The sequence below is a fragment of the Carcharodon carcharias genome, chromosome 26, assembly GCF_017639515.1.
Source record: "Carcharodon carcharias isolate sCarCar2 chromosome 26, sCarCar2.pri, whole genome shotgun sequence".
In the NCBI taxonomy this organism is placed as follows: domain Eukaryota; kingdom Metazoa; phylum Chordata; class Chondrichthyes; order Lamniformes; family Lamnidae; genus Carcharodon; species Carcharodon carcharias.
In genome coordinates, this window is record NC_054492.1 from 12675849 (window position 1) to 12820027 (window position 144179).

A 144179-nucleotide genomic window follows, 5' to 3' on the forward strand; every position below is an offset into this window, starting at 1 on the left:
ATATTGTCCTGAACACACACACTAGAAACTCTTGCCCCGCTCTCTACTTTGTATTACTACTATGCCAGTTTATATTAGAATAGTTGAAGTCCCCCATTTTAACTACTCTCTAATCTTGCACCTGTCTTTAATTTCCTTGTAAATTAGCTCCTCTATCTTTCCCACAAGTTGGTGACCAATGGAATACACCAAGTAGTGTAATAGTGTCTCTATTGTTTCTTAGCTCGAACCAAATAGATTCTGTTCTGGACCATTCTAGAACATCCTCTTTTTCCAGCATTGTAATGTTCTCCTTAATCAATACTGCCACCCCTTCTCCTTTCTTTACTTCCCTATCATTCCCTAAACACTTTGTCTACTGGAAAATTTAGTACTCAGCCTTGGCCTTTTTTGAGCCATATCTCTGTGACCACCACATCATATTTCCACATGGCAATCTGTGTCTGCAGCTCAGCAACCTTAATTACCACACTCTGCACATTCACATACATGCACAGTAACCCTAATTTAGATCTTATTACATTCCCTCTTTCTCTGACCAGACCTAACATCTTACCATTTCCTACTTCAATGCTGACTGTCTTTCCCAATTCTCTTTGCACCTTGGTTTTTCTCTATATTATTACCTTCTGGTTCTCACACTCCTACCAAATTTGTATAAACCTTTCCCAATAGCATGAGCAAATCAACCTGCAAAATCATTAGTCCCAGTTCTGTTCAGGTGCATTACACCTGACCTGTAAAGGTCCCAGAACTGGGCCCAAAGCCCTATGAATTTAAAGCCCTCCCCTCAGCCATCATCTCTCCAGCCATGCATTTAGTTACCCTATCCTTCTATTTCTATACTCGCTAGCACGTGGTACTGGGAGTGACCTGGAGAATACTATTATTGAAGCCCTGCCTGCTAGTTTCTTCCCTTGCTCTCTAAACTCTGCCTGCGGGACAACATTTCTCTATCTATGTCGTGGAACTAATATGGACCATGACCACTGGCTGTTTTTTTTTTATTCATTCATGGGATGTGGGTGCCACTGGCTAGGCCAGTATTTATTGCCCATCCCTAATTGCCCTTGTTCAGAGGGCATTTAAGAGTCAACCACATTGCCGTGGGTCTGGAGTCACATGTAGGCCAGACCAGGTAAGGACAGCAGAAATACCTGGCAAAACTCAGCAGGTCTGGTTTACAGAAATACCTGGAAAAACTCAGCAGATCTGGCAGCATTGGCGGAGGGTCTGTTTCCAGACCTGCTGAGTTTTTCCAGGTATTTCTGTTAACCAGACCTGCTGAGTTTTGCCAGGTATTTCTGTTAACCAGACCTGCTGAGTTTTGCCAGGTATTTCTGTTAACCAGACCTGCTGAGTTTTTCCAGGTATTTCTGTTAACCTCTGTCGATGCTGCCAGACCTGCTGAGATTTTCCAGGTATTTCTGTTTCTGTTTTGGATTTCCAGCATCCGCAGTTTTTTGCTTTTAAGGACAGCAGATTTCCTTCCCTAAAGGACTTTAATGAATCAGATGGGTTTTTACATCGACAATGGTTTATGGTCATCATTAGACTTTTTAATTCTGGATTCTTATTGAATTCAAATTCCACCATCTGCCATGGCGAGATTCGAACCCAGGTCCCCAGAGCTTTACCCTGGGTCTCTGGATTACTAGTCACTCTCCCCACTCAGAGTGCTTTGAAGCTGTTCAGCAGCATCCTTAACCCTGGCACCAGGAAGGCAACATGCCAGCCTGGATTCATATCGGCTGTCACAGAAATGCCTGTCTGTTCCGATAATTATTGATTCCCCTATTGCTATTGGCACCTTTACTTCCAGAGACCCAGACCGCATCTTGGAAATTTCCTCCCTAAGACCCTGTCTCTTCACCCACCTCTTTGTTCTCCTTAACATTCACCTTTGTCCTCCTCTGGTTCAGTTTTTGATTTTGGTCTGATTACATCTCTGAAGTACCCCAAGACTTTTTTTCTATATTCAATGCACCATGGAAATTCAAGTTGCATTTTTAGTATGGGCCACATGAAGGTCTGTTAGTTTGGTCGAGGATATTTTTGCTGCCGTTGTTCCAGGGTGGATTCTAGTGTTTATGAGTTGACAATATCAAAGCAAATTGCTGACTCAATCCTGCCAAACAAATGAACAGATTTCATCCCAACACATTGCAGTAGCAACAAGGGGAGGAGGTGGTGTAGTGATTTTGTCACTGGACGAGTGAAATTTGGACTGGTTGAAATTTGAATTCAATAAAAAATCTGCAGCTGCAGAGCACTCTGAACAGGGAGGGTGACTAGTAATCCAAAGAGCCAAGGTAAAGCTTTGGGGACCTGGGTTTAAATCCCGCCATGGTAGATGGTGGCATTTGAATTCAATAAAAATCTGGAATTAAAAGTCTGATGATGACCATGAAACCATTGTTGATTGTTATAAAAACCCATGTGGTTCACTAATGTCCTTTAGGGAAGGAAATCTGCCATCCTCACCTGGTCTGGCCTACATGTGACTCCAGAACCACAGCAATGTTGTTGACTCTTAAGCGCCCTCTGAAATGGCCTAACAAGCCACTCAGTTCTCAGGGGCAATTAGGGATGGGCAATAAATGCTGGCCCAGCCAGCAATGCCCACATCCCATGAAGGAATATGAAAAAATACAAAATCTTCCGAAGGCAAGGCAAACTTAAAGACTAAACGCTGAGCCCTGTCAGAGGAGCTGGGTACCACCCCAATGTCCAAAAATACAGTGGGGAAGCTGAATGAAATGGCGTAGACATGGGCCAGATTATGTTGGCCCTTTGCAAATCTCCTTGGCACCCAGTCTCTGTCTTTGCCCCTTTGTCAGGGGGTGGTAGCCCACTCCTGACACACATCCAACTGCTGAGATGAGACCCTGGAATTTCTGGGCCTATGTGATTTTAGCTTTTTTTTAACGTATGAATTGTACTGTGCCCATATTTTGTATTAGAAGTTGCTGGTGAATCATTGACATGAACTGGAAAGAGAAAGGGAAAACTGCAAAGATTCAGGCCTTTCAGATGACAGCAGAGTGACATTTCCAAGCTCAGTATGGCCTGTCCGTGGTTCTAAAAATAGGAATGTGCACACAGGCAGGGAATGTGACTGTGATTACTTTTTTTTCAGACCTGGAACTTTGCCCTTAGTACAACGTCAAACCGAAGCACATAATGAACACTGTAAATTAAGCCTCTGACTCTTCATTTGCCACATGGCTCATTTCTCCAAATGATTTTGCAGGTGCCCTCTGCACAATTTCATAAAATTTTTGTATTAAACTCCTCCTTTTAGTTCTTTGCTGCTCTTCCTGAATGTGTAAACTTATGAAATCAGCAAGAGCCACAAGCCCAATAATATCTTGCTCATTGCCCTTACTCATGCATCACCCTCGAGAGTAAACCTCTGAAGGTTATTGGATGATAGTGGGGGAAGGGGGGAGCCCACCCCACCCCCACCCCCACCCCCGCCGTGTGTATCATCACCGGCCCCGGTGTCCACATGAAACCACTTCCACCAGCATTTACCAAACAGCATTCAAAAGTAATATCCCTTGCTGGCTCTATTCTATGCCCCAAATCTATTGTGGCTCAGTAGGTGCACCATGTAGTGAAGCTACGCCCAAAGTTCTGTTCGGGAGAGCATTCCAAGTTTCAGTGACGATGAAGGAACAGTGATATTGTTCCAAGTCAAGTTGATGCATGACTTGGGTCGTGATGTTAATATGTTAGTACTATATTTATACTATAACTTTTTGTAGCTGAACACTTACCACATACGACACTCTTTTGTTCACTATTTTAATATATTCAAGTGACTTGGCTTTTTCAAACCAGACTCTGCCAATTAATTCATGGGAAATGGATTTGATCACTTTATAAATGCTTCAAACTGCTGAGCATGGAGGGATCATTTCATAACTTTCCTAAAGTCATGGACAATCCTTATTTGAATTGATATTCACAGCTGCCATGCTGTTCTCCCTGCTGACAGGCAGCACCTCCTGCTGAAAGACAATGCACCCCCACCCCACCCCCCCACCTCCTGACTGGAGAATAGTGACCCCCTTCTGCTGGAGAATAGTAAACCCCCTCCCCATTGCTGGCACAGAACACCCCCTGCTGACACCACAAAGCTTGAAAATGATCTCTTTAATATCAAAATATTGGTTGTTATTAAGAAATGCAGTATGAAGCATTTCAGCTAAGGATTACAGTCTTGTAGAGGTTAAATAATCCAAGCCTGATGGCATGTTTATATGCACAAAGTTTTGAGTGCACTTAACTGTTCTGCCAATTGGACGGTCAATGATTTATCTTGTAATCTTAAAACTGCAGTCAGTTTTTTTTTAATGTAACATTGACTGCTATCTGTTTCCTGAATAGGAAATGTTCCAATTAGCTTCATGTGAGTTTTCAGCCTTGGTAGAGGGTGGTAATTGTGGAAAATAGTCTTCTCTCAATACCAACAACACCCACTCTGAACCCTTTGCACTTGGGTCATTTTGCCCAAAATGCTATTCACCAATTTAAAACAAAGTGGTAATAATGTGCACAAGTGTAAGTATACAAAACATTTCGCAATGTATGAAGTCTGGGCATTGAAGGTAACCTATCTATTTACGATTATTTGAGCCTGTCAAAGCTTAAGTAAGATTATAGACCTCTAGTAGCAACCAGCTTGTTGCAGGTGGTTGCATTCATTATAGCTTCATTTATTAAAAGAAAGGCTTGCATTTATGTAGCATCTTTCACAACCTCAGAACATCCCAAGGGCACTTCATAGCCAATAAAGTATCTTTGAAGTGTGGTGTTGTATCAAGGAAAGATTCGCTATTGGATCTGGTAATGGAGAATGAACCAGGTTAGATAAGATAACTGGAGTTTAGAAGAGTGAGAGGTGAATTGATTGAAGTATATAAGACCCTGAATGGTATTGAGAAGGTGGATGTGGAAAGGATGTTTCCTCTTGTGGGTGAGTCCAGAACGAGGGGGCACTGTTTTAAAATTAGGGATCGTCCTTTTAGGGCAGAGATGAGGAGAAATTTTTTCTCTCAGAGGGTTGTGCGACTTTGGAACTCTCTGCCTCAGAAGGCATAACTTGGGTTGTGATGTTAATATGTTAGTACGACATTCATACTTTAATTTTTGTAACTGAGCACTTACCACATACGACACTCTTTTGTTCACTATTTTGAGATATTCAAGTGACTTAGCTTTTCAAACCAGTCTCTGCCAATTAAGTTGGGGTCATTGAATATTTTTAAGGCAGAGGTAAATAATTTCTTGTTCATCAAGGAAATCAAAGTTTATTGGGGGTAGATTGGAATGTGGAAATCGAAACACAAACAGATCAGCCATGATCTTATTGAATGGCGGAACAAGCTTGAGGTGCCAAATGGCTTACTCCTGCTCCTATTTCATGTGTTTTTGTGTACATAAAAGTAGGGGAACATCTGGGCAGGAGTGACAATAATACGCTATGTTTTTAGATGATGATAGATGAGGGTATCAGTATGTGGGGGATGGTAGCATAGTGGTAATATCACTGACTAGATGAGCCTAATGCTCAAATCCCACCATAGCAACTGCTAGAATTCAAAGTCAATTAATGTCTGGAGTTAAAAGCCAATCTTAATAATGATGAGCACTCTGGGAGGCTTCTTAGTCAAACAAAATTTGTTTACACAAGAGCTTCTGTGGCTGCTTGCCAGCCCTACATACAGCCAGCTTTTCCAAGGAAACCCCACCCTAGAATTCATTCAACCACAGATTGGGTGAACAAATCACATGACCTCCTACTCAGTTGAACTGATCTCAAAGTGCCAGTCATCACTACCTAGGGACCACCTAAGCCCCTCCCTCAGCTAATGAATCAGTGCTACCTTGGTGTTGAGCACCATTTGAAAGAAACACTGAGATAGTAAAAGAACAGAATATACTCTGGATGGGGGACTTTAGTGTCAATCACCAAGTGGCTCAGTAATTCCACTTCCAATCACATCAGCCAAGTCCTGAAGGACAAATCTGCCAGATTGGGCATGTAGCAAGTGGTGAGGGAACCAATAAAGAGGAAAAACATACTTGACCTTGTCTCACCAATCAACCTGTTGCAGATGCATCTGCCCATGACAATATAAGTAGGAGTGACCACCATACAGTCCTCATGAAGACAAAGTCCCATCTTCATAGTTTTGTGTGACTCTATCACCATGCTAAATGGGATAAGATTCAGGACAGATCTAGCGACACAAAACTGGATATCCAAGAGATTCTGTAGGCCATCAGCAGCAGCAGAATTGTATACAACCACAATTTGTAACCTCACGGCCCAGCACATCCCTCATTCTAACATTACCATCAAGGAATCAACCCTGGTTTAATGAAGCATGCAGGAGCGCCAGGCATACCTAAAATTGAGGTGTCAATCTGGTGAAGCTATAATACAGGACTACTTGTGTGCCAAACAACAACAGCCTGACAGCAGCAAGCAATAGACAGACCTAAGCAATTCTACAACCAACGGATCAGATCTAAGCTCTGCAGTCCTGCCACGTCCAGTCATGAATGGTGGTGGACAATTAAACAATTGATGGGAGGAGGAGGCTCTCAAGGGCATTTAGGGATGGCAATAAATGTTGGCCTAGCCAGCGATGCTCGCATCCCATGAACAAATATGATAAAATCCCCATCCTCAATGATGGGGGAGCCCAGAACATCAGTGCAAATGACAAGGCTGAAGCCTTTGCAACCATCTACAGCCAGAAGTGCTGAGTGGATGATCCAATTTGGCTTCCTCCTGAGGTTCCCAGTCTCACAGATGCCAGTATTCAGCCAATTTACTTCAGTCCACACAATATCAAGAAATGGATGAAGGCATTGGATACTGCAAAGTCTATGGTCTCTGACAACATTCAGGTAATAGTACTGAAGCCTTGTTTTCCAGTATTAGTCGTGCCTCTAACTAAAATGTTCCTGTACAGCTTCAACACTGGCATCTGCCTGGCAATGTGGAAAATGGCATAGGTATGTCCTGTCCACAAAAAAAAGGACAAATCCAATGTGGCCAATTACCACCCCATCGGCCTTATTTCAATCACTAGCAAAGTGATGGTAGGTATCATCAACAGTGCTATCAAGTGGCACTTACGCATCAATTACCTGCCCAATGATGCTGAGTTTGGGTTCTGCCAAGGCCACTTACATCCTGATCTCATTACATCCTTGATCCAAACATGCACTTAAGAGCTGAACTCCAAAGGTGAGGTAAGATTGAGTGCTCTTGACATCAAAGCAGTATTTGACCAAGTGTGGCATCAAGGAGTCTTAGCAAAACTGAAGCCAATGGGAGTCAGGGGGAAAACTCTCCACTGGATGGAGTCATACCTAACACAAAGGGAGATGGTTGTGGTTGCTGGGAGTCAATCATCTCAGTCCTAGGACATCACTGTAGGAGTTCCTCAGGGTAGTGTCCTGGGCCCAACCATCTTCAGCTGCTTCATCAATGACCTTCCCTCCATCATAAGGTTCACTGCTGATTGCACAATGTTTAATACCATTTGCAATTCCTCAAATACTGAAACAATTTGTGTCCATGTGCAGCAAAACCTGGACAATATTCAGATTTGGGCTGATAAGTGGCAAGTAATATTCACACCACGCAAGTGTCAGAAATGATCATCTCCAGCAAGTGAGAATCTAACCATCTCCCCTTGACATTCAATGACATTATTTTCACTGAATCTCCCGCTATCAATATCCTGGGGCTTACCATTGATCAGAAACTGAACTGGACTAGCCATATAAATACTGTGATTACAAGAGCAGGTCAGAGACTGGGAGTTCTGAGGCAAGTAACTCACCTCCTGATTCCCCAAAGCATTTCCATCATCTGAAAGGCACATGATGGAACACTCCCCACTTGCCTGGATGCGTGTGGCTGCAACAACACTCAAGAAACTCGACACCATCCAGGACAAAGCAACCCGCTTGATTGGCACCTCATCCACCAACCTAAACATTGACTCCCTCCACTCCTGATGCACAGTGGCAGCAGTGTGTACTGCATACAAGATGCATAGCTGCAACTCACCACAGCTCCTTCAACAGCACCTTCCAAACCTGCAACCTCAACCACCTGGAAAGACAAGGGCAGCAGACACATGGGAATACCACCAACTGTAAGTTCCGCTCCACACACCATCCTGACTTGGAATTATATCACTGTTCCTTCACTGTCGTTGGGTCAAAATCCTGGAACTTCCTCCCTAACTGCACTGTGGGCGTAACTACACCACATGGACTGCAGCGGTTCAAGAAGTTGGCTCACCACCACCTTCTCAAGGGCAACTAGGAATGGGCAACGAATGCTGACCTAGCTAGTGACGTCCATATTCCAAAAAAGAATAAAAATGTTTGAGGAAAACCAGGTTAATAGATTGGAGAAAAGCTGATTTTGAGGGGCTGGGAATAAAACTTGGGAAAATAAAATGGGCAGCAATATTGGTAAACAACATCATAGGACAGCAATAGGAAACATTTAAAATGGTGTTCAGCGGAGCACAGGAAAAATATATTCCACTAAAATGAAAGAACTAACTGAATACAGGTGAGGCTCCATGGATGAATAAAGAAATAAAGGGATAATTGAGGGTGAGGAAAGAGCCATACATTAAATTCCTAGACAGTAGAGGAGTGCAGGATAAGTGAGAATATAAAGAGTTTAGAATAGAAGTTAAAAAAATTAGGAAGGCAAAAGTGAACTATGAAATTGAATTATTGCAAAAAGGGTATGGATGTCCTAGAGAGGGTGCAGAGAAGATTTACAAGTACGATACCAGAAATGTGTGGGTATACATATTGTGATGAAGGTAAAATAATTTTCATAATGCTTTTCTGATTTAGTGTTAAGTAGGTTTATGGGGGCTTCTGTTTTTCTGTCTGTGAGTGTGATTTAATTACATCTTGTAGCCAACCAGACTGCAGACTGAAGTTATCAAAAGAGATAAGGTGAAGTCGTGTCTTTAATAAGTTAATGAGTAAACATGTTTGGGGTCTTAGCATGTAAGATGTAAAGGGAATTTGCATTTGTAGAGAGATGAAGAGGGATTTAGTTTCCAAGGGGATCTCCTCCTGTTTACAAACAGCTGGACAAGCAAGCTGAGGAATGTGTTTATTTTTCTCAAATGTCATTGACAATATATAGTGGTAACATGAAAAGATTTATATTATGAGAAAGGCAAAGTTCCAAAGACAAATGGACAATAGAATTTACATATTAAAAGGGTGAAACATGTATAAAGGAGAATGAGGCTATGGGTCAGGGAAGACATTATAAGATCTAATAGAAGTGTGATGCCTTCAGTATTTGTGCTTTAAGCCTGCTGTCTACAGAAACCAAAGCTGGGAAAAGCCACTTTGAATTCTACTGTGCAGGGTATTGTGTTAACTTGCTGATCTGCTTAAAATCTATTTTTTTATTGTTGCCTCAACGGGGGTTTAACTGGAAGCCAGATCAATTAGAGGTTTTAGGAGTTATTATAGTAGTAATTTGTAGACCTATGTATGTGCTTGAAATCTTTTCTTTTGTTAATAAATGTTTGATTTAGTATTTTAAAAAATCTCTGAAATCTTGGTGGACTTATTACTTCTGAAATTGCAAAACCGTTGTGATAGCGTGATCAAGTTTCCCTTGTGGGATTTGATCCACCTGGTACACATCACCTGCTGCACCTTGACAATATTAGGAAAGAGCGAACAGGCTAGGTCTCTTTTCTCTTGAAAAAGGAAGGCTGAAGAGAGAGGTCTTTAAAATGATTAAATATTTTGATAGAGTCAAAACAGAGAGAATGTTTCCTCTTCTGAGGAAGAGCATAACCAAAGGCTGTCAATGTAAGATAGTCAACAAAAAATCCAACAGGGAATTTAGAAGAAACCTCTTCATCCAAAGAGTGGTGAGAATGTGGAACTCGTGACCAGAGGAAGTGGTTGAAGTGAACAGCATTTAAGGGGAAGCTAGACAAGTATATGAGGGAGAAGGGAATAGAAGGTTACAAGGTAGATTTGGATGAGGAAAGTGAAAGGAGGCTTGAGTGGAGCATATATGTCAGCATGAACTGGTTGGGCTGAATGGCCTGTTTCTGTGCCATATATCCTATTTAATATTATTTAATATAGGAAGCACCATAGTCAATTTATGCACAATAAGCTCCCACAAACAGCAATGTGATAATGACCAGTTAATCTGTTGTTTGTTGCTGGTTAAGGGATAAATATTGACCAGGTCACTGCAGGTAACTTCTGCGTCCATCTTCGCAATTGGACCATGAGGCTTCTTGCATCCACCTGAGAGGGCAGACAGGGCCTCAGTTTAATATCTCATCCAAAAGCACACCCTCAGCACTGGGCTGGAGTGGGACTTGAACCCACAACCTTTTGACTCAGAGGTGAGAATGCTACCACTAATCTGTCATTTTTACATATTTTTCTTTCTTCTGTATATTTTTGTATTTTTCTAACTTGTATTTATGTGCACTATTTCCTTTTTCTCCTCTGTCTGTATAATTCTTCCTAACATGCTATTTGATTCTTGCACTTTGCCCATTTCTTATATCTTTCTATTTGTGCATCCATATCTAAATTTCTGTACTGCCCCCATCCCCATTAAGTGCTGAATTGAGGGAGTCCTGCATTGCAGAAGAACTGTAAAGATGTTATATCAAGTCCCAATCTTATCCCTCAGGCAGACATAAAGAAGGGAATTTTAACCTGCAAAGGGAGGGAGTTCAGGTATAAGACCATCTGGGGATTGAAGGAACAACTCCAGCGTGTCAGGAACTCAACATGGACCCACCAACCCCAACATTTAACAGTTGCACAGGTGTACAGGTGCATACGACACCCCCATGGGACAGTTGGGTCTGCTATTTAAATGTATGCAGAAAGACAATTGTCCAAAACCCAGATGATATTGGCCAGGAGCATCTCCTCAGTCAGAGCAGGGGAATAGGCAGCTAAAGCTGTAGGAGTAGCATGTGAAGGCCCCACCAAAGATTGCCCTTGCTACAGGTACAGACTTAGCCAGTGGGACAGGAGTCAGCATGTGGATCTCTGATTAAGAGACCAAGAGAGGTTGGGGGGAGGGGTTGGTGGGGAGCACAGAGACCCCACTTCCATGTGTCCCTTCACCATCTTCCCCGTCATGGCTCATCCTACTACCCTACTCTTCAAGAGGTGAAGAGCATATTGCTGCACTTCATTGAGGTATTGAAAAACTAAGGCAAAGTTTTCCTCCAGCCAATTTAAATAGCAGGGTGGCAGATCATTGGTCAGGTCCACCATGCCCTGCCACTTCAGAGGCAGTTTGCCACTCTTTCCATGGACGTCATGTCAGTCATGCTCGAGTGAAGTGCTTGGCACCTGAATGTGGCATCCCACTCACCTTTACTACCCTGGCGATGTCATTTATCCTCTTGTAGCACTACATCCATGAGCTGGGGCCCAGGCTCCTGCTGTTGACCTCCTCAGCCACTTCCAGCCAAGCCTGCTTCATTTCAGAGGCTGTTCTCTTCCACCCACCTGCTTTTTAGGCTCTTACTGCCTGCAGTGTGACGTCGCAGTGGTGCCTCAGGGAACCGGGGGGTGGAGGTTGGGGGGGTGGGGGAGCAGGTGGTTGGGATGGGGTGCTGTTGCGGGCAGTCTTTCCAAGTTGAGACTTTATTACAGTTTCTGCCTGCACCCTGACAGTTGCTGCATGGATCCAATCTGCCCCAAGCCGCGTCCCATTAAATAATTGAGGCTTCAACTGTCAGGTGCAGGTATCACTCCCGCCCGCCTGATTGAGAGGGAAATTCAGAAGTTGGTTGGGGTTGCTAATGCCACAGCCAAGCCGCTCCATTCACTTTCAGATAAAATTTTACCCAAAATGTCACATGCCGCTATTTAAAGAAATGCAGACGCATCGTTTCAACCTGGCCAACACGGTAATTGGTCATTTATCTGACTTCTGTTTGTCGGACCTTCCTGTGTGCACGTTGGCTGCTGGGTTTTCTTGCTTTACAACAATAAGGGTTGCCAGCCCTCCAGGGTTAGCCTAGAGTCTCCAGGAATTGAAGATCAACCTCCAGGACGCTGCTGTGTGCAACCCTGGAGAAAAATCACCAGGACATTAAAGAAGATTTGTTTTGTCATTCTCTTTGAACATTTCTCTTTACCAGATATAAAAATATTGGAAATGGGAAACACAGGCCTTTTGCCTATAAGTCAAGCATCATCCAGTTGGGTAATGAGTCTTTTTGATTTCCAGTTGGCGTAGGAAGGCAGTGTGTCACAAGGATGGATGTGTTGGCCGACTAATGGCTGGAACCGGGGGCGAGTCAAGTGTTAAAGCCTCCAGGAATACATTTAATCACAGAGATAAAAGCAAAGAACTGCGGATGCTGGAAATCCAAAACAAAAACAGAAACAGAAATACCTGGAAAAACTCAGCAGGTCTGGCAGCATCGGCGGAGAAGAGCACAGTTGACGTTTCGAGTCCTGATGACCCTTCAACAGAACTAGTTGAACAGAACAACTCGAAACGTCAACTGTGCACTTCTCCGCCGATGCTGCCAGACCTGCTGAGTTTTTCCAGGTATTTCTGTTTCTGTTTTTGTTATAATCACAGTTGGCAACCCTAAACAATGATTACATTTCAAAAGTAGCTCATTGTCTGGAAAGCACTTTGAGGAATTGAAAGGCAATACATGAATGCAATTTCTTTCTTTATCTCCATGTTTGAGTCCCTGTTTCTCTCTCCCCACCCCCTCCACCCTGTCTAGTTGGATTGTGTCACTTGGCTTGATTTGCATGTTTTCCGATGCAGCCTGGAGCAGGAATTAACACTGCTTCTTGCCGTCATTCTCTATCAACATAAGCTGTGGCAGTGCAAGTAGGAATTGTTCATGGCAATTTGCATTTTCACAACTCCCCTGCGCCATACAACTCCACAGAGAGAGAGAGAGAGAGGGCCTAAAGTAGACCCAGATTCTCTTACAAATGTTGTGTTATAGAAGCCTCAGTTTTGTGGCATTGTTTAGAACTGGGGGCAATACTAATGTTTATGCAATTGTCAGAATCTGGTTCTCGATATCCACGTTTGATGTATTGCTAATAGGTTTAAAAATAAACCACTTTTAAACGATATCTTATCACACCTCTGAAGGCTGCAGAAATACTCAAGTGCAACACAGTATTCTTCAAGATGCTGTCAATATTGTAGGCAAATACAGCAGCTATTATTGGTGAAATTGCTTGGGGCGAGAACGTTAGTCAAAATAGCCAGAGTTCCTTGTTCTTCTTGCTGCACAGGGAGCCTTGGGGTTGTCTACTTTAAATATTTTCCTCAGACCACAGCCCTGAAGACTTCAGTGAATGAAAAGAAGCCAAATAGCCCATGTACTGTCACACTAGTGTGAGATATTGGAGAGATTTTCTGGACTGGGGCAAGCCCTTTTTACAGACAACTGCCTTTGTTTTTTTTATTATTCGGTTAATTTAAATGGATGTAAAGTTCAAGCAGGTCTCTTTCTCTAAAATTTGCGCAGGCAGTCTTTTAGTGCCAATCACTGACCCAGGACAATTTCCCCTTACCGTTCCCCTTAGCGAACCAAGTTTACATCATTTGTGCAGAATCGAGCGCATAGCCCATTGCATAGCTCACAGTGAATTAAAGATAATAGAAATGCTGGCTGTAAGTTTTCGGGGAGAGTGGGCTTGGGGGAATGGGAAGGAGAGGTCCAGATATGAAATTAGATTTCTTCCTTTGCTTCTTGGGAAACGTGGGCCAATTTGACACTTTTTCTGTGACAGACTCATTTCCTGTGATCGCCCAGAATGGGTTTGATGAACTGAGGACATCGGGGGATGATTTTTTTTCAGAGTACTTTTACCTTTATTGGCCCTGGGTTTTTTTTTCTTAGTTTTTGCCTCTTCAAGGAGATTACATTGGTAAGTGTGTGGGGATGGGAGGGAGGGAGGGGGGCAGTCAGGGGCTGGGGGAGGGATCAAGGTCGTACTTAGCCCTGACATACCGATGGTCGGGCGACCATGGTGTGTGGGGCAGGCTTGAAGGGCCACTTGGTCTTTTCCTGCTCAACAAGTGTGAGCTCTCACTTCTCCCTATGTCTGTAATCTCCTCCAGCCCCACAACCCTCTGATATACCTGCACCCCTCTAATTTTGAGCCCTTCTGCGTCACTGATTTTAATTGCTCTACCACTGGTGGCTGCACCTTCAATTGCCTAGGGCTTGGCCTAAATAGCCAAGTGGTTATGGTACTGGGCTTGTAACCCCAAGATCAAGAGTTCAGTTGCCTAGGCCCTAAGCTCTGGAATACCCTCCCTATACCTCTCCCCATCTCTACCTCACTTTCCACATTTAAGATAAACCTTAAATCTTGCTTCTTTGAGTAGGTTTTTGGTCATCTGACCAAATATCCCCTATGTGATTCGGTGTCATACTTTGTCTTATAATGCTACTGTGAAGCCCCTTGGGATGTTTTATTACGTTAAAGGTGCTTTGTAAATGTAAATTGCTATTTGTTGTTGTACCACTACTAATTTAGTAATGAGTTGTATGATTTGCCTAATTGTAATTTTTAAAGATTTACTACTTCTGAAACTATAGTTTAGAATGGGGAAAATGGTCACTGCTATCAAACATCTAGTAAATAGAAAGTGTGACAGTGGAAGTACTGGGGAACTCAGCTCCTGACCTAATTACATCCTTGGTCCAAACATAGGCAAAAGGGCTGAGCTCAAGTGGTGAGGTGAGAGTGACTGCTCTTGACATCAAGGCAGCATTTGACCAAAAGTGACATCAAGGAGCCCTAGCAAAACTGGAGTCAATGGGAATAAGGGGGAAAACTCTCCATTGATTGGAGTCATACTTTGTACAAAGGAAAATGGTTGTGGATATTGCAGGTCAATCATCTCGGTCCCAGGACTTCATTGCAGGAGTTCCTCAGGGTAGTGTCCTAGGCCCAACCATCTTTAGCTGCTTCAGCAATGACCTTCCTTCCAGCATAAGGTCAGAAGTGGGGATATTTGCTGATGATTGTACCATGTTCAGCACCATTTGCAACTCTTCAGATAGTGAAGCAGTCCGTGGACATATGAAGCAAGGCCTGGGCAATATTCAGGCTTGGGCTGATACATGACAAGTAACATTCATGACACATGCTAGTCAATGACCATCTTTAACAAGAGAGAATCTAGCCATCACCCCATGACATTCAATGGCATTACCATTGCTAAATCACCAGCTATCGACAGCTTGGGAGCTACCGTTAACCAGAAACTGAACTGGACCAGCCATAAAAATGCTGTAGCTACAAAAGCAGGTCAGAAACTGGGAATTCTGTGGCGAGTAACTCACCCCCGATTCTCCAAAGCCTGACCGCCATCTTCAAGACACAAGTCAGGAGTATGATGGAATACTCTCCACTTGCCTGGATGAATGTAGCTCCAAGCTCAAGAAGCTTGATGCCACTCAGGACAAAGCAGCCTGCTTGACTGGCACCCCATCCACCAACCTCAACACTCATTCCTTCCACCATTGAGGCACAGTGGCAACAGTGTATACTATCTGCAAGATTCACTGCAGTAACTCACCAAGGCTCCTTTGACAGCACCTTCCAAATCCGTGACCTCTACCGCCTAGAAAGACAAGAATGGCAGACACGAGGGAACACCAGCACCTGCAAGTTCCCCTCCAAATCATACACCATCCTGACTTGGAGCTATATCTCCGTTCCTTCACTGTCACTGGGTCAAAATCCCACAACTCTCTCCCTAACAGCACTGTGGGTGTACCGATACCACATGGACTGCAGCGGTTCAAGAAGGCAGCTCCCCACCACCTTTTCAAGGGCAATTAGGGATGGGCAATAAATGCTGGCCTAGCCAGAGATGCCAACATACCATGAAAGAATTTAAAGAAAGTGAGTGATTATGATTTTGTTGCCACTCATCAGTTTAATACCATAATCATGGAAATGTAATAGGCTTAGGGAGTCGGATCTAAGTATTTTAGAGAAGTATAAACTTGGAAGACTAATTTCGGTCCATAGATAATGAAAAAATCAGCTTGTATGTGTTTTGGCAAATTATTTCAATTAGATTGGGGACTATATGAATTGCATAAGAGAAGAGGCAGGTTATATGCTAGGTCTTTCTCCTTTTCCCAGGGGTTAGTAAGTTTATGGTTTGCTGGCTTGTGTGCACAATGTTGGTTCATCATTAAAAGAGAGGGGGACTGATTTTTGCCTGGGGTGGAGGTTGCATCATACAAGGTCTCCTGGACTAGGCTCAATCACCTAGAAATGTTAGAGAGGGACTTTCAATATTTTCTTCTTTAGTTGAATTTGCTGGGATGATGCCAGAGCAGGAAGTTTGTGGCTATGGGGTGTTGCTCATTGAGGGGGTCTGAATAGACTGGGGCTCTTTACCCTGGGGCAGAGAGGGCTGAGGGGTCACTTAATGTCTTCACCCAAGAGAATGAGGATGAAGGTATCGAACTTGGGCAGAGAGACTGCGAGGTTCTTAAGCAAATTGATATAGGAGTGATAAGGTATTGGAGGTGTTGGCAGGCTTAAGAGTGGATAAATCTCCAGATCCGGATGATTTGTGTCCCAGACTGTTGAGGTAGGCAAGGGAGGAAATCATAGGGGCTCTGACCCAAATTTTTAATTCCTCTCTGGCCACGGGGGAGATGCCAGAGGACTAGAGAACAGCTAATGTGGTTCCGCTATTTAAGAAGGGTTGTAGATAAGCCAGGGAACTACAGGCCAGTGAGTCTCACGTCAATGGTAGGGAAACTATTGGAGAAATTTCTGAAGGAGAGAATCTATCTCCACTTGGAGAGGCAAGGTTTGATCAGGGATAGTCAGCATGGCTTTGTCAGAGGGAGATTATGCCTAACAAATTTGATTGAATTTTTTGAGGAGGTGACCAGACGTGTAGATGAGGGTAGTGCAGTTGATGTAGTTTATATGGATTTCTGCAAAGCCTTTGACAAGGTCCCACATGGGAGACTTATAAAGAAGGCAAAGGCACATGGGATACAGGGTAATTTGATAAGTGGAATCAAAATTGGCTTAGTTGTAGGAGGCAGAGGGTGATGACAGAAGGATCCTTTAGTGACTGGAAGCCAGTGTCCAGTGGTATACCACAGGGATCCGTGCTCGGTCCCCTATTATTTGTCATTTATATAAATGACATAGATGACTATGTGGGGGGTAGGATTAATAAGTTTGCGGATGGCACAAAGATTGGTTGAGTGGTTAACAGTGAGGTTGAGTGTCTTGGGCTACAAGAAGATATAGATGGGATGGTCAAATGGGCAGATAAGTAGCAGATGGAATTTAACCCTGAAAAGTGAGAGGTGATACACTTTGGAAGGAGTAATTTGATAAGGAAGTATTCAATGAATGGCACTAGGCAGTTCTGAGGAACAAAGGAACATTGGCGTGTGTGTCCATAGATCTCTGAATGTAGAGGGGCATGTTAGTGGGGTGGTGAAAAAGGTATATGGGACACTTGCCTTTTATCAATTGAGGTATAGATTACAAAAGTAAGGAGGTCATGTTGAAGTTGTATTGAACCTTGGTGAGGCCACAGCTGGAGTACTGTGTGCAGTTCTGGTCGCCACATTATAGGAAGGATGTGATTGCACTGGAGAGGGTGCAGAGGCGATTCACCAGGATGTTGCCTGGGATGAAACATTTAAGTTATGAAGAGAGGCTGGATAGACTTGGGTTGTTTTCGTTGGAGCAGAGAAGACTGAGAGGCGACCTGATCGAGGTGTACAAGATTACGAGGGGCATGGGCAGGGTGGTTAGGGAGCAGCTGTTCCCCTTAGTTGAAGGGTTAGTCACAAGGGGGCATAAGTTCAAGGTGAGGGGCAGGAAGTTTAGGGGGGATGTGAGGAAAAACATTTTTACCCAGAGGGTGGTGACAGTCTGGAATGCACTGCCTGAGAGGGTGGTGGAGATGGGTTGCCTCACATCCTTTAAAAAGAACCTGGATGAACACTTGGCACGTCATAACATTCAAGGCTATGGGCCAAGTGCTGGTAAATGGGTTTAGGTCGGTAGATCAGGTGTATCTCACGTGTCGGTGCAGACTCGAAGGGCCGAAGGACCTCTTCTGCACTGTGATTCTGTGATTCTGTGATGCAATTCAGTGGAGCGGACATGGATGAGTTGTTTCTGCCTGCGAGGAATTCAGGACTGGGAGTTGAGAATGGTGAATGGTTGCTGGTGGGCCTAGTATGGAGTTGAAGAGAGATTTCCTTGCTTGGCGAATGGTCGGGTTGTGAAATCTGCTGCCACATAGGGTGGTGTGGGTGAATAGCATTGATGCATTTGGGGAGAGCGGGATTGAGTGGGCATATGGGGCATTGTTGGGGTTTGATGAAAGAGGCTTTTGGGGCATAAACATAGCATGGACCAGTTAGGCCAAATGGCCTGTTTCTGTGCTGTAAATTCAGTGTTGTTCTATGTAAATGAGACTTGAGGTCCTGATTTGGTTTGTTATCTGTCACAAGATACCTAAGGGGTAAGGCATCTCTTTAGCAAGAGGCTAAATGGACCAATTAGTCTTTTCTGTCTCCTTTTCAGTGTTTGTAACATCATTTCATTCCATACAGAAAGTGACAAAATCAGGTTGGAAATGGGGCCCCTGAATGCTTGGGTTTGAAATCAGTACCAGAGCACAAGATAGCATTCATTCCAGTGCTGATCAAACAGCTACCAATATAAACCAGCAGCTAGATTTGCAATCTGGTGTTACACATTTGTTGGTTCCTTCCTGCCTCTTGCATCAGTCATTCAGTGCTTTCATTCCACCATTGCTGTGTCTCTTAATGTCAAGCATGAATCACCTTGGGTTGGTACATTATAGCAGGTTTAAAAAATACATGATGCAAAGGATCATAAATATTGTATATTTTAATCATTGCCCTGGTGTTAAAATTCTGAAATAAAAGTCTTCATTTTTCAATCTAACAACACATCTTAGTTCAACAAAAGGAGCAGGAAATCCACTTTTGTTCATTACTATTCTTTTCATGACTAATTTTCTGGAGCATCTTATTCTGAATGTTAACTCCTTGCTGTAGTACCTTAGGCACTGGTGATCCATTATTAATGTACAGTCCTTGGCGGTGAGTGACAGCAAGCTGTCGAGCTACAGGCTCCATTCTGATCCTGCCCTCGCTCCCTGATTTCATGCACACAGGCAATAGAGATGCTGGAGAGCAACCAAAAGCAGCAAACGCAGCAAATCCTACTTTCTGTCTGGAGCAGTTTGTAGACATAGATGAACACATTATCATGGTATTTTCAAATATAATATAAGCATTTACAAATGCCAATGTGTGACTGAGGGAATTGGGCAAAGCCCCATCTTAAGATGATTATGGTGTTAGATATCATGGCCTGAATTGCAAAAAAAGCAAAATCAGCTAATACTTTAATAGTAGAGAAGGATTATTGTGTCTCAGTATGTCTGTCTGGTTCAGTTTCAACAAGCCCTAGTAAATATAAAGAATTGGATTCAACTTGATTCAACAACAGCAGAGCAGCTCAAAATTTTCACAGCGTATTACAATAGGGGTTTGATAACACTCTGAATTGCACCTTTAATTACATGCCTGGAATTTACCCATTTGAAAATGCAGCACAGTATTGCACTGAACTACAGCTTTAACTTCTACAGGCCATTGGGACTTGTGTAATTCTGCTCTTTGTACTGTAGAAGTAATAGGCAGAAACTGACAGCATTGTGCACAACAGTTTGCATCTCAGTTTTATTCTTGAAAATCTATTGTCACAGAGCTAGAATGACCATATTCTTCCATTCTCAGGTGTAATAAAGTGGTCTCTGGTGAGTTCACTAGCAATTCCTACTTATCAGATACCAGCGGAGAGTTGGGCTCCAGCTGATCCTAGCAAACTGACCAGGGAAGTCACTTTTCAGACCAGGGGGGCCACTTTCAAGCTTTCTGTTGTCTTCTTGATGACATTGGTTGGCAAGTTCTTGATGATCTAGCACACTCAGGGAGACCACACGTAGGCTGCTATCAGTGACCCAAGACACAGCTGCCTTCACAGACTTGTCATTGGCACACAACACTGTCTGATGGGAAGGCTACTGAAGATTTCAACAGTCATCCAATGCCAAAAAAACTCTTAGGCTTAGCGACACCATATTGAGCAACTGCAAGTTCCCCATTTATCTTGGTGATAATACCAGCTGCACGTGGAAGCCCAGCAATGTTCTGCCATGTACGTTGGCCCTCACATTGGCCTTTCTCAAAATCTATATGGGAGACACATCCTGCATCAAAATCTAGACGTTCATCTCTGCCGATGACATAGTGGTGCTAATACAGGCATCAACGCTAGGGGAAGCAAGTAGGACACTCAGCATACTTGGACCTACTAAAACTGCTACTTTGGAACCCAGCACCTTCACCCCAATCTAGAGAAGGTGTCAGTATTCCATCTGAGCAACAACATCATTGGGAAAGAACTCCTGGAGAGAGTGGGTCAGACCTAGTGGGAGGTGGGGAGTCGCTTGCTTGGGTCAGGTCGGGCTGGGTAGGGATGAGGGGGGTTAGGTAAGGTTGGGTCAGGTCGGGTCGGCCCTGGGGGTGGGTGGTCTAGTCAGGTTGGGCTGGGTCGTTGGGAGGGGTGGGGAGGGAGATTCAGGTCAGGTTGGGCCTGTGGGGAGAAGGTGTTGGCACGACGGGGAGGATAGTTTGGGGGTAGTGGAGGGGGGGTTGGGGGAGTCCCGCGGAAGGTCGGGGGTAGTGGTGGGGGAGTCTCTTGGGGGGGGTCATGGGGTGGGGGAGGGATGTCCCATGGTGGGGTCTGTGTGGGTCAGTTCTATTGTTGCCCCTGAAGCTAGGAGTGATTTTAACTCTTCTAACATTTTCAGGGTAACTATTTCTGTATGACAGTCTAAGCCATCCAAAGTTTGTGATTTAAATCGCAATTTCGGATGGTTCCCAATGCAGAGCATTGCCCAAAGGAAGTTTGAACTTCCCAGGCAATTGCCATGCAAACCCTACCTGGGGACTTCCGGGGGTGGTTCCCCAGTGTATCTTAGGGGTACCCCTGGAGCTTGGATGTCACGCCCCCATGAGTTACCCATTATTACCACCCAAAATACCTGGGTGTCACCCTGGACAGGACTCTCACCTATCAACCTCATCTCCTCAACATCGGCCAGAGTGAAAACCAAAGTGAACCTGGTCTAGAAACTTGCTGGAATGTCATGGGGATACATGGCCAGAACACTTCATACTGCCATAATGATCAGTCTGCTCTGCTGCAAAATACTGCTCTGCCTCATGATCCTGCAGCCCTCATATGAAGATCATGGATGTGCAGCTATGTGCTGCCATATAGACAGTGTCACGTTCCTCAAGCGCATTTTGGATGCCTTGGAAGCCCGCTGTGATGTCCTCAACCCATGCTCTGGCCACAGGAGGGGCAGCAACATCACCAATCCAGCTTGGGAGGCAGTGGCATCAGTGTCAGTGCCAACACCCTGCAAAAGAGGACAGCCACCCAGTGCCGGAAGAGGATGAATGATCTCTTCCCTTCCACCAGATTAAGTCACTCTTCTCATCACTGTCAACTCACACACTCTCAAACCCATCACACACCCACAGGAATCTCACTCACTGCCAGTTCAAGGGACATCGCCTTTCACTCTCTCACACTCACCGTGACCGTCCTCATCCCGTACATCGAACCACTCACCACCCACATAGGTCAGGCATACTTATCATCTGGCATAGCAGGCATCCTGTTTACATTCTGTCCATCTCTATTCATATAAGACAAGCTGGCACACAACAACAGGGAGAAGTTGCAGACCGGTGGAGGAATACCTGAAATCAAGGTCCTCATGGACTTTGAAAACAGAGCCATCCAGCTGGCCAGTGAAGGTCTGGACTGTTCCTGTGCTGACGGTGACGTCGGCGCTGCTCTACCAAGTGAGGGTCCAGCAGTGCAACATCCATCAGGCAACCATGTTGTGAGTGATGTGTCCTGTTTCACAGGCCACTGCCATGCACTAATTATCTCCCCTTGCTTCCGTAGACACATCTGTGCAACAGCCGAGGGAGTCCATGACCCAGGGCCTCCAATTAAGCCCTGAAGAGACATAGGAAGAAGAACCTGGAGGCACCTTCATTGAAGACCTGTCACAGCGCTCACCCACAGCTTCCACCAGCGCAGTGAATGCACCTCGGTGGGATCTAGTTCTAGGGTAGCCTCAGGATCACAAGCTGGTGAGCACATCGCACTGCCTGATCCACAGCAGGCGGCGACAGGGACTTCCCAAGTTTCCGGCACTGCTGGAGACCAGAAATTGGCTGAGTCAGAGCCAGATGACAAGCCTCTGGACTCGGTCACTCCTCATTTGCTGGAGCTGCAAAGGCAAGCTCAGGAACATCAGGAAGGGATGTCTGCTGCACTCCTCAGATTGCAAAGCAGGATGGAAGAGTCCATCAGCCTTCAGCCTGAGGTGATAGCGCTAGCATGCTAATGCAGTGAGGTAGAAAGGTGGTGACCATGGAGACCCTGGTCCAGGCCATCGGTCCTGCACTGCTATGAGGGCTGAACCCCATTGCTGATGCCATAGTTGGCTTCCAGCAGTGTCAACACAAGAGGGGTGCAGGGCAGCTCGACCTCACTCTAGCTTCCCCTTCTCCTCAAGGAGTCAGCCTTTAGGGAGGAGGGTCAGCAGATGCATCCTCGGGTCATCCACCCAGGTGACATTGGGAGTGTCTGGCCCATCCGAATCCACTGTTCCTGTGAACCCAGCAGCTTCAGCTCCACAGGCTGAGGAGGGTGCCACTGCCGCACAGCAGGACCCCAAAATCAGGTCATAGTGCTCCAGGTCTCGGCCCTTGAGAGGACGCCCATCAAGGTCATTACAGACAAGGCGTAGCAGTCAGCAGGCTGCCCCCACCACCTCTGCTGTTGATCTTGGGGGCGCACCAAGACGTAGCAGCAAGGTTGGGAAGGTTAAATAGATGTAGTTGCACAGCCGAGGCATGGGTGTTAATCATTTGTACTTAATGTTCACTATTGTAAGCAAACTCCCAAGAATGCCTCTTTGCCTACGGCTCCTTGTTCTGATGAGTAGTGTTTGTGTCACTCAGATGTGAAATCTTGGTTCCTGCGCAAGATAAAGGAAGGTGTCTCAGTCCAGGTCCTCCTTCCCTGTGCAGTGTGTAACCTTCAGACCAAAGTGATGGTCCGGCCTCACACTCACTGGACACGTTAGTGATGCCTGCACCTCGATGGTGCTGGTCATTGCTACCAGAATGTCGTGGGCAGGCGTCACAGAGTTCCATCATTCTCTCTGTGTGCTCTCAGCACCTTTGAAGTGGGGCTGGCCCAACATCTCTTCAGCATCTGTGACCGGTGACGTTGTGCTCCTGAAGGGGTCAGGCTGACAAAGGATCAGGTGCACTTAAATTTTCACAGCTGCGTCTTTATGATATGACCCTGAAATGCAGAGCACATGCGAGCTGCCCTCGGCCAGACAGGAGTCAGACATTCGCAGAGTCTATGTGGAGTATCCTCACTGCACGTCGTAATCATCCTCCATGAATCTAGCGACTATGAGGGCCTCTCGAGAGTGCCTGCCTCGTCTGGCCAGCACAATGTCCTCTTCACTGTCAAGAACCCATTCACCCTCATCCCCATCAACATCCTCCTCAATTGGAGGAGATATGCAGCTCCTCCGTTTTCTCCTCAGCCAGCCCCTCTCCCCGTTGTGCAGCAGGCAATGATGATGCGTGACACTCTGTGGACTGATTTGCAGGGCACCACCAGACTGGTCTAGGCACTGGAACCTCATTTTCAGTGTCCCAATGGTTTGCTCCACCAAGGTGCGAGTTGCAGCATGAGCCTTGTTATGCCTTCGCTCTGCTGCTCTCTGAGGCCACCTCACAGGTATTTTTTTAAATTCGTTCATGGGATGTGGGCGTCACTGGCTAGGCCAGCATTTATTGCCCATCCCTAATTGCCCTTGTCCGAGGAGCATTCTTTTTTAAGAGTCAACCACTTTGCTGTGTACCTAGAGTCACATGTAGGCCAGACCTGGTGTGGACAGCAGATTTCCTTCCCTAGAGGACATTAGTGAACCAGATGGGTTTTTACGACAATCAACAATGGTTTCATGGTCATTCTTAGACTTTAAATTCCAGAATTTTATTGAATTCACATTCCACCATCTGCCATGGTGGGATTAAAACCCCAGTCCCCAGAGTATTACCCTGTGTCTCTGGATTACCAGTCCAGTTAAAAAACCAAGACGCCGCCACAATCATCCACCATGTCCTCTGTGGGTAGCCCTTGTCCCCTAGGAGCCATCCCTGCAGCCTTTGTGTACCCTGGAAGACGTCAGGGATCTGGGACCGACTGAGAACGTAAGAGTTGTAGACACTCCCCGGGAACCAAGCGCAGACCTGCAGGATGCCTTTGCGGTGGTCACACACCAAGTGGAAGCCCTTGTAGTTTATGCCCTCCATGTCCCCATGGCACCAAATCATGCAGCAGGTGGTAGATGTGATGGATCAGTTCCCTAGACATGCGCAGTCTTCAGCGACACTGGTTCTCGGTCATCTGTAGTAATGAAAGGCGGAGTCTATAGACCCTGGGTCTAACTAGGCACTGACCAGCGACCGCTCGCTGTGGCTCTTCAGTGACCTGTGTGAGAGCCCCAGCTGCCCCTTCTTCCTGAGGGTGCTGCTCCTCCCTCTGCCCAGGCAGGCACCTCATTCGCTCTTTTCTCCTTCATCTCTACTTTCTGTAAGCCATGAGGCATACAGCTAGGTCACTAGGCTCCATGCTCCTGACGTACTCCTGCTGCAGGATGAAAGAGAGAGTGGGTTAGCCTGGGTGTTCTAAGAACCTCTCTTGATTATGTATGAAGGCCCCTTAACACATCCCAGAGAGTCCTGGCCACCATTTGGATGGCCTGGGTTTCGTGTGCTGCATGGTGGCTTGAGACCCCACCCAACTCTGCCCCACTCCACCTGACCCGATTGATGGCAGCTTCACCCACTGGATTGCATGCTGTGCTCTCAACTCAGGTGCAGGCATTCTCCTAACCTGCACTGCAAGGCTGCACTGTTAGCTTGAACCATGGGAGAGACTGGTCTAAGTCAGGATGATGACATTGCAAGGGGCTGTGAGTGCTTCCAACAGTGACTGCTCCATGGCCAACTTTAGCAAGGAGATTGTAAAATGTGTGCAGTTGACCAACTGTTCTGCAGCCAACTAAAACACTCATTAGTTTGCAGTCTGTGCCTGAGGGGTGAAAAGCTCTGGGGTACTTGATGGCACTCTCATACCTCTGCATTGCTTGAGTGGGCAGATAAGCTAGAGGCCCAACTCCAAGAATGTAAATGTGGCTGCATCTGAGCTGTCTCAGCTGCGGAGGAGTGGTCACTTTATACAAGGTTTCCCTAATGTGTGGCTGCTTCCCTCCCCACTATCCCACACGTGCTTGTGCACCACCATCAACTGCAATGCAGCCCTTGCCCCCCACCCCCCTGCCAAACTTGCCTCAAACACAAGTATCGCACTGTCAGCCAGCTGGGAAAAAGGGACTTGCCTGTGCTATCGCCTGAGTGTGCGGTGCCTCAATCTTGAAGTCCAACAGGCAATCCTCGCAAATGCTGTGCAACATTACTGTGCACTCACCTCCGAGTTCCTCTCAAAGTGCAGCTCACCAGGTGCATGCCTTGTATATGCTGTTGTGGAATACGTCGGCATGCACTCATGCCAAAGTGCTTGGATGACCCAGCGCTGGTTGTGGGGCGGGGTGGTGATTCCGGTGACCTGGGCTTATAACGATATGCAGATGTATTAGAATGAAGTTCCCGACATCTGATGACAGGAAACGCAACCTGCCATTGATGGGAAGAGCAGACAATTGCAAATTGGTTTCACAACATCGTGAAACCAATTTTTGGCCTTCTTGCCATATTGTCCGCTCATGCCACCAAACAGGCCTGCAGCCAACGGGCATGGAATGTTTTGCCTTAAGTATCAACTGTGGCTCAACGATATCACACCTACCTCTGAGTCAGCATGCTGGGGGGTTAAGTCCCACTACATGGAGACCCCCAATGGCAAAGGTGCTCTCTTTTGGATGAGATGCTACACTGATCCCATGACACTATTTTGGAGAAGAGCAGGACAGTTCTACCTGATGACTTGGTCCCCTCAACCAACATTACTTCAAGAGATCATTTTCTCATTATCACATTGCTGTTGTCACTACAGTGGATTATAGCCCTGAATTACCCGCAGGCATACTGAATTTTTTAAGGAAGATGTGTTTTTTTTAAAAGACATACAAGCAAAGACGCTGAGCAAAAGACGGCTGAGAATGTAAAGTAACCGCTTTCTGGAAAATTCCTTTGTGGATTATACTTGACCAACCAGTCCTGAGAGAATATGGACTGCTGTGCCCAAAAAGGTGTGAAGGCCTACAACAGACAGAGACACTTGAATTAAAGAGATGAAATTCAAAAGGCTGAACTTTAATCTCCTGTGGTTGTGGAGACAATGGAGACTAATTGCCCCATCGCAGTAGATATCCTACTCCATCTCCTAATGAATTATATCTCAGAATGTGGAAATGGTCTGAGTTGAAAGAAAACAGATTCTGGGTGAAAGTCATGTTTGTTTTTTCACTTTCATAAGGAAATGGGTTAAAAAGCTAGCTGCAGACCTGAACAATGTGTGCTAGTGTGCTAGTGATCCGGTATCCCACTGTGCTGTGAGAGTCACAGCAGAAGAAGATCAACTAGATAATCCATGCAGCTTGCAGGCAAAAGCTCTCTTTCTCTCTCTGTTGTCGGAGGCAAGTCAGCAAAGCCACAATCAGGACAGAAATAAGACAGCTTCTTCAGCCGACCTCCAGAACCAAGTGTCTCCAAACCAACTGCTAAACTGCCAAAGTCAGCTCTACCGGAATCACCCAACTTAATGGCCACAACATTTTGCAAGCTATGCCTGATGGACAAGCCAATGACTGATTCATATATATTTTTAAACTTTTATTTGGACTCAACTTCTCATTTCTGATCTGTGTGTATGTGTGTTGCATATTTATTATTTTTTCTTGGGTATTTAGTAACTAATAAACTTACTCTTTCTTTGACTCAAGAAAGCCTCGTTAAATTGGCTCCTTCTAAAACATAAATATATTCGGACAGGGAAAAGGTATCCACAAGGGGAAGGGATCGCTTTTAAATTAACCTTGTTGCGACCAACCAAAAGGGTTGAATAAGGAAGAGGAGCCAGCTTATTCCTCGTCACCCGGGAGGATAACAAAATTGGGGTCCTGTTCAGGAAGTTAACAAATTGGGGGACCTTACCTGGGACCAGTCGTAACACTGTTTGTAGAATTTTGCTGTATGCAAATTGGCTGTCGTGTTTCCTGCACTGCAACAGTCACTTAATTGGCTGTAAAGCACTTTGGGATGAGTTTGTAAAAGGTATTTTTATTTTCTTTCTATAGTTTATTATTTTAGCATAGATCCATAGTTTTGAAAGGTCTTGAATCAAATGTGGCATTCCAGTATACGTCGTTGTATTTTGTATTTACCATGGAAAACATTCTAGATATAATGGAGGTCTTGTGATGCAGCAGTAGTGTCTCTGGCTCAGAGCCAGAAGTTCTGGGTTCAAGTCCCACTCCAGGACTTGATGGCTAAGGATAGGTGCATGCATAACATGGCCAAACAGGTTGATAATCAACTTGTAAATCCTTCCAACATACAGCAATGGCAGATGGTAAGAGTGGGAGAGGTTCCTGGTCAACCATGTGTTGGAAAGAAAATTGGAGCCTCTACCATCGCTGTTCATTACTCCAGACTATAATATGCATGCACAAATGTATGTTGCCACAGCAACTCAGACTCATTGGTGGGGGCTGGATGGCCAGTGTAGATCAGGTTGATGTCAACAGCGTAGGTTTGATCCCTGTTCTGGCTGGGACAGGATTCGGGACTTGCCTCCTTGCCCTACCCATGGCAGAGGTCATGGCACTGTGGATCGGACCTACATTTGGACAGAGAAATGAAGAACATTCTAGATACACAATGACTGCACTTAAAGATTTTTTTATTTCTTTCATGGGATGTGGGTGCCACTGGCAAGACCAGTTTTTATTATCCTTTCCTTTAAGGTTAATGTTGAATACCAATAACAGATAATGTTTTTACAATGTCATAAGAATATTGCTGTGCCATTAAAACACGGTTATTGGTCTTTGGCAGCCTAGGAAAAGGAAATAAAGAGCCCAAATACTTTGTATTTCTCTGAGACTAAATTGCACCCAATGTTTAGATCAACAATAATTTGCATTTGTATAGCACCTTTAATAAAGGAAACATCCAAAGGCACTTGTAAGGCTGGAAAACATCTAAGAGAGCTGCAAACAGATTTTAGGAGATGATAACCTGGTCAAGGACTTTGGATAGGAGAAAGAGATTGCAGGTGAGGCAGCAGCTTGTGACAAGAGAGAAGCTCACGTTTTTATTTCAGGATGGCAGTTCAATGGTTTCAATAATTTCAAAGACGGCCGTTTTAAAAAGGAGGGGGAAAGTACTTGAGGAGGTGGAGCAATTTACAATATCAGCGAACTTGGAGGCCAGAGAAGCAAGTTGGCTGGTCAGCAGTTTACTGGGAACGGGGTCAGGGATGGGGGAGGTGGGTGTCATGAATAAGATGGGCTGTGATAGGGGATGGGAAAGATGATAAATAAACTAGAGACAGAGAGAGAGAGGGAGCTGAGGCTTTAAGGCTAAGGAGTGCTTGATGGGAAAGGAAAGAGGGAGAGCAGCAGCAGCAATGGAACAGAGGGTTTCAATCTTAGTGATAAAGAATTCCATGACCTCCTCATACTTGTTGAAGTTGAGGGAATAGAGGTCCAGGGAGAAGGACTAAAGGAAATATTTGATTGTGGAAAAAATAAAAGAAGCTTTCTCAGATGATCCTGGAGCTGTGGCTGTTTTTTTTTTGCAGAGGATAATACTGGGGTGATCCAACCAGATTTGGTAATGAGTGGATAAACTTGTTATATGCCAGGTACACTGAAGTCCATGTCCCTAGGACATGATGAAGCAAAGATAGGTGCCTAACCAGGGGGAGTGGTCAGGATGGGGAAAGCAAAAATGCATACGATCATCTGCCTCCTCCTCTGTCTACGCTCATCTGCTACTGAAACTCTCATCCATGCCTTCATTATCTCCAAACTCAATTATCCTAATAGCTGGCCTCCCACCTTCAACTCTCCATGAACTTCAGCTTATCCAAAATTCTGCTGCTCATATTCTCTCTTGAAACGTATCCAAACATTGAGAATATGTTACAAAGTAAAGCAAAGTAGCAGAAATAACATAAGATTACAGAAATAATGGTCAATATTCCATCAGGTGCTACCTGCTATAAAGTCTGATCTAGCCACAAATACCTCCATTGGTAATTATTCTTCTGCCCATTGCAGACACCAAAGACATGGATAGTATCTCCAAATTTTAGGCAGTGATTTCTGACAAAGAATCATTATCAATTATTGTTTTGTATTTTTCTATAGTAGCACTTTCAATATATTACATTGTACCAAAGCATAGATTTCAGCTACTTTTATCATGAGGTTTTGGAACTCTAGTGTGATACTGCGACAAAGTACTTTGGCATTGAATCATAAAAAGGAGAAACTTCACTGATTTCTTGGTTCTTCTCTTAATGGCTTCCTTTTGGTTGCTTTAATGCATTTTGTTCTCCTTTGCTATAGTGTTTTCACAGCATTTACAACACAGAGGAAGGCCATTCAGCCCATCATGCCTGTGCCAACTCTTTGAGATAGCTATCCAATTAAACTCACTCCCCTGCACTTTCACCGTGGACCTGCAAATTTCTCCTTTTCAAATATACAATTCATATCCAATTCCATTTATAAAGTTACAATTACATCTACTTCCACCATTCTCTCAGGTAGTGTGTTCCAAATCACAACTCGCTGTGTAAAATAAAACATTCGCTCCCTTCCTGGATCTTTTGCCAATTATATTAAATCTGCATCCTCTGGTTATTGATCCTCTTGCCTCCTGAAAACAACTTCTTTTTATCTATCAAAACTCCCCATACTTTTGAACACCTCTTTAAATCTTGTGTGAACCTTCTCTGCTCTAAGGAGAATAATCCCAGCTCCTCTAGCCTCTCCATTTAACTGAAGTCTGACATCTCTAGTACTATTCTGGTAAATCTCCTCTACACACTCTTCAAGGTTTTCACAAACATTCTAAAATGTGGTGACTAGAATTGAGGCCTAACGAATTATTTATAAACACTTACTATAACTTCCTTTCTTTTGTGCCTCTATTTGTAAAACCAAGGATCCCTTGCACTTTTTAAACATCCTTATCAACAAACTCTGCCACCTTAAAATAGTTTTGTGCTTGATTTATTTTTTGTACTTCAGAGTAACCCCTCTGATGGCCTATCAAATTTAATTTAGAATATTCACATTTAATATCTGAGATGAGTGGACTAACAAAGTTCCCTCTTTAATCCCTGGGCCAAACTGCTGGGGCAGTCATTCAGACTGCTCCAATAGCCTTAGCCACCTTGAATTAAAGAGGAAAAAATTGGTTCCTGCTTGTGATCACTACTAGATACAGTAAGGGGTAATTTCATAGAACCATAGAATGATTGCAGCATAGATGGAGGCCATTCAGCCCATCGTGTCTGTGCTGACTCTCTGTAAGGGCAATTCACCTAGTGCTGCTCCCTTGTAGCCCTCCAAATTTTTCCTCTTCAGATAATGATCCAGTTTTACCCACAAAAACGGGCAGGTTGGAATTGGGGGGAATATTAAAATTTTTAGATGTTGTGTTTTTTCCAGCACTGCTTGTGGGTCAAGAGGGGCAGAAATACATCAAGTTGACCTGCCCTGCCAACACCTTAGACTACACCAGCCCCATCCAGAGACATCCAATCAGGTCCCCGCTCTCTGGTCAATTGGGCCTCCCAGAACAAGAGATGAAACCACACACCACCACCCTGAGATTGGTGAACCTTCCCCAATCCCAGGGTTGCCCCAGAATCCCATTGGAATCAGTGACCAACAGCATCCTCCTTGCAACCCTCTGGTAACAGACTCCCCCAGGGATTGGACACAACCTTACCCTTGCCCCATCCAGGTATTGGTGACCACTCTCCCAAGATCCAGACCCTTACCCAACATTCCCACTAACCCAGCTGCATGCTGCTTTCAGCCTTCTGCTGCTTCCCAAACATTCCATCCTCCACCCTCTGCCAAACAGGGACCAAGCCTGTCAATCAGGCTGGTTTCTGGGTGTGGAACCTGCTGGAGAGAAAAGACACATGCTGTGGAGTCAAAACATCACAGAACAAAACATCTCCCACCACTCCTGCTCACAAAATCTGCTCCAGTCAAGATCAGGGCCTATGTGAATGGTGGATAACGCCCCCAAAGTTGAATAGTCTGCTGGCATTTGCATAGAATTTTACAGCTGAGAAAAAAAGCCATTTGGGCCAACTGGTCAATGCTAGCGTTTATGCTCCACAGCATTTTCTACCACTTTATTTCCTCTCCTTCTCTTCCTTTCTCACTCATGTACTTATCCATCTTCCCCTGCAATGCATCCTGAATAACTCCATATGATAGTGAGTTCCACATTCTAACACTAGGTAAATAAGATTTTCCTGAATCCCTTATTGGATTTATTAGTGGCTATCTTATACTTATGGCCTTGAATATTGGACTCTTTGTAAGTGAAAACACCCACTCTATGCACACTCTATCAAATCCCTTTATACTTTTATAGACCTCTATCTGGTTACCTCTTAGTCTTCGCTTTTCTAGAGAGAAAAACACCCACCTATTCAGTTTGTTACACTTGAATAATGGACTATGTGGTGTCAATTGTCCCTATAATGTTACATTAGGGATTCAATTTAAAAGTTATTGGAATCAATTTTTGTTTTTGCTGTGTTGGAACAGTTTACATTGCAGATCAAGTATGGTTCGGCTAGCTGATGTTGAGTGGCTTTTATTATATTTAACTATTCAGTAAATCTGAGCAAATGATTGTGGTAGTCATTGATCTGCCTTTAGAGTGAGTATAAAAAATGTGACAAGTGTCTCACACAATTCTCGAGTGCCTTATTGTAATTAAGGTTTACTTGTGGAATTCTGGGCCAATGAACCCGGCACAAGTGAACATCCAGGCGTCATTTGATTCTTTATGTAAAGTGCCCTCGGCAGTGAATATGACACCAACAACAACTTGAATTTATTAAGCACCTTTAGCGTAGTGAAACATCCAAAAGGGACTTGATCTAAGCATTATCGAACAAAGTTTATTGCTGAGCCTAATAAGGAGATATTACGGCAGATGTGAGGTGTGGTAATTATTTTAGGAGTGTCTTAAAGAGGGAGAGAGAGAGACAGCCAGATAGAGAGGCAAAGAAATTTAGGGAGGGAATTCCAGAGCTCAGAGACTTGGTAGCTGAAGACAAGGTCACCAATGGAGGAGCATTTAAAATTGGGGAGGATGAGTGCTGAGGGAAAGCCTGACCCATAACTGAGGCAGCAGTACATTGCTAAAAAAAAAGAAACCTGCTGTTGAAGCTTTTCAACTTCCAGTCATCAGGCTAGATGCGACACCAAATTTCAAAGGGAACAACGATTTATATTGCATGAGAAACGAGTGCTTATTGGTTGTTAAATGGACTCTGATTGGTCAAGGCATTGCCATGGAGCGTACAGCAGGAACAGTTATCCCCCAAGCTTTTGTTTACATTCAAAAGAGACAAACTGGCTCTGGTTGGTTGAGCCGTTGCCGTGGGGATTGCACCAGGGAAGAGTTGTCCCCCATGCTTTTGTTTAATTGAAAATAGTGTAATGCCTGGCCATGTTCTTCCTGTTTACAGAGGACTGAGCCTTGCATATGAATACATGTAGCTTCTAGCAAGCGTAAGTGAGCCACATTGCGAGCCCGACTGATAATCTTAAATTGGTTGTCAGTGTAATTCTTAACACACTCATGATTGTTTAGTAAGTGCTGTCCAATCACATCTAAGGTTGGACAATATATTCTGAGTATTGCAGGCACGAGCATGTTGAGTACGGTTAGTACCCTGCCTGTTGCTAACAGGCGAAGGGACATGCTGTTTGATAAGACCCTAGTGCATTCAGCATTGCCATGGTCTGCTGGTCACTGCAGGTCAGTGCAGTATTGTAAAGAAAGGTGGAATCTTGTTGAGGAGTCAGAGGTCTCACCTGCTGACTGGAGAGCCAGTGAGAGACCCGTGCTGCCTCTTTTCTGGAAGGCTTGCTCAACCAAATGCCACTCAGGTAGTGGTGAGGTCAGCAGCGGGCCTTTCCCTGGAATCAAGACCCAGATGGCGGAAGTCTCGCCTACTGAGAGCTGTCAGCCAATCAGAGGCTGGCAGCTCTTGTGCTCAGTAGCTCCACAAAGGAGGCCATGGCTGCTGCAGGAAGAACACCCCCTGAAGTCCCACGATTGCAGAGCAACCCAGGACAAAATTAAGTAATGTGGGGGGAGGTGGGGGGGTTTGTATGGCGGGGGTTGCAGGAAGAGGGGGGCAGAGGGGGTCAATGGCAAGGGCAGGGGGGTGGCTCCCAGTGGGTCCCCCTCCCTCTTCCTGATGTGTAGTCCCTCAATCAGGCATTGAATGCCTTTAATTGAGGGACTCCCACCTCCACAGAGATGAGCAGCTGCTCGCAGTGTAGCAGCCGTCACGCACGACTCATGACCTGTTGGCAGCTGGGTTAATCCCAGCAGCAGTGGGATGAGACCCTTAAATGGTCCTTAATTGGCCACTTAAGGGCCTCAATTGGCAGCAAGGCAAGAGGGTCAACAATTGGACTTCCCATCCAGAACTTAATTTGGGCAGAGTCAGGAAGGTAGCGGGGGGGTCATGTGCGTCACCATCCCATGTAAGTACCTGCCCTTCCCGCCTCCAAGCTTACCACCAGTGAGAACACAAGATCCTGCCCATAGAGCGGGTTCTGTCCTTCAATCAATATTCATTCATCTTTGCTTTATGTAAGTTATGCTGTTGGATTCCCAGAACCCTTCCTTCCACTATTGAAACCCACAGATAGCCATGCAAATTCCTTGGGCAGATAAGGTGTGGGAGGCATTAACCTGTCCTTCTGGCTGAGAAAATTAATCTGTGGCTCCAGGCAGATGGACGTTTTCCGAGCTTGGGTGGAAGTTGCTTTTGTACAGTCTGAGGAATATCCTTGGGATAACCCTGGTTCAATGGTTAAGGTAAAAACAGAAAATGCTGGGAATCCTCAGCATGTCAGCCAGCAACTAGGGAGAAAGAAGCAGAGTTTACATTTCAAGTCAATGATCCTTCATCAGAACTGGGAAGAGTTTGAAATATATTAGGTTTTAAGCAAGTAAAAGAGGGAGGGTGGGAAAAAGAACAATAGGGAAGATTAAACACGAGAAGCAATAGATAGCAATGAATGTGAACAAAGTAAAAGATATAAACAAAAATCCCATTGGAGGCAAGAGCGGAACTTTCTCAAAGTGGGAATTTCTGGAAGAGAAACTGCAGTGAATTAAACACTTAATCGAACAGCAAAATGCTGCAGATGCTGGAAATCTGAGACAAAAACAAAAAAATTGCTGGAAATATTCAGCGGGTCTGGCAGCTTCTGTGGAGAGAGAAAGAGAATTAATGTTTCAGGCAGTTGATCAGGCAGTTCATCAGAAAAGGTCTTTGGTCTCAGGAGGCCTTTGTTAGCGTCAGTGCAATTAAATAAAACAGGTCAGGGGAAAGATGTAGAGCTGGCCTGTGAGCATCTGCCATTATGCGAACAAATGGTCAAATGGAACTGCCCAGTACAGGAGGTCCCTAACTGAACTGTTGCTCAGAAGACCCTCAACGATCTGATCTATAAAACCTCTGGAGGCCAAGTCATTTAGATTTAGCCTTATTGATGGGATTCCCTGGAGGTAAATGTAACTGAAGACCAGAACGCTTAGTTTGTCAATATTAAGATGTGAGTTTTCAATTCCCTAACAACATTTCTCTAGGGAGAATATGTAAAAGATCTGGCCAAGGTATTTTATCATCCATAATAAAGTCATGTATACATTTCTTTCCAGCCTTTTAATTTTGGAGTACTATGAGACTACAGACTCACAGAAACATGGCAGGCTCTTAACTGTCCTCTGAAATGATCTAGCAAGCCACTCAATTATATTCAAGAAGGTGGCTCACTACCACCTTCTCGAGGGCAATTAAGGATGAGCAACAAACGCTGGCCTTACCAGCAACACCCACATCCTGTGAATGAATAAAAAGAGTTATCAACTGCTCCTCCGTATTTTTCTTCCCAATAAGACAGGCCTTCTCTCTGAGTAAAATAATTGTTCCTCGCTCAATAATTCAGTCCATACACTAAGCCAATTTTGAGCCCTGGTGCTGGAGATTATGTGATGCTCATTGGTTGCTCGAATCTGTCTGTGATCGGTGGTCAGTTTCATAAACAATGAGAATGAAACTGCCTTTTAATTTAATGCATGCATGCGTTTTTAGTTGCTAGGCCACTTGTCCTATTTTAGTACCGCCCTCCCATTTTGTTGTAGTAATGCACAATGTCACTCCAGTGACCCAGGCACAGTACAGCCTGTGCTTCAGATGAATCTGGGGTGGTGGGGGGGTGGTGGGGGAATCACTTTTCTTTTTCTTCATCTGATTGCCCAGATCATCTGATTCAATTCTTCTTTAGAATACCGTTTTAAATTACTGAATGAGAAATTACTGCAATTATTGAATGAAAAGCGTCCACAACACCTGCAGATTATTCCACTTTATAAGGAATGTGACCTAGTTTTTCTTTTAGTAATTATGTCACCCTGACTATGAACAATGAACTTCCTCCTGGTTCCACTTCATTTTCCAGTCTGAGAATGACGGTGCTGAGTCAAGGTTAAAAAAAACAATGAATGGGGGTCATTCAAGGGTGTAGGTTTTTATAGGCATTTTTCCAGCTAAAGAATGGTAAAGATAGAGAGAGAGAGACAGACATACATACACCTGTACTTTTCCTTCTCTTCCCCTTCTATCGATTTCCCCTCCCCTCCATCCCTTCTTTTCCTCTCCCCCTTCTTCTCTCCTTTCCCATTTCTCCATCCAGGAACAGTGGAAGTCCAAGGAGATTTAGGGGTCACTGTGCACACACCGCTAAAATGGAGCAGTCAGGTACGATAAATAACCAAGGAGCCTAATGAAATGTTAACTGTTATAACCAGAGGGCTAGAATATAAGGAGAGATTTTACTGCAGCTATGCACAGCCCTGGTTAGACCACATCTGGAGTATTGTACACAGTTCTGGGCCCTGCACCTTAAAAAGGATATATTGATCTTGAAAGGAGTGCAGCACAGAGCGTTACCAGGGTCTAAGAGTTAGATTATAAGGATAGATTACATAAACAAGGATTGTATTCCCCAAAATACAGAGGTTCCTGGGCGATTTATTTGAGGTTTGCAGCATTTTGAAAGGAATTGCCAAGGTAATAGAAGAAAAACATTTTCCGTTGGTGGGGGAGTCTAGGACAAGGGGACATAGGGCAGGATCTTCCCCCCTGTCGGGAGGGTTTTGCAGGAGCGGGCATGAGCAGGCAGGTTCCCGATTGGCACCCCCAGTTAGGGGAGCGCCGCCATTTTATGTGAGTGGGCCAATTAAGGCCCGCCCAGCGTGACATCCGCCAGGAAGTGCTATGTGCTCCCTGTGTGGGTGGTGGGGGAACGGGCGCGGGGAATTCCCTGAGCCGGGAGTGAGCTGTTTCGCGCATGCACACAAAAGAGTGCACAGGTCTCCCTGAGACAAAGTGCTGCCTCAGGGAGATTGGCCCAGGTTTGAAACATTAAATAAAGATGAGAAAAAAAATGACTGACATGTCCCACCTCATATGACACTGTCCCATGAGGTGGGACATGTCAATTTCTTTTATTTAGAGATTTCATACAAATTTTAATAACCTGATGAAACCTCATCCCGCCCGTAGATGAGGTTTCATGGTTTTTCAGAAGCCTGCCTGGGCTCTTGGCCTGCCCGCCAACATTAAGGTTGGACGGGCAGGTCAATTAATCACTTTAATTACTTTTTTAATGGCTTTAATAGGCCTTTGACAATAGGCCAAATCGGCTGCGCGCCTGCCGAACTGAAAATCTAAATGACGCGGGGTGATGTTGGGACGCCCGCCCAATGTCACCCCGCGTCATTTAACGGGGCCCCCCTGCTCGCCGACTGGAAAATGCAGGCCATGCAGGAAAGTGTCGAGTTCTTATAATGATATAAGTCCTTGAGCTCGATTGCTGTATAAGACACAAGGCACCAACCACTCATAAGGTATTGGGTAAGCACATTGTAGGTTCATTTATTAAGAGATGGCACATGAGAACAGTGTTACACTGAGCACTAGGAACCATCTGCTTAAAGCAAAAAGTGAAACTAAAAGTGGAACACACATTGCACACATAATTTCCTTTCTAGTAATTATATACAGATACATGTTCATCCTTTTAAAGGCATACGACAACAGAGAGCATTTAGGTAACACACATTCACATAAAGAATAGCAGAAGTGTAGAAACCACTCCCACAAAGTTCAATTCATAATTTTAAAAAAACAAAAACAATAATAATTTTAATTCTGAGATGGGCAGATTTTTGCTGCTGGCCAAGGCAGGTAGGTGGAGTCAGGCTGCAGATGAGCCATGATCTGAGTGAAATGGATGGGCTGAATGGCCACCTACTGTTCCTCAGCAGTGGATGGGTTGTGTGCGCGCACGCGAGGGAGAGGGTACGGGGTGTGCGCGCACGCAGCACGTCACGTCGCTCTACGTCAGACGCAGCTCGGCCGGCCGGTTCTATATAAAGGGAACGCGGGCGGGCGGCGGGCTTTAGTCCGAGTGACAGAGACACCGAATGATGGCGGCAGCGGGTTACCTGAGAGTGTGGAGCCGGAGCTGGCTGGGAGCCGCCAGAAACCCCGCCGCCCTGGCACCGGCCCTTGGACACACAGCAACACAGCGGCGCCACTGTGAGTGTCTCCTCACCGAGCGACCGGGCAGCGCCTTCCAGGCACCCCCCCCACACCCCCGACATAGCCCAACCCCCACTTCTCCCCCCCCACCCCCGACATAGCCCAACCCCCACTTCTCCCCCCCCCCCCCCCCGACATAGCCCAACCCCCACTTCTCCCCCCCCACCCCCCGACATAGCCCAACCCCCACTTCTCCCTCCCCCCCACACCCCCGACATAGCCCAACCCCCACTTCTCCCTCCCCCCCCACCCCCGACATAGCCCAACCCCCACTTCTCCCCCCCCCCCCCCGACATAGCCCAACCCCCACTTCTCCCCCCCCCCCCCCCGACATAGCCCAACCCCCACTTCTCCCCCCCCCCCCCCCGACATAGCCCAACCCCCACTTCTCCCCCCCCACCCCCGACATAGCCCAACCCCCACTTCTCCCTCCCCCCCCACCCCCGACATAGCCCAACCCCCACTTCTCCCCCCCCACCCCCGACATAGCCCAACCCCCACTTCTCCCTCCCCCCTACACCCCCGACATAGCCCAACCCCCACTTCTCCCTCCCCCCCCACCCCCGACATAGCCCAACCCCCACTTCTCCCCCCCCACCCCCGACATAGCCCAACCCCCACTTCTCCCTCCCCCCCACACCCCCGACATATCCCAACCCCCACTTCTCCCCCCCCCCCCCCCGACATAGCCCAACCCCCACTTCTCCCCCCCCACCCCCGACATAGCCCAACCCCCACTTCTCCCTCCCCCCCCACCCCCGACATAGCCCAACCCCCACTTCTCCCTCCCCCCTACACCCCCGACATAGCCCAACCCCCACTTCTCCCTCCCCCCCCACCCCCGACATAGCCCAACCCCCCACTTCTCCCTCCCCCCCCACCCGACATATCCCAACCCCCACTTCTCCCTCCCCACCCCCGACATATCCCAACCCCCCACTTCTCCCTCCCCACCCCCGACATATCCCAACCCCCACTCCTCCCTCCCCCCCCACCCGACATAGCCCAACCCCCACTCCTCCCTCCCCCCCACACCCCCGACATAGCCCAACCCCCACTTCTCCCTCCCCCCCACACCCCCGACATAGCCCAACCCCCACTTCTCCCTCCCCACCCCCGACATAGCCCAACCCCCCACTTCTCCCCCCCCACCCCCGACATATCCCAACCCCCACTTCTCCCTCCCCCCCCACCCCCGACATAGCCCAACCCCCACTTCTCCCTCCCCCCCCACCCGACATAGCCCAACCCCCACTTCTCCCTCCCCCCCCACCCCCGACATAGCCCAACCCCCACTTCTCCCTCCCCCCCACACCCCCGACATATCCCAACCCCCACTTCTCCCTCCCCCCCACACCCCCGACATATCCCAACCCCCACTTCTCCCTCCCCACCCCCCCCCTGACATAGCCCAACCCCCCACTTCTCCCTCCCCCCCACCCCCGACATAGCCCAACCCCCCACTCCTCCCCCCCCCCACCCCCGACATAGCCCAACCCCACACACACACACACACAGGCCCCCTCCCCCCACACAGCACCCCCCCCCCCCCCCCGACCATAGCCCGATCCCCACTCCTAACCCCCCCCCCATACACAGGCCCCCTCCCCCCATAGCCCAACCCCCACTCATTCCCCCCCCACCCCGGGTGCGGTGACTCTAACCCCCGCAGCTCAAACTGCGGTGCCGCTCTGCCGGCGGCTCTAATCCTAGCGGCACCGGGAAGGGTTTCGGGCCCGGCCGGCCGGCACTGAGTGGAGGGCCTGGGGAAGGGGCTTCGGCCTCCAGCGCCGGGGACGGAGGTCAACTCAAGGTCGGCCGGCTCCTCCCGGCTTGTGCAGCGAGAAGCGCCCGGATCTTCTGGGCAGAAAGCGGATCCCCTTCTCTTAGTCCCCCCCCAACCCCCCCTGCTCTGCAACCCCACCCCCCCCCTCAGGTTTTTCCTCCCTCATTCTTCCTTCTCCCTCTATTCTTCCCCCCACTCTCCTGTTCCCCCTCCTCCCTCCACCATACAAATTGGCATAAAGCAGATTCGCCCCCCCCTCACTTAGTCACCCTCCTCTTCATCATCTCCTCCCCCTCTCCCCTATTCTCTGTTGGTGCAAATTGTCATAAAGCTGGTTTCTCCCTCCCCCCCTTTGCTCTGTCTCCCCCCCTTTGCTCTGTCTCCCCCCCTTTGCTCTGTCTCCCCCCCTTTGCTCTGTCTCCCCCCCTTTGCTCTGTCTCCCCCCCTTTGCTCTGTCTCCCCCCCTTTGCTCTGTCTCCCCCCCCTTTGCTCTGTCTCCCCCCCCCCTTTGCTCTGTCTCCCCCCCCCCTTTGCTCTGTCTCCCCCCCCCTTTGCTCTGTCTCCCCCCCCCTTTGCTCTGTCTCCCCCCCCCTTTGCTCTGTCTCCCCCCCCCTTTGCTCTGTCTCCCCCCCCCCTTTGCTCTGTCTCCCCCCCCCCCTTTGCTCTGTCTCCCCCCCCCCTTTGCTCTGTCTCCCCCCCCTTTGCTCTGTCTCCCCCCCCCTTTGCTCTGTCTCCCCCCCCCTTGCTCTGTCTCCCCCCCCTTTGCTCTGTCTCCCCCCCCTTTGCTCTGTCTCCCCCCCCTTTGCTCTGTCTCCCCCCCCTTTGCTCTGTCTCCCCCCCCGCTCTGTCTCCCCCCCCTCCCCCCCCGCTCTGTCTCCCCCCCGGCTCTGTTTCCCCCCCCCCCCCCTCTGTCTCCCCCCCCCCCCCCCCCGCTCTGTCTCTCCCCCCGCCTTGCTCTGTCTCTCCCTTATTCCCCCTCTTTACACTCTCATATTCAACCTCCTTTTCCATTGCCATTCTCCCTCACCCCTTCACAGTCCCTTTTTCTCTTTCCTCTCCATACTGATCATTGACGTGGCCTTTTCACCAAGTGGTTTCCCACATCTTTCACTAATCTGCTTTGTGAAACATCCAGTCTTGCCTGTGTTTCACATCAGCTATGGGGGTGGGGAAACTGATAATCACCTTGTTGTATTTTAATACCTTACGAGGGTGTTGGGAGCAGGATATTTTCTGTTTGGTTCTAACTTAATCTGGTTTGCACCACTTGTTTAATAAGTAGTTAAAAATGGCTCCTCACTGGGAACTTTTACATGACGTGCATCTCAAGTGTTAAATAAGTGTGACCTCAGCAAAACACATGTGAATGCATGTATGGTTCATGTTCAATGACAAACTGCTTGGATTTGGAGTGGGATCGGTGAGAAAATCCATTTAAAATTTCACGAGCATTAGAACAATGTGTGCTCTGAATGGACGCTGCAGATTACATTTCAGAAAAATCCTTATGAGAGCATGTAACCTGATGCCTTGTGTGGGATCAAAAGCTTCTAAATGCTGCCCTTTCTCTGCAACCTAATTTAAATCGGCCCTTTGTTTAAAATCACTTGCTGTGTTGTGGATGGTGCTTTGCTCTGTTATGCCTTTGGTGTTTATTTTATTAAAATGGTTAATTCCAATTAATCCTGAATCAACTGCTGGCTGATGCAGTGCTTTTAAATCTTCTAGTTGATTGCAGGCCTGGCTTCTATTTTAAAGTTGGACAGTCTGATAATTCTATATCCAAGTGTGGATTACATAGTGGTCGTTTACATAATGGTGGCGTCCATGTGTTGCTTTACAACCCTGAGGAAGGGTTTTACTTTTAACAAAGCTTTTATACATATCCTATTGTTGTTTTCAACGTCTGAGATTAATTTTCAGTGTTAAAAGTTTGAGAACCGTGCAGTTCCGCTGAAGGACAATTGCAGTTCCAATTCTCACTCTTAAGTTGGCACTGGTGTATATCAGGAAAAATGAACCAGAACCAATGTGATTCTTGAGTTAACTCTCTTGTTTTATCCAGGGGCTGATGAATGTTTATTTGAAAATGTCTCCACTTGGGGTGAGCAGTGTAGAAAAATGTATGGGGAAATTGGATGGATATTTTTGCAAATTATTTCCAAACGTCGGTGACTCTGTACTTAATATTTCTGGTAATACGAGTGACCATTGTTTTGTCCTTGTAGGAACAGAGTTGGCCCATTCAGCTGTCGACCTTGCTCTGCCTGGATTTTGGCTGATCTGTCAACTGTGCTACCCTTTTTTTTGTTCCATATCGCTCAATGCTCTTGCCGAACAAAATCTATTGTTCTTAATCTTCAAATTCAAATGACAACATCCGCAGCCCTTTGTGACAAGAGAATTCCCGATGTTCACCCTCTGTGGAAAAAGTGCTTCCTGATGTCACTCTTTTTATTGACCTGGCTTTAACTTTAGGTTGTACCCTTTCTGAATTCCCCCACGAGAGGAAATAGTTCTTTTGTGTCTATCCTATCTAATCATTTTAATTGGAGGGTGTTTAAAATAAAATTGCCCTTCAACTGCATAATCCAAGTTTAGAAGGTCAAAATGACGCTTCCCAGGTACAAGGACAAATGGGCCTCTAAGGGGATAAAAGCTTTTCACGTGTCCATTAATGAACTTGATTGAAATTTGAAAGACAGTGATGCACTTGAAAATTTTATAATAACTTCTATTTCACAGTAATATGCTGGCCTTCATTGCCCAAGTGGACTGTCTAACTTGTTAGGTATACAGCATTGCTTGAACCTTTGCTTTAATCTAGAAGTTACAGATCACTTAAAACAGCAAATTTAAGTAGTCAACGGAAACTCTTACCTCTACAACTTGATCTGGTGCTGTGAATTTTGGCTGCACTGACTTGAAACACAGGAAGCCATGCTTGAAATATTATCTGTCGCACCTTGTTGCAGTTGACTTTTCAGTGCTATACTAAATGTGTCTGAAAGATCATTTCAAATGGAAATTGTAGCTAATGTGCCCTTTTATCACTATCTTCACAACAAGTAGGGTTTTGCAACAAGTTACTGAATAGAGAAAAGTATGTTTGCAATAGATAATGTAAGAAATTGACAATGATTGGTAATGGCCAGTGATTGTAACTCATTCGAGTACAAACCTGTTTCCAGATGAAGTTACATTGTTTCATAGTTTGCCATTGTGAGATTTGAACTCTTGATTTTGGGGTTACAAACCCAGTACCATAACCACTTGGCTATTTAGGCCAAGCCTGGTCAGTGATTGTAACTCTTTCGAGTACAAACCCGTTTCCATCTGTTTCAGATGAAGTTACATTGTTTCATAGATTGCCATTGTGAGATTTGAACTCTTGATCTTGGGGTTACAAACCCAGTACCATAACCACTTGGCTATTTAGGCCAAGCAAAGCCTACTGCACCTGGTATTCCCAGGCGGTCTCCCATCCAAGTACTAACCAGGCCTGAGTCTGCTTAGCTTCCGAGATCGGGCGTTTTCAGACTAGTATGGCCGTAGGCTAAGATGTAACTCTTTCGAGTACAAACACGTTTCCATCTGTTCCTATTCAGATGAAGTTACATTGTTTCATAGTTTGCCATTGTGAGATTTTGAACTCTTGATAATCTTTTAAATGAAAACAATTAAACCAAATCAACAAAATTGGGATAAATCAGGCACAGCCCCTAATTCAGGTCAGCTGTAAAACTAAACACGTTTCCATCTGTTTTTTCAGATGAATTTACATTGTTTCATAGTTTGTCATTGTGAGATTTGAACTCTTGATCTTGGGGTTACAAACCCAGTACCATAACCACTTGGCTATTTAGACCAAGCCTGGTCAGTGATTGTAGGTGCCTTCCAATGAGTCTGCTTGGAACTGCATGTAATTGCACATTCCTAATGTTGCCTCTGCAGGATGTCCACAATTCTGTAGGAACTGATATAGATTATTCAGCCTCTTAGTCTGTTCTGTCCTTCAATTAGACAATGGCTAATTTGTATATTCACCCCCATCTACTTGCTTTGATTTTGTTGCTTAACAAAGCTTAACCTCCAAATTGAATTTTTTAATTAGCCCAACCTATCAACCTTTTGAGGGATAGTTCAAGATTTCCTAAAGCTGAGACAGTGCTGCATGACATAGCCGAGTTCAAATCTAGACATTGTGCTCCCTTGTTCTGGGGTGGTCATTAATGATGAATTTCACAATACTGTTGTGTTGTCTGAGAAGGTATCTCTCTTCATACTGAGGGAAAAGTTTCACTTCTTGGATGAGGAAATCTTATTCCATTTGGATTTGCAGTCAAGCAAATCACTATAAAACCCTCAGTGGTGTGAAGCAAATTTATGTTTGACATTATTCTGGTTTCACAAAAATGCAAGTCAAATAACTCAACTAAATTTTACCTTTTGAATATTTTGAATTTCTGTTGAATAGGGAGAGAATTCTGGGAACCCAGAATTGGCTCAGTTCCAAATAGTCATGTGTTTACTGAAGCTAATTGCTCAAGGTTCATGATAACCTTGAAGCCAGTGTGAGGTTTTTTAATTCCTGTCTAAATATTGAAGCTCCACTATTCTACTTGCTTTTGATTTTGATGGCATTTTAAACATTGGGCAAGTATCTTGTTTATTTTGAAGTCAAAATGTACATAGTTACAAGGTTATTGATATTCATATTAATAGGGAAAGGGAGGAGAAAAATGACCCGAAATGGGAAATGAATCTATTTGCAGTGCTCTTGTCATTATAGGGTGCACCTGGTATTGCTCAGTGACCTCATAGTAGAAATACACTGATGTGAAAATCATAAAGACAATGTCAAATGAATGTGTGCATTTTCTGTGTATTGGGCTGCTGACAAGACACTGCCATCTCCTCAAAGCTTGTGTGCAATGGAGGTATTCCTGTCTATTAATGTGATTCTAGGGACTGATGGTGCATTCCAGTTTGACTCAGTAACATTTATATTAAGCATAGTTTATGACTAAGCTTCATACTTTTATAATACTTCATACTCCAGCTTTATAAACTTTTGGACCAGTGAAATTGCACCAAGTTGTCCTGTATGACAGATACATTTTTAAAAGTGTATAAGTTTAAAAAGCTAATGAATGCCAGTACTACTGTAGGATACCTAAGGAACTGTAAGAGCTTATTCTAGATTTCTTCTTGTTTTAATAACCTATTGTTACTGATGATTTTAGAAAATATCACTAAATGCTTGCATTGTATATTTTTTTTCCCATTCATTGCGGAATCAAAGGACCTTGGTGCTTCTGTCACCCAAAATAATACTGAGAGGTATTTATTGAATAAGCTGGGTTTTTCTAAGCTTATTTAGCATGTTAGTGCTGAGACAATAGGGAAAAATTGTACTTGAGCTAATGCTGTGTCCTATGCATTTTTGTAGGCTGTTTTATTTAAATTGCTCCTATTCAATGCTAAACCAAGAGTCACCAAAGCTGCTTCAAGCATGTAATGACTTGCTTTCTGTAATCAAAGCCAAGTTTAGAAAATTGTGACCCTGCTTTTAAGATTTTTTTCACTGTTCAAATCCCATTAGTACGAACATTTCACTTGTCGCCCTTCCACTAACAGTGCTGGACTTGATTTATTGCAGTTAAAAATGAACTTTAGATGCTTAATTGTAAAGTTCCTTGACTAGTTAAGCACAAACTAGAATATTGAGGAGCCCTTTGAACCATAATGATGTCTAAACCAATCAGAAATAAGCTCTCTTTAACGGATGGCCTTGGATTTAATGGATGTTATTAGATTGACCATGCTGCTTTCATCTAAATAGATGCAGACAAACGCATTAAAGTGGCTAACCCTGTGGTTGAGATGGATGGTGATGAGATGACCCGCATCATCTGGGCATTTATCAAGGAGAAGGTAGGACCTTTCCTCTTTTGATAAAGTTTGAGTGCTTAAGCTTCATCTTAAATTACTTGATGAATAATCACCATAACTAATTAGATGTGATCATCTTTAGAATGTGCTGAAGACTTGATGAGCTACTAGCAAACGCTAGCAAATCTCCTATGGTATTGCTCATGGTAGGAAGGAAAACCATTTCTCGAACAATTGGGGTGTTAGCAACCAAATAGGAAAGCGCTGCAGTGTGTGCATAATAGATAACCCTTTGCCCACGTCTTGAGTTTGCCACAGTCAGGCATTGTAGCTTGGCAAAACATGCTTCTGGATTCTGGTGGTTAGTGTTGGAGCAGGATAAGGTTGAGTTGGGAAGGGGTAAAGCAGTGAAGGGAATTAAACATATGGATGAGAATTTTAATGAGGATTTGAACAGGGCTGATGGGTGAGCAGTATTTGGTGAAGATGAGAATTGGACAGTGGTGTTTTGGAAGAGGGGAGGTTGGCCATGGTTAGATTAGTTGATTCTGAAGATAACAAATGAGGGTTTTAGCAGCAAATCTGAGGCGGGGGAGAAATGGACATGGGACCTGGGAAGCCTTTCAGATGGAGAAGATATGAGAGCTCAACTCTGGGTCAACTAATATGCTCAGAGTACAAACTGTCTGGTTCAACTGGAGAGTGTGACCTGGAGAGGAGTATAATTGGTGACAAGGATGTGGATTTGCCATGGGCCAAAAACTATGGCTTTGACCCTCCCTAGTGTTGAACTGGAGGGAATTCTGACATCGAAGCATCTGTCTGTAAAGGAAGCTATTCATAGTTTTTTGTTCAAGAATGAGGTGATCTTATTGAAATGTAAGATCCTGAGGGGACTTGATGAGGTGGATTTCTGGGGGATGTTTCTCTTGTAGGGGAGACTTAGAACTAGGGGACAGTGTAAGAATGAGGTCACCCTTTTAAGATGGAGATGAGAATTTTTTTTTGGGTTGCTAGCCTGCAGAATTCTCTTCCCCAGAAAGCAGTGGAGGCTGGGTCATTGAATTTATCCAAGGCAAAGTTAGATTTGATAGATATGGGAGTCAAGGTTATGGAGGTCAGGCAGGAAAGTGGAGTTTAGACAACAACCAGATCATCCATGATCTCAGCAAGTCTGACAGCATCTGTGAAGAGGAATATAGTTAACGTTTCGAGTCCGTATGACTCTTCACCAGAACTAAGTTATATGGACTCGAAACGTTAACTGTATTTCTCTCTGCAGATGCTGTCAGACCTGTTGAGTTTTTCCAGATGTTTTTGTTTTAGATTTCCAGCATCCACAGTGTTTTGCTTTCATCCATGATCTTATTGACTGGCAGAGCAGGCTCAAAGGACTGAATGGCCTACCCCTGCACCTATGTCCTAAAGGGAACTAGACAAATACATGAAATGGAAAAAAGTTGCTGTGCTATGGGAAATGAGCAGGCAAGTGTAACTAATTGGGTAACTTTCAAAAAGCTGCCACAGACATGATGGGCTGAATGGCCTCCATAATTCTAAACAGACAAGATGCTGCAAGAGGCAGTGGAAGAAGTTGAGGTATCAGCTCTGTCACATGACATTAAAATGAACTTCAACTGGTTTAGTGTATAATCAGTGATTTGGTTGATTATACTGCTAAACTCCAGACAAAACGCTTCAATTTATCCCTGCCGTTTATGATTGTTGAGTCATGATATGCAGAGTTTTCAGTTTCTGTCTTGTCTTTGGTATTTTAAAGTAATTCTCTCTACTTCAATACAACTACACTTCAAAAGTACTTCATTGGCTGTAAAATGCTTTGTGGTGTCCAGAGGTCATATATAACAGTATTTTAAGGCCAGTTGCTTAGCGCAGTAAAACGCATGATCTGCTCCAACTGCAGTTGAAGTTGATGAAACACATTTAACACCTGGTATTAGCCTTACAATCTTGTATATTTGACTTCAGCAACTATTTGGCCATTTCCAAAGCTCTTCTAACAATTGTTCATTACTAAAGTGCTCAACTATAAATGATATTTGTCCAAAATATCTAATGTCAGCTAATGATACCCTTGGATAAGATTACTTTGGCTTCAAACTGTGGACACCATTGGGTCATACAGTCAGCTTACTTTTCCTCCTAGCTTTGTACTGTCAACAAACTTGATACATTACATTGTTCCCTCATCTGAATCATTGTAGATTGTAAATGGCTCAGGTCCAAGCACTGAGCCTTGTGGCACTCCATTAATGACTGTTCTTACTGGTTTATTTTCAGTTTAACTGACCCTTAGTCTGTATCCTGATCTCATGTACATTAATCTTCAAACTCTTGTGGGGGCACCTTTTCAAATGCCCTCTGAAAATCCAAACATACTATATCTAGAGGCTTCCCCTCATCCACCTTATTAATTACACCCTCAAAACTGTAATACATCCTCTTGATACAATGTTGGTTCTGCCTAATCATAGTGATTTATCCAAGTGCCCTGTTGCCATGTTTTTATTAGATTCTAGTGTTTTAACATTACTTTTGTCAGGCTAACTGGTCTAAAGTTCCCTGCTTTCTATCCCTCCTTTTTAGCACAGAAGGGTTAAATCGCTACCTTCAATCCATAGCAGCAGTTCTGGAATGTAGGGAATTTTACATGGTCAAAACCAATGCACCCACTATCTCTGAAACCACCTCTTTTAACACCCTAGCATGTAGACCATCAGGTCCATGGAGAGTGTTGACTTAGTCCCATTCATTTCTCCAGTACTTTTTTCTTTGCTAACATTAAATACATTATTTTCCTTACTCATTAGATCCTTGGTCCCCCCACAATTGTGTTTTTGTCCTTTCATGTGAAGGCACTTTGTTTTAGTATGTGCCGTTTCCTTAATCCCTGTTATAATTTTTCCTATCTGTGCCGGTAAGGTTCCCACACTTATGTTCAGTAATCTTGCTTTTTGCATGTTTGTAAAAGCTCTTGCAGTGTGGTTTCTATATTTCTTGCTGATGTTGCCATTTGACTTCTTTCCCCTCTAAATCTCTCCTTGCCCAAAAAGCTCCAATCCTCAGGCTAACTATTCTCTTCAACATTTAAGCCAGTTTTTATAGCGTGTCCTTAACTTCTGTAGTTAACAATGGCTGCACTACTGTGCTATTGGAATTTGCACTTGATGGATTGCATGTTTATTGTAAACTACAAATTACTTCAAGTATTTTCTTATGCTAATTCATTGTCATATCTTTCAATCTAACTTTCCAATTTACCTTGGCCAGCTTAATCCCTTCCATTGACACACCCCACCCTGACCATACATCTGTAACTGCCTTTCTTTAAATTTTAACACATTAGTTTCTGACTTAACCACTGTCCAACGTGATGTAAAAAAACATGTTCTCTCACTTCAATACAACCACAAGTTTGTAGTCAATGTCATATTGCACAATGCTAAATCCAGGTTATTAGTTCCTCCATGTGTTTTGAAAGCTGCTTCCAACATGTTCCATGAACTCATCTTGAGCTACTTCTCTATTTGGTTTGACCAGCTTATAGCAAGATTAAAATCACTAGGAATATTGCACATGCTCCTCTGATTTCTTGATTTATGCTCTCACCAACAATGATTACTGTTAAGGGGCCTATAAACTACACCCACCAGTATTTTTTTGCTATTATTTCTTGCCACTGCTCATACTAATTCTATGTTCTGATTTTCTTTGCTAAGATATTTTCTTTGTTATGCCTTTATCAGAGCTACATCACCATTTTATCCCCTATCATTTCTATAAGTCAAGAACCTGGAATATTTAGTTCTAACCTTGGTCATCCAGTAACCATGTCTCAATAATTGCTGCAGTTCAAACTTCTTTATCACTGTCATTAATTCAGTGATCTTGTCACAAATGATTTTTATTCATGTATAGCACCTTTAATTTTAAATTGGCTAGTGTCTCAAGATGCAGAAATGGTTTAATGTATTTTTGAGTGTACCTTTGGACAAATGGACATTTGGTGTTGGCAGGAACTCTTCCATTGCCTTGAGATAGTTATTTCATTGCCAGGACATTGGTCCTTGCCTGATTTTTAAATAGTGAACTGATCTGGCACAGTGATTGTGTGACAAACTCATCAAATCAAAGCATAAATTAATTTTCAATAAAGTGGTGGCTGCAAACGTAATTGGTTTCCAGCTATCCTTTTGTAGGAAATGCTGAATTTTGTGAAGTTTATCTCTAGTCTGCACAGTTAATTCTGTAAAATTTCAGAACTAATTTTCAGTTTGCTGCTCATACTTGCAAATTTGTCTCCTGTTGCCATAAAAGTTGTAACCCCTTTGAACAGGCAAGGTGCTTTGCAACCTGTGTAAGCTGAACCATGAAGAGAGATTCAGAGGGGCAACTGAAGACTTTGTTGAAAAGCTGGCTTTGAGATTTTTCAAGGTGGGAAGCAAATGGAGAGGTTTAGGGCAGAGTTCTCAGCAGGACCAAGGTAGCTAAAACCACTGCCCCCAGTATTTGGATGCAGAGTGTGGATGGATGTGTACAAAACTAAATGGAGTGCTAAGGATATTGGTTGATGAGATTAAGGGTAAGGTGGGGCCCTGGCCAGGTTTAAACTAAGACAAGGATTTTGAACTGAATGTGTTGGGAGAGCAGGGAACAGTTGGTGATGGCAGCAGGCTGATGAAGGGGCAGCACTAAGGACAAAATATGTGGAACAAAGTTTTGGACAAGATAAACTTGTGATGGATGGGAGACCAGCAATAAATGTTTTATCTAAAGTAGCCATGTTTTAGAATTAAGGCATAGATAAGTTTCAGTGATGGGAGGGAGATGTTGGCATGGTTAGCTGTGAAAATAAACGGCTACATAGAATGTAGCTGGTTTAAAACTCAGTCTAGAACTTAATGCCAAGACGGCACGTGGTACAATTTTAATCAGCATGTGGATGGACAGGAGTCAGCAACAAATGAAGGGACTGAAGCTGCTAAGGCCATAGTCAGAACAATTTGGGTTTTTAGTTAAAGTTTCTAAATTTTGATCCACTATCTTTAGTCTTTGCATGTTATTGCAATTCTTCAAAATTGCCCTCTACAATTGAATAGGGCTGTGTTGTTGAACAGTCAACTGCTCTGGGTATGTGGTTTTTTTTATAATACTCTGCTGCATGCTGTAAGATACGGTGTTTGACACTTGTCATAGTGCCAGTAACTGGGGCTATCTTTTAGCATTTGAGTTGAGGGCACTGGTCATAAATCTTCTCAACCAAAAAATACATCTGGAATGGAGGATGATGGCTCTGTCACGATATTTGGCAAAATTGCCACAACAAATTGCTAGTGTTTAATCAATCATCCATTGTCATAAAACTGGCAGTGTTGAATGATTTTGAGGAAAGCATGATATACTCTAGAGATCTTGTTTTGTAATTGAAATTTTGAAGGTTTCTTGCTGATCTAACATCTTGCAAGCTGGAGTACATTATTCATCAGAAACTTCTTTCTGCAGCTCATCCTTTCTAACGTTGATGTGGAGATGAAGTATTTTGACCTGGGTTTGCCACACCGGGATGCCACTGATGATCAAGTCACTATTGACTCTGCACTTGCAACCCAGAAGTATCACGTTGCAGTCAAGTGTGCCACGATCACTCCTGATGAGGACAGAGTAGTGGGTAAATGTTTTTTTATCTTTAAGTTGTGTGTTTGTATAGAATAAAAATCCACTCTTACATAAGTTTAATATTATTTAATTTGTGTTGAAATACTTTATATCTTAATGCCAAAAAACTAAAATAACTGTTGTACTTGGTTCCTCAATGTTCACAATTATAGTCCCACCTGTTTATGAACTAATAAAATTGCAGTGTGCCTCTTGCCAGTGTTTGGATGCAATTATGTTAAGGCATTCTTGCCTTTGAGTCAAAAACTCTGATTCAAGCCCAACTCCAGAGACTTGACTGTATAACCCGGTTTGACACTTCAGTACGGAAGGAGTGTGACACTGTTGGTGTTCTCTTAAGAGATATTAAACTCTCTTTTCTACTCTTTCAAATGAATGTAAATGATCCTATGGAACTATTGGAACAGGAGAGTTCTCCTGGTTTCCTGATCAATATTTATTATTTGACGTAGATGACTATGTGGGGGGTAGGATTTGTAAGTTTGCGGATGATGTAAAGATTGGCCAGGTGGTTAACAGTGAGGTTGAGCGTCTTGGGCTACAGGAAGATATAGACGAGATGGTCAAATGGGTAGATAAGTGGCAAATGGAACTTAACCCTGTAAAGTGAGAGGTGATACATTTTGGAAGGAGTAATTTGACAGGGAAGTATGCAATGAACAGCATGACACTAGGAAGTTCTGAGGAACAAAGGGACCTTGGCGTGTGTGTCCATAGATCTCTGAAGGCAGAGGGGCATGTTGGTTGGGTGGTGAAAAAGGCATATGGGACACTTGCCTTTATCAATCGAGACATAGATTATTAAAGTAGGGAGGTCATGTTGGAGTTGTATAGAATCTCAGTGAGGCGACAGCTGGAGTACTGTGTGCAGTTCTGGTCGCCACATTATAGGAAGGATGTGATTGCACTGGAGAGGGTGCAGAGGAGATTCACCAGGATGTTGCCTGAGATGAAACATTTAAGTTATGAAGAGAGGTTGGATAGACTTGGGTTGTTTTCATTGGAGCAGATAAGACAGGCGACCTGATCGAGGTGTTCAAAATTATGAGGGGCACGGACAGGGTGGGTAGGGAGCAGCTGTTCCCTTTAGTTGAAGGGTTAGTCACAAGGGGGCATAAGTTCAAGGTGAGGGGCAGGAGGTTTAGGGGGGAATGTGAGGAAAAACTTTTTTACCCAGAGGGTGGTGACAGTCTGGAATGCACTGCCTGGGATGGTGGTGGAGGCGGGTTGCCTTACATCCTTTAAAAAGTACCTGGATGAGCACTTGGCATGTCATAACATTCAAGGCTATGGGCCAAGTGCTGGTAGATGGGATTAGGTAGGTCGGTGCAGACTTGATGGGCCGAAGGGCCTCTTCCACACTGATTCTATGATTCCATCAATGTTTTAAAGAAAAATGACCTAATTGTTTATCTCATTGTTCGTGGAATGATGCTGTGTGTAGATTGACTGGATTCCCTAAATTACTAAGGTGATTGCGCTTCAAAAGCACTTCATTGATTGAAATGTTTTGGAATAACCTATTCAGCTGTGAGCCCCAAAACAAATGATTTAATGTTAATCTGTGACATATAATTTTAGTTGCACATAATCTAGGTATACATGGATTTGAGGTATATTGAAACCTCAGTATGTGCAAGAATATCTGTAGGTGGTGGGAGGACATCAGAAGTCAAGGATATTTAACCTTGCTCTGCTGTTTGCTGACAAATCAAATGCTATTAGACAAGATGAACTGACAACTCTGGCTTTCCTCCTTAAACCTTCCCAATCTTGACTGACTGCCCACTTATTAGCTGACCAAAATGTTGCTGACACTGGCTGCTACTATAGAATGAGCATGTGCACATTTTGTAATGCTGTCAATGTAGGATAAATATGTACTCTTATTACTAACAAGTAGTACCAAAAAGATAACTAATCAGAAGTGAAGTAAGGTAGAAAAATTACTTTCAATTTTAGCATTCGCTCGGAGGTATGAAAGCATACCGAAAATTGTCAGATCAGTGGAAGGGACAATGACCTGGCGGAGGTGATGCATAACTACAGATGCAAAACATAAATGAGGGCAGCTAATGTAAGTAAGTTTTTAAAAAAAAATGTATTGGTGGTAATGCACAATTTACAAATAGATGACTGGAGAGCTGCTTAACCAGACCATATGACCATTGCTTGAATGCAATGTAACAAGTTCATTATCTAAAGATGCATCTGCACTTGTAATGTCTTCTCAAGGAATGATTAGAATCTGGGTCTTGCTACCAAATGGTTGTCTTGAAGGGGAAGCTAGATAAGTGAGGTAGAAGAATATGCTGACAGGGCTAGATGAAGTAGGGTTGTGAGAGACTTGCGTGGATCATAAATACCACAGTCTAATTAGGCCTGTTCCAGTGCTGTAAATTCTGTTCATACATATGTAATATGTGTATGTAATTTGCTAGGGTCATTTGAAGCAGTTTATTTGTACCAATACTGCAATTGCAGCACAAATGTAGCTTGAATCCAGTGCCTGATCTTGATCTGAAACTGGACCAATATTTCCTTTTGATTCAGTCAGTTTGGGTCTTCACAACTGATTCACACTGCCAAGTTTGCCATCATTGTGAATGCATTACAACTCTTTAGTCTTTCCTTTCAGTCTGTTCAAGTCAACTTACCAAATGATCTGGTTTTCCAGAATTTAAACTGAAGAAAATGTGGAAGAGCCCAAATGGTACAATCAGAAACATCTTGGGTGGTACAGTCTTCCGTGAACCAATTATCTGCAACAACATCCCTAGACTTGTTCCTGGTTGGACTAAACCCATCACCATTGGCAGACATGCGCATGGTGACCAGGTGTGTGATCTTATTCCTTGGTTGCTAAGTGATTATTAACTTTCTCAAATTTGGCCACATTTAAATGTTCAGTTTAAATGAGACTAGTTTATTGGTGGGTATCAATCTCTCTTGGGCAGGATTTGAGGGCATTTTCATTGTATTTTATGATCATAATGCCACTCAGCGATGTCTGACACTTTTTCACAAAAGTGCTGCTAATGGCTAGAAACTCTTTCCTGTTATGCTCATTGCTATGATGAAGTGAGCATTAATGTGGAATAATCTCCATTGTGTTATTAGAAACCAGAGTTCAAAAGTTCCTTTGGAAATGGCACGTTAGTTTGTCCTATCTCCTGGTAAATACCTACATATTCTACAGTATTGGCTCATGTTTTGGAGTGAGTTGGTGGGCTCCTTGAAGGGAACAGATGTATGAGCTCTAGCTGCAATATCAAGTAGTTAGTTATAGGATGAACAAGTGAGAACAGCCTAGAAAGTAAGAACTTGGGAGAAGAGGATGTTGCAGCACATTACTGTCCAAATTAAGTTAGCTGGATTTCATCAAGGGCCTTTCAGTGCCTTGCAATCACTGAGCTGATCAAATGCCATCTGTTTGAAGTAGATCTCCTGAAATGGTAATCATTTTAGCACTGTGCTATCTGATTGTTGGTGTTCATGATCCTGTTGTACAATCTGGTTGTTCCAGACGTTGGTGGTTGATCTGCCTGGTGCTGGGAAGGAAGGTGTGAGCCAAGAAATGCATTACTTTTAACTATAAGCAGTAGCAACAACTGATAACACAACACTATTTTAACCTGAAATAAAACAGAAAATACTGGAAAAACTCAGCAGGTCTGGCAGCATCTGTGGAGAGAAACAGAATTAATGTTTCAAGTCTGTATGGTTCCCCTTCAGAGCTAATTTAACCTGACCTCGTTTCCACAAGATATATGACATTGTTGACTGTACCCATATGGTAGTTCATGTACCAGACTGAAATGGCTTAATCGGAACAAGGATTGTATTATGTAACCACTGACTCATTGGCTAAACTAATAAAGCATGCAGCATGTGTCAAATGTGTACACTTGCAAGGCAGTAATTGTTCTGAATTGTGCTCCAGTCAGACTTTTAAAGAAATAATTTACAGTTGTAGTCTAAGTAAACAGAAACTCTGGTTACTCTTGAGATAGTGAAGTGCATGTCTGTTTGTTACAGGTCAAGATGGGTTGGAAAACTTATTTTGGCTTCAAGCGATGCAGGAAATTTGTGTAGTGGAAATGCGCACACGATCCTTTTGTTCTCGCTTAGATCTAATCTGCCTTGATTACCCCTGCTTAGTCCATGCCTTTTAAGCATTGATTAGCAAATCCTTTATTGATTTCTTTTGTAGTTTTGTTGTTAATGCCTTGAAAGACTAGGCTGGGCTATGGCTTTCCCCTCCTTTTAATAAAAATATAATATTCTTCACCCTCTTGAAGATAAAAATTGCTTAAGAAATTACAATTATTACATTAGTTTTGTATTTAGGCACATGAGCTATTTGGGCATACTGGTTTATCAATTTAAATTCCATTCATTTTAATACAGTTCTTTCATGAGTTTTGCCTAGCATTCTGCACCTTCATTCTCTATAAGCAGAGTAAAACGCTTAATTCTGTCGAGTTACTGCTTTTATTTTAAATTATTCAAAAGTATTTGTGCATTCCTATATTTGTAATTAACTTGTGTTGTTTTTCTTCCAGTACAAAGCTACAGACTTTGTGGTAGACAAGCCTGGTAAATTCAAGTTGGTCTTCACTCCAAAGGATGCCAGTGCTGCCAAGGAGTGGGAGGTGTATAACTTTCCTGGAGGTGGTGTTGGAATGGGCATGTACAACACTGATGAGGTGAATCCAGAGATTCTCAATTATAATTTCTCAACTGTTGGGAATGTTTGCTGTTTCTTCTGAAATGGAGAGCGAGGGCAGGAGTTTCAGTCCTCATTTTGATTGCTGTGTACCTCCTAAGAAGGGGGGGCTGTTGCCCACTATGGAGAGATACCCCACAAACCTTGGTGTCTTCATTTTAGGAAGCTGTGGTTTCTGGACTCCACTGTGGGGTTGGTGGGGGCTTGAACTTTGAAAACAAAAGGTCTGCACCTAAGATCTGTAAATCAATCCAGCCAGGTTGCAGCAAATATTTCAGAGAATATATTTGCATGTGCTTGTAATCTGCCTGCCACTGCTTCTGCAGGGCCAGAGGTTGGTGGGTGAGGGGAGCTGAGTCCTCGATCAATTTTGGCCATGTAGAATCCAGGTCCCTGAAGAAAACTTGGTCGTGGATCTTCATCAGAACTTGAAATTAAAAGATAGCAATGCTAGACATTTTAAGAGGATATTTCAGAGTAAGTATATTCCTACTATAAAGAAAAATTGTAAGGGGAGGACCTATCTTCTGTGGTTAGCTAAAGAAGCTAAGAAAAACATTGAACTTAGCAAAAAGCATATCACTGCAGTGCAGGAGGTCGCCATTCGGCCCAACAAGTCAGCACTGGCTCTCAACAGCATTCCACCAATTCCTACTTCCCTGCCTTATCCCTGTAATCTTGCACATTCTCTCTTTTCAGGTAGCAATCCAATTCCTTCTGAATAGCTTGATCGAACCTGCCTCCACTACTGTTAGGAAGTTTGTTCCAGACTCCAACCACCCTCTGGGTGAAAGATTTTCCTCACATCGCATTTACTCTTGCCAATTATTTTGAATCTGTGCCCTCTAGTTCTTGATATTCTCTTGAGTGGGAACAGTTTCTCACTATTTACCCTGTCCATTCCCCTCAGGATCTTGAATAGCTCTCTCAAATCTCCTCTCAGCCTTCTTTTCTCCAAGGAAAGGAGTCCCAACCTCTCCAATCTATCCTCGTAGTGACAGTTCTTCATGCTGGGAATCATTCTTGTGAATTTCCTCTGTACTCTCTCCAATGCCTTCATTTCCTTAAATATGGTGCCCACACCTGGATGCAACCCTCCAGATGAGGTCTAACCAGTGTTTTATACAAGTTCAACATGAGCTCCTTATTCTTGTACTCAATGCACCAATTTATACAGCCTACAATGCTATATGCTTTAACTGCTCTCAACATGCCTTACCATCTTCAATGATGTATGTATACGCTGTGGTCCCGCTATTCTTGCACCTCCTTTAGAAGCTCTCCCTTTGTTTTATCCTGTCTCACCATTTCTTTCCTGCCAAAATGAATTGCCTCATACTTCTCTGCATTGAACTTCATCTGCCACTTAATCTGTCCAATCCACCAACATGTCTTGAACTTCTGAAGTTCAAGACATCGCCTTCACAGTTGACAACGTTTCCAATCTTATCACCCGCAAATTTTGAAATCATGCACACCAGAGTCTAGGTCATTAATGTATATGAGGGAGAGCAAGGGTCCCAACACTGACTCTTGAGGAGCTCCACTACAAACCTTCTTCCAATCTGGAAAAAAAAAACATGTATCGCTACTGTACTCAGCCAATTTCTCAACCAAGTGCCTACTTTCCCCTTTATTCTATGAGCTAGAATTTTGCTCACAAGTCTGTGTGGCATCGTATCAAATGCCTTTTGACAACCTTTATACAGCACATCAACAGCATTTCTTCTATCAATTTTCTCTATTACCACCTCAAAAACTCCTAAGTTAGTTAAACATGATTTTCCCTTGATGAATCTATGCTAGCTTTCCTTAATTATCCTGCACTTGTCTAAGTGATTATTGATGTTATCCCATATTATAGTTTCCAGAAGTTTCTCTACCACTGACGTCAAACTGACTGGCCAGTAGTTGTCACCTTTATCCTTGCACCCCTTTTTGAACAAGGGTGTAACATTTGCAGTTCTCCAGTCCTTTGGCACCTCCCCTGTGTCTAAGGAAGACTAGAAGATTATCACTAGTTCCTCTGCAATTTCCACTCTCATCTCTCTCAGTACTCTTGGATACATCTCATCTGGTCCTGGTACCTTATCTATTTTAAGTAAAGAGAGCCTTTTTGACACCACCTTCCTCTGATTATAAGTTCTTCTAGTATACTAGTTACTTCCCCTCTCACCTGGTCTGGGTAGCAAGTTCTTCCTTTGTAAAGACAGATAAAGTACTAGTTCAACACCTCCGCTATTTTTCCAGCCTCCACATGCAAATCCCCCTTTTTGTTCCTAATCAGCCCTACTCTTTTACCACCCTTTTTATTATCTACATGCTTATAGAAGACCTTGGGATTCCCTTTTGTTTTCATGCTCTCTCCTTGCTTTTCTTCACTTCCCCTCTGGTCCTGTATTCAGCCTGATTCTCCATTGTGTTTTCTACCTGATATGGGGGTGGGTGCAGGAAACTATAGGCCAGTTAGCTTGATGTCTGTATTGGGGAAGGTGTTGAATCATTAAGGAGATTATAGCTGGGCACTTAAAGAAACTGAAGGCAATTGGGAAGAGTCAGCATGGTTTTGTGAAAGGGAAATCATGTTTACCCAATTTATTGGAGTTCTTTGGAGTGACAAAAAATGCCCTTTGGGTGTCTGTAGATGTGCTGAATTTGGATTTCCAGAAGGCATTTGATAAGGTGCCACATCAAAGGTTTATTGGGGAAAATAAAAACTTGTGGTGTAGGTGGTAAAATATTAGCATGGATAAGCATGGTGCAGTTATGTGGGAAAATGTGAGGTTGTTCACTTTGGCAGGGACAATAAAAAAGCCGAGTATTACTTAATTGGAGAATGGCTGCAGAATTCTGAGGTGCAGAGGGATCTAGTGCACAAGTCACAGTTATGCAGGTACAGCAAGTAATTAAGGCTAATGGAATGCAAGTGGAACTGAACACAAAAGGATGTTATGTTTAAGTTATGCAGGGCATTGGTGAGACCACGTCTCTAATATTGCATGCAGTTTTGGTCTCCTTTATTTAAGGATGGATTTAACTGTGGAGATGGTTTAAGGGAGGTTTACTAGATTGATATCTGGAATGGGCGAATTGTCTTATGAGGAAAGGTTAAACAGACTGGGCTTGTTTCCACTGGAGTTTGGAAGAGTAAGGGGTGACTTGATTGAACTATATAAGATCCTGAACAGTATTGATGAGGTAAATGTGGAAAGGATGTTTCTTCTTGTGGGTGAGCCCAGAACTAGGGAGCACTGTTTTAAAATTAGGGGTTGCCCTTTTAAGACAGAGGAGAAATTGAGAGTTGTGTGACTTTAGAACTCTCTGCCTCATGCAGGGTAATTGACTATTTTTAAGGCAGAGGTAGATTCTTCAGGCAAGGGATTATTGGGTAGATGAGAATGTGGAATTTAAAACAACCAGATCAGCCACAATCTTCTGAATAGCAGAGCAGGCTTGAGGGGCTGAATGACCTACTTCTCCTATTTCATACGTTCATAAAGTTGGGAGGGAAGTAAGAGTGAAAGAGAATCTCACTTCACTTGTGGGGAGGTTACAGAATTGCAAAAGATTTTTGAGTACAGAAATAGGCATTCGGCCTAACATCTGTGCTGATGTTTAAGCTCTGCACAAGTATTTTCCCATCTTTCAGCATCAGCATGTCCTTTTATACCTTTTCTTGTACTTATCTAGTTTCTGCTTTGTTTCAACTTCAGGTTCCACATTCTAACCATACTCTAAGGAAGTTCCTCCTGAAATCCCTATTGAATTTATTGGTGACTGTCTATCTTATTTTATAAGGCGATAAGAAATTGGAGCAGGAGCGCACCACGCACCCCCCCTTGCCTGCTGCACCATGCAGTATGATCATGGCTGATCTTCTGCCTCAAGTCAACTTTCCCACCTGTTGTTCCCCAAATCTCTTGTTTTTCAGGTGAAAAATCTGTCTTTCAGACTTAAATATTCTCAGCATTGGACCATCAACAGCCCTTGAGTAGACAGTTCTAAAGATTCACAGTCCTCAGTGAAGTTTCTCCTAATCTCAGTCCTAAATGATTGACCCCATGTTCTCGGTTCCTAACCCCTCTCTATCCTGTCAAGCCCCTTCAGAATTTTATTTGTCTCAACCCCTTACTCTTCCAAACTCAAGACTATGGGCCCAATTTATTCAGCCTTGTCATGGGACAATCCTCTTATTGCAGGAACTGGTCTAGTAAACCTTTGATATATACCAGCTCCAATGCAAATATATTCTTCATTTGGCATGAAAACCAAAACTTCACACTACTCCATGTGATCCCACCAAAGCCTTTTGTCATGGTAGCAGACTGACTTCTTGTACTCCAACCCCCTTGTACTGAAGACCAGTGTGCCATTTGTCTTCCTCATTGCTTAATGTACCTGCATGCTGGCTTTGTGTTCCTTGCATGATTCCACTCAAGTCTCTGAAACTCAGCATTTCCAAGTTTCATGCCTTTATTTTTAAGCAAATCAGCTTTTCTATTCTGGGTGATGTAGCTGGGTGACTTTCTGGACAAACAGTTTGAACCTTGTGCAAGTAAAGATGAAAATTTTTTGGGTGAGTCTGCAAATTCTGGTGTGAAATGAAAACTGGTAACAGTCCTGATGGCAGACAGTCCCTCCATCAGCGTGGTATTCTGACACAGGGTGGGGAATGACCCTGAAATGCAATACTTGGATAGTGCCTGCGTTTTCCAGTCCAAATGACTTTTCTTGCTTTTTTTTCTAGTCCATCAATGGCTTTGCTCACAGCTGCTTTCAGTATGCCCTGCAGAAAAAGTGGCCTCTCTACATGAGCACAAAGAATACTATTTTAAAGGCTTATGATGGACGTTTCAAAGACATCTTTGAGGAGGTTTTTCAGCAGTAAGTGTTTGCCCCCTTTCTCTCTTCCAGTCATATTAGCCCAAGAATTTAATATCAATGCATTTGAATTTAATTTTTTGAACCTGTCTGGACATTCATATTAAAACCTCTGGGTATTCCTAAAACCAGTGTATTTTAAGTATGTGAATACTGAAATCCTAAATTGACCCACTGGAGTTTGAGTTGTCTTTTGGAAAAGTGCAGTAAGGTCAAGAATGAACAAAATGGAAGCATGCCCATATATTGTTTAAATGGGCTACAGTGTCACTGGCTGGAGGTGGGTGATGCATGGATTGGGCTGAACAGGAGCAAAGAACAAATGAACTAATAGTTTTGACCAGGACTTGGGGTAAAATCTGTCTTTTGTACTGCTTGTCACTAGTTGCACTGTAATCAAAATTATTGCCAGAGTGCTGATTGTCTTGTTGCACTGATCTGTCTTTTTTTACCCCCCCCCTACAGAAAGTACAAAGGAGACTTTGAGAAGGCTGGCATATGGTATGAGCATCGACTCATTGATGACATGGTTGCTCAAGTACTGAAGTCGTCTGGTGGTTTTGTTTGGGCTTGCAAGAACTATGATGGTGATGTGCAGTCTGATATTCTAGCTCAAGGTGATTGCCTGTTACTTAATCATAAGAGGGGGAGCCAGCCTTTTAACTCTTAGTGAGCATTCTAGATTTGCTGTGTTTTTTGGTCCCTCTTGGAGGCATTGTTACTTGAGTTCCCACATCCCTGACTATAGTAGCAGAGTACATGTTTCTACCTTGGTGGAAATAAAATTGGAAGTGGCATAGTGTTGGGAAATGACTGTTTTGGCAGGGTTTGCTGTTTTGTAACAGTTACAAGAGTTTATGCCACAAGTTGCGGTTTTTCCAAAAAAAAATTCATTTTTATTTGATTTAAACCTGGATACAGAAATGAGGGTGAGTGGTAAGTTTTGCTGTGCAGGAACTTGTGGTTGATTGTCCATCGCACCAGTTAAAGGCTTTTTCAGAGTTGGCGTTTTGCTTTTTAGTGTATGTCTCACATGCTTATGATTGCCAGTAATACTCAATGGTATTTTCAGAGCTGATCCTAATTGCATTGTGCTGTTGACAGTGGGCATTGGCGCCCATGACAATCTATAACTTGAAGTGTGCACACATCTAAAGTTTTTCTGTGCATGGACTTCTGAAGTTGTTGAATAGTTTGTATACATCAAAATATGTGCACTAACTGAAAAATGTATTCTTCTTTGCAAGCTTTCTTTTCCTTCTCTTCCTTTGCCCAGACCCCCGACTCAAATAGAAACTTGTGAAAATGGCAATTCTGGATGGTTTCTAATTTGAGACATCTTGGGTTGAGGAGTCCTATATTGAACTCAATGTTAACCCTTTCTCTCTGCACAGAGGCTGCCAGACCTGCCAAGTTCTTCCAGCACTTCCTGTTTTGATTATTAGACATAGTCTGATACTGTTTTTTGTAATACTAAGTCAAGTACTTTTAAGTTGTCTCCTGTGAGTATAACACTGACTGAAAATTTTCCTGAACTTCTGGTTGGTGGCATGTGCAAGGAAATTAGTGCAAAGCAAAATCCAAAGGGTTAAGCATCGGCACAAAACAGCTGAAAGAAAGAGTAATTCAACTATTTAACATATCTAGTGTAAATGCTTTCAATATTCAGATGCAATTGAATGTTGCTGTTCCAAGCATTCCATGTCTAAGTTCTGCCAAAATTAATAAAGCAGTTTCTTCAGCCCACAGCCACCTCAAGGTTTGGATGCAGTTTCCTTGGCTGAGGCTAGACTTGCTCAGTGGCAGTAACTTAAAATAGTACAAGACAGGATTCATGCTGTAAGCCCAGAGGATTTTTAACACGGACTTTGAACAGACAAAGCCCACATCAGCCAGTGGCTGCTGAGAGCCTAAGAGAGGTGCTGTGGTTCAGCTCTAACTGGCAAATATGAGGATTAAACCAAAAAAATAATTTTCAGTAGAATCATATTTGAAATAGGTAGGCTTGCATGCTTGCTTCCTTTGGATTGTTCTTGGCTCAATCTGATTATCCCCAAATTTGTACCAGACTGCTGGCTATATGTACTTCATTTTGCATTGTGCCTTTTTTTTTGAAAGGCCAAACGTAGTGAGCTCAGTAAAAGATTTGGGCTGCCCAAGTGGCTTCTGGTGTGATCCAAGCCACTCAATCAACCACTTGTTACATTCCCAGGCACCTGACCAGAGGGGACTGAATAATAACCAAGAGTAAAATATGGTGGGGCAAGTGATCGTCATACAATTGAGGCTCATATTAAGTTTTCAGTGACATACTTGAGTCCAAAACAAGAATCTTAAATTTATACCTATGTAATTTACTTCATTTGAGGGGTGAGCTGCTAGGACTAGGTAAATAAACAATGGGCAAAATTTGAAGAAACAATCTTAAAAAAAAGTTTAAAAACAAACTCAGCAAGAAAAATCCATCTGTAGCTTACAAGGAAAGTTAAGAGTACTAAAGAAGAGGGCTCATTATGTTGTGAAGTAAGCCTGAGGATTGGGAGTTTAGAAACCAGCAGTGACCAAAAATTTGGCAAAAAGGGGAAAAAATGAAATTGAGTAAACTAGCCTGGAATATAAAAAGGAAAGTAGCTGAAGTAGATGGTTCCTGATTTGGGAAGTTATCATGAAATGGCAGAAATATATTGAACAAACAATGACTGTGACTTCACAAGACCAATTCCATACAAGGTAGAGGGTAACTAAGGGACTAATAAGAATGAGAAGCTTGAGCTAATCAATATCAGTGGAGTAAATGCCTTTGTGAAACCTAAGGGAATAAAAGCCGACAAATCTCAGGATCTGATGGCCTACGTACTAGGGTTCTGAGGTAATTGCAGAGATTGAGATGCCCAGATTCTGATTTTTTTTCCCAAAATTCCCTAGATTCTAGCATGGTCCCTGCAGGTTGGAAGTTAGCAGATGTAACATTGCTATTCAAGAAGAGGAAGAGAAAACACAACTACAGGCCAATTAGTTGTTTAATGGAAAGGAAGCAGAGAATAAGGATAAATGGGGCATTTTCTAGTCGAGTGCAACAAAGATTGGTGCTGGGGCTTCGCTTTTTACAATCTATAATGGCTTGGATGAAGAAACTGACAGTAATATCCAAATTCACTGACCCATTCCCAAATTGTTTTGTAAGCTGTGAGGAGAGCATAGAGGCTATAAATATATATATAAATAGGTTGAATAGGCAAACAGGTGACAGATGGAGTATAATGTGGGAAGGTGTGAGCTTATTCTTGTCACGAGAACAAAAGCAGAATATTTTTAAAGTGTGAAACTTGTAAATGAATCATAAAGTTGGCATGCAATTCGGAAAGCAAATGACATGTCGGCCTTTATTGCAAGGGGATTGGAGTACGAGAATAAGGAAGTCTTGCTACAATTTTATATAGGGCTTTGGAGTACTATGCAGTCTCTATATTCTTTGGATACATGCCTTGGAGGCAGTACAGCTTAGGTTGACTAGATTGGTTCCTGGTATGAGTGTTATCCTATGATGAGGGCTGAGTAAATTGGATCTATAGTCTAGAAGAATGAGATGACCTCATTGAAACATTCAAAATTCTGAAGCGGCTTGATAGGGTAGACACTGAAGTGGTTTCCCCTGGCTGGGGAATCTAGAACATTACTGCACAGGATAAGACTTCGATCATCGAAGTTTGAGATGAGAATTTTCTTCTGGAGTCTTTTTGAAATTCTGCGCTCCAAAGCCTTGAATATGTCCAATGATGGAACACTCACAATCCTGAGATTTTTGGTCACTCAATTGAGAGATATGAAAATTGGGAGGAAAGTCTGAAGGTGAGGCAGAAGATCAGCCATTATCATATTGAATGATGGAGCAGGCTAGAGGGGCTTTATAGTCTCCTATTTATTATGTTAAGTATTTGTGCACCATGTTGGACCCTGAACAAAATATGCTGGTTCCTTTTTTTTATGCAGTTCCTTTTTTCTTTGCTCTCCAGGATTTGGCTCTCTTGGCTTGATGACTTCTGTTCTGGTTTGCCCTGATGGAAAGACCATTGAAGCAGAGGCAGCCCATGGCACAGTCACACGCCACTACAGAGAACACCAGAAGGTAAGATTGAGACTGGTTACAGCTGACAAATTTATGATGGGTCTTGTCCGCCTTAGCCTTTTGGTGAAGATTTTTGCGGACTCCTCTTGTATGTACTTATCCAAATTATGTAACTGGGAATGCAATTCTCAAGTTTGAGCACGTAAAGTGTCTCAGCAGCTTTTTTATATAGGGCTGGGGGAGAGAAGCTTTGCATTTTACTCTCATATTTTGTCTGCAGTGGAGCAGAGCCATGCACTTACTACTAAGTCTTCAGCAAACATTTGCTGCTCCGTGGTTCCACTCTTCCAGAACTTGTGATTTCAGTCATTCATGTTTCAGATGTGATCGTTCATGATTGAAAGATGAGCAAGTATTAGAGGTGAAGAGCGAAATTTGACTCCAATCAGAATGACTTGATTGCTAAAAGTAACTTGCAGCCTGTTTAATAAAGTGGGGAACTGTTAGATGACTAAGGGAAAACATTTTAAGTTAGTCACAGAATTAAGGTAATTAGAATCTCAAACTGATATTGAAGCCAAGTCCATAAATTAATTTGCAGGAAATGTGATAGTTTTATAGAGAAAAATGGGACAATAAGGGGGCTTGGGACTATATGTTTTTTGTAGTGAAAGTACCAATGTAGACTTGGTGGGCTTTGTGGCCTGTTTCTGTGCTATAATCTTCTCATTTTCATTGCGCACAGAATTTTTTGCGTTAATGCTTTGTTAACTTGATGAAAATGGAATTCCATTAGGCAACAAGAGTCAATCTCCGTGGAACACAGAGTCTAGCTAGTTGCTCTAAACAACCTTGGTGTTGACACGGTTGCTCTGCACTTCCTGTGAATATACACATTTTAATAGTACACCCTCTGAATCACTTTCTCTAAATGAGTATTGAGAATGTTTCTGCACAAGAGCTGATTTTAAAACCTGGGCCTAACTTAACTACATGCTTGTAGGCATTGGTATCCTTTTTAATTTAATTCACACTACAGTCAGACTTGGGGAGTGGATTTAACCAGAATCCCTTCCTTGTTTACACTAAGACTAATAGGAGCTCAATGTAAGTTAGTTTTAAATATATATCTCTTGCAGTATTTCATGTTAACAATGTAAGGTTTCCTCCACCTTTGAAGTATACATTTGTTACTGTGGGAATTTAGTATATAAACCTCATGGCACAATGGAAGGCCATTCTGCCCACTGTGCTTGTGCTAGCTCTGTAAGAACAATTTGATTAGTCCCATTTAAGTACATATCTTCCCTTTTGAAAGCTTACTATGAATCTGCTTTCAGTCATAACATTCCACATCTTAATTCATGGCATTAATTTAAAAAAAACTCTATTGTCACTCTGGCTCTTTTGCCAATTACCTTAAATCTGTCTCTGCTGGTCACTGATTTACCAACCATTGAAAGCAAATCTCCCCATACTCATTCAGATCTCTTAATTTTTATTGTTTCATGGGATGTGGGCAGCATTTGTTTCCCACCCTAATTGCCTTTGAACTGAGTGGCTTGCTAGGCTATTTCAGAAGGCTGTTTGAGTCAACCATATTGAGCTGGGAGTCACATGCTGGCCAGATCAGATAAGGATGGCAGATTTGCTCCCCTGAAGGACATTAGTCCTATGGGTTTTGATGAAAATCGATGATAGCTCTCATATCTGAGACTAGTTTTATATTCCAGTTTTATTAATATGGTGGAGTTTGAACCCACGTCCCCAGAGTATTAGCCTGAGCCTCTGGGTTACTAGTCCTGTGACATTACCACTATGCCGCCATCTCTCCTAGATGGTAACTATTTAGATGGTAAATGGTTCCTTAAGATAATTTTGATATTTAGAGTTGCATCTCTGATTTCACTTGTCAAACCTAAAGTTTGAGTCTTAAACTTTAGTGTAGCGTTCCTTCACTGAAACCATCAATTGGTAGGAGTGGGCTAATCTTGTGTCTGTTACAGGGCAATCCTACTAGCACTAACCCCATTGCTAGTATTTTTGCTTGGACTCGAGGCCTTGAACACCGTGGAAAGCTGGATGGCAATCAAGAACTCGTCAGGTAAAATGGGCAAACAAATTGGTCTTTTATGACTGAAACCAAGGAAATAGTTGTGAACACTTTAGAATAGGATAAAATTTAAAATGCTGATTCATTTCATTTGCAGTTATGATAGATGGTTGTAAAATTTAAGCCACCACTAACAGCTGTCCTGTGCCTTCCCTGGTTTGGTTTGGCATGGAAATCAGAAATCTGCTATATCTCGTTTCTTCCAGGAGTTATTGTCCAAGTTATTCCACCCCTCTGCCTCATAACTGAACAGAAAAGATGAGGCTCCTTGTGATTTGATTGTGGATGTAAATATTGAGATCATGGACACATTTAGCCAGGAATACTGACCCCATGTGTTTAATTTTGGACAATGACCCTGTGTTTAATGCATTAATGCTGTAACTCAATGCACCTTTCATTACTGTTGTCCTAGCAAGGTAACATTTTGTTAAGCATTTAAATGCTAGCCCAAATGCACCTTAACATTATTTTTTCTTTTTAAAAAGGTTTGCTCAGATACTGGAACAGGTGTGTGTTGAAACAGTTGAGAGTGGTGTCATGACTAAGGATCTGGCTGGTTGTATCCATGGCCTCAGTCAGTAAGTTGTATAACGTTTTTCCAGTACTGAGAAATTTTACCTGTAAAATAAGCATCAGGTTATTCTGAGATATGCAAGGCCGTTTAGAATGAACTCATTTATCAGTAGTGGTCATAAGCCAAAAATTATTGTTCCTGGCTCTACCTTCCAAAGAGGCCTACAGCAAGGCTCAGGCTGTCACTTTCTGTTGATTGCGCAGGATCCCTAGGTAAAAGTCCTATTTAAAAAAAAAGGGGACTAGGTACTGTCTTCAGAGCTTCAGTCATGATCCAGATTGAACTGGCAAGTCTGAGCATTGCATGGATTGGAGACAAAGATGGGAACCTGGGGTTTTGGTTGATTGGAGGTGTGGAGTAGCAAGTCTCACAATATATCATGAGGCTGGGCAAGGCGAAGCTAGTATCAAACCTGTATTGATGTTGGGCTGGAAGAGGCTAGGAGTTATGGGAGCTTGCCTCACTCACTATGGTATAGCTGCTTGATGTACAGAATCTCAGTGCAGAAGAGGCCCTTCGGCCCATCAAGTCTGCACCGACATGTGAGAAGCACCTGACCTACTTAATCCCATTTACCAGCACTTGGCCCATAGCCTTGAATGTTATGACGTGCCAAGTGCTCATCCAGGTACTTTTTAAAGGATGTGAGGCAACCCGCCTCCACCACCCTGCCAGGCAGCGCATTCCAGACCATCACCACCCTCTGGGTAAAAAGGTTTTTCCTCACATCTCCCCTAAACCCTCCTTGTGACTGACCCTTCAACTAAGGGGAACAGCTGCTCCCTATCCACCCTGTCTGTCCCCTTCATAATCTTGTATACCTCGATCAGGTCACCCCTCAGTCTTCTCTGCTCCAACGAAAACAACCCAAGTCTATCCAACCTCTCTTCATAACTTAAATGTTTCATCCCAGGCAACATCCTGGTGAATCTCCTCTGCACCCCCTCCAGTGCAATACATCCTTCCTATAATGTGGCGACCAGAACTGCACACAGTACTTCAGCTGTGGCCTCACCAAGGTTCTATACAACTCCAACATGACCACCTACTTTTGTAATCTATGCCTTAATTGATAAAGGCAAGTGTCCCATATGCCTTTTTCACTACCCCACTAACATGCCCCTCTGCCTTCAGAGATCTATGGACACACACGCCAAGGTCCCTTTGTTCCTCAGAACTTCCTAGTGTCATGCCGTTCATTGAATACTTCCTTGTCAAATTAATCCTTCCAGAATGTAACACCTCTCACTTTTCAGGGTTAAATTCCATTTGACTGTCCCGTCTATATCTTCCTGTAGCCCAAGACATTCAACCTCAATGTTAACCACCCGGCCAATCTTGGTGTCATCCGCAAACTTACTAGTCCTTCCCCCCACATAGTCATCTATGTCGTTTATATAAATGACGAATAATAGGGGACCCAGCAACAGATCCTTGTGATATGCCACTGGCTTCCAGTGCAGCCTGCCTTTGGAGTGTGGGGAAGTGGGGAAGGGGTGAGGGGATAGGTTATAATGGAACTGCACTGAGGTTACCTGGTTAGGAAGGAAGGCTGACAATCTGTTACCCATGTAGTTGCTATAGATCAAGGAATTATTTTTCCTTTTATGTTGATGACTAAATTTCCCCAACATAGACGATCAAATGTGTGGATAATACCAGATGTTCCTAGATTTTAAAATAAAACTTGCTTTAATGGAAGGAACATAGCTTACCCTCCATCTCCTGTCTCCCTAAATTTGGATGTGTTCTACTTTTCCTTCAGTGTACGATTGAATGAGCACTATGTGAACACTACTGACTTCCTGGATGCCATAAAGAACAACTTGGACAAAGCCCTGGGCAAGAAGTAGATGGTTGAAAACATTCATTTTACCTCATTTTTAACTTAAAGACTAAAGGTCACATCAAACAGAAGGAAAAAGCCAGTCAGTTTACTTATTTTTTTAAGTTCAAATTTATTAAGGATAAGATTTCCCAGCTTGTCCTGGGATGAAATTGTACAGAAAGCTTGGACTGATGCGGATTTTTGTATTGTGAAACATTTCATTAAAATCTGTAATATATTTGTCACTAGGAATGAAGTTGGCATTAATTGACAAGCAATAAAAACCTTTTTAACGTGTTTGTTCTTTGTGTACTTCTTTCAATCCTCAATCATCCCAAAATGTAAAAAGCTTCAGTGGTAAGGAGGAATGGAATACAATGTTTTGAGGTAGACCAATATTTGACACCAAGCATTCCCATCTCAGCAACATACCCAGTTGAAGTATGAAGCTCCTCTGTCCATGAATGTTCCTGAACCACAGCTGCATCGATGAAGCTGTTCCAGATCCAATGCCATCCATTACATCAGCTTCAAGATTGCCAAATGTTAGTTTTGTGGTGTGGCTGTTTACCCACTTGAGAACTAAGTGAAAGGCAGGTGCCACTTGAGAACTAAGTGAAAGGCAGGTGAGGTGGACACCATAGTCTTTGAACTTGGATGCAGATTAAAGTTGGCAACACAACTACCTGCTGGAGGAATGAATGAGTCAAATAGGTTGGGATACTAGGGCTTGAATGTTGTACACCTTGATCTAAAGATTCTGTAACTGATTTTATTGTTATAATCAAAATTGACCACAGGCTGATCTGCCATCAATTTGGTGAAAGGGAGTGGAAACTTTGGACCTTCGATTGAGTTTTTGAATTAGCAGGAAGGATTTTTTATTCATTTACAGGATGTGGGTGTCACTGGCTAGGCCAGCATTTAATGCCCATCCCTAATTTCCCTTGAGATGGTGATGGTGGTGAGCTGCTGCCTTGAACCACTGCAGTCCATGTGGTGTAGGTACACCCACAGTGCTGTTAGGGAGTTCCAGAATTTCGACCCAGCAACTGTGAAGGAATGGTGATATATTTCCAAGTCAGGATGGTGAGTGGCTTGGAAGGGAACATCCAGTTGGTGGAGATCCCATGCATCTGCTGCCCTTGCCATTCTAGATGGTTGTGGGTTTGGAAGGTGCTGTTGAGGGAACCTTGTATATGGTACACTGCAGCTATTGTTTGTCAATGGTGGAAGGAGTGAATGTTTGTGGAAGGGGTGCCAATCAAGTTGGCTACTTTGTGTTGGATCGTATCAAGCTTCTTGAGTGGTGTTGGAGCTGAACTCATCCAGGCAAGTGGAGAATATTCCAGCACACTCCTAACTTGTGCCTTGTAGATTGTGGACAGGATTCCTAGCCTCTGACCTGCTCTTGCAGCCACAGTATTTATATGGCCAGTCCAGTTAAGTTTCTGGTCAATGGTATCTGCCAGGATGTTAAGGGATTCAGTGATGGTAATGTCATTGAAGGTCAAGGGGTGATGGTTAGATACTTTTTTTTTGGAGGTGGTCATTGCCTGGCACTTGCGCAAATCTTACTTGCCACTTGTCAGCCCAAGCCTAGAAATTGTCCAGGTCTTGCTGCATTTGGACAAGCACAGCTTCAGTATCTGGGGAGTTGTGAATGGTGCTGAATGTTGTGCAATCATCAGTGAACATCCCCACTTCTGACGTTTTTGAAGGGCATTGATGAAGCAGCTTAAGATGACTGACCTCCAACAACCACAGCCATCTTCCTTTGTGCTAGGTATGACTCCAACCAGCAGTTTCCCATTGATTCATTTTGACGTCCCATTCGTCAAATGCTGCCTTGATTTCAAGGGCAGTCACTCTCACCTCAGTTCAGTTCTTTTGTCCATGTTTGAAGCAAGTCTGTAATGAGGTCAGGAGCTGAGTGATCCTGGCAGAACCCAAAGTATCAGCGAGCAGGTTATTGCTTGAGGACATGCTGCTTGATAGCACTGTTGATGACCCCTCCTTCACTACTGGTCAAGAGTAGACTGATGGGACAGTAACTAGGCAGATAGGATATGTCCTGCTTTTTGTGTACAGGACATACCTGGGCAACTTTCCACAATGCTGGGTTGATGCCACTGTTGTAGCTGTACTGGAGCATCTTGGCTAGGGATGTGGCAAGCTCTGGAACACAAGTAATCAGTACTATTGCCAGAATATTGATCAAGTTCAAAAGTGCCTTTGTTGTGATAAAGCAGGGGTGTTGATCATGTGTATTTTACTTTGTGGTTGAATACTGAGTGATGGTTAATTAAGCCAACCAACCAACATTGCTCAATCTTCTTGGTCCCCTTTTTAGGTACAAGTTACTGACACTAAAATAACAGGTTCCATAGGGTAGATGTAAAGATATTTCCACTTGGAGTGGCCATAAATATAAGTAACTAATAAATCCAGTAAGAGTTTAGGAGGAACTTTTACCCAGTGAATATGGAACTTGCTATTCACTTCAACCATTCCACGTGGTAGCATTCTTTCAACAGGAAACTCAGGACATGAGGGAAAAGGGAATTATATTGATAGGGTGGGAGAAGGATCACGTGAAGCATGTTTTTATGCTGTAAATTCCATGTAATGCAGTCTATAGTGATTCACACAAATGTCAACTAAAATGGGCTGTAAAATTAATCATATAACCTATTACTGTACCAAACCATTAGCTGTAACTTCCAATGTCTTTGAAATCAAGAACAAAATTGTTCTTTCTCGATGCAGTTAAGCAGTGAATTAAAAAGGCTGTCTTAAACTGTAAAATTTAAAATGAATGTGCTCCCAGGTAGTTGAGAAGTACTTTGCAAATTGACCTGCACTCATGGGAGTACTTAATTGATTTACACCACCTGCCTCTGGTTTTAATATTCTGGCTGTCGAAAATGAACGGAGTAAAATTGCACACTTTGCAAAGATTCTGTGTGGAAAGGGTTTGAGTGAATTCAACAAAGCAAGGAAGTGGAGATGGAATTTAAAATTACTAAGAAGCCACCACTCCAGTGCAGGGAGCAGAAGAGGTAGGGTATTTTGGGCAAATGCAGCAGGGCATAAAAAACACAACTCCTGATCAAATTAACTTGTTTTCCCCCCTTCCACTTTATTTTCAAGTACCAGAGGAATTGGGGGATTTATTAAACTGAGATTTTGAGCTATGCATATCACTGGCTTGGGCTGGGCTGGTGGCCAAAGATAGGTTAAGTACAGTTAAGGAGCAAGGAAGTCAGTACAATCATCCACAATAAGATTATGAATGCTAAAGGCCTTAGGGAGTGGGCACTGTAGTCAGAAGGTTGGTGATGAATCATCTACTTGAAGGCTCCAACAGACCACTGATGGGGTAACTGATGTGGATTTGGCAGGGAGGTTAATGAGGATGGGGCAGTCATGATTGCAGCTCATGGAGTTAATGACTCTTGCTTTTTACCATTTGGAGAATGCTGAAGGTACGTATGGGCTTCTTCAAGGTGAGTGGGACAGGAGGATTCAAGCTTGGGATGATGGAAGGACAGCAGGAAGGTTGTGATGGGTTGACACTTTAAAAAAATATTCATTCATGGGATCAGGGCATCGCTGGTTAGGCCAGCCTTTATTGCCTAACCCTAATTGCCATTGGAGGTGGTGGTGAGCTGCTGCCTTGAACTGCTGCAGTCTGTGGTGTAGGTACACCCACAGTGCTGTTTGGGAGGGAATTCCAGGATTTTGATCCAGTGACAGTGAAGGAATGGTGATATATTTCCAAATTAGAATGGTATGTGGCCTGGAGGAGACCTTCAAGTGTCTTCCCAAGTGTCTGCTGCTATGCTACCACCTAGCTGATAGTGGTCAAGGGTTTGGAAAGTGCTGTCTGAGGAGTCTTGGTGAATTCCTGCAGTACATCTTGTGGATGGTACACACTGCTGTCACTGTGCCAGGGATGGTGGAGTGAATGTTTTTGGAGAGGTACTAATCAAGTGGGCTACTTTGTGCTGGATGGGGTTGAGCTTCTTGTGTTGTCGAAGCTGCACTCATCCAGGCAAGTGGACAGTATTCCATCACAGTCCTGACTTGTGCCCTGTAGATGGTGAGCAGGCTTTGGGGAGTTAGTTGAGTTACTCACCACAGGATGCCTAGCCTCTGACCTCTTGTAGCCACAGTATTTATATGGGTAGTGCATTTCAGCCTTTAGCTCACAGCACACTTGGTTCCATTTCTAACTGACTGGTTGTAGCTGGGGAGTTGACTATAGTGGCTCCATTCCCACACCTTTGCATCTGGTGTCCACAAGGATCAATTCTTAACCACCACCCCCCCACCCCCCCACTCCTATTTCTGGACATCCTAAGAGTAAAGAAACCCAAAAGGAGATTTGATAGTCGGTTAAAATCATGAAAGGTTTACATAGCATAATGGCTGAAGGGTCAATATCTAGAGCACAATGATTTAATGTTTTTTGGCAAAAGAACATGAAAAATTTCATTATGCAACAAGTGGCAAGGGTTTGGAATGTGCTGTTTCAATAGCTAAGGAAAAAGATTGCAGAGAGATGAGGAAAGATCAGAGGAATTGGGACTATCTAGATTCAAAAGGGCTGGTGCAGACAGAGCTCAATGGCCTCCTATATTGTATTGGACGTTTCATTTTATATCAGAATCTAAGTGTCAGGTTACTGTTTTACTGCAACTGTACAGGGTATTGGTGAGACCATATCTGAAATACTGTACAGTTTTGGTCTTTTTTAAAAAGTATTGTTAGAAGCAGTACAGAGAATGATCACTCAACTACATCCTGAGATGAAGGGCTTAAATCATGAAGAAAGATTGGGTCTATACCCAATTGAGTTTAGAAGAATGAGGGGTGATCTTAATGAAACATAAGATCCTGAGGGGACTTGATATTAGGATTCCAGGAGGACGTTTCTACTTGTGGGGAAGACTAAAACTAGGAGACAGATTAGGAACAATAGTCTCCTTTTTAAGACATTTTTTTTTCTGAGGGTGGTTAGTATGTGGAATTCTCTTCCTTAGAAAGCTGGGTTATTGAATTCATGCAAGGCAAAGTTAGATTTTTAATAGGCAAGGGAATTAAGTATTTTTCAGGGGTGGGGCAGACAGAAAAGTGGAATTGATCTTATCAAATGGCCTTCTCCTATGTTCTTCGGCTAAGTTATAAGTTTTTTTTAAAACAAATTTTATTTAAAATGAACACCAACTTAAATTTGTGAACCCCTGTTTTAAATGAAAAGTTCAGGTACTTGAGTGAAATGTGGGAAAGGTTTCTTGGCCTGCTGTACATAAGGCTTTCTCCTCTTAAGTCACAGGCTGCCTAATCACCCTGATTGCATCTATTGCTCCAGTATGAGATGCCTGCAAGTGGGGTTTCTGGACTTCACTGGGGAAATCATGCCAGTCTCTCAACTGAGCTCTGACAGCAGCAGAAGAAACATGGCTGGCGAGCTACCTGTTGGAAACATTAGCTCTATTGAGGGATTTATAGGGCTGCACCTGCACATCTACAAGTGGATCACAAGCTTCTGAATGCTGAGAAATGAAAAGTGGAGGAAACACACGGCTAGGTTTCTTGTTTGCACGACTTTAGAATTTGCCTAGCTTCATATGGGAACTTGAGTGGTTGGAGGTGAGGGTGGAGAGTTGTCGTTTATTTTGACAGCACAATCCATGGAAAGCAGGGACTTAGTGAAGTGAGTACTCCTACATCTAGGGGTGATGGGGCAGAGATAAGTCAAGGGCTTAAAGAATTGGTAGTCCATCAAAATGAATACTCTAATTTTAAACAGTTAAATGGGTGAAAAGTTCTTTATTTGTAGTCCTGTAATCTTTAAAATGACAGTATTGCAGTTTCCCCCTATTGGTGCTTTAGTGGTTTCTCTCAAGCCCCTGCCTACCTGTATTCTTCCTACTGTAGCACACTGCATGTGTGGCAGAGCTGAGCAGCTGATCTAGTATTTCACTCAGAGGTAACCAAAGGGGGAAAAGTGTTATGCTAATGGTTACAGCCAAGGCAAATTTCAATTGGGAGGAGAAAGTGGCCTCTATTGGCTTCCACCAACTATGCTGCTCATGTGGCCGAGAGGGCTGGTTTCCCATCAGAGATGTGCTGGCAGATTTTTGTTTAAGGGATGTAGCTAAAATTAGACAGTGTAGGCTTTTGAGGCTGAGTTCTGGGCATCTGGTCTGTTTAATATTTTCACAAGGCAGTAATGGGCTGGACCTTACTCAGGAGGTCCTATAGTTCCTGTAGGATCAAACCAATTTTAACATGGTAAGAAAATGCAAAAACTAAAGTACACCACAACCAAAGCAATTGATGCCTTACCTTGTGTTTTTGATTGAACAGCCCAGCTTCAGCATATGGTCTGAGTTAATGATGAAATGAAGGGCATTTGGGCATCATTCCAAATCAGTGCTAATCTTTTTTTAAATCCAGTGCTCTCTTCATTTTGCATTGAGATGGAGTACTCTACATTGCATTGCATACACATCAATTTAAAAGGTTCACAGTGCATACACCGTACATACATTGAAAGTGGTTAAGGTTCTCCATAAATGTCCTGTTCACCAGTTTTCCATTCTATTCTTCAGTAAATTGATCATGTTTAGATTTCCATGTTTTCCCTCTTTGATTTATAAGTACATTACACTTGGTACTATACAGGAGCTTCATATACCGGTCTGCAAATGAGCTGACCTCACTTCAACAGTCCAGTTGTGTTGCTCATTAGGCATCAAGCTGGAGTGAGAGGTCCAGCAAGGGAGGTGTTTTTTCCATTGCTGTGGCGAGTACACCTCCTGGCATTGCTACCAAGGAGTCATCTCCTGATCTTTATCTCCTCCTTGTTCTGACCTGTCAAAATGTGCTCTTCTCATTCTTAGATGAAAAGACATTCAGAAATTACTGATCAGATTTCTGTTTGTATCCCTGCTCATTCCTTTTCCTGCCCCTCCTCCCAAAAAAGAGAGTGGGCATCCCTTAAATAGTTGAGAACTTCCACATGTGGAGAGTTATGGAGCTGGATGAATTGGAGGGCACACAGGCAGTTTTGACTATGGAATTGAGGCACCAGGTTGTTGCTGGGGGCCAAACTGTAGTTATTTTTAAAATTACAGATATCAGCCAGAAGATCTACATTGAACTCACCAGATTGGCTGCCCTCTGTGCTGTAACAATTCTATTAACAGGGAAAAATCCCTTGTCACAGTTCATTAAGATCTTAGCTGATCTGTACCTCCCATCCATTTACTTGCCTTTAATCCATACGCTTTGATACACTTACCTAATAAAAAATCTCTCCATCTTGGTCTAAACTTTTAATTGATCCAGCATCCACAGCCACTGGAGGGAATTTTAGATTTCCACTACCCTATGTGAAGTGATTCCTGATTACATTACCATGATCTCATTACTGCCATCTCTTGGAACTGAAAATACACACAGGCCTCTCCAACATTGCAGTGTTGCATTGCAGGAGTGTAGCCTGATTTAGGGAGCAGAGAAAATTGCAGGACTGAAAATTGTTCTGGACTTTGAGAGTTGTGATTTTTTTTTTAATCTCAGCATTTTGGAAGAGAGATTCATTTAAATGGCTTTTAAACAAAATATTTGAACAAATGATTTTATTACAATTTGTCCTGATTCTATTTTTTAATAAACTAGATGAGGGGTCTGAAACCTGGGACTCCAGAGGTGCATGAGACTCTAACATCTCATTTGCAACACCCAGTCCTTTCAGCTGAATCACACCCACAAGAAAAAGCCTAAAAATAATTGCGCCAAGAAAAGTGAGCTTTTTATTGTAGAGTTAACACACTAATCATTATGCTGCAACTTTACAGTTTCAAATGACTATTTTAATGAAAAATATCATAGTACTCTAAATAATCCTGTTCATGTGGTATAGCTACACTATGTTTATAGATAATGCCTTTGGTTCAAGGAACAGTTTTATGATTAGAACTGTTATTGTTTCTAATTTAGCTGAGGCAATAAATTGTTCTGAAAGTACTATTGGAAGCTTTTTTCTTGTGAATCAATAACTGAAAATTGTCTTGATTCGATGCATCTTAAGTTAGTGTTTTAAAGATGACTACTTAAAATAAATTAGAATGAAGTCAATGGTGATCAGTTAGGCTACTTTAATTTCTTTCTTCTACTGATACACAAAATACATGTGCTGAATTTATGAATTATAGATATGTAAGAAAAGTATGCATTCTACCAGAGACACTTGACAATTTGCCAAGTATTTGGTTCAGAAATGCCAAATTTTTATCTAGTGGCCCCCAATATTTTTTTTATTTTCGGCATTTTTTTTAAAAGAAGGCTGATAAGGTTTTAAAATAAAAGGTTGCCAATCCCTGATAAAAAGAAAAGTACTGCGGATGCTGGAAATCAGAAACAAAAACAAAATGCTGGAAAAACTCTGCAGGTCTGACAGCATCTGTGGAGAGAGAAACAGAGTTGACGTTTCGAGTCCGTCTGACTCTGAAGAAGGGTCACATGGACTCAAAGCATCAACTCTGTTTCTCTCTCCATGGATGCTGTCAGACCTGCTGAGTTTTTCCAGCACTATCTGTTTTTGTTGCCAACCCAAAAACTTGGCTTTGAAATAATTTCCCCAAAGACTCTAAATAAGCAATTCTTTAATCTGTCTTGGTAACTGAGAAAACAACTCACACCCATTGTGTTGAGAGGTCTCCGATCCTGGATTCTGAGCAGAGGTCAGCAGTTATTGGCCATCCTTTTATGCTCTAAACACGAGATTGAAAAGGAAACAGATGTACATAGAGCTTTAAACAGCAGCAAGAGCAAATATTTCCTCAAGCTTGAAAGGTTAGAATGCAGAAGGGTAGTTAGGAGCTGTTTAAGCTCAAGCAAGACAACTTACCATATGTAGCATATTCTTTGTCACGAGCACAAATTATACTGATTACATCAAATGATTGATCAGAACAATGTGTTCGCTTCCTGAGAAAGAGCAGCTTAATGCATATTTGGTGATCTTACTAGCTTTTCTCAGTACACCTATAAAATGAGTAGGCAGATGTGAAAAAATTATATCTATTTTAGTTCACAAAAGGATTCAGCATTTCAATTCCTGGTTTTGCTATGGTAAGGTTAGGTATAGGCAAAACAGGCTAATCCTTAAATGCAAGATGCTCAGGTCATTTATAGGAATGGCAAGCACTGCTGTATCCGAGAGAATAATTATAAGACTCAAAATTATAACACGTGCAGTGCACAATGAGGAGATGCAGCAGTGGCCTGGGCATTAGGGTTAGCTGGGAAGGGTACTAATAAAGTAAAACAAATGGCTAATGTATGCAAATGAAAATATGAATTGAGGTTCAAGTGAACCTCATAAAAGTGAGAGTCAGCAGATGGAGCTCTTCACATGGATGGACTTCAACAGAGGCTGTGGAGCACAAAATAATATGATAGCCTAATGTGATAACCATTCTAAATTTAGCATGGAAAGTCCTATCAGAGGACTACCCACAGGGAATCGCAACACAGCAACATGTAGACATTTTAGTGCAGCATTCCCTTAATGTTTACGCAGGGATTTTCAGTGGAATACAACACATGTATACTGATCTTCCAATACTACTAGTGGAGGCCATTCAGCCCATCAAGTCCATGCTGGCTCTTTTGTAGAGCAATCCAATCAGTCCCATCCCTCCACTCTATCCGTGTAGCCTTGGAAGTTTATTTCCCTCAAATGTCCATCCAATTTTCTTCTGAAATCATTGATCGTTACCACTTCCACCACTCAAAGGCAGCAAGATCCAGGTCATTACCACTCACTTCATAAAAAGGTCTTCCTCACATCCCCCCCCTCCCCACCGCATCTGTTGCTCAATCTTTGTTCCATAATCCTTGCTCCGAGGATAATATCCCCAGCTTCTCCAACTTAACCTAGTTAAAATCCCTCATTCCTCCTCTGAACCCTCGCAAGGACCCTCACACCCATCCTAAAGCGTGCTGACCAGAACTGGATGCAATAGTCTAGTTACGGCCTAATTAGAGCTTTATAAAAGTTCAGTATAACTTGCTTATTTTTGTGCTCCATTCAAGAAACCCACATGTGTATTGCCAACTACTCTCAATATGTCCTCCCATCTTCAAAAGACCCATTCATGTAAGCCCCAGGGTCCCTCTGTTCCCGCACACTCTTTAAAACTATGCCATTAAATCTATATTTATGGAGGGTGGAATGGGAGACACCAGCCAGGAATGCACTGGATTAGTTAATTCTAGAGGTAACAAAGGCAGGGATGAGGGTTTCTGCAGCGAATGAGCTGACAGTCAAATTGGCAGTGTTACAGAGGTGGAAATAGGCAGTCTTAGCGATGGCACGAACGTGAGGTCAGAAGCTTATTTTGAGATCAAATGTGACACCAAGGTTGCGAGGTTACTGGCTTAAACTTAAATTCCTCTTGTTCTGGACTACCCCACCAGAGGAAATCATTTATCTCCTCTATCAAATCCTTTAATCAACTTAAATATCACAATTAGACCATCTCTTAAATCAAGTCTAAAATCACGGGATTGCGAGCTTAGTCCACACAACCTGACCTCAGTTTAACCTTTTCAGCCTCAGTATCATTCTGGTCAACATGCACTGCATCCCCTCAAAGGCCAATGTATTCTCAGAAGTGTGGTGCCCAGAACTGAATGCTGTATTCTAAGTGGAGCCTAACCAGAGTTTTGTATATCTGTAACTTCCACCCCTTTGTATTCTATCACGTAACCAATTCTCTTCCCATGTCAAAAGGTTGCTTCCAATTCCATATCTTCTCATTTTTAAATCTCTTCTACAGGACCTTATCAAATTCCTCCTGGAAACAGATGTAAATAACATCCCATAGATATTCCCTTCCAATAGCTAATTCCTTGAACAATTCAGCTAGCTACAGTAGACATGAGCCTTTACAAATTCATACTAGTTCTCTCTGATCAGTTCTTGTCCAAATGCTCATTTACTCTGGCCCTAATAATAGATTCTCAACTTGCCCACAACAGATGTTAGACTGATAAGCCTGTAATTTCCTAGTATTTTTATCTCTTACGCTTCCTAAATAGTGGAATGACATCAGCATTTTCCAATTGAAGGAACAATTCTGGGAGATCATGATTAGCACATCTACAATTTCATCACTTGCTTCTTTTAATACCCTGGGGTGAAAGGCAAATTTCCTAATGGTTATCTTTAGTTTCATTTTTTCCAGTCATATTTCATTAAAATAACTTAAATCCTCTCAGGGGAGAAATTCCTCCTCATCTCCATTTAAATGAGTGACCCCTTATTTTTAAACTGAATCCCAAGTTCTAGATTCCCCAAGGGGAAACATCCTCTCAGCATCCACGTTGTCAAGCTCCCTCAGAACCTTACATGTTTCAGTAAGATCATCTCTCATTCTTCTAAACTCCAATCTGCTCAACCCTTCCCAACAAGATAAACCCTTCATCCCAGGAATCAGCCAAGTGAACCTTCTCTGAAGCACTTCCAATGCAAGTATATTCCTCCTTAAGGAGATCAGAACTATACACAGTACTCTTGGCGCCGTCTCACCAATGCCTTGTACAGTTGTAGCAAGAATTACTTTTATACTCCATCCCCCTTTGCAATAAAGGCATACATTCTATTCGCCTTCGTAATTATCTGCTGTACTTACACGCTAAATTTGAGATTCATGTACAAAGACGCCCAGATCCCTCTATACTGCAGCATACTGCAAGTCTCTCTCCCTATTTAAATGATATTCTACTTATTTATTCTTCCTGCTAAAGTGGACAACCTCACATTTTCCCCACATTATGCTCCATCCACCAAATGTTTGCCCACCCTCAACCTATAATTCCTTTGCAGACTCTGTATCCTTCTCACAACTTGCTTTCCTACCTATCTTTGTATCATTAGCAATATATACAGTTGGCTCCTTCATCCAAATCATTAATGTAGATCGTCAATAGTCAAGGCCCCAGCACTGATTCCTGTGGCACTCCAGTAGTTTCAATTTGCCAACCTGAAAAAGCTCCATTTATCCCACTGTTTTCTGTTGGTTAGCCAATCCTCTATCCATGCCAAAAACCAATGAGCTCTGATCTTGTGCCGTAACCTTCTATGTGGCACCCTATCGAATGCCTTTTTGCAATCCAGATACACTACATCTACTAGTTCCCATTTATCCAACCCGCTTGTTACATCCTCAAAGAACTCTAATAAATTTGTCAAACATGATTTCCTTTTCACAGAACCATGTTGACTCTGCCTTTTTGTATTAAGATTTTTTAAATGTCCTGCGACAACCTCCTTAATGATGGATTCTAGCATTTTCCCAATGACAGATGTTAGACTAACTGGCCTGACCAATATAAAAAAGCTGATATAAAATATGTACAGCAAGCGTCCTGGCCAGAAGGCAGGAAGGAAAATATATATATATATATATATATATATATAGGTATCTACGTCAACCTGGTTACTTTATAAGTTTGTTATTTTTATTTTTAAAATGGACAAAGCTTTACCCTGACTAGCCCAAGACTCATATCAGAGAAATTTCTAACCTTCAGAAACAAGCTGGGACCTCATTATCTTTAAAGAGAGCTAATGCTCTCTGTGACAGCTGACAATCAAATTCCAAAGAAATGCACCAACCCCTTTTGTGTTTCTAAAGCAGAGCTCTGGCCAACGGAGACGGTATGTCTGCAAAGGAGAAAAGGGACCCTGACTCCTCTATTAAACACCTCAAGATTCCAGACCTGGGAAAATACATCCTTTGTCTAGCACCCATGAGAAAAAGTGGGAGGCATGTCACACGACCTCCCCCAAGCTGCTAGAACCTGTAATATTGCCATGCGGAAATGAACCCAGGCAGTCTATCATTTTATTAATAACAGGTAGCAGCAGAAATAGCTCTGTCCAAGTTTAAAATTGCCTGGCCCTCATCTACACTGTGTTCTACTGGAATATTGGAACTTCTGTACCTGTGTCTCCAAGATAAATTCATCTCTACGTGCCTTCTTCCATCGTGGGAGCCCTCGCTTCTGGAAAGATGGATCACCCTGCAACAGTTTCAGTCTGCTAACCTCTGAAGGAATATACCACTGGACTTTTGATTCTGGGCCCTGGGCTCACGTGAAACCATAACTCTTATTTTTATCGTGGCCTTGCCCTGTACCCCTTTCTTTCCCTTATCCCTCTTTCATTGTATGAGTGCAAAAAGTGCCAGACGTTTCCTGTGTTTTGTGTGCTCGCAAAGTAAACTAACCCTCTTATTTTACCTTATCTCGATTTTGCTGTGGGGTTACTAATAGAGGACTGGATCACTCCAAACTGAAGGATTGGGGAAAACACGCCACCGCTTATAAAAAGGGGGAAATCAGAAATCAAAAACACCTTTCTGTTCACGGACGAGTAGTGAAAGGAGAAATCGGGGCTGTTTAAATTAATCCCCCTCCTGTCTGTAACACAAGCACATTTTCAATAACAATATTACCTACATTTCTCTTTAAGAGGCCCAGTCAATTCTTAGCTACCCTCTATCTCTTAATACACTTGTACAAACCTTCGGTCGTATCCTTGATGACCCTTGCAAGTTTTTTTTCTTGTATTCCCTTTTTGCACCCCATACCATTTTCTTTGCATCTTTTTTCCTGTTCTTGATTATATCTCAATGTTTGGAATCTCTAATTTTCTTTGCATTTGCATGAGCCCTTACTTTGGGTTTTATACTATCTCTCAGTTCTCTTGCTGACCAAGGTACATACATGTAGTTTTTTATAAATATCAAAGTATGTATGAGCTTAAAATGAACTAAATTACATCTGCGAGTCTTGGTTGAATTATTTTCCGCAGATTACTGATGTATCCTGAGATACCGGGTATATTGTACAACTTGAGCTCAACCAACATCACCACCACATTAGAGCAAAATATCATCTCCAAGCCCATAGATTTAAGTTAAAAACTTTAATGGCTGCATTAAAAGGTGCAAAAATCATAGATCAAATTTTTTATTGTTAAAATCTGTATTTTCTTCCTTAAACCCTCATTTAGTCATTAAAAATCTGAGTCATTGAGAGGAAAGTAAATGAAAAATTTTCATAAGGCAGTTTGGGTAATTTGTGGGTAGATCACCCCTCAATGGCTAGAGTGAGTAATGTTAGATAAGTTTATTTACATTATAAATTGATATAGGGACCATAGTTGAAAAAAGATGATTAAAAACGTGACAAGAACAGGGAGGTTTCGTACATAGCAAGTGCACAATGTTTAATGATGTGAAGATAGATGCAGCCTCGCCTCCAAAGTGTCAGGTTACCACTTCCACAATCTCTCTTCAGCTCACATTCCCCTTGCACCCACAATTCTCTTGTTTTACTCTCTTCCCTCCCCCCACATCTATTTCCCCTCACATGTCAATACACAATTTCCTTCTCCATTGCACTCTCTACTGTGCAAAGCAGATGCGTTTACTTGCACCTTTATGGCCTGTATTCACACCTAAAAAACCTCATGGGTTAAATTTCAAGTCATTGTCAGAAAGAAAACACTTCCGTTCACACGCGTTCAAATGTTACTTTTAAACAGATTTGTTATTTTATTGCTATTGTAGATGATTATATAGTCCAGTAAGAAAATAAATCCACAAAAGCCACTCCACAATGTAATTCAATGAATTACTCCAATTGGATGTGTGTATATATACAGAACCTTTTTTTTTGGAAGTTATATTTTACACAGTAAAGACCAACATAATTTTGGTAGTAGTCATCTGTTTTGGTCCAGAGTAGACCATCTTTAAAAAAAAATTCTCACAGAACCCTGAGATTAGTAACGTGTAAAATGGATTCACATTACAATGTTTTTGTGAAACATACGTTTAAAGTTGGAATGTAAATTTAAAATCTGCAACTGCAGCATTAATAGAAAGCTATGCACAAATAACAATGGTCAAAGCACAGAATCAATATTTTTTGGCTTCACTTCAGTTATGGTTTTAAGTCCATTCCATACCTTTCAGCTTCCTTCTCAAAATTAAAGTATATGTCTTTCATACTTTCCTCATCAGACATTTTTGTCGAGTCTGAAGTGTCATCAGCAGCTTTTTGTCCACCTGTGAAGTCAAAAGAATTTTCTTCATAGTCGTCGATCTCTGCTTGCTGATTTTCCATACGTTCAGAATGTCCAATATCCAACAAGCTTTCTATGAGGGAGGGGGAAAACGTCAAAAGATAACATTGGGATCACGCAGTTAGTGAAAGCATATTACAAACACAAAACTACAGAGCACATTGTTCAATACAGTACAAACAAGAAGGGTAATTAGAAAAGGTGGGTTATAAAGAACTAGAAGGTAGGAGGTTCAACACAAACCAACAACCTTTCCAAGGTTAATTCTGAGTAATTGTTTACACAACAAGCACATCAGCTTCCTTTTCTCTCAGCTGGGAAATGATGGAAAACCTCCAGTAAAAGATAAGTAGTGAGGGGAGGAAAGCGCCATCTATTTAGTGTTATTGTGGAGGTTACAGCTGTGTGATACAATGCCATTTCCAAAAAAGTATATTTTTCCTTTATCTACAAATAGATGCGTTTTCTGCATTTCCCAGGAATGCAGATAGAGAAAGCCACAAGCTTAAAGTAACTGACTGATGCAGCCCATTTGACTGGTCAAAACTCTGTTGATTCACAACCTTGCATGCCTACACTATTTCCTCTGTAGGTGAGCCACAGTTAGAGGGAACCTGTGACCACGCACAACCCATCTTATCTGTTCACAATTTCAGCTCTCACTCTGAATCGGAATCTATTCAAATTACTTACTACAATAGCGCAGATGAATCCTACAAACTACTTGCCCAGGTTGAATATCCAATAATAGTCAGACACACTTAACTAAGTATCCCAGAAGAATACACTGACTGAACTTTCTTTTTCAATATTTAATTTCAGCAAGGAAGAGACTCAAGGCTCAAGAGATACACTTAGCCTCACCCAGCACTGTTCACTAGGATGTGACATTTAACAGCCACGCAAACCACTTCACAGAAAAATGTCTCCGATATACGCCAGTATCTCTCTCGGTCCAGCAAACCTTCAGTACAACATTGAAACATTAGAACCACGATAGTTACAGCACACAAGGAGGCCATTCGGCCCAACATGTCTGTGCTGGATCTCCGAAGGAACAATTCACATAGTGCCACTCCCCCAACTTCTCACCATGGAAGGCACATTTTCTTTCTTTTCAGATAGCAGTCTAATTCCGTTCTGAATGTCTCGATTGAATCTGCCTCCATCACACGCTCAGGCAGTACATTCCACATCCTAACCACTCGCTGCATGAAAAAGTTTTTCCTCATGTCACCACTGCTTCTTTTGTTAATTACCTTAAATCTGTGCTCTCTTGTCTGTGATCTTTCCACCAATGGGAACAGTTTCTCCCTATCTACTCTGTCCAGACCTCTCATGATTTTGAATACCTCTATCAAATCTCCTCTCAGCCTTCTCTTCTCCAAGGGAAACAGTCCCAACTTCTCCATTCTAGCGACATAACTGAAGTTCCTCATCCCTGGGATCATTCTTGTGAATCTTTTCTACACTCTAATGCCTTCACATCCTTCCTAAATTGTAGCACCCAGAACTGGACGTGATACTCAAGTTGAGACTGAACCAGTGTTCTACGTAAGTTTAACATCCTTGTTTTTGTACTCTATGCCCATATTAATAAGGCCTAAGATGCTGCATGCTTTATTAAATACTTTCTCAACCTGTCCTGCCACCTTCAATGACTTATGCACATATACACCCAGGTCTCTCTGCTCCTGCACCCCATTTCTAAATGTCCCCTTTATCTTATATTGTCTCTTTGCATTCTTCCTGTCAAAATGAATCACTTCACATTTCTCTGCATTAAACTTCATGTGCCACTTTTCCACCCATTCCACCAACTTGTCTATGTCCTTTTGAAGTTCTACACTATCCTCCTCACAGTTCACAATACTTCTAAGTTTTGTTTTTTTTGTATCAATTTTAAAACTGCACCCTGTACACCAAGGTCTAGCTCATTTATATAATGAAGAGCAAGGGTCCTAACACCAACGCTGGGGGAGCTCCACTATAAGCCTTTCTCAAGCCCAAAAAACATCCATTAATCACTACTGTCCGATTCCTGTCACTCAGCCAATTTCATATCAATCTTGCTGCAGTCCCTTTTATTCCATGAGCTTGAACGTTATTCACAAGTCTGTTGTGCAGCATTTTATCAAATGCCTTTTGCAAGTTTATGTACACCACATCAATAGCATTACCCTCATCAACCCCCTCTGTTACCTCATCAAAAACCTTCACAAAGTTAATTAAACATGATTGTCCCCTAATAAATCCAGGCTGGCTTTCTTTAATTAACTCACAATTACCCAAGTGACCATCAATTTTTTTCCCAAATTATCATTTCCAGAAGCTTCCCCACCTCTAAAGTTAAACTGATTGGCCTGTAGTCACTCAGTTTATCTTTACACACTTTCTTGAACAAGGGTGTAACATTTGCAATTCTCCAGTCCACTGGCACCATCCCAAGTCAAAGGAAAATTGGAAAATTATGGTCAGTGCTTCTGCAATTTCCACATTCACCTCCCTCAGTATCCTTGGATACATCTCATCTGGTCCTGGTGCCTCATCAACTTTAAGTACCGACAGCCTATCCAATAACCCCTGCTTATCAATTTTTAAATCCTTCAAATGTTTAAACTACCTCCTCTTTCACCATGCACAGCATCTTCTTTCTTGGTGAAGACGGATGTAAAGTATTGATTTGATACCTCAGCCATATCCCTGCCTTCATGTGTAAATCCCCTTTTTAGTCCCGAATCAGCCCCACTCTCCCTTTTACTATTTATATGCCTTTAGGCAGCTTTTGGATTCCCTTTTATATTAGTTGCCAATCTTTTTTCATACTCTCTCTTTGCTAGTCTTATTTGCTCTTTCAATTCCCCTCTGAAACCTCTATATTCAGCCTGGTTGTATTATTCATCATCTGTCTTAAGCACATTTTTTCTTAGTTATCTTAATGTCAATCTCTTTCGTCATCCAGAGAGCTATGGATTTGTTTGAAGGAAGAAACCTCGACTGTGCTAGAACTCTCTCTCTTCTTTAAAGTTGGTCCATTGTTCAGTTACAGTTTTACTTGCCAATCTTTGATTGCTATTTATCTGGGTCAGATCCATTCTTACACCACTGAAGTTGGCTTTCCTGCAGTTAATTCTTCTTACTCTGGATTGTTCCTTGTCCTTTTCCATAGCCAACCTAAACCTTATGATACAATGATCACTGTCCCCTAAATGTTCCCCCACTGACATTCGATCCACTTGGCCCATCTCATTTCCAAGAACCAGGTCCAGCAGTGCCTCCTTTCTTCACAGAACTGTTACTGTGTAGAAGGAGGCCATTCAGCCCATCATGTCTGCATCGGGTCTCTGAGCACCTTAACTTTGTTTCAATCTCCAGCCTTTCCTCTGTAACCCTGCACATTTCATCCAATGCCTTTTTGAATGCCTCAATTGAACCTGCCTCCATCACACTTCCAGGCAGTGCACTCCAAACCCTAACGACTTGCTGTGTGAAAAAGTTCTCACCTCGCATTTGCTTCTTTTGCAAAACACTTTAAAACTGTGCCCTCTGATTCTCGATCTGTTTATGAGCAGTTTCTCCCTATCTACTCTATCTACCCCTCATGATTTTGAAAACTTCTATCAATTCTCCTCTTAGCCTCCTCCTCTCCAAGGAAAATAGTCCCAACCTTTCCAATCTTTCTTCATAACTGAAGTGTCTCATCCCTGGAACCATTCTCGTAAACCTCTTCTGCACTCTCTCCAATGCATTCACATCCTTCCTATAGTGTGGCGCACAGAAATGTTCACAATACTCCAGTTGAAGTCTAAGCAGTGTCTTATATAAATTCATCATAACCTCCCTGCTCTTGTACTGTCTGCCCCTATTAATGAAGCCTAGAATACTGTATGCTTTAGGAACAGCTCTCACTACCTGACCTGCCATCTTTAATGACTTATGTACATATACTCCCAGATCTCTCTGCTCCTGCACATCTTTAGAATAGTGTCCTTTATTTTATACCATCGCCCAATGTTCTGCGTATCAAAGTGTATCACTACACACTTCTCGCACTGAACTTCATCTGCCACCTATCTGCCCACGCCATCAATGTGTCAATGTCCTTTTGAAGTTCTACACTGTCCTCCCCACAGTTTACAATTCTCCCAAGTTTTGTGTCATCCACAAACCTTGAAATTGTCCCCTGCACACACCAAGATCTAGATCAGGAAAAGCAAGGGTCCCAATACTGACCCCTGGGGAACTTCACTACAAACCTCCTTCCAGCCCAAAAAAACCCATTAACCTTTACTCCGTTTCCTATCCCTCAGCCAATTTTATATCCACGCTGCTACTGTCCCTTTTATTCTATGACCTATAAACTTTCCTCAAGTCTGTTGTGTGGCACAGTATCAAATGCCTTTTGTAAGTCCATATACACCACATCAACGGCCTTACCCTCATCAACCATCTGTTACCTCTTCAAAAAACTGTTTTGAAGAGCAAGTTAGACAGACACGATTTTCCTTTAGCAAATCCATGCTGACTCTTCCGAATCAATCCACATTTTTCCATGTGATTATTAATTCTATCCCAAATGATTGTTTCTAGATGTTTCCCCACCACCAAAGTTAAACTGATTGGTCTGTAATTGCAGAGCAGATATTTACAACCTTTTTTGAACAAGGGCGTAATGTTTACAATTCTCCAGTCCTCTGGCACCTGCCCCTAATCTAGGGGACATTGAAAGGTTATTGCCAATGCCTCTGCAATTTTCACTCTCACTTTCTTCAATAATCTTGGATGCATCTCATCCAGTCCCAGTGCCTTATCAATTTTAAGTACCAACAACTTATCCAATACCTCCTCCTTACCAATTTTAAACCCTTCTAGTGACTGAGTTTCCTCATCTGTCACCGTGGCCTGGGCAGCATCTGCCTTGTAGGTAAAGACAGATGCAAAGTATTCATTAGCACCTCAGCCATGCCTCTTGCCTGTATGTGTAAATCCCCTTTTTGGTCCCTAATTGACCCTACTCCTCCTTTTACCACACTTTTACTATTGATGTGCTTATAGAATACTTTGGGACTTCCTTTTATGTTAGCTGACAGTCCTTTTTCATAATCCTTCTTTGCTTCCCATATTTGCTTTTTCACATCCCTTCTGAATTTTCTGTATTCAGCTTGATTCTCAATTGTATTTGCTACCTGACACCTGTCATATGCACACATGCTGTCTTTAACTTAACTTCTATCACCTTTGTTATCCAGGGAGCTCTGGATTTGTTTGTCCTACCCTTCCCTTTTGAGAGAACGTACCTTGACTCTGCCCAAACCATCTCCTCTTTGAAGGTAGCCCATTGTTCAGCTACTGTTTTTCCTACCAACCTTTGGTTCCAGTCTATCCGGCCCAGCTCCGTTCTTGCCCCATTGAAGTCCGCTCTCTGCCAGTTGATTATTCTTACTCTGGATTGACCAATGTCATTTTCCACCGTCATTTTCCATCCCAAACCTTATGATACAATGATCACTGTCCCCTAAATGTTCCCCCACTGTCACTTAATCTACTTGGCCCACCTCATTCCCAGGTCTAGCAGTGCCTCCTTTCTTGTTTGACTGGACACACACTGTAGGAAATTCTCCTGAACTCAATCTAGGAATGCTTGTCCCTCACTGCCCCTTACACTACCACTATCCCAGTTTATTTATGAGTAATTAAAGTCCCTCAGTATAACTACTCTATGATGTTTACACCTCTCTGTAATTTCTTTGCAGATTTGTTCCTCTATATCCTTCCCACTAACTGGTGGTCTATATATTACACCGAGCAATGTAATTGCACCCTTCTTATTCCTCAGTTCTAGCCAACTTGAGTATGTCCTTGAATCCTCCAGCCACACCATCTTTCTCCAGTACTGCAATACTCTCCTTAACCAAAAACATCACCCTTCCTCCTTTTTTCCCCTTTCCTTTCTTTTCTGAACACCTTGTAACCAGGAATATTTAACACCCAGATCTGCCCTTCCTTAAGTCAGGTCTCTGTCATCACCACAACACCATAATCCCACAAGGCAATCTGTGCCTGTAACTCCCCAATTTTATTAACTATACTCCATGCATTCACATACATGCAATGTAACCCTGATTTAGATTTCATTGCTTGCTCCCTACTCCGACTCCATCCAATAACTTACTATTCTCTATTTTAGTGCTATCCGTCCCACCTTCCTTGTTGCATTTGGAACATAGTGCTGTAGAAAACTTTCCTGAACATACTAGGAACTCTTGCCCCTCGCTGTCCTTTACACTCCTACTATCCTGGTCTACATTTGGATAATTAAAGTCCCCCAGTATAATTTTTATAACTCTAATTCTTGCAGCTGTAATTTCTTTGCAAATTTGTTCCTCTATATCTTTACCACCATTCTGCTTGATGCAGTCTATAAACCACAATGTAATTGCACCTTTTTTTGTTCCTTCAGCCAAATAGATTCTGTCCTTGGCCTCTCTGGGACACCCTCTCTTCCAGCTGCAAGTGAATCATACTGATCTTATTGCATCAGTTGTGTACAAGCCGTCAAAAAGAACCATATATACAAAGACCAGCATTCACTTCTATTTAAAGCAATCTACTCATCCTGACTACTTCACAATTTTGCAAATTGGAAAAACTTGCATTAGCAATGAACAGTGGTAGCTTCACTCAATTGATGTGTCACTCATTGATGTGACTCTCGTTCAGAAAGTCAGAAAGTTGTGGGGTCTCAAGACCCATCATAAACTTGAGCTCAAGTCTAAGATGCAGTACTGGAAAAAGAGTCAAAAATTCTGTCTTTTGGACTCATCAAATCAATTCCCTGCATAGACAAAAATAAAAGATCCCATGGCACGATTTATAGAGGAACAGGGAGTTTTCCTGGTGTCCTGGACAGCACTCTTCTCTCAGATACCATCAAAAATACATTATCTGGTCATGCATTTGTACTAAGTGATGAAGATTTCTAGCCTTCATAATTTCTGTTTAAATATTTCCTACTGTTAATCTGGGCAAGGCCTCTTTTGTCCAGACAGCTGTATTGCCTGCCAGGTGCCAGGGTTTGGGGCATCTGCTCTGGGCTGGAGAGGAACTTGCAGTGGGAAAGAGGAGGATCTGGTAGGCATGGTCCATGTGGGTACCAGTGACATAGGGAGGACGAGGAAAGAGGTTCTGCTTAAGGGGTATAAGCAGCAAGGAGCCAAATTAAAAAGCAGGACCCCAAAGATAATAAGCTCTGGATTAATACCCAAGCCAAGAGCAAAGTGGCACAGGCTAAATAATATTAAAGTTGAATGTGTGGTTCAAAGATTGGTGTGGGAGAAATGGGTTTCAATTCATAAGGCACTGTCACCAGCACAGGGGAAAGTGGGAGCACACCGCTGACACCGTTTCCATCTGAACGTTTTGGGACCAGTGTTCTGGCGAGTTGCATAACTAGGGTGGCAGAGATGGCTTTACACTAAATAGCATGGGAGAGGGATCAAGTGAGGGAAGGTATGATAAGTTAAAGGGAGGGGACAGGGCAGGGCAAGAGAACAAGGTAACAATAAGGACAATGATAATCAGAGTGTGGCAGGGAGGGGCAGAGCATGCCCCTAAGAGTGCACCAGCAGTTAAGGCTGGAGGTTGCAAAAATAGTAAAAGGGCAGGACTAAAGGGTCTGTACCTGAATGCAAGTAACATTCATAACAAAATAGAAGCATTATCAGCTCAAATGGAAATAAATACGTATGACAGCCAGTACAGTGACATGTCTGCAAGATGACAATGACTGGGACCGGAATATTCAAGGGTACATGACGTTTTGGAAGAACAGGAAGCAAGGAAAAGATGGTGGCACATGGCGCAGCTCTGTTAATTAAGCATGACATTAGTACAATAGAGAGAGCTGACCGTAGTTCTAAGGATTAAGACGTAGAATCAGTTTGGGTATTGATAACGAGGAAGTAAAGAAGTCACATGTGGGAGTAATTTATAGACTGCCAAAGAGTAACCACACCATAGGATGGGCTATAAAGAAGAAATAATGGGGGCTTGTGGGAAAGGTATGCCGTTAATCATGATTTTAATCTACATATAGACAATCAGATTTGCAAAGGTAGCCTGGATGATGAGTTCATAGTGTGTTTTTGGGACAGCTTCTTAGAGCAGCATGTTCCAGAACCAACCAGAAAGCAGGCTATTCTAAACCTGGTAATAGGCAATGAGACAGAATTAATTAATGACCTCATAGTAAAGGCACCCCTAGGTAGCAGTGATCATAACATGGTTGAGCTTTGTATTCATTTTGAGACTAGTTTAAACTTAAATAGGCAATTATGAGGACAGGGCTAAAGTGAACTGTGAAATGAGATAAAGGGATAGTCAGTAGAAATGCAGTGGAAGACATTTAAGGAGATATTTCATAATACTCAGCAAAGATACATTCCAGTAAGAAAGGCAGACTCTAGGAGAAGGATACACCATCTGTGGCTAACTAAAGAAGTCAAAGATCACATCAAATTGAAAGAAAAAGCATACAACTTCGCAAAGATTAGTGGAAGATCAGAAGATTGGATGGATATTAAAAAAAAAACAGCAAAGAATGACTGAAAAATAATGATGCGGGAGAAATTAGAGTACGAGAGAAAGCTAGCTACAGACAGTAAGGGATAATAAGGGATTTAAAAAGGAAAAGATGTTTGGTCTTCTAGGCAGAGTCTGGGGAATTAATAATGGAAAATATGGAAATGAAAGATGAATTGAACAGATATTTTGCATTTGTCTTCAGTGTAGAGGGTACAAATACCATCCCAAAAATGATTGTGAATCGAGAGATGAAAGGGAGGGAGGAACTTGAAACAATTCCAACCACCAGGGAAAGGGTACTGAGAAAATTAACAGAACTAAAAGCTGACAAGTCCCTGGGTCCTGATGGGTTTCATACCAGAAGTGTCTACTGAGATAGAAGATACATTGGTTTTCATTTTCCATAATTCCCTAGATTCTGGAAAGGTCCCATCAGGTTGGAAAATATTAAATTTGGCTCCTCTATTCAAGAAAGGAGGGAGGCGGAAAGCAAGAAACTACAGGCCAGTTAGCTTAACATGTCATAGCGAAAATACTGGAGTCTATTATTAAGGAAGTTATAGCAGAGTACTCTGAAAATCTCAATGCAATCAGGCAGAGTCAACATGGTTTTATGAAACGGGAAATCATGTTTGACTAATTTATTAGAGCCCTTTGAGGAATTAACAAGCAAATGTGGATAAAGGGAACAAGTAGATGTGGCGTACTTGGATTTTCAAAAGGCATTTGACAAGATGCCTCATTAAAGGTCACTATGCAAAGTAAGAGCTCATGATGTAGGGAGTAAAGGATTAGTTAGCTAACAGGAAACAGAGTTGGCATAAATAGGTGATTGTCAAGATATAACGAGTGGAGTGCGACAGGAATCATTGCTGAGGCCTCAACTATTTACAATCTATTTCAATAACTTAGATAAAGGGACCAATGTATGGTTGCTAAATTTGCTGATGACACAAAGATAAGTAGAAGAGTAAGTTGTGAAGAGGACCTAAGGAGTCTGCAAAGGAATATAGATAGGTTAAGTGAGTGGGCAAAAATTTGGGAGATGGAGTATAATGTAGGGAATTGTGAACTTTTCCACTTTGGTAGGAAGAATAGAAAAGCAGCATAAAGCAAGATTGAAGAACTCTGAGGTACAGACAGTTCGGGGTATCCAGGTAGATAAATCACAGAAGGTTAGTATGCAGATACAGCAAGTGATTAGGAAGGCAAATGGAACATTGTCATTTGTTGCAAAGGAATGGAATAGAAAAGTAGGGAAGTTATGCTACAGCTTTACAGGACATCTAAATTATTGTGTACAGTTTTGGTCTCCTTTAGGGCATAATTGCATTAGAAGTTGTTCAGAGAAGGTTCACTCGAATGATTCATGGAATGAAGGGGTTACGCTATGATGAAAGGTTGGACAGTTTGGGCTCAAATCCATTGGAGTTTAGAAGAATGAAAGGTGATTTTATTGAAACATAAAAGATCCTGAGGTGGCTTGACAGAGTGGATTCTAATGGATGTTCCCCGTTGTGAGAGGGGCTAGAACTAGGGGACACAATTTAAAAATAAGGGGTCTCCCATTTAAGACAGAGCTGAGCAGAACTTTTTTTTTTCCTCTCTAGAGGGTCATGAGTCTGTGGAATTCCCATCCGCAGAGAGAGATGGAGGGATGGTCACTGAATATTTTTAAAGCTGTATTAGATTCTTGACTAACAAGGAGTCAAAGAGTATAGGGGGTAGGCAGAAGGGTGGAGTTGAGGCCATAATCAGATCAACCATCATCTTATCAAATTGTGAAGCAGGCTTGAGGGGCCGAATGACCTACCCCCTCCTCCTAATTCATACATATGTATGTATTTTGTTAATAATGAATTATTTTCTCCAAGAGAAACCCTTGACTTTCATTTTCTTACACTGAATCAAATAATATTGTGGTCACTACTTCCCAAGTGGTCCCCTACATTCAGGGCACCCAGGTGCTGCACCTTAATACTTAGAACCAGGTAAATTTGTGCTTTCTTCTTTGGAGTAGTAACACGTGGCAGTACTTTTAAGGCTGTATTCTCAGTCAAAGACAACATACCTCATCGTCCTCACCCTAAATATCTCTCCTATTTTAGTCTGTTTTGGGATCATTAAAAGCTATCACAATCCTACTTATTTAATTAGCCTACAAATTTCCTTGATTCTACTGTATTATGATTGCTCACTACTCCTCAGCTCTATACAAAAGGGACTGTGGGGACAAATTCTCTATTTAATTGTTTATGCTCCAGTGCTGTGACACTGTCTCTAATTATTAGTACCACCCCTCATTCTCCTTAAGCATTGTCAAACATGCTGCTTTTTTGAGTTAACAAAGATAGATCCCATAGCACCATTCAAAAAAAAGACGAAGGTCATCCGATGTACTGGTTAACATTGCTCTCCCAACCAGGACCACTAAAAAAAAAAAATCAACATTTGCCAGTTGCAGAACCTTTTGTATGTAAACCTATTCCTATGTTTCTCTGCATAAGGGACTGTATTTTAAAAGTAATTCAATGCCTATGAAGCACTTGGTACATAATGAGGATATGATACTTCACCACAAAAATGCAACTTTGTCCTTGGATCCTTATTTCTCCCCAGGTAATTCTGACACAGCTACTGCATTGACACTATTCTCATTTCACCATGACTTTCTATTGTAATAAATGACTATAGCTCCCAGATTTCTCTAATTTTTGTGCATTATTATACAGACATTTTAGTTTGGATTCTTTTGGTCCTGCAGTCTTTGTTTTCTCGCATCCTGAAGAATAGGGTTATTTGTGCATTGGAGGCCAAAACATTGCATACAAACACAGACAGCTGACAGCAATTTGAAACTGAGGATTATACACAAGAGGATGCAGAAAGGAAGCAAGAACAACTCCTGTCTGAAGACTCCAGTAAGCATCCTGCCAATCCTCGCAGCTGTATTTGCCTAACTGGGAGTATGTGGAGATGATCATCACAAATTCCTATACAAATTTAAGAGGTTTCCAACAGGAGGCAGCTGCTGACCAAACAAACCATTCAATTCAAAACAGCACATCCAAACAAGTCAGCTCCCTCAGATATGACTCCCCATCTCCATTCCAAGAGCGTTTCCTAGCTGCTGCATCTCTCTTCTCCCTCACTGTATTTTTTTTTTCCATTTTTTATGCTTTCTCTTCTGAAGACAGCCTCGATGGGCTGTGGCTCTACACTGTTTCCTCAACCAGGTTCCCTTTCTTCATTCACAATCCTAGACAAAATCTAGAAAGCTTCAGAGTAGAATCTGATCCTGTCCTCACTACCGGCGAGTAGGTACACTCTCTATAGAAAGACACTCATCACGAGTGAAAACTCTGTTCTATTTTGCATGGAAGGGTGGTGGTGGGGGAGGGGGCGGAGAGGAGGAAGTTTTATGGGTGAGGGCCAGCACCGGCAAAAGGGAGGAGGGGGAGGGGGAGAGTCTTAAATGGCATTTTGTAGCTATTGAAGCTAGTGACTTAGACAGGTAAACAGGGCAGCAATTTTGAACCCAACAGTGTCCCATTAATCTACGACCAGATGATCTGCTTTTTGAGTGTTGGGACAGGTTGCTACATTGACCAGTGTAATGGCAAATCACCTTGCTCTGCCAAATGCCATGAGATTTGATTTATCCGAAAGATGGATGCCACTTCCAACAATGCAGTACCTGGTAAGAACGGCAAGTGTCAGCCTGCATTATGTGCTCAACTTATGGCAATGGGGCTCCTAATTCAGAGGCAATTGTGCAAAACCAATTTATGTATTAAAAAAAGACAGAGTTAAACAGTAACTGTCTGGACACCTCAAAAATCATACATACTATATTACATGATTTTGTAGTTTTTGCTAAAAGATGGCTCCTCAAAATAATTAAGCAGACATAACTAACCAATACAGTGATTATGACGGAACCTGAACACTATACCTTGTCCATCAAGAACAATGTCCATGACGCCATGCTTGACCTTCATGTGCCGGCTTAAATTCCCTTTGAGGGTAAACTTGCTTGAACAGTATGGACATTTGAAGGGCTTACTGTCTGAATGAAGGTGCATGTGACCCAGCAGATTGTACATCCGATTGAATTCTTTTCCACATACCTGAAAGAAAGAGAACAGGAAAATCCCCATTATTCACAATTAAAGCTGAATTCCCCAAATTAAAAGACTTTCAGAGGAGGCAATCCACATATAGGATCAATCATAACCTTTGCTTGCAATAAATTAAGTATTTTCCTCCCACCTTTATCATTTTCCAGTTTATTGGCTGGCATATAACAGCATAAAGCCACTGTCCTCTTCAAACAATGAGTTAAACTAAATGTTACTGATGCAGGTTCAACTGCTACAGCAACTTTGGGAGTTAAACTTAGTCACACTGTGATGTTGATTGTGCACAGCATCATACCTAACAGTGGAACTATGAATATGTTACATGAAGTATTCTGAAATGAAGGACACTGGTGTATTATCATTAATGGTAAAAATGATACTGAACCTAGCAACGTACAGGACCAGAGGAAAACAAAACTCTGATCGGACTAGTCTTGAGGCTCTGCTTTCTCCTTCCTTTCCTCACATCCCCAATGGAAAAATCTACTGCCACCTATTGTAGGACGTCATGGTGATGATAGTCACTGCAGCAAACCACTAGAGATTGACTGGATCTGTAACCTTTCTTGCTTCGAAAAAAAAAGCAATTTCATTTTTATGAATGTGCTTTCTATAAATCCATTCTTGGGATGTGGGTGAGACAGGGAAGCCCTCAAATTGCTCATCACTGGTCATTGGTCCTTCTGTAGTGCTTTTTTTTTTAAATCTGAAAGATTTGCTCAGAGTGCTCCTCACTTCAGAAGCCACAATCTTAAAAGAAAATAGAACAGAAAACGTGATCAAAATACAAGCTCTTACCAGAATCTTCTATTTGTACTGATATCTGAAAACTGTGTACCAGCCACACAGAAGTACAATATTTTATATAATAATATAAAAGCAAAATACTGTGGATGCTGGAAATCTGAAATATAAACAGAAAATGCTGGAAAAACTCAGGTCTGACAGCATCTGTGGAGAGAGAAACAGAGTTAACGTTTGGAGTCTGTATGGCCCTTCTTCAGAGCTAAAAAGTAGAAATGTGATGAAATTCATACTGTTTAGCGGGGTGGTGGTGGTGGTGGTGGTGGTGGTGGTTGGGGGGGGGGGGGGGGGGGGGGGGGGGGGGGGGGGGGGGGGGGGGGGGGTGTTGGTGGAGCAGGTGAAGCTGGATAGAACCAGCAATGGGTGGGGGCTAAGGAGAGATAGACAAAGATGTCATGAACAAAGGGAGTGTTAATGGTAGTGGTAAGGACTAAAGGAGGTGCTGATAGTGGCATAAAGGTTAAGAAAGCAGGATGTGTTAATAGCAGAACAAAGGTAAGCACTGTGTGAAAGAAGAACATGGAAACAGTAACAGATGGCCCTTTTGGGGGTTGGGTTGGGTAGGGAGCAGTGGTTGGGGGGAAAGGATAGAAAAAAGGATAAAACAATGAATAAATTAAAAAAATGAAGATAAGTGGATAAAAAATAAAAATAAATTTTTTAAAACGGGGATTAAAAAAGGAGTGAAGATATAGGAGAGCGTTCATGGTCTGAAGTTGTTGAACTCAATGTTAAGTCTGGAAGGCTGTAAAGTGCCGAATTGGAAGATGAGGTGTTGTTCCTTGCACCAGGCCATGTGGGCATGAGAGCAGGGTGGTGTGCTGAAATGGCAAGCGTCAGGAAGGTCTAGGTCATGCTTGCGGAAGACTGAAGGTGTCCTGCAAAACAGCCACTCAGTCTGCGTTTGGTCTCCCCAACGTAGAGGAGACTGCATTGGGAGCAGCAAATGCAGACGACCAAATTGAAGGAGGTGCAAGTGAAGCACTGCTTCACCTGAAAGGAGTGTTTGGGCCCTTGGACGGTGAGCAGGGAGGAGGTAAAGGGGCAGGTGTTGCACCTTCTGCGATTACATAGGAAGATGCCATGGGAAGGGGATGAAGCATTAGGAGTGATGGAGGAGCAGACCAGGCTGTCCCAGAGGGAACAGCATCTACGGAACGCTGATGAGGGGGGTGTGGGGAAGATATGTTTGGTGGTGGCATCATGCTGGAGTTGGCAGAAATGGTGGAGGATGATCCTTTGAATGCAGGGGCTGGTGGGCAAAAAGTGAGGACAAGAGGGAGCCTATCATGGTTCTGGGAGGGAGGGGAAGGCGTGAGGACAGAGGCGCAGGAGATGGGTCGGACACGTAGTGGGTGGGAGAAAACACCCCCCCCCCCCCCCCCCCCCCACCCACCACCAATATTTCCAAGTCACCTTTGGAATTATCTGTAGGGAAGCTAGCTTAATTTGGCAATTGCAGAGGATCAGTCTCTTGCTTCATTCCAGATACCTGACTCAAACTAAACCACTGACTTTCAAAACCATCAAGTGGCACCTTTTCGAGGTAATTTGGAATGGCTGGCTAACTCTCAGAGTCTGCATTTTCCTTGGCTCCTCTGAAATAGTAGCTCGTCCTGTATCTGGCCGGTATATTTACAAACACTTGCCATTTCAGCTTTTTTTAGCCAGAATTAGTTCCCGACAATTAATTTGTTCCATATTGCAACAACTTGTAGCCTGTGCCTCAACTACACATCTTCCTTTCAACATTATTAATGGATAGAAATCACAGAGTGTACTAATATGGCATTCTTTTCTCTTACCTTACATTTAAATGGTTTGACAGGTGAATGAACAATCATGTGGGTCTTCAGAGTCTGTTTTTGAACAAAAGTTTTAAAGCAGATGTGGCACTGATAAGCTCGGACACTGGTGTGAATTAGCATATGTCTCTTCAAGTTTGCTTGAAGGGTGAATTCACGTCCACATACTTCACACTTGAACTCTTTTACTCCCTGATGGAGAGGAAAGATGCAGGTGAGACTAGGCCTTTAGATTACTCAATGTTTCTGCTGAAGTAACGATTCAATCATAATTTGCAAACTTAAATCATTTTAAAACATAAATCAATTTACTCCCAAAAATGAAGATGCAGTAAAAGCAAAGCTACAAAACAAAGGGAAAATAAGAAAAGTAAATTGATGCATTTGTGAAGGGTGACGTTTTAAAAAGTACCCACAAAGAGGCTAAATCAGCACAGTAGTATTGAGTGGGGTGCAAGGGGGCATTAAATGCATTGTTTCATGGAGCTAAGAGAAATTTCTTGTGTTGACCACACCTATAGTGATTTGTCAATTCCAACTACACCAACAAACCAGAGAGGAGAAAGTGGAAAACCAGTCACCTTGGCTGACTGAGAAACAAAAATTCTTCTTTGCTGGAGAATGTTGGAATAGAGGGGAAAATATAACCAGAATAACTTTGCTACTGAACCACCCCAAGGAGATGCAAACATGATTTTGGACTGGAAATAAATGTTAACTTGATTGCAGCCAGCTGCCTGCAAGAGAATAGTTTGAGTTATACTGAGAGTCAAGTTGAATTCAGAAATACTAATGAAGATTGGAAGCTATAATTAAAAATGCCTAAGCGCCCTGCTATAACAATCAGGCAGAGTCAACATGGTTTTGTAAAAGGGAAATCATGTTTAACCAATTTATTGGAGTTCTTTGAAGGAGTCACATATGCTGTGGATAAAGGGGAATGAACCAGTGGATGTACTGTACTTAGATTTCCAGAAGGCATTTGATAAGCTACCAGGTCAAAGATTATTGCAGAAAATAAGGGCTCATGATGTAGGGGGTAATATATTGGCATGGATAGAAGATTAACTAGCTAACAGGAAGCAAAGAGTTAGCATAAATTTATCTTTTTCTGGTTGGTGGGATGTAACAAGTGGTGTGCCACAAGGATCAGCGCTGGGGCCTCAACTTTTTAGAGTTTCTGTAAATAACGTGGGTGAAGGGACCAAAGGAATGGTTGCTAAATTTGCTGATCAGACAAAGCTAGGTAGGAAAGTAAGTTGTGAAGGGGACATAAGGAGGCTACAAAGTGACATAGATAGGTTAATGAGCAGGCAAAGGCCAGGCAAATAGAGTATAAAGTGGGCAAATGTGAAATTGACCATTTTGGCAGGAAGAATAAAAAAGCATATTATCTAAATTAGGAGAGATTGTAGAGCTCTGAGATTCAGAGGGATCTGGGTGTCCTAGTGCATGAATCACAAAGGGTTACCATGCAGGTGCAGCAAGTAATTAAGAAAGCTAATAGAATGTTATCATTTATTGTGAGGGGAATTGAATACAAAAGTAGGGAGGTTATGCTTCAGTTATACAGGGCACTGATGAGACCACATCTGGAGTACAGTATTGGTCTCCTTATTTAAGGAAAGATGTAAATGCGTTGGAAGCAGCTCAGAGAAAATTTACTAGGCTAATACCAGGAATGGGCGGGTTGTCTTATGAGGAACTGTTGGACAGGTTGGGCTTGTAACCACTGCAATTTAGAAGAGTAAGAGGTGACTTGATCAAAACCTTTAAGATCCTGAGGGGTCTTGACAGAGTGGATGTGGAGAGAATGTGGGAGAATCTAGGACTAGGGATCACAGTTTAAAAGTAAGTGGTCGCTCATTTAAGACAGAGATGAGGAGAAATTTGTTCTCTCAGAGGGTTGAGTATCTTTGGCACTCTCTTCCTCAAAAGGTACTGGAAGCGGGATTTTTGAATTTTTTAAAGCAGAACTGGATAGATTCTTGATTAACAAGGGGGTGAAAGATTATCGGGCATAGGCGGGAGGTTACAATCAGATCAGCCATGATCATATTGAATGGCAGAGCAGGCTTGAAGGGCCGAGTGACCTATTCCTGCTCCTAGTTTGTATATTCATTATGTTCACAGGTCAGAAAGAATCTTTTGGAAATTATTTTTTGGCCCTGAATTGGTCTAGCTTTGTTTCTTATTTGCCCCTCTCAGAAGATTACATCACTGCTTGTGGTTGGAAGCAATGGCGACTAGGTGGTTTCATTAGAGTATGATCTGGGATGGGCTCGGTGGAGCAGCTTGCCTTTTCCTGCCTATCTTTTTTAGATGATTGCACAGAATTCTGACATCCAGAGCAGACTGCGGGTTTAAGATGGGGCAGAATGAATTCTTCACTCAAAAGATACAGGCATTCCATTAAAAAGGTAACTAAACTGAAAGGTGAAAGCAGCAACAGAAGGCCATGTTAGTAGTTAGTTTTCCCACTAAAAGTAGGTCTAGTAATTCTCCCAGTTTCATCATTTTCTTCTGGATTCTCAGTTTCTGTAATGCCTGTCTTAATGACTATTTTCCACTGTAAAAGTTCTGATATATCCCATTTCTTCTGCTAAGGCTTTGCCTCATCTAGAGCCAACACATTCCCTACATAGTTAATTTCACCTCCTCTCAATCATGGAGCCTTTTTTGACTTGACCCTCTTTTATACTGGACTCTGCGTGCACTGCCTGAAACACAATCTTTAACAATCCAACTAACCCAGATGGACCAATTACTCACTGGCGTTTTCATTCATCACCTTCATTCCTAACAGCTTCACCCTGGCTATCTCTCATTCAACCAAGGTTGATGCAATACCTGGCCATTAATTCCTTTGCAAGCCATTTTCTGGTGCTCTCCTCACGCTTTGTCTAGCAATTTGTGTGTGCTTCCTCCAATGTAAAATTGCCATTCTCACTGCTCACAGGGCTATCTCTATAAGTAGATAGATAAAATGCAGATAAAGGCAAAGTACTGCAGATGCTGGAAATCTGAACCAAAAACAAAAAATGCTGGAAAAACTCAGCAGCTCTGACAGCATCTGTGGAGAGAAAGACAGAGCTAATGCTTCGATTCTGTATGACTCTTCTTCAGAACTCTGAAGAAGTCATATGGACTCGAAACATTAATTCTGTCTTGCTCTCCACAGATGCTGTCAGACCTGAGATAAAATGCAGACTTTGGCAAACCTCTCAGTTCCGACTGCAATTATGATCCTGGCCACCCCATGGGTTGCCTCTAACTCCCCTCCAACTTTAACCTTTACATCTTTAAAACTCCGACAATATCACAACACAATTTTACACAAAGGTTTTCTTGTGGGCACTCTACCATCTAGAAGGACAAAGGCAGCAGATGCATGGGAATACCACCTGCTGCAAGTTCCCCTCCAACTCACACACCATCCTGACTTGGAAATATATCGCTGTTCCTTCACTGTCGCTGGGCCAAAAACTTGGAACCCCCTTAACAGCACTGTGGGGGTACCTATACCACAGGGACTGCAGCGGTTTAAGAAGGTAGTCCACCACCACCTTCTCAAGGGCAGTTAGGGATGGGCAATAAATGCTGGCCTAGCCAGCGACATCCACATCCTGTGAAAGAATAAAAAAAATTCTGCAGCCCTCTGACATTTGACACTGTAACTGTCACCTTCTCTTTCCTGTGTTTTTCCTAATCACTTTCTAGTTTGTTCCCTTCCACTTGAGCTTTGTTTAAACTCGCCTTTTGTCTTCCACATATCTGATTAAGATCAGGCTGGTGAGTGTGCATATCATCCAGGATTTTTCACCCCTAGTTTATTTCAAATCTGTCCCTAAACAATAGGACCATTAGCAGCTGTTTATTCTACTGATTAAGGAACATTCGAAAGTTGGTGCACTTGGCAACGAAACCATCTTGTTTCAATCAATCTTCAAACAGGGAACTGACTTTCCATTTCCAGTTCCGATGAACAATCTTCATCAAAATATTCACCTAGGATATTCTTTCAGCTGTACTATTTCAACATTTTCAACTTCAGACTTTCAGCATTTAAATCTACTTTAGTATCATAACCAAGAGAAGCTTGACAATGTCTGCTAGATTTAATAGCTTAGTTTTTAAACTTCCCCCAGCTACTACTCCTACTCCCAATCCCTTGAGATGACTAACTCAAACTGAAATACAATTTCACAGGCAAGGGATCCAAAATATAACTTATAACAGAGTTGGGTGGAGGGGCGGAGGGGCGTGGGAGGGGAACGAAAGGGAGAAATTAACTACCCACACAACATATTGGAGTCTTCTTTCCCCAAGGTTATTGCACACAGTAAAAATGCTACAAAGTTCAAAAAAAAAGCTTAATGTTAAATTATACAGTATCTTCCCTCGCAGCTCCAGTTATATACAATATTACACAGTCCTTGATAGTTAAATGCTAGGTTTAATTCCGCCACATAGAAAGAATCTGAAAATAAATCCACCAAAATCATGACCATATTAAGTTGATAGTATTTCAAGTTTTTGCTAGGGCAGTGTGAGCACTAAATATAGTGTTGACTAGCGGGAGCAAAATCGACAGTTCTATTTCAGCATTGTCAGTGTCCTTCAACATTGTGGTTGGTGTGTCCATATGGTGTGGGACCCTGATGTGCAACAAGATGTCTCTTTAGCTGAATGGGTAACACAAGGTACAACCCATATTCAATATAAAACATGACACCTGCCATTTTCATGGCTTTGCTTCATGGGCCTTCAAGTCACTGGGACAGGTAAATCCCCATCCACAGGTTCTGCAGCTGTATGGTTTCATGCAGCAACATGTGCCATTTAAAATGGCTCATCTGTGTGAAGGCTTTATCACACACCTCACATTTGTGTGGCCGATTGCCTTTATGAGGAACATTCAGGTATCAAACTGGCAAAATTGCTTTAAAACCCAACATGCTACTTAGATGCCACTTGAATAGCCAACTGTTCCCAACAGGCTTATGTAAAAATAAATCCTCCACTATAACTACATTTTAGTAAAAACAATTAAAGCTCGAGTCAATGAGAAGTGAGGTGGCATACTCTCTAAAACCTGTCAGCCAGATTAGGTTAAAAGAGACAGGCTGAACTACAATCAACATCAAGAATAACATTTAAGGTTCATCCATCTTCAGTTTTGTTCTCAAGATTCTGTCAATCTTTACCGACAGGAATGCCTTCAATAGCAAATTTGATTTACAGACAGGACAGGCGGGCAGTCTTACCTTGTGTGTAAGCGAATGCTGCTTCAGGTGATGAGGCTGGGTAAATTCCATACCGCATTCAGTGCAGACATACGGGCGGATATTCTGATGTTTCATCATGTGATTCTGAAGCTGACTTCGGTAACTGAAAGTTTTGCTGCACTCTGTGCATTCATACGGTGTGGGACCTTGATGTGCAACAAGATGTCTCTTTAGCTGAATGAGTGACACAAAATCCAACCCACATTCAATACAAACATGACACCTGCCATTTTCATGCTTTGCTTCATGGGCCTTCAACTCACTAGGATAGGCAAACCCCCGTCCACAGACTCTGCAGCTGTATGGTTTGATGTCAGTGTGCAGCAACATGTGCCGTTTAAGATGGCTTGTCTGTGTGAAGGCTTTGTCACACACCTCACACTTATGTGGTCGAATGCCTTCGTGCGTAAGAAGGTGCATCTGTAAATGACTCGGCTGCTTAAAAAGCTTGTGACAGTGTTGGCATTCGTGCGGCTTGATGCCACTGTGGCCCAATATGTGAGTGACCAAGTTATATTTGGAAGTGTATGATTTTTCACATAACCGACACTGCCATCGTTTCTGCCCTTCCCCAACATCAATACAATAGGAATCATCAATCTGTACATTAATATCCAACCGATCTATTTGAGCTCTTCTGTTACGATCCTCCTGCTGAGGAGCAGATATCTCAGTTTCATATGCCACTTGGCGTTGCCATACAAAGTTACGGTTCTCCCCGGTCACTGACTCTTCTGGAAACTGTTCTTCCATCTGGACTAAAGTCGGCGATTTATTTGTTTCAAAGTAACTGCTCATTAACTTTTCCCCTTCTATGCCAACCTTCTCCTGCTGATCAGCAGAATTACAATGAAGGATTTCCTTATAGTTTGAGGGAAAATTAACACTGTGAACATCTTGAGTCCTTTCACGAAGAGGGCGGTGCATTTGTTTCCTTTTGAAGTTACTTATGTCAATCATTTTTATTCCATGTCTGTACAGAACACTGTTGGACTGATTCTCTGCATCATACTCCGCCTCAACAGTTTCTTCCTTACAATTTTCATCATTTTTTTCAGCATGTACTAGCTTCACGGGCTGCCGTTTCCTCCTTCTTGCTTGTCTTTCAAAAGTTATAAAGCCATTCTCTGCTTCTAAACTTTCCTCCTCTTGTTGTTCAAAACATTCTGATGTGTTGATCACATCCAGTCTAGGGCTTTGCTCTGTCGTCATGTGTTCAAGTGCAATGTTTTTATTAATTGATGCATCTGGCATATGATAAATTCCATTCTCTCTGAATGGAAAGCTAAAAGGGCCATTCTGGCCAACCAGTCCCAAAGTAGCTGCTTGTGCAAAGGATAATATCACAACAGGATCTGTTTGAGTTCCAGTATTTACAAGGTGATCCATGACTTTCAATGCATTACCAACGGTTCCCCAAAGAGATATCTAAAAAAAAAGGTCAGAGACACAAATATACCCAAAAGTCATTTTTTCCTTTTTTATTTGTTTTCAATTATCTTTAAAAAGTCAGGAAAAGTAAGAGTAACTTAGTTTTAGACTAAAATATACATTACACAATTCAAAAATCTCTATACATCTCTCAATTTAAAAAGAAATTTATGCAAACTAGACCAAGCTTGCAGAAAACAAGTGAGACAAAATTGAGTGTACAAATCTGTCAATTTTCCAGTTAAGTGCTAGTTACATATTTAGTAACGCAAACTTTTGAAATTGTAGCAATTGTCATCGTCTAATTATAATTTAGAATACCACTAAATGCTCCAGCTCCCAAAACAGGATTGGAGATGCGACTGGATCTAAAATGTAATTTCCCATTGTCCTCTGGTTGGTTGTGTACTTGCTTCCCTGCTAGAAGATTTTACAATGAAGTCCCATTTGCTCTCATAGTGAGTACAGGTATATGTAATGTCAAAGAAACACTATCTATTACATACAATGATGATCTTCTCTGCTTATTCTGCTGAACATTAAAATAAGTAAGTGCTTTTGTGAACTGGAGGAGATGACAGTGTTTTGTCCACCATTTTTAGGAGTATCTTTTTACAACACTGCTTTCCCACAGGATCCCAAAGTGAACATGTAAAAATACAACTATTTTTAAAAGTGATTTATATGTTTCTCCTTCTAGTACAGTTTGCTTTCTGAAATTCTAACTTTCCAAAGCATAGATCATACCAATTTGATCGCAAATCTGAAAGCATTAATATGAAGAAAAGCCAGCCATTTGATTTGGGGAGGGAAACAGACATGAAAAAAGAAGCTCCATTAGGAGGAGAGAAAAAAAGATAACAGCCAGCTCCCAACATGGCCAAGATCAGCTAGCTCATTTTCACTTCAACTTAAAGCTTTAAATTTTTTCTTAAACAATCCTTTGTTCAACAATTTCACTTCACTGTAGCATGCGGCATCTAATTGCAAACGCAACAGGAATATTTTGATTATGATTCATTGCTAACATTGTATGTCAACTTGTGGGTGAAGCATAAGTTTTCATTCACATATGAATGTGAAAGAATACAAGTCAGAGAGAAAAAAAAATCAAGACATGTTCAAGTATAAGAATGTCATCAAAATGAAGCAGTTCTAAAATCACGTGGTCACACACGGTACTAGAAGATTGTCCAACACTGCAAGCCTTTTACTACTGGTAGCCCTTGCACCATGTACTATGATGTACAAAGAGAAGCACCTCACTTCAGAATCAATCAAAACTGACAACTCCGCAGCAAATTAGCCTCCAGCTGACGAAAGACAGAACACTAGTTACAACAGTTACTTAAGTTACTTAATGGACCCAGCGATTATACTAGAAAGATTTGGAGGCCTGTCCTACAGGTTAAATAAAAACAGGTGTAGACAGGGAGGGAAAGAGACAAGGCAAAGGGGAATGGAGAGTGGGGAGTGAAGTATGAGGAAAGTATGATTTTAGAAACGTACAAATGCAAGAACCTAGAATTAGTGCAGTATTCCATATGCAATATTAGCTTCAAAATTTTCATTTCAACTCCACCTTCTTCTATTGAAGGTTCATGTCAATAAGACACAGCTTGCATATTTACTTTCTTAGTTGTAAACAACTGACAAGCAATTAAGAGAGATGATCAGCATATAGCTTAGACAAACCAATCTTGAAAGATTGATTGTAGCTTTGCAACAAAGATCTGAATACTCCAATAATAGAGGTTTTTTTTAAAAAGGAGTTTGTAGAACAAGGCAATGACTTCATTCCTTTTCTTCCCCCAACCCCACTTCACATCTTTTCCACCCATCCACTTCTTGAAAGCCTAGCTTCCTTGCCGCCTAGAGAGTCCAGGTGCTGGCCTCCTTTTGGCCATCATGTCCAGTGGTCATTTTTCACCTATGAGATGCAACAGCAAATGCCAACTGGCTGTTCCACTGTGGGAAGCATCTCAGCCAAACCGTCCTTACCTTTCCTGTGTTGACCTTTGGACAGTAATCAGGAGAAGGAACTCTAGCTGATTGTCAGAGGGGACAAAGGGAAAACATAATAGTCCTATTCCGATGAGCTAGCTCAAATTGGAGATTAAATGTGCAACCATTGTGCTAAAAACAGGTGAAGAATTTCAAGGCATTGCATTTTCACATAAACTTTACTGGAGATCTCTTTTTGAAAAAAAAATACACGTCAGCATATCTAAAAAAAGCCTCAACTCTTGATTACACACCAACGTATAAATGGAGGTCTAACAGGAAGAGCTTCTGAACTTCCACTTCCTTTTATATAGCCCCAGAAAGTTCATACATCGTCATCAGTGACAAGGGTGAATGTTCAGGTCATTAGAATGTTGGAAACAATGCACTTTGATTTGCAACAAACTAATACATTACTGCACATAACTCACGATATATGCTTAACGGATACATCATGGACTACAAATACAAATTTGGAGAAGTCCATTAATGTTTTCAATTGGTTACAAAAAAAAGATTTTAATAGGTTACGCCACCTAGAATGACTTCAGTGTAACTGAGGAATTAACAGAAGAGCATTTCTTAAAAAAAAAGGTGCAAGCAACAGATGTGCAGTCCAAGTATGGATTTCAGTCCATACAATAAAAAGGAAACTATGATAATCACTGCAATTTTTCAAATTAAGGTACAGTGACAAGGTATGATGGCAACTTTACTGTACCCGTAACATGAAAAGAACGAATTCAAGGTAAAGGGATCAGTTTACAGTCAGATGTCTGAAGGTATTAAGAAACTAAATATATGCTTCATTTCAAGAAGAAAGATATCATTCTCCCTATTAAGGAAAGGGAGGACCACAGGTAGCTTACAACACAGAAGTCCATTTGACCCAGTGTCTGCCAGAGTTTCGCTAAAGCAATCCAAAACTAATCGCACTACCCTGCTCTCTCCCCATCTCCCAGCTAGTTTCAAAATAAAGGTGGTATTGCTGGGAACACCATTAAAAAAGGTTTAATAAATTCTTGCATTCATTTTAAAAGACAGGTAGTTCAAACTGTTAGTATTGTTAATTCACATTCAAGTAGATTAATTATGCACTCAAAATGGGTCATTCATTATTGCCTAATATTCACTTACGTAATAACCAGTGATCAGAGTTTACTCTCTGTTATGGAAACACATGTAAATTCAACATAAATAGAAGGTGATGTTAACTTTACTGCAACACCTGAGGGAACAAACTGAAGCACAGAAAACTCAGGTTGAGTAGAAAATAAACCAACCGTAGATCAAAAGCACTATGTTAGAACATATCTAAAGGGAGCAGTTCCAACTCTGTCATTCTAAGCAGAATCATTTTTAAATGAATCCCATACTAATGATGTATGTTTGCTCAAACAGAAATACTTTTTTCCCCTTAAGTAAACCAATTCTAACAAGAAGTAGATAAAACCTTGACTTCAAATCTCTCAGGTAAACCTACTCCAATTTAGCTTTAAAACCTAGATGTAATAAATCATTTTCTCAAAATAGAGTCTGATACTGACCTAGGGGTAAATATTTCTCCATTCAAGTACAAAACTATACATGATGACATTTTAGAGACTATATTCTGAACACCAACTTTAATAATACTGAAGATAGTGATGCTTAATTGGACTAATAAAATCTGTCACCGATAATTTGCTTTTAAAAATGTCAGCTGGCCATAGGAAAAGCTGTGGAACTTATAACAAATACAAATACAGCAATCTTATAATCACGTACAATTTGTGGCTGATTGTCCCATCAGTGGCAAACTAGTCTAACAATATGGCAAACTTACTCAACTTTTCGAATACTTGTTGAGTTTTCTTTTCAGAATATTTGAGAAGAAAGCCTTGAAATTATTCAATGTATGAGGTATGGCATCCTCTTCCCTCCATAAATTTGAGGTCATCCAAAACTCTGCTGCCACATGTCTTAACACCCAGCAAGTCCCATTTCCCTCCCAGTCCTGCTCGCTGACTTATATTGTCTCCTGATCAATCAACATTGTGAGTTTAAAATTCACATCCTTGTTTTCGAACACTGCCATGGTCACGCCCCTCCCTATTCTCCCCATCCATAATTTCAAACCCAAGATTAATGTCATGGTTTACCAGGCAGCAGTGATCCACATGCTCCTATATGCTTCAGAAACTTGGACAACCGACAGCATGCACTTCAAAGCACTGAAGTACCACCAGCAGTGCCTTTGCAAGATCCTCCAAATATAGTGCCAAAAAGGGCAGTCCAACAACAGCATCCTTTCCTAAACCAACACACCCAGCATCAAGGCGCTAATCACTCAAAGCCAGCTCCACTGGGCAAGACACCAGACACCTGAAGTAACTGCTCTACCAGGAATTCAGTTACGGTAGGAGACTCACAGAAGTACAGTGGAAACACTTTAGGGATGCCCTTAAAGCATCCCTGAAGAGGTCAAACATTTCCGCCAACTCATGGGAGTTGCCCTGGCCTGTGCTCAGCAAATGGAGAAGGTTCATTTGGGAAAGCACCAAACATATCAAGAGACTTCATTGGGAACATGCAGAGAGACAGCACAAAGCGTCAAACAACTCAACTACCCAATCCTTTAAGCACCACCTATCCCAAGTGGTAGAGTCTACAGATCGTATATTGGACTTATCAGCCATCTCAGAACCGATGGAAACAGAGGGAAGCAAGTAATCCTCGATACTGAGGGACTGCCTAAGAAGAATCAATGCTACTCTTTTCCATTATCACATTCTGCTTTCTTACCTTTACGCCATTAGCAGCACCTTAATATAACCATTACCACTCCCTTTGTGCTTCAGTTCATGACACCTTTGTCAATCTCTCCTTTGTCCCCACCTGTCACTGGCCTTCTATCCAGTTTCACCTGCTCCACCACCACCCCTTAAACAGTAAACATTTCATCACATTTCCACTTCTCTTCAGCTCTGAAGGGTCATATGGACTCGAAATGTTAATTCTGTTTCTCTCTCCACTGATGCTGCTAAACCTGCTGAGTTTTTCCAACATTTTCTGCTTTTGTTTCAGATTTCCAGCATTCGCATTATTTTGCTTTTATCTAAGAAGAATCGCCCCTAGTCCCACAATCATCTCAGATATCTGCGCTCCTCTGGCCTTTGGCACATCCCTAACTTTAAATGCTTCATGTATTGGTGGCTATGCTGTCACCTGCTGAGGCCCTAAACATTGGAATAACCTCCCTACAACACCCGCTTTTCTGCCTCCTTTTCTTCCTTAAGGCACTCCTTAAAACCTAGCTCTTTGCCCAAGCTTCTGGTCATCTGACCTAATATCTCCTTATCTGGCTCAGTGTGACACTTTGTTTATAATGCTCTTGTGAAGTGCTTTGGGACATTTCAGTATGTGAAAGGTCCTATATATGTATATAACAGAAGCATCAACCTGTTCACTTTAGATGGGGTTAGTGCCTCTTGAAATAACACGAAATTTCACACAAGTTTGTAACTTCAAGGCAAAGCTCCTTGTTTAAAACAAAGTTTAGAGATTTCTTCCTGTGACGTACATTTCACTGAATTTGTTACGTGCAAACAAAATTCAGTGTTCACATGGCACTGAAAACCTCATTACATTCCTCATAACAGCCCCAACATCTAACTCCACGAGCATTCAGGAGATTGGGTAGCAATGGTGATTTTGGGGGAAGATACATTTAACATTTCAGGTCAATGATCTCTCTTGTTGATCGAAATATTAAACCTACATTTCTTTCTCCACAGTTGCTGCCTAACCTTTTGAGAGTTACAAGCATTTATCTTTCTTGTTCAGATTTTGAATATCTGTAGTGTTTTGTTTTTCAAAATCTAACACTTCCTGCTGAGATTTTCTTACTACTATAGTCAGGCTATGAAATTCACAGCAACATAGAGAATTTTTAAAAATGTTTTGCTGATTGAGTGCAGCACAGGGAGTGCAGCACAGGTTTACCAGAACAATACCTGGGACTGCAAAGGGTTAAATTGTAATGCTAGATTACACAAACTAAGGCTGTATTCCCTGGAATTTGGTAGGATAAGGGGTCAACTGATTGAAGTTTTCAAGATATTAAGGGGAACAGACAGGGCAAAACTGCTTTCACTGGTTGAGAGTCTAGGACCAGGGCCATAGTCTGAACCAGGACCATACCTTTCAGAAGTGAAATTAAGAAACACTTCCACATGCAAAGAAGCAGCTTGGAACTCTCTTCCGCATATGGCAATTGATGTTTGCTCAATTATTCGTTTTAAAATCTGAGACTGATAGATTTTCCAAAGGTTAACCAAATGGTGTTAGGAATATGGCATAAAGATGGGTATATGGAGTTGGGTCCACCATGATCTCATTAAATAGAACAAGTTCAAGGAGACTAAATATCTTCCTCCTGTTCCTAAGCGCTATATATGCTATCTCTTGAAAATCTATATCCATCAAGTTATAGGGACCACCTGATGATGTGCAGTTTTCATGCCCCAGAAGACCACATATTCTTTAAAACTTGAAATATTGTTCCTTTGTATTAACATATTATACTGGTCTGTGATAGGATGTAGGCTCTCCTTAAAACTTTCATTTTTTTTTAAAAAGGGGGAAATTTGACTCTATTTTCCCTTATACTTAATTTCTACTTCAGCCCTCCCCACCCTTTTGACAAATGTGTTTCAGTCATCCCTCCTCATTTATACCATCCCACGCATCAAATGTTTTTATATACACCAAGCCAGATGGAAGCCAGTTACCAAAACTTCGTTAGTTGGAATTCTATGCAGTTGCCAATCCAATTTGTTTCCCCATACATGGAGTGAACTCTGCTAATTAGTTTTCTTAATTAAGGTGGTCAGAAACCCACAATCTGAATTATCCACATTTTCTAGAGTCATTCATACATAGTAAAATAGTTGCTACCTGGTAGCATTCTGCTAATTTTCTTTAAAAACCAGCTTTCCCCCAGTTACAAAACGCAACAGACATCGATCCCATAGTTCTGGTTATTGAAGACTTCTGCCACTACATCGGTTGCTTAGCAACAAGCTACCAGACTACACAACACCAACTCTGGGTTCATTCTCGAATCAGCCTAATTCAATTAGAGGGAGGGTCATTTAACTTGAAGGAATTAAAAAAAGAGGTTTGTTATCTTGGACAAGCTTGCAAACAAAAAAAAATCTCAACCTGAAAATAATGATATGGTTCAAGTCTATAAACAAACATTTGGAGTACCTGCTGGGTTTCCTAAAAATATTACAACTGAACATAGTTCTTGGGATAAGGCATTGTTTCCAGTTATAAGAGAAAGCAAACAGAAACGAACAAATTTGAACATAGATTAATAAAAAATCATGAATTCAACCAAGGCAAATTTCAAAATATATCTGCATTTTTTTTACTATATCTAGAAACAGTTTAGAGAACAGCCCACACAAACATATTTTTTGTAATATAATCAAAAATATTTATTCTCGCTATCAAATCTATTACTTCCATTCATTTGGATTTAAGGACATGAACCAACTTAATCAGGAAAGTTTACTTTAGCATTTACTTAGCAAATGTAAACATCAATCTTTGCTTATTCCCGTCTGACTAAAACAACCATAACAGAAAGAACTTATGAAGGTCCAACTGTTGTCTAAAAAAAGAATTGCATTAAACAGGAAGTCATTTTGCTTGAGAGCAGAGTGCTGAGATGCCAAACAATCTAAAAAAAAAACAAGGATGGCCATTGCAATTGCAAAGATAAGATTACTACCCTGTAATCTTTTCCCATGTATAACAGTTTAACAGCAGTGCAACTTCTTCATTTCTGTTCTTGTCTTGATGATAATGGGAAACAAAAACATCCTCTAAATCACACATCACCTGACTTCAACAACATGTCCATTCATTCTCCACTGATGAGTCAAACCCCCTTCTACCCAACACTACTGTGGGAGTACCACAAGAACTGCAGTGATTAAGAAGGTGACCCATTACCACGTTTTCAGGACAAGTAGGGATGAGCATTAAACTTGGGTCTTGCTAGTCTCACCTACACTCAGGATAAATTTAAAAAATAGTTTTTGAGGGTAAACAATATTGCTGATGTTCTCCATAGTTTTGATCCCCAACTATATCGATCTCCCAGATTAAGGATTACATTGTAACCTGTTTATAAAGTGATACGTCACAGGTGATTTCTGAAAGAGAAACATTATATAGTCTGTATGACGATTGTCTGACCTTCTGCTACAAATTGGAGAAAATATCCCAAAGAGGAAGGGAAAGGGGGTTTATTTAAAAAAAGGTTTGTACATTTGAATATAAGATGCGATGAGGAAGCCAAATAAGCAAATGGCAAAACTGCTGTTCAAGTGCTAGTGACGTTTATGAAAGCTACAAAGACCAAAAAAAACCAAGTGGTTGATGCAGTGGGAAGAACTTACAGAACAGCAAGTTTCCGTCCATATTGTCAATTTGTAGTTAAAGACAGTGAGCTAATTGATGAACAGATCTGCAATCTCATCCTTTAGCTCAACTCGTATACCTTGAAGTCTCTGGCACTTACAGGCAATCATCCATTATTTACTTGAACGTACTCTAGACAATGAAGTTAAAGAAAGTCGCCTTAGTCCCAGAGGACCATAGGCTACTCTCTCATTAGAGAGATGATTGGTGGTGAGTTTAACCTGAGGGTCACCACACCTCAGCCGAGGGGCATGGTTGAGAAGGTAGAGCCTTCAGGGATGACCTCAGCCGGTACAGGAATTGAACCCATGCTGTTGGCGTCATTCTACATCACAAACCAGCAGTACAGCCAACTGAGTGAGCTAACCAACCCCCACAATATCACATTCTCAATACCACAATACGTGGGCAATATCACATTCTGATTACAAACAGATAGTATGGAGTTACTTGATTGAGGACACCTTCATAGATCCTCTTTGTGACAGGCAATGAGACACACGGCATTGTTCTTAATCACAGCTAAGAGCAGTTCAGTTTGAAAGTAACACATTTGAAAAATATGAAACTATTGTAATAGAGAATTAAATGCTCAATTCAAGGCAACCAATACATGATCTTAACCTTCAACTCACTAGCATATCCTCAGTTTCCCAAAATAATACATTTACCTTAGTATGGTACATGGCCTTATGTCACTGCATGATGTAGTTATCAAAGTAAAGCCAAAACTGACAATAACTTGCATGTATATATTGCCCTTAATGAATCAAAATGTCCCAAGGTGCTTCACAGGAGCATTGTCGAACAAAATTTAGTACTGAGCTACCTAAGGAGATATTAGCACAGGTGACCACAAGCTGGGTTACAAGCCAAGTTTTAATAAGCATCTTGAAGGAGGTGGGCGAGGGCGCACGCGAGAGGGAAGCAGGGAGATGTACAGATGGAGTTCCCCACCTTGCGGCCTAGGCAGTTGAAGGCATAGCCCTCAATTATCGAGTGATTAAAATCTGAGATGTGCAAGAGGAAAATTGGAGGAATGTAGGGATCTTAGAGGGTTGTAAGATATTACAAAGATAGGATGGAACAAGACCATGAAGGGATTTGAAAACAATGAGGATTTTAAATTCAAAGCACTGCCAGGCCGGAAGCTAATAATATATCTTGTGAATATTTGAAGTTTACATCCAAAGTATAAGTCTCTAAAATTAATTAGAATGGTAAGTAATTTCTACAGGCATTTCTCTCCATCTTACTTTATTCAAATCATTTGATGGATCTGCATCCCTATCAAGTAATTTCTCTCTAGTTATTAGATGCTGTGCATGTTTTGAGGTCCTTCTTACCATCATGCTCTAGTTTTTCTCCCCAGACAAGTCCCTTCTCTCTATGACTTCTGAATATCTTTACAAGCTTTACTCATAATCCAGGTAAAATTTCAGTATTGTGGGCATGTCATTAAATGGAAAAACCTGTTACTTTGGCTACTGGAATTATCTTGCACTTCTGCTGGATTTTTCTTCCATGTGTCAAAAATGGCTGCATCACATTAGACTTTGTTGCAAAATTGAACTATTATATTCATTTACTTGATAATATTTACAAGTAGTATATTATCTGGCTCTGCAAATGGAAAATTTAAGTCTCAATCTTTATAATAAACCATTATTATTTTGAATTTTTTTTTTCTACAATGAGATTTCTTACGTGTTTCCTAAAACTGCAGTAGAAATCGTAATCCATCTTTCTCTCAAGATTCCAGCAAAACCTCTCAATTCTAATTGTCTCAGCTATTTAAAAATCTGTTTCAGGTTTGAAGAGTTTCTAGGGCTTCCTTTATTTAAATAGCTGACCTCAATTCAACAAGAAGGTGCCTGTCGTACCTACACTGATCCACTCATGCTAACATTTGAATTAGAAGGCTTGATTCCCTTCTGAAGTTTTGAAGACAACTGACCATACCTCAACATTTGTATTGATTCAACCAGACACAAGGTTTCTGACTACATGTTTCATTTTATTCTTTACATATTGTGACTGGATTCAGAGACAGCCATCAAATCAAGGCAAAAATCATCTTTGTCAACAGGTACTGTACTTTCACATTCAATTTTCAGCCAATGTACATGCAAATAATTAACTTAAGATCTGTCTTTTGGTGCCCATCTTCTTTATATGAAAGCAGGAAAGCTTTTTCCAGAGTTTCCTCAGTAATTTAAACACAAGCCCTCCCCCCATCCAAAAAATCTCAATGTTATTCAGGAAAATAAAAAGGAAAGCCTGAATAGAGAGAGGGAAGGAGGAGAATAGGAACAAAAGAGAAAGAACTACAGAAAGGGGGTGAATGAAAGAAGAGAAGCTTTGAAAAAAAATGCAGACAGCTTGCAGACAGTGAGCACAAAAGAGAGCTGAAAGGAGAAACAGAGAGATGTAGAAGATAAAAAAATCTTTCTACCAGAAATGAAAAGAAAAAAACATTTTTCAGGCTGCTTGAAGAGTAACGACACATCACAATCTGAGTCTAACAAAGAGAAATCAGTGGTGACAATTTAAAAAAATGCAAACATCTTTATGAAAAGATGAAAGACCCCATTCTCTTCAGTCAGTGGTTATGTTTTATTTTAGCAATTACGAAGATGGCAAAAAAGTTGGTTCCTTCACCCATCGCTTAGAAAAGCCTCGTCTCTTTGGGAATGAGTTTCTCTCTCTCTCTCTCTCTCTCTGTGTGTGTGGAGACGCCATTAATTCTGGCTATGGCAAGAGGGAATGTGGAAGTGAAAGAGTGAGAGATGTTTAGCAGGAGGAGATGGGAGAGGGAGGTGGGGATGGGGATGCCTGTCCCTAAGTTAAAGCCATCAGACAGACAGACAGAGAGAGAGAGGGGGGGAGGGACAGAGAGAGGGGGGGGGGGGGGGGGGGGGGGGGGGGGGGGGGACAGAGAGAGAGAGGGGGGGTGCGGACAGAGAGGGGGGGGGGGGCAGACAGAGAGAGGGGTGGGGGGGGACAGAGACAAGGGGTAACAGAGGAACAGGGTGGGGGGAAATAAGGGGGGCACAGGGCAATTACTGACCTGGTCAATCCAGCCGCAGGAAACACCCCGTCTTCTTGGCCTTGAATATGTAGCGAGTGAAGGAGGATCCGCACCGTCTGCCGGAAGGAGGGAGAGAGAGAGAGAGAGGGAGGGAGGAATGGAGGGAGGGACCTTGAAGGGATGAAGACACCGAGTGTGAGTGGCGGCCGCTGAACCGGGGCCTGTGAAGCCCGGGCCCCCTCCTCCTCCTCCTCCTCCTCCGGGGGGGGGGGGGTTTAATAATCGGGATCCCCCCTCCCCCGGGGCTGATTCATCTCACAAGCCGCCGGCAGCGGCAGCAGCAGCAGCAGCAGCAGCAGCGGCCCCATGTAAACCCCCCCCCCCCACCCCCCCACCGGAGGCCTGTGGCCTGCGGCTTCTCCTCCCCTCCCCCAAACCGCCCTCCTCCCGGGGTAACTCAGCTCCGGCCGGCCCCACAGGGAAACCGAAAGGGGTCGGCCGCAGGAGCCGCCGGCTTCCCCTCAGCCGGCATGGCGGGTTGGAGCCGCCTTCCTGTCCGGGTGTCTCTCGCCTTGTCGGTTGCCCCAGGCCCCTCACCACCGCCGCTGCCGTCAACTCAAGAGCAACACACACACACACACACACACACACACACACAACCTAACGTGATGGCAGCTCCGCCCGGCTGATTGACAGTCCTCTCAGCCAACCGCCCTCCGACGCCCCCGCCGCGCTGACGTAATCCGCCAATCATCTTGCAGCGGGGGGGCGGGAACTTGACTGGAGTCAAGTTCGGTTGCACGGGAGAGTGTCACTGCGGCTGTTGGTGCCTACACAGTGACAGCCACTGAGTGACAGTTCATATATACTGCCCAATGCATCAATGCCTGACATAACAATTGGAGAAATAGTGTAAAGCACCTAATATTTTAGATACATATAATCATACAGCACAATAAAGCCCATTTGGCTCATTGTGTCTGTACTGTCCCCTTGACAAACTGTCATTAACATAGATATTAAAGAGTAGTGCTCCCTATACCTAAACATGCAGAACTCTACAGGGCAAATACGCACATTACCATCCTTGAAGTTATTTCCCTTCGTTACTTTTTGACGAAAGGTCACGAACATTAAAATGAAAGCAAAATATTGTAGATGCTGGAGATCTGAAATAGAAACAGAAAATGCTAGGGGGGAAACTATCATAAACATTAACCCTTGTTTCCCTCTCCACAGATGCTGCCTGACCTGCTGAGTATTTCCAGCATCCACAGTATTTTGCTTTTATTCCTTTCATCGTGTAGCTGATTTGAATTTCTAATCAGAAAACTTTCAGCACATGTGGATTTAGTAAAGCATAAGGAGAAGCATTCAATGAAATGCAAGCCATCCACTTCTACAGTGAATTGTGAAAGTAGTGTTAATTTTGTCAAAAGACAAAGCTATTCGTTTGGTTGCAAATAACATTGGAGATACTCCACAATTATTGTAGTTAACAGTTTTCACCACCTTATTCTATGTTCTCTTCTGAAGTATGACAAATGAACCCAAATTACATATTGACACATTGTAATAAATATTTATCAATTTTCATATTTCATACTTAAGAATTAAATAATTCTGGCACAGATCATTCGTAATACTGTTACAACAAAATAAGAGATCTACCTACAATTATGCTCAAATATACTTTCCAATCACAGTGTTTGATACATTGTAATAAAACAATGAGCTTAATTCAACTTGATTTATCATATTAACTGCTATCTAAAAGCTCAAAGTTGCCCCAAAAAGTTGTCTACATCTGTTGACTCATTCAGTTCAGGTCCTTAGCCTATTTGCCTTAGTCACTTGCCTGAGGCTCTGGCGTTCTCTGCCCTTCTACTTAAATGTGGTTTCTTCTTCGTTGAATCTTCCTTGACAACACTTATTTTCCCTTTCCTATTGCTTCTGCTTTTATTTTCTGTTTATGTCTTCTAAACTGACAGAACTTATTTTACTTCTCTAACTGCCAGACATTTGCACTGACCTTGAACTGTTCTTGCTGATTCTCACTCTATTTTGTTCTTTTAAACTACTCTGCTGATTTTTTACACATCTATCAGGGTTTTATGTTGCTATACTTTGCTTGTCAGTATTCTTGGTATTTAAGTAAACTCTCTTCACTTTGATTATTTTTCTCTAAATCTACATTGATAAACGTACCTTCTCTTTAAAACTCATGGATCCAAATGGCAGCCATGAGCCTCAGCTCCACAGAAAGTCCTGATTCAAGCCCTGTCTGCTCTCAGTCACGTTCACAAGTTTGCTCCATTTACCTTGCTGGCATTTGTAAGCTCTGTTTCTGTATGTGGCATTGAGATGGCGTCTCAACACACAAACACACGCACAATATAGAGAGAGACAGAGAATGGGAGACACAGAGACTGAGACAGAGCGAAAGAGAGAGAGAGAGAGAGAAAGAGACTGAGAGAAAAGGAAAAACAGGGGGCGGAACTGAGAAAGTGAGAGAGGGAGAGACTGAGAGATAAAGCAGAGGGGCAGAGACAGAGAAACTATGACAGGGAAAGACCAGGAGACAAAGAGAGAGAGAGAGACTGAGACAGAGAGAGGGTGAAAGAAAAAGAAACAGAAAGACAGAGAGAGAGAGAGACTGTAACAGAGATACTGAGACAAAGAGACCAAGAGAGGAAAGAGAGAGAGAGACTAAAAGACAGAATGGGGGAGATACTGACATAAAAAGACAGAGAGGGGGAGAGACTGAGAGACAAAGAGACAAAAAAAGAGTGGGAGAGACAGGGAGGTTAAGACATAGACTGAGATCAAGAGACAGAGAGAGATACTGAGACAAAGAGAGAAAGGGAGGGAGACACTATGGCGGAGAGAGACTGGGAGACAAAGAGACAGAAGGTCATACCCACAGAGAGCAGGAGAGACAGAAACTGAGACAGAGAGAGGAAGAGAAACAGAGACAAAGAGACTGAGAGTGAGAGAGAGACTAAGAGACAAAGACACACTGAGAGAGGGACAGAGAAACTAAGGCAGGAGAGAGAAGGACACACAAAAAAAGGGGAAGAGTGACAAAAAGTCAGAGAGAAAAAACAGTGAGAGAGACAATTTTAAAAATTCTATCACCATGATCTAGAGCATAATGGAATTTCTCTGTGAGAAAATTCTGGATCAGAGACAGAGAGAGAGACAATAAAAATAGTCTGTCACCATTCTCTAGAGCATACGGGAACCTTTTGTGAGGAAATGCTGTATGAGAGAGAGACAGAGGGAGAGGGACAGAGAGAGAGAGACAATATAAAAAAAGCCTATCACCATTCTCTAGAGCATAATGGAATTCCTTTGTGAAGAAATTCTGTATCAGAGATAGAGACAGATAGAAGAGAGAGAGACAATATAAATTTTACTGCTATTCTCTAGAGCATTGGGGAAATTTCTTTGTAAGGAAATTCTGTATTATTCTGCAGATATTTTTCTCACAATCGAAGAAATTCCCTGAGTGTGGTGTTTTTTTTAAACTGTCTTTCCAGAAATCTTCATGCAATGTACCAATCTCATCTGGTGTTGCACAGGGAGAGTTGAGCCAAATGCAGCTTTCAAGCCGAGTAGGTTTAGAGATCATTGGTCATTTGTAGTGCTTACAGGCTCAAATCAACTCCTATTTATAACTCATAATTATATCCTTATTTTTATATTCAATTATAAATTCCTATGGTCTTGTTTTAATGGAAATTGCATATGTAACTCTTGTAATTATATTCTCCCCCAGTGTCTCCATTAGTGGGGGAGGGGAAAATGTAATTACAGTGTGACAAGTTTACATAGGCTGTTTCCATTACAAATAAGGACATAAAGAGTCATCGTGGAAAAAAGTTGACAGGAAATGCATGGTCGGTATTACCACGTGACAGACCTTACATACATGGAAAGCAGAACCTATTTCACATGCAGTAGTTAAAAACCTCACTAGAATTAACTTCTGCAAGCCTTCTTCAATTGAAAAGAACTGCTATTCACCCTGCACTATTGACCTTCAGGCTAAGCCATAGCAATGAGACAAATCATAGAGACATCAGTACCACAGCTTTATACTTTCCTCTGTTCACTAGCTTTAAAAGATCCATAACCATGTTTACAAATAACAATCTTGAAATTATGTGGTAAAATACCAGAAGTGGAGTTCTCAATATCTTCAAATGAAATTCCCTTCCTCTGCACTATTTTATCAGAGGCTGTTTAATGTTTCTGTCAAAATAGTAAAGGAAGGAATTTTATAAATAACATTGAACATTTGTATGCTAGTATTCCATAGTCTATCTTCAAGGCCGATCTGTTTTCAGATTTGTTAAAAACCAATTAGCACCATCAGTGAGTTATGCAATCTCCTTTGCTTGTGAATTAAATTTTCAGAAGTACAACAGCTTTCTATCTATCATCTTGGATACTGCTACACACATAAAAATAACTTTTCTCATGCCAGGAATTATATCATGAAAAATAGTCATGTATAATAAATGTAATCATGTAAAAATATTTTAGGAACATGTTTTATGCAAAAGTTCTCCCAACATGAATAATGTTACTGTCATTTGCTAACACCCCTCACCCCTATGATCTATTCTAATTATTTTTTTAATGATCTTTGATAGGTCTGTGCTGTTGTATGTCCAATTTTATGATATATTCAACATTCTTTTGGACACAAGTACATATGTGCACTTCAAATTCAGATGAACTATCATAGAGTGCTATAACCTTATCATTTTGAAATGTAGAAGGTACTTTGTAGCAAAAAGAACCTAAAAAGGGAACAATCAGGGTTCAACAGAGAAGGGCACCAAGGAATCCTACCAAAACGTGAGAATAACATGGATTAGTGGGAAACCTTTTTACTGACTGCAGTCACCATGCCATTTGTGGTTACCCCAGTCCCAGGGGCACTGTTTTACAATTAGCAGTCATCCTTCCAGACAGAGATGACTAGAAATTTTTTTCTCTTAGAGGGTTGTGCGACTTTGGAACACTCTGCTTCGAAGGTGTTGGAATATTTTTAAGGCTGAGGTAGATAGATTCTTGCTAGGTGAAGGAATCAAATGTTATCGGAGGTAGATGGGAATTTGGAATTCAAAACACAAACAAATCTGTCATGACCTTATTGGATGGTGGAGCAGGCTTGAGGGGCCATATGGCCTACTTCTGCTCCTATTTCATATGTTCGTATGTTCATATATTGCTCCAGGAGTTCCTCAAGTAAGTGACGTCAACTCAATTACCTTCCACTGCTTCAACAATGACCTTCCCTCCATCATAAGATCAGGAGTCAGGCTGTTCACCGACTCCTCAATGATCAACTCAATTCACAATTTGCACAATAGTGCAGCAGCCCTTGCCAGCCTGCAACAGGCCTTGGCAACATTCAGGTTTGGGCTGCCAAGAGGCAGGTAACATCTGTGCCACATAAATGCCAGAATAATTACCTCCAAGAAGACAAGGCTTAATCATCTTCCCCAAACCTCCATCAGCACCCCCACCATTCAGTTCACTCCCATTGATGTCTTTGGAACGGATCAACGACTAGTAGCTAAACTGGGCCAGCACTATGGCTCCAAGAGCAGGGCAGAGGCTTGGTACAATGTGATGAATAGCCTACACCCCAACCTCACAAAATATCACTGCCATCTGGAGTTAGGAGTGTGATGGATTAGTTGCCACTTGCCCAGAAATGCAGCTGCAGTAACGCTGAAGAACCTTGATGCTATTCAGCATAGAGAAGTTTGCTTGTTTGACCCTTTTTTGGGATTCCTAATGCTCCTCTCTATCACTGTGGCAGTCAGTTATACCGCCTAGAAGATGCACTGCAGGAACTCAATAAGCACACAAAAGCAAAAACACTGGATGCTGGAAATCTGAAATAAAAAGAGAAAATGCTGGAAACATTCAGCAGCTCAGGCAGCATCTGTGGAGAGAGAAATAGAGTTAACATTTCATCTCCATAAGAATCCAACTGGCATATTTTGACAGCACCTTCATAATCTGCAATCTCTACCAGCAAGAGTTCCTAGATCCCCTCTGAATCACATATCTTACTAGCTTTTACATATATTGTCCTTCCTTCATCATCCCTGGGCAATATCTTAGAATTCTCTACAGCTGTGGGAGCGCCACAGTGCAGTAGTATAAGGGCCTCAATACTTCCTCAACAAAAGGGATGATAATGTTCCCTCTAATGCCCATTCACTGTGCACATAGCACGATCCTTTAAGATTGCCATGTGTCCACACATGCACACACCTTAAAGGGGCCCTTCTTCTTTGAGGCCTCTTGGTTCCCTGCAAGGTAGGTTCCTGGCTATTTTTAAAAATTATCCTTTCCTGTAACGAATGGCTGAATGGGCATTGCTGACAAAGCCAGCATTTGTTGCCCATCCCTAGTTTGTTTGGTCATTTCAAAGGTTAAGCACACTGCTATGGATCTGGAGTCACATGTAGGCCAGAAGGGGTAAAGTTGGTAGATTTCCTTCCCTGAAAGACATTAGTGAACCAGGTGGTTGGTTCACCAGAAAACATGGTTTTCTGTTTACATTTTGCATTCACAGCTGATATCCCCCAAATAGTGGAAAGGAGTTAGAAGAGCAAATATGTAGGCAAATTTCTGAGTGCAAAAACAATAGGGCAGTAATAGTTGAAGACTTCAACAACCTTAATATCAATTGAGATACGAACAGTACCAAGGGCACAGAGGGTACAATATTCTTGAACTGCATTTAGGAGAACCTTTTTAGCCAGCATGTAACAAGCCCAACGAGATGGGGCACAATTCGAGATTTAGTTTTCAGAAATGAAGCTGGGCAAATGGATGAACTCGTCGTGCGGGGCCATTTTAGAAATAGCGACCATAATACAGTTAGATTGAGCACCATTGTGGAAAAGAACAAAGATAGAACAGGAGTAAAAGTTCTAAATTGGGGGAAAACAAATTTTACAAAGCTGAGAGGTGAACTGGCAAAAATGGACTGGATACACATACTAGAAGTGAAAACAGTGCCAAATCAGTGGGAGGTATTCAAAAGCAAGATTCTACAGGCACTGTGTAGACATGTCCCCACAAAGAAAAAGGTTGGCACTGCCAAATCTAGGGCCCCCTGATTATCCAGAAACATACAAGGTAAGATAAAGCAGAAAACGAGTGCTTATGACAGTCACAAAAAGTTTAATACTTTGCCTACATGAGTATAGAAAGTACAGGGATGAACTAAAAAAGGAAATTAGGAAAGCAACGAGAGAATACGAAAAGATATTGGCAGGTAAAATCAAAGAAAACCCAAAGATTTTTTACCAGTACATTAAGAGCAAGGGGATAACCAAGGAAAGGGTAGGGCCTATCAGAGATGTACATGGTAACTTGTGCGCTGATGTTGAAGACATGGGCAGGGTTCTCAATGAGTACTTTGTCTTTGTCTTCACAAAAGAGAGGGATGATGCAGATATTCTAGTCAAAGAGGAAGAGTGTAAAGTATTAGATACAATAAGCATTATGAGAGAGGAAGTACTGGAAGGACTGGCATCCTTGAAGGTGGATAAATCACCAGGGTCAGATGGATTGTATCCCAGGTTGTTAAAGGAAGCCATGGAGGAAATGATGGATGCTCTGTGGATTATTTTCCAGTCCTCACTAGATACCAGAGGTACCAGAGGATTGGAGTCTGTGAACGTTGTATCAATATTCAAAAAGGGTGTGAGGGATAGACCAGATAATTATAGGGCGGTCAGTCTGACTTCGGTGGTGGGCAAATTATTGGAATCAATTCTGAAAGACCGGATACACTGTCACTTAGAAAGGTTCGGATTGATCAGGGATAGTCAGCATGGTTTTGTTAGGGGAAAATTGTGCCTTACTAACTTAATATAATTTTTTGTGGAAGTAACAAGGAGGATTGATGAAGGCAATGCAATGGATGTCATCTACATGGATTTTAGTAAGGCATTTGACAAAGTTCCACATGGTAGACTGGTCAGGGAAGTGAGATCTCATGGCATACAGGGGAAGGTGGCGAGTTGGATCTAAAATTGGCTCAGTGACAGAAACAAAGAGTAATGATTGATGGATATTTTTGGGAGTGGTTTCGTGGCATTCCACGGGGCTCAGTGTTGGGGCCCTTGTTGTTTGTTTTATATATTAATGATCTGGACTTAAGTGTGGGAAGCATGATTGGGAAATTTGTAGTTGACACAAAAATTGGCCACATAGTTGATAGTGAAGAGGATAGTTATCGCCTCCAGAATGATATCAATGGTTTGATTGAGTGGGCTGAAAAGTGACAAATGGAATTCAATCCAGAGAAGTGTGAGGTAATGCATTTGGGAAGGGAAAACAAAGCAAGATATTACTCAATAAATGGGATGATATTGAGATAGGTTGAGGAAGTGAGAGACCTTGGAGTGCATGTTCACAGGATCCTGAAAATGGCAGGACAGGTGAATAAGATGGCAAAGAAAGCACATGGAGTGCTTTCCTTCATTGGGTCACACTTCTCTGGATTGAAATCTATTTGCCACTTTTCCACCCATTCAATCAAACCATTGATATCATTCTGGAGTCAGGTATTGAATACAAGAGCAGAAATGTAATGCTGGAACTCTATAAAATGCTGGTTAAGCCACAGCTGGAATTTTGTGTACAGTTCTGGTCACCTCATTAGGGTAAGGACATAATTGCTCTGGAAAGATTACAGGGGAGATTTACAAGAATATTGCCAGGGCTTGAAAATTATAGCTATGAAAAAAGGTTGGAAAGGCTGGGGTTGTTTTCCTTAGGACAGAGGAAGCTGAGGGGTGATCTAATTGAGGTGTACAAAATTAAGAGGGGCCTCGATAGGGTAGACAGGAAAGACCTAGCTGATGGGTCAATTACCAGGGGGCATAGATTTAAGGTGATTGGTAGAAGGATTAGAGGGGACATGAGGAAAATATTTTTCTCCCAGAGGACAGTGGGCATCTGGAATTCACCGTCCAATTCGGTGGTTGAGGCTGAAATGCTCTTTTTTTTAAAAGGTGAATACAGAAAATGCTGGAAAAACTCAGCAGGTCTGACAGCATCTGTGGAGAGAGAAACAGAGTTAATGTTTTGAGTCGTATGACCCTTGTTTAGAACTTTATTTCAGATTTGCAGCATCTGCAGCATTTTGCTTTTATCATTTAAAAGTTACCTGGATATGCACCTGAAGTGCGGTAACCTGCAAGGCTACAGACCAGGTGCTGGAAAGTGGGGTTAAACATGAGAGGCTAGCTTCTCTTTTTCTCTTTTTATGGCTGGTGCAGAACACGATAGGCTGAATAGTCTCTTTCTGCGCATTACTTTTCTATGGTGGTATGGCTCTATATGATCAAGGTCATACCTTTTTATCTATATACATAACCAATGTGTGGACCCTACTGTTTAAAATATAATGACAACATGAGACATGAACACCTTTTACACTCTGTCTGTGACAGTGTTTGGACTCAACGGATTATCCTGTCACTCCTCCATTTGCACGTTCTCTCTGCCTTTTCCATTTCAGGTATCCAGTGAAAACATTTCCAGGCAAGAGACTCAGATGCATAGTGTTTCTATGTTAAAAATGCATGTTGCTATTGCTGTTTGTCATAGATAACACTCATGCTGGATGGACTCTGTATAAACAAAAAAAAAATTCAGGCATTTACAATTTGCAAATCCCTTATAAAGCAGCAATTAAACTCTGATTGACTTCAGGCTGGGTATTCTTAGAACCACTAGCCTTAAAGGAACAGACCACTGAAACACAGATACATGCAGTCAGAAGAATAATATTTGCAGCAATTATATATTATGAGGTATACAACATGTCTGTCATTGTAAAGCAATGTACCATGTAATGTACTGTGAGCAATGCCACAGGATGTCTAATGCTTTTTACATTGGTGCACTAGTCAAAGGTATCATGTTTCAACCAAACATTTCTTTAAATAAAACATATAGTTGATCCTCTATGAAATTTTTAAAAATAATAATTTGGATAAAATTAATCAGTGTCCCTGCCTTTGGGCCAGAAGCTTGAGTTCGAGTCCCACCCCAGGACTTGATGGCCAAAGAAGGTGCATCCATAATGAGGCCAAACAGGTTGATTATCAACCTGTAACACTTTCCAACACACGCTAATGGCAGGCAGTAAGAGCGGGAGAGATTCCTGGTCAGCCATGTGATGGAATGGAAGTTGGAACCTCGACTAATACAAGCTATAGCTGCAACATGCATGTTAAAGTATATGTTGCCACAACAACTCAAACTCCCGGAGTGATCTGTATCACATCATTACCACCTGGTTTATTAATTTATTACAAAAATGCACTGTCTGGAAGCCCGTAGTACGTGAATGCTAGTTCTGATGTTACAAATCTAGGTAAGGAAGTAAGCTGTGAGAAGGATGCAAGGAGGCTGCAAAGGGATATAGGACAGTTAAGGGATTGGGCAAGAAGGTGGCAGTTGGAATACAACGTGGGGAAGTGGGAAATTATCCACTTTAATAGAGAGAATGGCAAAACAGTTTTATTTTTTAAAGATGCAAGACTAACACATGTTTGTATTCAGAGGGATTTATTTGTATTCGTTCATTGGATGTGGGCATAGCTGGCTAGGCCAGCATTTATTGTCCATCCCTAATTGCCCTTGTTCAAGGAGCAGTTTTTTTAAGAGTCACCCACATTGCTGTGGGTCTGGAGTGACATGTAGGCCAGGCCAGGTAAGGACAGCAGATTTCCTTCCTTATAGCGTATTACTGAAGCAGATGAGTTTTAACAACAATCAACAATGGTTTTATGGTCATCGTCAGACTTTTAATCGCAGATTTTTATTGAATTCAAATTTCGCATCTGCTGTGGTGGGATTCATACCCAGGTCCCTGGAGCATTACCCTGGGTTGACTGTAATACCAGTTTAGTAACAATCCCACTACGCCACCGCCTCCCTGACTTGGGGGCCCTGGTACATCAATCACAGAAAGTTAACCTATACAGCTACAGCAAGCAATTAGGAAGCCACATTATGTGTTAGTCTTTATTGCAAGGGGGTTAGAGCATAAGAATAAGGAAGTCTTGCTGCAATTATATAGGGCTTTGATGAAGCCCCACCTGGGACACTGTGTACAATTTTCGTCTTGTTAGCTAAGGATGGATATATTTGACTTGGAGGGGAAAATGAAGGCTCACTAGATTGGTATCTGGTATAAGAGGGCTATCCTAGGAGGATTGTTTGAGTTAATGGGCCTTTATTTCCTGGAGTTTAGAAGAACGAGAGATGGGCCAGAATTCTGAGGTCGCTGGGCGGGTGCGGTGGGTGGGCCTGGGAGTGGCTGGGAAATGACCCACCGCCTGCGATTGGCCCCCGACTGCGATTTCACCTTGGCTGGCCAATTAACAGCTAGCCAGCATGAAAGGCGCGCTGAAAGGCTCAGCGTTGCTGGGGTGGGAGCGGGAAGAGGGCGAGCGCTGAAGTCAGCGCAGGTGTGGGGGAGTGCGCAATGAAAGCTCCTTAAAGGCAGAGAACTGCCTCAGGGAGCTGATGAATTTAAAACAATCAAATAAATATTTTAAAATGCAGAAAAACATGTCCATACATCAGGTTCACTTACCCAAACATATAGATTATAAAAATTCTGCCCAAGTATTTTTATCTTTCAAAAATTAATATCGGAAACCACATCCTGCCCTTGTATGAGGCTTCCTCAAAAATCCAAAGGCCGCCTGGCCGCTTCTCCCACCCGCCAACCATAACATTGGCAAAAAATCCAGGTCAATTAATACATTAATGGCCTTGATGGGCCTGTTAATTGTTGGCGGGCGCGCTGCCGACTCTCACGCGGGCCTGCCAACCGAAATATTGCGTGAGTGCGCGATGATGTCAGCACGCCCACCCGACATCATCGCGCACAACTTTACGCCCAATCGGGTCGGATGCGTGCCCGTCCACCGGACATAAGGTTCTGCCCACGATCTTGTCGAAATGTATTAATTGCTCAGGGGGCTTGACAGGGTAGAGGCTGAGAGAATGTTTTCCCTGGCTGGAGAGTGTAGGAATAGGATAAGGCGTTGGCCATTTAGGATTGAGAAAAGGAGAAATTTCTTCACTCAGGCGATGGGGTTCCCTTCCCCAGAGAGTAGTGGAAGCTCAGTCGATGATTATATTCAAGACTGAGATTGATAGATTTTTGGGCACTAGCGGAATCGTTTTGGGATAGGGTTTGAAAAAGGAGTTGAAGCAGAAGTTCAGCCACGATTTTATTGAATGTCAGAGCAGTCTCATGAGACTGTGTGGGTCACTACTGCACTTATTTCTGGTATTCTTGTAAATTCTTTAATATTTTTCTTTTCTTTTTCCCACTTGGTAAACATGATGCCAATGACATTTTGATTTACTTTTGTTGAAACTGTAAGATAAATAATTGAGACTGGAAAGGATTAGCATTTCTGCCTCTTAGTACTGGCTTCCTCCACAGCCCATACAGCACTTTATTCTCTCAGCCTTTCCTTTTCCTCTATTTTATAGTCTGGTCTTGTCTCAACTCTTTTATCTTTGACTCATCCTTCATCTCCTTCTTCTCGGATTTTTCTCATCTTGCATTCTTTTTAAAAATAAATTCCCTCGCTGTTTTTTCATGTTTTTCCTCAATGTTCCTGTGCTTTAATTGATTCCCTGAGTATGAACAAAATGTTGCTGAGGAGCTGCTAAGCAAACATATTAATACATGCCTGACTGATTGAAGTGCGTTCAAAAAAACAACAAACATCTAGAATAGCTTTCAGGAATGCTATAAGGTTGGAACAGTTCATCAGGTTCTGATTTGCAGTTTATGGTTAATCTCAGCAATTTAACATATTATTCATCAAATAACAGTGAGTAGAATAGACAATCCAAAAGAATGAAATATTTGCATTTCATAGCACTTTTCAAAAAAATAAAAAGAAAAGTTGAACTATATAGCTTATCCATGATCAATGCACATCCCAAAGCACTTTATAGCCAATTAAGTACTTTTGAAGCATAGTCACTTTTCCAATGTAGGAAACACCACAGCCAATTTGCACATAGCAAGCTCCTACAACAACAATGTGATAATGAGCAGACAATTTGTTTTTATGATGTTGGTTGAGGGATAAATATTAGAACCGTTGGGCTGAATGGCCTTCTTCTGCACAGTAAGTTCTATGTAGTTCTGTATAGCATTATGGAGGAGTGCTGGCAAGTCCTTTAAACCTGTGAGAAGTTCTGGCATATGGGATCAGACCTCTGGAGTCAACCATGGGCCAGAATTTTACGCACCCCCACCCAGTGGGTTTTTAGGAGGCTGGGTGGGGGAGTGAAATTGAAAGGACGGGATTCCCTCCAGTGATTTTACACTGGGGCGGGCAAGGCCTTGGACGGGAAGCCTGCCTTTGCCTCAGTTGATGCCCTTAAGTGGACAATTGGCCACTTAAGGACCGTTTACCAGCCAGCCTCAATTTTTAGGCTGATGGGAGAATCGAACTTCCACATGGGAAGCCCAAAAAGGAACAAAGTTACATCTCGGGCAGGAAGGCAGGGAGGGTGCCCCCCTACATAAGGTCTGGTGGCCTCTGGACTTCCATCCTCCACCGCCGACCTCTCCCCCGAGACCCTGAACACCCTCCTTCGCACCCCCCACCACCTCCCCGACCTTGATGGGACTTGCTACTGACCAATGGGCAGAAGTCCTTCCTGCAGGCACTTAACCCTCATTCGAGCATGAAATGGCTGCGGGGCACTCAGAATTGGGGGGTGGGGTGTGTTCCCCGCCAACTCGTCAGGTGGCGGGAAGCAAGACCCCACCATCTGAAAAATTCAGCCCACAGTCAATCCAGTGGATACTGTGCCTATACCCTCTTGGGCAAAAATATATGGCACCTGTTGTAGCAACACTCAGGGATGCTGAAGCCATCCAGGCTCTGGGTTCTGGACTCAGTCACCTCCTATCCCTCAAGTACACTGAGAACCAAATGGCTGGGGGCTTCAGTCATGTCATGGACCACCTACAGTGTCTCTCTTGTAAATCAGTGGGAGAGCTGAGCCATAGTTCCATAGCAAGGGCAATTGTGCACTAAGAGTGCAACATCTCACTGTTTCTTAGGTTGAAATCACCCTCGCCACCTCTGAACCAATCCCTGCCCTTGTACCAGAAAGCCAGCTGAACAAGATGCCCAGTGTGGTGATTGTTGCTTTAAGGCCAGCCTTACTAAGTAAGAGTCACTTGGTCAGAACAGCCAATCAGCACCGAGCGCAGCAAATCTCATAAGGGGATGGAGTTTTCCTAGCCTGTGTAGTGTATTGTAGCTTTGCTAGAAGCAGGCAGCTAATCCAACAGCTCTGTAAATAAAGTTCATTGTTCAACTAAAGAAGTCTCTTGGTAGTATATCTCAACATCTGGTGACGAGGATCAACTATGAGTATCTCATTTTAAAGAAGGAAAGAAAAAAATATACTCACCATTTGATTCCTCCTCGGAGGACTGGAGCCAATACATCGAGCGCCTTGGGTTTTATTTCCAGAAATAAGTGCAAAGCGTCTGTGGGAGTCAAACCTACAACCTTATTCGCAGTCTCACAGCCCCAGAGTTGCCTGACACCAAATCGTTCAGTGAGCCCGTGGATATTGGAGGTACATAATGTGAAAAATCCTGAAGTGATTGATTCTGACATTCACTCTCTTTTTAATCTTAAAGCAGTCAAGGGAAACCCTATTACTGTCATACTCCATGTGATCAGGAAGCCTCCAGGTGTGAAGGTGGATACAGGGGCATCAGCCACAGTGATGGGGGAGCACACATTTCAGTATCTGAGAGAAGGCACCCAAGCCAGTATCATCACCATCAACACCCCTTCGACCTTATGCTCATGACATCTTTTGCAATCTCTCCTTTGCTTCCACCTATCACTGGCCTTCTATCCAGCTACACCTGTCCCACCCCACTTAAACAGTGTATATTTCACCACTTTTACTTTTCTTTAGTTCTGAAGAAGAGTCATACGGACTCAAAACATTAACTCTGTCTTTCTCTCCACAGATGCTGTCAGACCTGCTGAGTTTTTCCAGCACTTCTTGTTTTTGTTTCAGATTTCCAGCATCCACTGTATTTTGCCTTTACCCAACCCTTAAACCTGGAGAGAACTTCTGCCCAGTTGAAGACTTACATGGGAGAAGCCATAAAAGTAAAGGTCATGGTACCTATGAGTTATGGGCAACGGTCAGCCCATCTCCCAGTAATAATAGTGACCGGGGAAGGACCAAGCCTTCGGGGCCATGATTGGCTAAAAGAAATCAAGTTAAAGTGATCTGAGGTTTTACAAGTACGAGCAGGAGGACTGCTAAATTTGTTGAAAAAATATGATAGCATCTGTTGCAACGAATTAGGAAAAATCAAAGGCTTGCAAGCCAAGATTTATGTTGAACCAGAGGCGATTTTTTAAGGCAAGACCACTACCATATGCCTTAAAAGAAAAAGTGGATGCTGAGTTAAACAGGTTGGAGGAACTAGGGATCATACAGCTGGTTCAATTTTCGGAATGGGCAACGCCTATTGTCCCTGGACCAAAGCTGGATAAGACTGTCTGTATTTGCGGTGATTATAAGCTAATGGTCAATCAGGCCGCCAGGTTGGATAAATATCCAATTCCAAAAATTGAAGATTTGTACGCAAAGCCGGCAGGAGGTCAATCCTATACTAAGTTGGATATGAGCCACGTGTACCAGCAACTCGAGGTAAAATACACATCCCGGGGGTATATCATATGAAACACACACAAAGGACTATTCCAGTCTACGCTTCTCCTTTTTGGAGTGTCTTCGGCATGTGCAATATTTCAAAGGATGATGGAAAGTCTGCTACAGGGACTGCGATGCGTTGTAGTATACCTTAACAATTAAAAAGATTTCTGGAAGCGGGAGTTCACCTAAAAAAGGAGAAATGCACTTTCCAAGCCACTGAGGTACCGTGTAGGTGCACAAGGATTATACCCTGTGGAAGAAAAGGTTAAGGTGATAAACGAGGTGCCTTCCCCCACAAATATCACTGACCTCAAATCGTTTTTAGTGATGGTAAGCTGCTACCGGTGATTTTTACCCAACATAGCGACTGTATTGGCCCCCTTGCTCATACTGCTGAAGAAACACCACTGTTGGTCCTGGAAGGGTCCACAGGAGGCAGTCTTCAACAGAGTAAAACAACTGCTGCACTCCTCAACCTTGTTGGTGCACTTCTACCCAACTAAAGAATTGATATTGACCCACGACACCTCTCCATATGGCATTGGTGCAGTGTTGTCCCATGAAATGGATGATGGCTCTGAGAGGCCAATAGACTACATGTCAAGAACCCTCTCAGTGGCCGAAAAAGGTTATTCGCAGATTGAGAAGGAAGGACTGTCAATAGCCTTCGGCGTTAGAAAATTCCACCAATACTTATTTGGCAGGCAATTTATTATTGTCTCCGATCATAAACCGCTTTTGGGCCATTTCAAAGAAGACAAGGTTATCCTGCTGATAGCCTCAGCAAGAATTCAGCAATGGGCATTAATTCTGTCCACCTACAAATACACTTTCAAGAACCAACCTGGGATACACATAGCAAACGTAGGATAGCCGCTTATCCTTGCAAGAAAACATCGTGTGTATTCTTGTACCCCAAGAAATCGCACTGGCATTGAATCTCTTAGACACATCGCCCATCTATGCAAAGCAGATCAGGAACTGGACCAATTGAGATCCGCTTCTATCCAAAGTGACAGACCAGATACTTACAGGATGGTTAAATGAACCAGTCTCTGAGGAAATGAAATATTTTTTTATCCGCACATATGAATTGAGTTGTCAGGATGGCATCATACTCTGGGAAGCAAGGGTAGTCGTTCCTGCACCAGGCAGAGAATTGCTTCTAACCGAATTACACCCTGCTTATCCTGGTATTTCTAAGATGAAAATGCTCACCAGGAGTTACGTGAGGTGATCCTGTGTTGTAGGATTGGAATCTCCTCCAACTGGGAAATTTATGGAACATAACTTCAAACCCACGGACACATTTTGACCTCATGATTGGAACCATAATTATGAAAGATAAATTGCAGTCAGCAATACAGGGCTGGACAGCAAGGGGTTAATTTGGACATTTAGTAAAAAAACAGTGACTCATCAAAAGGGTTTGGACATTGACTGACTGCTATCAGGGAACAATGGTACCATTACTTGCCATTGACTAATGCAATCAAGAAGCCTGATTACCTACAATGGTACAAAGGACATTCATCAATATAATACACTCAAGGAATTATGCAACTAAGGTCTGCATCACAGACAATAGTACTGGGATAGGGTCATTCAAACCTTCATTAACTTTGGAGCCAGGTGCTGTTATTGTGCTGTTACTATGTCACCTCAAACAGCAGGAGAATTGCTCATACAATGAGAACTCATAATATTCATCTGAATACATCTTCCATGGAAAACTCCATACTGTTTCAGCCAGCAGGAGCTGATGACATTTGTCTGGACTTTACGTGGAATCAACTAAATGGACATTGGAACAACAGGAATTATGTTTTGACATGTCTGAGTTAAATTATTATAAAGAAGAGCAGATATGAGTACCTGGGCTGCAGTTGAAAGGAGGGTAAGGGCTGGTCACCTTGACTCAGGCCTACATTCTACACCCAGCAGATCAGCTATGTTGGGGATTGTGAGTGTTTTCAGCCATATCGTGGTGATATTGGCCTGAAGGCTTTGGGCTGCAGTCGGGAGAAGGGTGGAGTTTGGTCACCTTGACTCAGGCCTAAAGTCAACACCAGACAGACCAGCCCTATTGAGGAATGTAAGTTTGAGCCATATTGTAGTGATATGTATATAATATATTATATATATATATATATATAATGGGCAAAGAAGTAGCAGATGGAATACAACGTGGGGAAGTGTGAGGTCATGCACTTTGGTAGAAAGAATAGAGGCATAGACTATTTTCTAAATGGGGAGAAAATTCAGAAATCTGGAGTACAAAGGGACTTGGGAGTCCTAGTCCAGGACTCTCTTAAGGTTAACTTGCAGGTTGAGTTGGTAGTTAGGAAGGCAAATGCAGTGTTGGCATTTATTTCGAGAGGACTAGAGTGTAAAAGCAGGGATGCGCTGCTGAGGCTTTATAAGGCTTTGGTCAGACCACATTTAGAATATTGTGAGCAATTTTGGGCCCCGTATCTCAGGAAGGATGTGCTGGCCCTGGAGAGGGTCCAGAGGAGGTTCACGAGAACGATCCCAGGAATGAAAGGCTTAACATATGAGGAACATTTGAGGACTCTGTGTCTATACTCAATGGAGTTTAGAAGGATGAGGGGGGGAATCTGATTGAAACTTACAGAATACTGAAAGGTCCGGATAGAGTGGATGTGGGGAAGATGTTTCCATTAGTAGGAAAGACTAGGACCCGAGGGCACAGCCTCAGAGTAAAGGGAAAACCTTTCAGAACAAAGATGAGGAGAAACTTCTTTAGCCAGAGAGTGGTGAATCTATGGAATTCATTGCCACGGAGAGCTGTGGAGGCCGGGTCATTGAGTGTATTTAAGACCGAGATAGATAGGTTCTTGATTGGTAAGGGGATCAAAGGTTATGGGGAGAAGGCGGGAGAATGAGGTTGAGAAAATTATCAGCCATTATTGAATGGTGGAGCAGACTTGATGGGCCGAATGGCCTAATTTCTGCTCCTATGTCTTATAGTCTTATGGTCTTATGATACTGGTCTGAGGGTTTTGTAAAGGCTTGGGGCGAAAACTTGATGTTTTTTGCCGGTAACTCGTAACTTGTTTTAGCCATATCTTGGTGATATTGGCCTGAGGGTTTTTCCTTAAGGTTTCAAGACAAGACGTGGTGTTTTGCCTATGTTTTTGTCAGTTTAAACCAAGTTGTGGGGACTTTGTGTGAAGTTAGTATTTTTGTAAGTTTAAGCCCGAATCGTGGTGACTTTGTGTCGGGTACTGGGAAGGAGTTATTTTAAATTTTGGGGTTTTGTACTGTGGGTCTGTAGGTGATTCATGTCTAACAAGTTTGATTGATTTTTTTGAGGAGGTGACCAGGTGTGTAGATGCAGTTGATGTAGTCTATATGGATTTCAGCAAAACCTTTGACAAGGTCCCACATGGGAGACTTATTAAAAAGGCAAAGGCACATGGGATACAGGGTAATTTGATAAGGTGGATTCAAAAGTGGCTTAGTTGTAGAATGCAGTGGGTGATGACAGAAGGATGCTTTAGTGACTGGGAGCCAGTGTCCAGTGGCGTACCACAGGGATCTGTGCTCGGTCCCCTATTATTTGTCATTTATATAAAAGACATAGATGACTAGGATTAGTAACTTTGCGGATGACACAAAGATTGGCCGGGTGGTTAACAGTGAGGTTGAGTGTCTTGGGCTACAGGAAGATATAGATGGGATGGTCAAATGGGCAGATAAGTGGCAGATGGAATTTAACCCTGAAAAGTGTGAGGTGATACATTTTGGAAGGAGTAATTTGACAAGAAAGTATTCAATGAACAACATGACACTAGGAAGTTCTGAGGAACAAAGGGACCTTGGCTCGTGCGTCCATAGATCTCTGAAGGCAGAGGGGCATGTTAGTGGGGTGGTGAAAAAGGCATATGGGACACTTGCCTTTATCAATTGAGGCATAGGTTATAAAAGTAAGGAGGTCATGTTGGAGTTGTATTGAACCTTGGTGAAGCCACAGCTGGAGTATTGTGTGCAGTTCTGGTTGCCACATTATAGGAAGGATGTGATTGCACTGGAGGGGGTGCAGAGGAGATTCACCAGGATGTTGCCTGGGATGAAACATATAAGTTATGAAGAGAGGTTGGATAGACTTGGGTTGTTTTCGTTGGAGCAGAGAAGACTGAGGGGTGACCTGATCGAGGTGTACAAGATAATAAGGGGTATGGACAGGGTGGATAGGGAGCAGCTGTTCCCCTTAGTTGAAGGGTCAGTCACGAGGGGGCATAAGTTCAAAGTGAGGGGCAGGAGGTTTAGGGGGAGATGTGAGGAAAAACTTTTTTACCCAGATGGTGGTGACGGTCTGGAATACACTGCCTGGGAGGGTGGTGGAGGTGGGTTGCCTTACATCCTTTAAAAAGTACCTGGATGAGCACTTGGCACGTCATAACATTCAAGGCTATGGGCCAAGTGCTGGTAAATGGGATTAGGTAGGTAGGTCAGGTGTTTCTCACATGTTGGTGCAGACTCGATGGGTGGAAGGGCCTCTTCTGCACTGTGATTCTGTGATTCTGTGATTCATTAAAGTAATTGTGAATTATCGGAAGAAATTTGTCTCGCTCGCCATTCTGTTCAAGACATACACTTGTGAATCTGGTGTCATGAACTTGAGTGTAGGGAGGGTCTCTGAGGGAAATGGGGAATCCCTACAGTATAGATGCAGATATCGAGAAGCTAGTCAAATACTGACTCCACGTGCAACAACGGGAGTTTCACCAGTAGAACTGCGTATGAAGCAACATCTCAGAACGAGGCTGAGCCTCATATTTCCATATTTGCCAGTGAGGGTAGAGAAGAGCCAGGGTAATCAGAAAACAAGCCACAATTTACATAATAGAGCCTGGAAATTTATGGTAGGTGCAGCCGTATATGTAAGAAACTTCAGTAGCGATCAATGTTGGATCCCAAGGATTAATGTCTGTGAGACCAGACCCCTTTCATACCAAGTAGACATGGAAGGTCAAATCATTCGTAAACATGTGGATCACCTGAAGAACAGGGAGATGCTTCCACAGTCAGTGTTGCCACCAAGGAATGTTATTGAACCTGTAAGCACCGGAGTGCCCGAACAATCTGTCATAGACGTTACTGATGGTTCTGCAATAAACTGCCTGTGCGAAAAGAGGTACCCGTTATCGCAGGCCCTGTTCGTGTCAATCCTGTAGGATAGCCTCAGGCTATAGAGTTACAGCACTCTACCCTAAACAGAAAACCACCTCAATGACTTGACTTGTAATTGCTGGTCCTAGGCTTATAAGTGTATAACCCGAATTCATGACAAAGTGCAAGTGTGATTATTTCTAAGATTTTTGATATTGTTTTTTATTCACCTGTATAAGGTAATTTGAGTAAGGGATATAAACCAAGGAATTAAAGAGGGAGGGATGTGGTGATTGTTCCTTTAAGGCCAGCCTTACTGAGTAAGGGTCATATGGTCAGAACAGCCAATCAACACCGAGTGTGGGGAATCTGATAAGGGGATGGAGTTTTCCTAGCCTGGTGGAGTGTATTGTAGCCTTGCTAGAAGAAGGCAGCTAATCAAACAGCTCTGTAAATAAACTTAAACAAAAACAGAATTACCTGGAAAAACTCAGCAGATCTGGCAGCATCGGCGGAGAAGAAAAGAGTTGATGTTTCGAGTCCTCATGACCCTTCGACAGAACTAGGTGAATCCCAGGAAGGGTTGAAATATAAGCTGGTTGAAGGTGGTGGTGTTGGGGTGGTGGGGGGGGGGGGGGGGGGGGGGGCGGTTTGGGTGGGGGGAGAGAAGTGGAGGGGTGTGGTGTGGTTGTAGGCAAAAGCAGTGATAGAAGCAGATCATCAAAAGACGTCACAGACGGCAGAACAAAAGAACACATAGGTGTCGAAGTTGGTGATATTATCTAAACGAATGTGCTAATTAAGAATGGATGGTAGGGCACTCAAGGTATAACTCTAGTGGGGGTGGGGGGAGCATAAAAGATTTAAAAATATATAAAAATAATGGAAATAGGAGGGAAAAAGAAAAATCTATATAATTTATTGGAAAAAAAACAAAAGGAAGGGGGAAGAAACAGAGGCGGTGGGGTGGGGATGGAGGAGGGAGGTCAAGACCTAAAGTTGTTGAATTCAATATTCAGTCCGGAAGGCTGTAAAGTGCCTAGTCGGAAGATGAGGTGTTGTTCCTCCAGTTTGTGTTGGGCTTCACTGGAGCAACGCAGCAAGCCAAGGACAGACATGTGGGTAAGAGAGCAGGGTGGAGTGTTGAAATGGCAAGCGACAGGGAGGTTTGGGTCATTCTTGCGGACAGACCGCAGGTGTTCTGCAAAGCGGTCGCCCAGTTTACGTTTGGTCTCTCCAATGTAGAGGAGACCGCATTGGGAGCAACGGATGCAGTAGACTAAGTTGGGGGAAATGCAAGTGAAATGTTGCTTCACTTGAAAGGAGTGTTTGGACCCTTGGACGGTGAGGAGAGAGTAAGTGAAGGGGCAGGTGTTACATCTTTTGCGTGGGCATGGGGTGGTGCCATAGGTGGGGGTTGGGGAGTAGGGGATGATGGAGGAGTGGACCGGGTGTCCCTGAGGGAACGATCCCTACGGAATGCCGACAGTGGGAAGATGTGTTTGGTAGTGGCATCATGCTAGAGTTGGCGGAAATGGCAGAGGATGATCCTTTGAATGCGGAGGCTGGTGGGGTGATAAGTGAGGACAAGGGGAACCCTATCATGTTTCTGGGAGGGAGGAGAAGGCATGAGGGCAGATGCGCGGGAGATGGGCCGGACACGGTTGAGGGCCCTGCCAACGACTGTGGGTGGAAAACCTCGGTTAAGGAAGAAGGAGGACATGTCAGAGGAACTGTTTTTGAAGGTAGCATCATCGGAACAGATGCGTCGGAGGCGAAGGAACTGAGAGAATGGGATGGAGTCCTTACAGGAAGCGGGGTGTGAGGAGCTGTAGTCAAGGAGCTGTGGGAGTCGGTAGGCTTGTAATGGAAGCTATACCTTGAGTGCCCTACCATCCATTCTTAATTAACACATTCGTTTAGATGATATCACCAACTTCGACACCTATGTGTTCTTTTGTTCTGCCGTCTGTGACATCTTTTGATGATCTGCTTCTATCACTACTTTTGCCTACAACCACACCACCCCCCTCCACTTCTCTTACCCCCGCGCATACCCCGCCCCCCCCCCCCCCCCCCCCCCCCCCCCCCCGCCCCCCCCCCCACCCCCCACCCACCACCACCACCACCACCACCTTAAACCAGCTTAAGGGTCATGAGGACTCGAAACGTCAACTCTTTTCTTCTCCGCTGATGCTGCCAGACCTGCTGAGTTTTTCCAGGTAATTCTGTTTTTGTTTTGGATTTCCAGCATCCGCAGTTTTTTGTTTTTATCTCTGTAAATAAACTTTGTTGTTCAACTAAAGAAGTCTCTCAGTAGTACATGTCTACACCCAGGAAGCTGCCAAGATACTGCAGCCAGCAGGCAGATCTTCTTGGGTATCAGAATTCACAGAAAATTAGATCTTAAAAGCTCACATTTGAGCTACTGCAGGCTTTCCCCCAACTCCCCCCACCCACCTGTGTTGACACCACCATAGGCACATCTTGTAAGCATAATTGAGTATGTAATAGAATACGTAAGGTGATAATTTGGCTGGACGAATTTTGGTAAGCCAGTCAAACTATAAACTGTGCTGAAGTGCTGAATGTAGGCTAAACATTCTTACAGTAGCTGGTGAACCTGCAATGTCAGGTGATTAGAACATATAAACACATGAATTTAGGAGCAGGAGTAGGCCATTTGGCCCCTTGAGCCAGTTCTGGCATTGAATAAGATCATGTCTGATCTGCTTGTAGCCCCAACTCCACTTTCCTGCCGACCCGTGATAACCTTTGACTCCCTTGTTAGTCAAAAACCTCTCTACCTCTGCCTTAAAAATATTCAATCACCCTGCCGCCACCGCTCTGTGGGGAAGAGAGTTCCAAAGGCACATGATCCTCTGAGAGAAAAAAATTTCTTTCATCTCCGTCTTAAATGAGAGACCCCTTATTTTTAAATTGCGTCCCCTAGTTCTAGTATCTCCCACAAGAGGAAAGATCCTTTCAGCATCTACCCTGTCAAGTCCCCTGACTTGTCTTTCAGCTGTTTGGGCTAAGAGGCTATGAGGAGGGTAGATGCACTGGGACAGGCGTTGGGCCTGACAGTTAATGCAGGAGGTGGGGAAAGGGATTTTTCTTCTAAAGCACTTCTCAATGAGCTGTTGCTGAAGTGCTGCAGACTGATGTTGCTGCAAATTTATCACCAACTTTGGTGTCATCTATGTCATGTTTGGAATCATGATGAAAACATTTCCTTTTGCAAACATGGCATCGTTCACCTGCTTGCTGCATGAATGGACTGCAGACTGATTGACATTAACATATTCTCTTTTGCAGCCTAGAAGGAGACTAAGGCAAAGAAGTGAAATGTTGTAGCACAATGGCTGCAACAGACAATGCGGTACCATCAACGGCAGTGGTTACAGGCCCTGTTGTAGCAGGCAACAGGGGCCTGGAACAATCTCCGGGGTAATGCACAGCTTCCTTATGTAATTCTGGCCCTATGCATTTTAGTGGGAGAGTAGGGATGTCACCTCCTCTGTGATGTTCCTGTAATGCACAAGATGGGCCTGCATATCCTATGCAGATGAAAGCCTGAATTTTCACATTGTGAAAATTACTCTGGAGGCCGAAATCCTGAAGCCCCGCCACTGAACATAGCCCCCGCCATTTTCATAGGAGAATAAATGGGGCGAGGTCCCAAATTGAACATCCGTGGTTCATTGAGGTAACTGGCCATATAAAACAGCTCTTCCAACCATGTCTGATTTTCATTAGCCAGGAGTAGGAAACACAATATGTGCAGATTAGAACCTAGAGCATGTCTAAACTTTGTGGAGTTGTTTGGATAGGTAGGGTTACCCATCAGAGAGGCAGGGTACCCTTTTGGATATGATCCCAGGACACCTTTGGGGAAGGTCAGGTGCCCTTTGGGAGAGGTAAGCTGCCCTTTGAGATTGTTGAAAGTAGACATGAATGTGCATAAAAACTGTCAAGCTCATTGGAGCCATCAAACTCATTGGAACTGTCAAGAGAACAGTCAAAAAGCGCTATCAAAGGAACCGTCAAACTGTCAAGACATTTAAAGCTCCTGCCCTTTAAATATTTGAAGCAAAAAACTGCCTGCAGTGTTTAAAAAAATCAGTGCTTGGTGTTTCAATCTGTCTGTCAAAAAAAACCTGAGGGTTATCATTACTTGATTAGTGCTGATTGACTGAATTCACAACTTCCTTTATCACAGTGGGGTGTCTCTTAGTTTACAATTCGATTGACAGTTCCAAGTGGTTATAAATTTTTTGAAGTGGGACTTTGGGAGAGGATTTTCCCCCCATTGTGTGTGGGGGGGGGGGGGGGTGGGAATGGATGTCTGGGGGCAGGTGCAGACCTGATCGGCATTCCCGATTGGGTAAGCGCCCCCATTTTATGTGGGCCGGCCAATTAAGGCCCATCCAATGTGTCGCGTACCTGGAAGCACTGTGTGCTTCCTGTGCGGGTGGGTGGTGGGGTTCCCTGAGTCGGGAGTGCGCTATTTCAAGCATGTACACAAAAGAACACAGAAATCTGCCTGAGGCACAGAGTGCTTCAGGGAGATCAGTTTTAAAATTAAGACATATCCCCTCATGTGACAGTGTCACATGAGCTGGGACACGTCGATGAACTTTAATGGAAAAATTCATTTAATTTATAAACCCTTCATGGAACCTCATCCAATCCGTGGATGAG

The 144179-nt window shown here is 42.6% G+C and overlaps 2 protein-coding genes and 1 pseudogene across 4 annotated transcripts; 1 reads left to right on the forward strand and 2 right to left on the reverse strand.

The window, feature by feature from the left end:
• The first annotated feature begins 38056 nt into the window (after positions 1-38056).
• On the forward strand, positions 38057-70086 carry idh2 (isocitrate dehydrogenase (NADP(+)) 2). The gene is made up of 11 exons (XM_041175165.1): positions 38057-38214; positions 45849-45940; positions 51422-51587; positions 54273-54433; positions 56161-56304; positions 61072-61208; positions 61671-61822; positions 65219-65331; positions 67278-67375; positions 67873-67965; positions 69727-70086. The coding sequence occupies exons 1-11, from the start codon at positions 38100-38102 to the stop codon at positions 69812-69814; spliced, it is 1359 nt and encodes a 452-aa protein (XP_041031099.1). The 5' UTR covers positions 38057-38099; the 3' UTR covers positions 69815-70086.
• On the reverse strand, positions 43452-43560 carry LOC121270064 (annotated as a pseudogene).
• Positions 70087-84413: 14327 nt separating the features above from the next.
• znf710a (zinc finger protein 710a) lies at positions 84414-118875 on the reverse strand. Of its 3 annotated transcripts, none has more exons than XM_041175335.1 (5): positions 118575-118873; positions 105572-107020; positions 100305-100496; positions 97509-97683; positions 84414-85043 (listed from the first exon to the last, which is right to left on the reverse strand). In XM_041175335.1, exons 2-5 carry the CDS (start codon positions 106979-106981, stop codon positions 84829-84831), a joined length of 1992 nt encoding a protein of 663 aa, XP_041031269.1. In that variant the 5' UTR covers positions 106982-107020; positions 118575-118873; the 3' UTR covers positions 84414-84828. The 3 variants fall into 3 exon arrangements, 2 of the variants coding, with proteins under 2 accessions (XP_041031269.1, XP_041031271.1); XR_005941464.1 differs by having other exon boundaries at positions 84821-85043; positions 100310-100496; positions 118575-118875; XM_041175337.1 differs by lacking the exons at positions 84414-85043; positions 97509-97683 and adding an exon at positions 98417-98445 and having other exon boundaries at positions 100310-100496; positions 118575-118875.
• Between the last annotated feature and the right edge of the window lie 25304 nt (positions 118876-144179).

What these genes read in the sequence shown, in the direction of transcription:
- idh2 (XM_041175165.1), top strand. Translation starts at nt 38,100, where the DNA reads ATGATGGCGGCAGCGGGTTACCTGAGAGTGTGGAGCCGGAGCTGGCTG. An exon ending in GACATGCGCATGGTGACCAG is followed by an intron (nt 54,434 to 56,160) that starts GTGTGTGATCTT and finishes TTTTTCTTCCAG; the next exon opens with TACAAAGCTACAGACTTTGT. An exon ending in TTTGAGGAGGTTTTTCAGCA is followed by an intron (nt 61,209 to 61,670) that starts GTAAGTGTTTGC and finishes CCCCCCCTACAG; the next exon opens with AAAGTACAAAGGAGACTTTG.
- znf710a (XM_041175335.1), bottom strand. Translation starts at nt 106,981, where the DNA reads ATGGATCACCTTGTAAATACTGGAACTCAAACAGATCCTGTTGTGATA. An exon ending in AGCATTCGCTTACACACAAG is followed by an intron (nt 100,497 to 105,571) that starts GTAAGACTGCCC and finishes CCTCTCCATCAG; the next exon opens with GGAGTAAAAGAGTTCAAGTG. An exon ending in TCAAACCATTTAAATGTAAG is followed by an intron (nt 97,684 to 100,304) that starts GTAAGAGAAAAG and finishes TCTTTCTTTCAG; the next exon opens with GTATGTGGAAAAGAATTCAA.